The 140,290-nt window shown below is 38.6% G+C and overlaps 14 protein-coding genes, 1 long non-coding RNA gene and 4 other non-coding genes across 23 annotated transcripts in view; 11 read left to right on the top strand and 8 right to left on the bottom strand.

Annotated features, from left to right (window-relative positions):
- The first annotated feature begins 31,868 nt into the window (after window positions 1–31,868).
- LOC141592951 (pyruvate kinase isozyme G, chloroplastic-like) lies at window positions 31,869–40,128 on the top strand. Its single transcript, XM_074413854.1, has 12 exons — window positions 31,869–32,258; window positions 34,020–34,289; window positions 35,151–35,316; window positions 35,544–35,678; window positions 35,775–35,885; window positions 35,968–36,056; window positions 36,620–36,682; window positions 37,554–37,729; window positions 37,886–37,991; window positions 38,243–38,391; window positions 39,575–39,683; window positions 39,766–40,128. Exons 1-12 carry the CDS (start codon window positions 32,004–32,006, stop codon window positions 39,877–39,879), a joined length of 1,743 nt encoding a protein of 580 aa, XP_074269955.1. The 5' UTR covers window positions 31,869–32,003; the 3' UTR covers window positions 39,880–40,128.
- Window positions 40,129–40,977: 849 nt separating this feature from the next.
- Window positions 40,978–44,276, top strand: LOC141643914 (ent-kaurenoic acid oxidase 2-like). The gene is made up of 8 exons (XM_074453338.1): window positions 40,978–41,213; window positions 41,745–42,231; window positions 42,882–43,145; window positions 43,228–43,317; window positions 43,421–43,499; window positions 43,606–43,712; window positions 43,891–44,009; window positions 44,154–44,276. The coding sequence occupies exons 1-8, from the start codon at window positions 40,978–40,980 to the stop codon at window positions 44,245–44,247; spliced, it is 1,476 nt and encodes a 491-aa protein (XP_074309439.1). The 3' UTR covers window positions 44,248–44,276.
- Window positions 44,277–45,421: 1,145 nt separating this feature from the next.
- On the top strand, window positions 45,422–48,966 carry LOC141630389 (beta-amyrin 11-oxidase-like). The gene is made up of 7 exons (XM_074443387.1): window positions 45,422–45,706; window positions 47,621–47,884; window positions 47,967–48,056; window positions 48,160–48,238; window positions 48,340–48,446; window positions 48,610–48,728; window positions 48,873–48,966. The coding sequence occupies exons 1-7, from the start codon at window positions 45,422–45,424 to the stop codon at window positions 48,964–48,966; spliced, it is 1,038 nt and encodes a 345-aa protein (XP_074299488.1).
- A 662-nt stretch (window positions 48,967–49,628) lies between these two features.
- LOC141592920 (uncharacterized) lies at window positions 49,629–54,396 on the top strand. The gene is made up of 7 exons (XM_074413811.1): window positions 49,629–49,915; window positions 52,070–52,202; window positions 53,067–53,164; window positions 53,263–53,341; window positions 53,423–53,532; window positions 53,802–53,866; window positions 54,210–54,396. Exons 1-7 carry the CDS (start codon window positions 49,796–49,798, stop codon window positions 54,301–54,303), a joined length of 699 nt encoding a protein of 232 aa, XP_074269912.1. The 5' UTR covers window positions 49,629–49,795; the 3' UTR covers window positions 54,304–54,396.
- Window positions 54,397–59,805: 5,409 nt separating this feature from the next.
- Window positions 59,806–62,108, top strand: LOC141643857 (NAC domain-containing protein 71-like). The gene is made up of 4 exons (XM_074453219.1): window positions 59,806–60,593; window positions 60,786–61,054; window positions 61,141–61,389; window positions 61,519–62,108. The coding sequence occupies exons 1-4, from the start codon at window positions 60,437–60,439 to the stop codon at window positions 61,774–61,776; spliced, it is 933 nt and encodes a 310-aa protein (XP_074309320.1). The 5' UTR covers window positions 59,806–60,436; the 3' UTR covers window positions 61,777–62,108.
- Window positions 62,109–70,168: 8,060 nt separating this feature from the next.
- LOC141592911 (ribose-phosphate pyrophosphokinase 2, chloroplastic) lies at window positions 70,169–74,907 on the top strand. The gene is made up of 8 exons (XM_074413801.1): window positions 70,169–70,480; window positions 71,757–71,930; window positions 72,082–72,330; window positions 72,433–72,576; window positions 72,666–72,833; window positions 73,403–73,472; window positions 73,927–74,008; window positions 74,446–74,907. The coding sequence occupies exons 1-8, from the start codon at window positions 70,373–70,375 to the stop codon at window positions 74,624–74,626; spliced, it is 1,176 nt and encodes a 391-aa protein (XP_074269902.1). The 5' UTR covers window positions 70,169–70,372; the 3' UTR covers window positions 74,627–74,907.
- Window positions 74,908–76,177: 1,270 nt separating this feature from the next.
- Window positions 76,178–76,257, top strand: LOC141622713 (small nucleolar RNA snoR14). The gene has a single exon (XR_012533072.1). It is a non-coding gene; the product is annotated as a small nucleolar RNA snoR14 (small nucleolar RNA).
- A 78-nt stretch (window positions 76,258–76,335) lies between these two features.
- On the top strand, window positions 76,336–76,427 carry LOC141622657 (small nucleolar RNA Z101). Its single transcript, XR_012533053.1, has one exon. It is a non-coding gene; the product is annotated as a small nucleolar RNA Z101 (small nucleolar RNA).
- An 80-nt stretch (window positions 76,428–76,507) lies between these two features.
- LOC141624107 (small nucleolar RNA R30/Z108) lies at window positions 76,508–76,606 on the top strand. The gene has a single exon (XR_012533922.1). It is a non-coding gene; the product is annotated as a small nucleolar RNA R30/Z108 (small nucleolar RNA).
- A 109-nt stretch (window positions 76,607–76,715) lies between these two features.
- On the top strand, window positions 76,716–76,813 carry LOC141622649 (small nucleolar RNA snoR31/Z110/Z27). The gene has a single exon (XR_012533051.1). It is a non-coding gene; the product is annotated as a small nucleolar RNA snoR31/Z110/Z27 (small nucleolar RNA).
- Window positions 76,814–77,423: 610 nt separating this feature from the next.
- Window positions 77,424–79,604, bottom strand: LOC141592887 (peroxidase 20). The gene is made up of 4 exons (XM_074413774.1): window positions 79,398–79,604; window positions 79,075–79,266; window positions 78,813–78,978; window positions 77,424–78,245 (listed from the first exon to the last, which is right to left on the bottom strand). Exons 1-4 carry the CDS (start codon window positions 79,602–79,604, stop codon window positions 77,830–77,832), a joined length of 981 nt encoding a protein of 326 aa, XP_074269875.1. The 3' UTR covers window positions 77,424–77,829.
- A 727-nt stretch (window positions 79,605–80,331) lies between these two features.
- Window positions 80,332–86,103, bottom strand: LOC141592881 (putative methyltransferase PMT14). The gene is made up of 7 exons (XM_074413760.1): window positions 85,905–86,103; window positions 83,905–84,614; window positions 83,512–83,722; window positions 83,120–83,402; window positions 81,482–81,868; window positions 81,085–81,162; window positions 80,332–80,879 (listed from the first exon to the last, which is right to left on the bottom strand). Exons 2-7 carry the CDS (start codon window positions 84,556–84,558, stop codon window positions 80,642–80,644), a joined length of 1,851 nt encoding a protein of 616 aa, XP_074269861.1. The 5' UTR covers window positions 84,559–84,614; window positions 85,905–86,103; the 3' UTR covers window positions 80,332–80,641.
- A 12,329-nt stretch (window positions 86,104–98,432) lies between these two features.
- Window positions 98,433–105,306, bottom strand: LOC141592895 (uncharacterized). 2 transcript variants are annotated; one of them, XM_074413792.1, is made up of 5 exons: window positions 105,036–105,199; window positions 103,674–103,774; window positions 103,505–103,637; window positions 102,609–102,871; window positions 98,433–99,918 (listed from the first exon to the last, which is right to left on the bottom strand). In XM_074413792.1, the coding sequence occupies exons 2-5, from the start codon at window positions 103,761–103,763 to the stop codon at window positions 98,590–98,592; spliced, it is 1,815 nt and encodes a 604-aa protein (XP_074269893.1). In that variant the 5' UTR covers window positions 103,764–103,774; window positions 105,036–105,199; the 3' UTR covers window positions 98,433–98,589. The 2 variants fall into 2 exon arrangements, with proteins under 2 accessions (XP_074269893.1, XP_074269886.1); XM_074413785.1 differs by having other exon boundaries at window positions 103,505–103,774; window positions 105,036–105,306.
- A 1,317-nt stretch (window positions 105,307–106,623) lies between these two features.
- On the bottom strand, window positions 106,624–111,570 carry LOC141592936 (microtubule-destabilizing protein 60-like). Of its 2 annotated transcripts, XM_074413835.1 has the most exons (8): window positions 110,467–111,570; window positions 110,313–110,358; window positions 110,102–110,203; window positions 108,530–108,649; window positions 108,266–108,364; window positions 107,402–107,461; window positions 107,203–107,297; window positions 106,624–107,120 (listed from the first exon to the last, which is right to left on the bottom strand). In XM_074413835.1, the coding sequence occupies exons 1-8, from the start codon at window positions 111,312–111,314 to the stop codon at window positions 107,006–107,008; spliced, it is 1,485 nt and encodes a 494-aa protein (XP_074269936.1). In that variant the 5' UTR covers window positions 111,315–111,570; the 3' UTR covers window positions 106,624–107,005. The 2 variants fall into 2 exon arrangements, with proteins under 2 accessions (XP_074269936.1, XP_074269943.1); XM_074413842.1 differs by lacking the exons at window positions 106,624–107,120; window positions 107,203–107,297; window positions 107,402–107,461 and adding an exon at window positions 107,788–107,913 and having other exon boundaries at window positions 110,467–111,487.
- A 366-nt stretch (window positions 111,571–111,936) lies between these two features.
- Window positions 111,937–117,724, bottom strand: LOC141592929 (ras-related protein RABH1b-like). Its single transcript, XM_074413823.1, has 6 exons — window positions 117,308–117,724; window positions 115,726–115,796; window positions 114,101–114,189; window positions 113,778–113,889; window positions 112,828–112,918; window positions 111,937–112,282 (listed from the first exon to the last, which is right to left on the bottom strand). Exons 1-6 carry the CDS (start codon window positions 117,422–117,424, stop codon window positions 112,139–112,141), a joined length of 624 nt encoding a protein of 207 aa, XP_074269924.1. The 5' UTR covers window positions 117,425–117,724; the 3' UTR covers window positions 111,937–112,138.
- A 1,334-nt stretch (window positions 117,725–119,058) lies between these two features.
- On the top strand, window positions 119,059–122,680 carry LOC141592871 (vesicle transport protein GOT1-like). Its single transcript, XM_074413748.1, has 7 exons — window positions 119,059–119,192; window positions 119,297–119,353; window positions 120,336–120,427; window positions 121,140–121,220; window positions 121,314–121,411; window positions 121,495–121,576; window positions 122,274–122,680. Exons 2-7 carry the CDS (start codon window positions 119,323–119,325, stop codon window positions 122,310–122,312), a joined length of 423 nt encoding a protein of 140 aa, XP_074269849.1. The 5' UTR covers window positions 119,059–119,192; window positions 119,297–119,322; the 3' UTR covers window positions 122,313–122,680.
- Window positions 122,681–122,753: 73 nt separating this feature from the next.
- LOC141592865 (putative invertase inhibitor) lies at window positions 122,754–123,487 on the bottom strand. The gene has a single exon (XM_074413739.1). The coding sequence runs from the start codon at window positions 123,463–123,465 to the stop codon at window positions 122,869–122,871; it is 597 nt and encodes a 198-aa protein (XP_074269840.1). The 5' UTR covers window positions 123,466–123,487; the 3' UTR covers window positions 122,754–122,868.
- A 432-nt stretch (window positions 123,488–123,919) lies between these two features.
- On the bottom strand, window positions 123,920–126,342 carry LOC141592859 (uncharacterized). Its single transcript, XR_012521229.1, has 2 exons — window positions 126,042–126,342; window positions 123,920–124,174 (listed from the first exon to the last, which is right to left on the bottom strand). It is a non-coding gene; the product is annotated as an uncharacterized LOC141592859 (long non-coding RNA).
- A 9,086-nt stretch (window positions 126,343–135,428) lies between these two features.
- LOC141592841 (uncharacterized) overlaps window positions 135,429–140,290 on the bottom strand; it is an 8,391-nt gene continuing 3,529 nt past the window's right edge. Inside the window, exons 4-13 of one of the 3 annotated variants that reach the window (XM_074413706.1) lie at window positions 140,146–140,268; window positions 139,977–140,043; window positions 139,710–139,859; window positions 139,575–139,633; window positions 139,102–139,130; window positions 138,996–139,065; window positions 138,633–138,724; window positions 138,124–138,196; window positions 137,309–137,427; window positions 135,954–136,160 (exon numbers count right to left, since the gene is read on the bottom strand). In XM_074413706.1, coding sequence (XP_074269807.1) covers window positions 136,152–136,160; window positions 137,309–137,427; window positions 138,124–138,196; window positions 138,633–138,724; window positions 138,996–139,065; window positions 139,102–139,130; window positions 139,575–139,633; window positions 139,710–139,859; window positions 139,977–140,043; window positions 140,146–140,268 — 791 coding nt within the window. In that variant the 3' untranslated portion in view covers window positions 135,954–136,151. Of the gene's footprint in view, window positions 135,679–135,953; window positions 136,161–137,308; window positions 137,428–138,123; window positions 138,197–138,632; window positions 138,725–138,995; window positions 139,066–139,101; window positions 139,131–139,574; window positions 139,634–139,709; window positions 139,860–139,976; window positions 140,044–140,145; window positions 140,269–140,290 lie in introns of those variants that run through there. The other 2 variants (XM_074413713.1, XM_074413723.1) reach the window with 2 other exon arrangements.

Below are 140,290 nucleotides of genomic sequence, written 5' to 3'. Positions count from 1 at the left end.
TAATAATATTTATTATTATTATTGGTATTATTTTTATTATAATATTTATTATTATTAATATAATCTTTTTATTATTATTGATTGATTGATTCGATTGATTGATTCGACTCCATTAAGTTTGATTGATTCGATTCGATTGATTGATTGAGACAATTTTAGTCGAAAAGAACAGGGCCTAAGGCTCCGTTTAGCACGACACTTCAGGTAGCTTATTTGACCAAAGTAGCTTATTTGACCAAAATTTCAGCTACCTGATCTTTTTGCAAGTGTTTGGCAAGTAGCTTATTTGGTCAAATAAGGTATCTGAAATGAAATGCTACCTGAGGTAGCATTTGAGAAATCAGGTACCTGAAATGACTTATTTTCCATTTTGTACCCCTTTATTCTATAATATTAAATAATTTTCATATCCTTTTACGTCATTTTACCAAAAGCAGCTACCTTTTCAGCTAGTTTGTCAAACACATTTTTATATAATCGATTACCTTATCGGCTCCTAATTTTCACTACCTTATCGATTACTTTTTGAGTTTGATTAGCTTTTCGGTTTTCAAATTTACCTTTTGAGTTGTTTTGCCAAACAGAGCCTAAGGTTGTAAATGAGTTGAGCCCGCTTGACGAAGTCTCGGAACCGTTTTGATTAATACTCAGGTCGAGATTGAGCTCGAGCCAAGCCAACCCAATCACACTAAGGTTCTACATGAAAGCTCGCTTGAACTCGTTATTTTTTAGATTATTTAATTTTTATCCTTAATATTTACTTAAATTATATCAGTTTCATAATAAAATAATTAAAATATTGATTTAGAAAATAAAATAACATAAGAAATATTATTTTAAACTAATAAATGGAAATATATTAGTTTGAAATGTAATTTTAAACTCAAAAATTACGTTAGAATTAAAATAATGCTCGAGCTTGTAAAATATTATATGAGCCGATCCTAAGCCTTTATTTCAAGAGTTTGGGTTCGGTCTCAGATTCGACTTTTACAACATGAGCAGAGCTCAATCATAATTAAGTTGTGGCTCGTACTCGACTTTTAAAATATGAGCCGAACTTGATCATATTCGAGCTCGAGCTCGGCTCGATTACCGCTATTAGAGAAAATTGATAGAAGGGTGGGCCTAGACATACTCACTTCATCTTAGAATAGCGTTCAGACCATTTACGTTCTCAAATTAGAAGATTTAGGGTAGATAAGAATTTGTGGAGAAAAAACAACCCCGGGGGCCGGGTACAAGAGGTTATTAGAATTAAGAGGGTGTTTGATCTACAACGATAAAAGTGCTAATAATATAGTTCGTTATAATTTGTTTCTGCTCTTCCTTAATTATAAAATTAAATTTTAACCCTTAATTCTAAAATTGATCAACCATCTTCAAGGATAATTAAGCTTGATTCATTTCATACATCTCAACCACACCTTTCATTCAACTTCTATACCCTATTTGTGGTTAAGTGTTACGACAACCCATGTGAAATTTGCGAGCTACATAGGCTAGAATTGTACTGTATAACTCATCATTTAATTATGCGTTTTGATAGTGTCAAATTGTGACGAGTCAATAGGTTAATGTTATCACAATAAACATGCTTGATACCGTGTTTTAGTTGGACTTGTTGTAATATACCGGTTTGCACTTTTGGTTGTAATTTTAGAGTCTTAGCTTATAACTTACCAAGGTGAAGGAGGAGACGTAAAGGTAAGCCAATGGAATAAGTGCAAAGTCAAGAAAAGTAAGCTAATGGAAGATTTGATGCCTTGGCATAGACAAACAAGAGCCAAAATGAAGAATTGAAAACTCGGTTTCACAAGGGTCACCTTCAAATATATATATCTCGAGTTCTAGACCTCGTATCGATGCAAGGCCAAGTTGAGGTGAAAGCTTGTGATCTTAGCTTTCCAACGGTATATCACACGCCTTATTTGTTCAAGAAACGAGGGAGATATGAATCTCGCAAAAATGCGCTGCAAGGCTGAAATGCGCAGGCTGCGCTCCTAACGCGCAGGCTGCGCTTTGTCTCGTGATTCACTAATTTGAAGACCCAATTTTGTCTTAACCTAATGTCAAGAGCCAAGGGTATAAATACCCACATTATGAGTGTAACACCCCCCCAAACCAAGGTACCTTACCAAGGACTACCCTAGCATGAAAGGCTGTTACCATCTCGGTTTCCCAAGGTACCTTACCAAGGACTACCCTAGCATGAAAGGCTGTTACCATCTCGGTTTCCCGAGGTTAGTATATCAAAGTTACAAATTCCAAACAACATTTATTAAAGTATAAAAGTTAAAGATTACATTATCTCAGACCAACTCAAAATAAACGTACAAGGTCTTAATACAAATGAAATCCAAGACATCTAAACTCATAACAACGGAAGCTAGACTTGACGTGGTGACTCCCCATGACTGTCCCATAGCTAAACATCTGCATTACCTGTCACAATCTGCTCACCATCCCCGAATGGATCACCGCAGGTTTTACAAAACAACAACACGGGGTCAGTACTACTCAATCAATATAAAACAACAACAATACAACCAGCTGATCATCGATCTCACACAGTAACCGACTACACACCGAAGTGTGTAGCCCCGCCATTACCCATCGCAACAGGTAATCCTCGCCCGATGGGTGACCGACCCATCCCCACCTAGTCCAGCTCATCAACGAGCGACTAACAATCCCTATCCCTTAATGTGCACATCCCCTCCCGTGACGGGTTCCACGGAGAGCGAACTAGGGTGTGAAGCCACTCCCGCAAGTGACTCCACCACAATCACACACACACATCACACAGCTGTCACAACACCACAACCGTCACAACACAACCACACCAACACAGTCTCCACAACACCCATCCTCCGATGATCAGCAGATAACAACAATTATGAACATATGCAATCTCAATCAATTAACGATGATCTTGAGTAGGAGAAACCCTACCTTTTCGCAATCCGCTATCCGCAATCAACCATACAAATGCATAACAAATATCACATCGTCACCTACAACAATAATCACATAATACAATTACACATTGCTCAATCCCATTTTCCCCAATTCATATATACAAGAACCCCAAAAGAATACAAATGACAAGGGGATGAAACTTACCAACAAAAGAGAATAAGAGACTACACGCAAGGATCACGACGATTTGCACACACAACGAGATATGAGGATGATTAGGGAGTGATTAGGGAGAGATCGTAGAATGATTAGGGTTGGAATGATGTTTAGAAACCGACGCGGGATATAAAAATAACCTTAAACACTCCCTAATCAAACCGTCAAAATAACACTCGCCAGACCGAATACTCGGTCGAGTAAAGTTATACTCGGCCGAGTATCATCTACTCGGTCGAGTATTCTCCATACTCGGCCGAGTATTACTCGGCAGAACCAAAACAGACTCCACAATTAACACTACTCGGCCGAGTAGGCTCTACTCGGTCGAGTATACAACTTAACAAAATCCGTAGTGTTACAATCTTCCCCCCTTAAAAAGAACTTCGTCCCCGAAGTTCCAACCCAACCTATAAAACATGGACACCTAACACCAGCTCCACTAACCACGCTTACTAGATAACATATCCTCTCGATATTGACTTCATAACATTATCGAATAACCACAAAATAATGTTTCCAATCTTGTCTCACTTCCATAACACTCAATAGCACTCAATACCAAAACAATCCACAAAAGAAGATCAACCATCAAAACGGAATGTTACATTCTACCACTCTTAAAAGGAACTTCGTCCTCGAAGTTTACTCACACTCATCAACATCATCATCCAGCTGCCAAAACTCTCGAACTCATAAATATCATCATCCACTTTTATCAACACTATCGAAAAATTCTCACACTCCTAAACATCGAACTACTACAAGCACAGCCATGGCCTTTTAACACTATCAACCACTATATGTACCCATCCATTCCTTATGCTACACCAACACTCTACGTCCAATAATATTACGACATGCACAACCCTCAAACGCTCTTTGTCGCATCCTACTCCTCTTAAGACACATGTTACGTCCTCGTAACTCACTAATACTAGATCCTTAGTTATACCTCTCATTATCTGCATCACCACTACATGTGAAAGATACTCGCCTATAATCTAAACACTTACTATATCCAAGGCTCTCTTACTTAAACAGTTCTCATACCTCAACTCATTCTGCACTCCATCTAACCAATACCACACAATCCTGATCATAACAAACACTCTAACTATTCCACATTACCGCAATACGACATACCTCTCTATATAACTATATAAAACTCTTATCGCCAAAAGCATAATTCACGATCCACACTTGTTACGTACACTCACACTAGATCCTCAAGTTCCTTTCTTTCATTACCGCAAGACTCATACATAACTTAACACGACACCAAATACCCAACACCCTACACTCAAACACCCTACACTCACTGTCTCAACAAAGGATTATGAACCATCTGCATATATCAGATCATTACCACACATGTTCTACGAAAGCCTCATCTAGAACAAGATCAAAATTACTGTAAAACCTATCACAACTGTGTCCCATCAACAGAATATCACTATACCATGATAACAACGAAAACATATACAACTCTCTTTCAGATCATCCTCTACCCTCATTCCCAAACCGAAACTGGTAAGAAACATCAACAAACAAAACGACGGTCTACATGTCTAATCGAAACTCACAAGAAACAACAGCAACAAAACAACAATCTATGTATAACTGGTATGCACTTTCGAAAACTCGTATCATAGTCATCTCACCTACTCCACACAACCGGTGACGGCATTGCAACACCGCCACCAACAGCCGCACCGCAGTGCGAAAATACCCGCATCACAAGAGTAAGTACCGTGCCCGGATCACCACCCGAGGCACAACAACCACATCGATAAACATCACGCCCACATATAATTCCCACAAACACTGACTCAGTATAACTCTCCGGACAAGAGACCTTACTCAAAAGTGCTTTACTCGACCATAACACAACTTTTTATACGGAATAAACATACAAGAATCTCATGCATATCATCCATACCTTTTTACGGAATATACATGTATCATCAATACACCTACGATTTTTAACTATCCATGCCAGATCAATCAAATTATTACCTTTTGGACCTCATTCCATTAGTATACCGTACCCAACATAAATTACAAAACATTCATATAACAACTTTATAATTATCACACCATACCACTTCTTGTGAGGTCAGAACCTCACACAAACATTTACACATATCATAGACCCGTAATCACATCCAACTAGTCAATCCTGATCACGTAAGTTACCACCTGTTAAAAGTTACCTCTCACCCGAGCTTAACTCGTACACCCCTCATAACATATTCTCCCATCCGCATAACCATCACCCCCTGCCAAATGTAACCATACCATTAATACTCAACTACTAACAACCGCCTCATATAACCACATCTTATACTCTCTCACAACCATACATATCTATCTGGTCTCTACAAAATCAACCTCATTAGATCAACTAGCTTCCCTAAAGTAACATCATCCTCAACCACTAGTGACAATACTATGTGTAGACACCTCGTTTCTGCACCCCTCGCAAACCACCCGGTGATGATTGGGCCGCATGTTTGATCCGCGGAACGATTAGTGACAGTTCGTAAGATTATCGTCAAGTGATTGCTCAAAAATTAATGTCAACCTCTTAGTTGTCATCTACGTGCCGATACGGTCGTTTTGACAGTAATTAGAGTACATTCGAGTCCGGTCAAAAACCGTCTCCATTTTTCGATAGTTGTAAAATCCCGAGTCGAATGTTGGAATATTAGGATATTTCTATTCCATATTTCTCAAATTTTATCTTTTGGCAAATAATATCCCGTAATATTCAAAAGATAATCGAATTAAATCCGTCCTACCATAACTTAAACACGGAAATCTTTCTTAAACGGGAGGAAACCTCTCGGGAATAGACGGCAGAAAAGCCGCGCCTCTTCCAAGAGAGACGCGAGTGGCTCGCTGCGCCTCTTCCCAGGCCCTTCTTTGCATGATTTACGTATCTTTTTTATATCTTTCCGAGATTCACTTCCAAAGAGTCTCCGAAACCCTATTCCTTCACGTGATTAGTATAAATAGGAGCCTTCGTTCCTCATATTTCTCACGCGAGTGTCCGCCCTTCTCTTCTCCCTTTGCATTCTAGACTTCGTTCTTACTAATTGGCGCCTACGTGCTTGAACCTTCGACCACGTAAGCTCGGATCTTTCCGGGTACCAGCCTCTCCGTTGCATGACCGACCAATTTGACCACTACACTCAATCAATCTAATTAAATCAATTTGTTAAATCGTTTTCCTCTTTCGAGGGCACTCTTTCCTTGCATTCGCGTCGAGCATCACTAATCGATCTTCTTAGTTCATCTCGTTCCGTCAACATGTAAGTCTGAGGGTGTAATAATTCTCTTTATTTATTGTTATTTATTTTATTGTAATCACCGTTGTAAGATTTATGTCGAAAGCACCTCATTAAAACCGATTTCTAAAACCGTCTTTAAAACCTTTTTTGCGGATTTCCAGTAGACAGACGATCGAAAAAAAGACGCAAAGAAGGCGCTGCGCCTCTTCAAAGGAGCGCGCAGCACTGCGCCTCTTCGTGAGGCTAATTTGCGAGTTTCTCGCTTCTTTTCTTCTTCCTCCGTCCTCTCGTAATTCGAGTTTGTTTGTTTCTTTCGTTTTGTTTGTTCGTCTCATTAATTCTCCGTCATAAAATCATAATAATTAGCATGTATATTGTGTCATATATTTCATCATCCATTCACATGTTTAATTCATCTAATCCAACTTAAATCCCAAATAATTCATATTTGCGGGTTTTCGTCATTAAGTTCAATTCGAGTTTTAGGGATTCAATTCGTTCGTATTGGGTTTCTGGGATTCATTGTTGATATATTTTTATCATGTTCATTGTTAATCCGCCGTCAATTCATCATGTTTAGTTAATTATTCGCTTGTTTAATCCTTCATTAACATCGACCCTTCACATAAATAATCCGTCTTATCCCGTCTTAATCGTGTTTGCTATTTTATGACCCTCAATCATATGTAAATAATCTGTAAATCACTTTCATCCGACTAAGTAATCTAAATCAATCCATTAATTCACTAATAAACGTTAACAATTGCAGTTTTGGCTTCACGGCCCAGAGTTCGTCCTTGGAACAGACGCAAAGAATCGCGCGCCTCTTCCAAAGGGCGCAGTGCTCTTGCGCTGTTCCGGACGACTTCGTCCCGAACTCCTTTTCGCCTTGACCTAGTTTACTTAGCTACGTATTAACCTACTATTATCCGTATTATCACGCTAATTTCATTCGTTAATTTATTTCTTTTATTCTTTTTCTCAAATCATCCGTTTTAAAGGTATTTTCGACATAGATCGCCTATTCCAATGTAATTATTGTATTTTCCCTTTATTATAATTTATCGTTAGTGTATCGCTTTTATCATTTGTATGCTCCCACATGTAAATCTACATTAAATCCTACTTCGACCCCAGTTGTTTGCCTAATTAATTGTTCACCGACTTAGTTAATTCTTCACATGCTAGGATTAATCTATTGGATGTTGCATTGCATGCATATAGCCGACGATATATCAAGTACGAATAAACTCCCTAATCATTGGTAGAGGCCGCTATCGAGGCGGGCGGGATTAGGTGTTCGATCAAAAGAGCTTCCTAATACGTACCCTCACCCCTTACTCCAGATCTCCGTGAGCACCCGTGTTCATTGGCATCCACGAGAGTCATTCTAGACATAGAATGCTAAGGGTAACGATTGCTTAGTGTTCATGTCACTACTTTGTGTCTTGACATGACACGAGGTATTCGAACGGTTCCAATTTCCCATAAAAATTGGTGGCGACTCCATACAAAATGCAAACGCTTGTTTTCGAGCCCCTTCACTCACCAAGCGCCCCCGTGGGCGGCCCGCTGTCCACAGTTTGGCGACTCCGCTGGGGAATACACTTACGTGTAGCTAGGGTGAAACTTGAACAAGGTTAGGGAATAAGTTTGTACAAGACAATTGTCGGTTTTCATAACTCGGTCTTCCTAGACCGTTTAATTCGGCCTTCCTAGGCCCAACCCAACCTATTCGACCAATCGTCCCGTCTAAACGGTCCTAATTCCTATTTGGGCCTAAAGATGGATAGCGATTGACGTCATCCATACCATGATGCTTACTCTTGTTTGTATCAAGGGCCTTCACTACTTGAGGAAATGGACTAGGAATCGGCCTTACTCTTGTTTGGCACGAGCCTCTCCACAGACTTCGGGTTTGATGGTTCGGTATGGCAACCCACCCTTTAAACCAAAACCCTTCTAAAAGCACTCAGCATCCCGTTATAATGCTTGTACAAATGTGTAAAACTCTACATGATCACCATTTCTAAACAAAACCATGACGAATTTTCAAAAAATCAAAACCCGTTTTCAATCAAGAATTTCGAAAATAGGGCCTTCAATTAGCGCAAAAATCCAGTCAAAACTCTGTCCGTTTGTCGTGTCAAAATTCGGGCCATAAGCCCATTTCAAAGCCTCACTTCGAGTCCACTCCTACAACTACACTACAGTTGGCTAGGACCCACATTTTCAAAGACCTTGTCTTTCCTCAAAACTCACTCAACACAAGTGGCACACACCCACTTCACGAGTCAAAATTTTCCTCTTTTAGCAAATGTGATAGAATGGTCGATCGTGTTTTGATTCGTCGCCGGTCTCTTATCCAGTTTCCAAGATGCCTGGGTCAAGTGATGATACGAACCTCCAGCAAATTCAAGAGAATAGTAATCAAATCCTAGCTGCACTGCCCAAATGCAAATTACCCGAGAACCAAACCTATGACCGCCTCGAGCTCATCGAAGGCCGCATCTTTGATGTAGAGGGAAGGCTACCTCCCCCTAAAGGTGAAGTACTAGGTTTTTCCGATGACGAGTCCAAAGATGAGAATCCTCTCATGGGGACAATGCGGTGAGAAAAGACTCCAATACCTAGAGGAGCAATTGATGTACCTTAAGGGGGATGACATTTACAGGGAGAACAATCGTAAGTATGAAGCCGTCAATTCCAAATTGCCCACTAACTTTAGCATGACGGATATCCCTAAGTTCAAGGGGCATGAGAACCCTTTGAACCATATCCGTGCCTTCAAGGATTACATGTCTATCAAAGGCATCAAACCCGAGATGTTCTTAAGGATCTTTCCTTCATCTCTCGACACCATCCCAAAGCAATGGTTCTACACTTTAGATCACAAAAAGGTCGCTACTTGGGAGGACGCCGCGATCGAGTTCTCGAAACAATACGCGGATAATGCCGAGATCCAAGTCAACATGCGCACTCTAGAGGTTCTTACCCAAAATGACAAAGAAGGATTCACCGACTTCCTAAGTAGGTGGAGGAAGACTAGTACTCAACTAGTAGAACGTCCAGATGAGGCCACTCTTGTGGAGAAGTTCGTGGACAATCTCAAGCCCATATATGCCAACCATTTGAGATATCAAAACATCAAGACTTTCAAAGATTTAACCGTGTTAGGGACACGGATTGAAGATGACATCCGCAAAGGACTCTTGTCCAAAACGGTGGGTCGAGGATATCAAGGGTCCACAAGTCGTTCATACGGCTCTACTAGCAAGACCGACGAAGTTAACCTTCTCGAACCATCCAAGAAAACTAGCCCACCAAGGAAGTTCACAAACCTTGGGGATACATACTCCAATGCTCTAAAAAGGCTAGTGAAGCAAGGCAAACTCCAACCCATTGGACCTACTCCCGAACCCGAAAGGAAGTCCAAGTTTTGGGATGAAAACTCTTCTTACCGTGAATACCATAGGGGTAAGGGGCACGACACCGAAAAATGCTACAAGTTGAAACACGTGCTTCAAGATATGATCGAAGATGGTCGACTTCCAATTCCACCAGGAGGTAAGCCTAATAACACTCAGAATCCTCTTGGAGTTCTAGTGATTACAAGTGACGAATCTACCTTAGATTGCTCACACCTCATTTCTCCCACCGAAAATGAAATTCATGCAATTGAGAAAGAAAGACTCTACTCTACCATCTCCCTACCATTTCCGACTTCATCGCCTGGGCAAGGAGTGTAGATAGACAGGTGTGGGAATTAGAAAGCATGGTAATGATCTTACGCGATCCCAATGCAACACCTAAAGAACGCGTACCATTGATCTTCTCTCAAAATGCTACTATGCAAGAAGTCATCACCATGGTCGATAAGCTAGTTGATCAAATCATACAACTAGAAAGTGACATCATGAAGATGAAAGAACTAGCCACAATTAATGGGGTTTGGGCCGATGACGATGAAGACGAATACCTCATTGAAAACTCTTTGGTAAAAGAGATAGTCCAAAATGGCGAAGACCAAGATGTGGATCACCTAACTCGCTCGGGCCGTCCATACCAAAGTACTACTCAAAACAGTCCAACCAATGTCATCACACCAAATGACAACAAAGACGACCCCACTGATCATTTGCTCAAGCAATTACAAAAAACCAAGGTGATCTTTCGTCCGGCAATTAGTGGCAAGCTCATTTCCACACCGCCAAGCTTTACTGCAAGCTTTAGCCAAATTGAATGTGGCACATAACTCTACTCCTGAAGATGTAGTCAACTTGGTCTTCCAAGAATCCCCGAAACTAAGTAACCCTGTTACTTTCTCGGACGAAGATTTGCCACCTTTTGGCGCTAGTCACAACCTCGCTCTATACATCACTGTCATCTGTCTAAAGAAAAATGTGCCAATGACCTTGGTAGATGATGGCTCCGCGGTCAACGTCATACCCCTCAAAACGGCATATAAACTGGGTATGAAAGAGTCGGATTGGACCCCTACAAGTCAAGGTGTACGCGCATATGACGGTACGCGACGAAAAGTGGTTGGACTTGTTAGCCTAACCATAGCTACGGGACCGATCGAGCGAAAGGTCAACTTCCAAATAGTGGACATCGAAGCTTCATTCGACATACTTCTGGGAAGGCCTTGGATTCATGCTTCCAAAGCAGTAACATCCACCCTTCACCAAAAGATCAAGATCCCACTCAATGGCAAAGTTGTGACAATCACTTCGTCGCCTATCAAGGCAATAATCGAAAAACAATCAAGCAATCAAGTCCTTGCAGATCCCATATACGAACTTGGGGGCTTCCAAAGTGTAAGTGTCATAGAAAGCGAGTTGGCACCTTTGTACTACAATCCCTACTCCAACTTGGTGGTCAACCACATTCTCAAAAACCAGGGATACTTCCCGGGAATGCCTTTGAACCCAGTTCGGGAAAACACCTTCGCGCCATACAAGAAAGGCAACTCATCGAGAATACCACTTGGACTAGGGTACAAACCCACAACGGAAGAAGTTCTCGAAATGCTCGCCCAAGTCCAAAACCGCAAGTATGTAGGAGTCCAAATGAGGCCATATCTCCCTACCCTCAATGGATACTTCGTTCAAGAAGGAAGTTCGGAACTCTTTCATGGATTTCCCGAACCTTGGCATTACCTCGAAAAGAAGTTAGCCGGAATCGAGATCTTTCACGATTGCTACTTCATCCCTCCAGAAACGGTTCCTACCGTCAAAACCCGTCAAGCACCTTGCTTAGACGAACAAGCTGTTAGCCTCTTGTTTGGAGAGGATCGATTTGTTAGGGCGCGCGAGGATGAGATCATTACTACGATACTTCAAGACGATCGCTTCAACCCCACCGCTTTAATCACGTAAATCGACACCAAGCAAAGCAGAAAGGGTGGAGAAAATCAATCAAATGGACCAACAATCAAGGAAGACTCTTCAAGCTCACCACTGGAGAAGGAGAGATGTTCAAAGAAGAACCAGAAGACGACGAATTCGAATCAGAGTCGGAGTCGGAGTCAGAGTCAGAGTCTAGAGAAGTAATTAGAGAGTCTACTCCTGTCGTCATCCCCACTCCCCTCGTTTCTCCTAGCTTATTTTCGAGTAGTCACAGTAGTTCGGGAAATACCCCAATTCATCGTCCCTTTGCCGCCACTATCCTTGGATCGGTTGGCTTCTTTGTTTCAACTTTACTCAAATCTTAATATGAATAAATCGGGTTCTGCTTACTCTTTGTGTTATCTTGAGTGCAATTCTGTTTATGATGATACCGAGGATGACCAAAACCCGGACTTGACCGAAATACCTCCCTACGTAGCCAAAGAAATACTACAAGAAAGGGAAGGGGGACCTGTAATTGAGGACACCGAACCCATCAACGTGGGGACTGAACTAGAACCCAAAGAACTTAGGATAGGGACTACCTTGAGCTCAACCGAAAGAACCGATTTCATAGACCTCCTAAATGAATTCAAAGACGTTTTCGCTTGGTCCTACAAAGACATGCCAGGGATCGACAGGGATATCGCCGAACATAGGATTCCAATTAAGCCAGGTTTCAAACCTGTGAAACAGAAGCTTCGACGGATGAGAACAGAGTGGGCTCTGAAGATTAAGGAAGAAGTTGACAAACAATTCAAAGCCGGGTTCATCAAAGTTTCCGAGTATTCTGAGTTGGGTAGCTAACATAGTACCCGTACCCAAAAAGGATGGGAGAATCCGAGTTTGTGTTGACTTTAGAGATTTGAACAAAGCAAGCCCGAAAGATGACTTTCCTCTACCTCACATCGACATATTGGTAGACAATACTGCAGACCATGCACTACTATCCTTCATGGATGGATATGCGGGTTACAACCAAATCAAAATGGCCATGGAAGACATGCATAAGACCGCGTTCGTCACCCAATGGGGAACCTATTGCTATCTGAGAATGCCGTTCGGATTGATCAACGCGGAGCTACATACCAACGCACCGCAACTACACTCCTACATGACATGATGCACAAAGAAGTCGAGGTATACGTAGACGACATGATTGTCAAATCCAAGGAAAGAGAGGGACATATCGCGAACCTTCGCAAGTTCTTCGCAAGGCTACGGAAGTACAATATGAGACTCAACCCTCAAAAGTGCACATTCGGGGTGACATCGGCAAACTCTAGGATACGTCGTTAGCCAACGAGGTATAGAAATAGATCCCTCAAAAATCAAAGCTCTGATTGAAATGCCACAACCTCAAACGAAAAAAAGAAGTCGGAGGATTCTGGGAAAAGTGCAATACATAAGTCGATTCATATCGAAACTCACGATGATTTGCGAGCCTATCTTCAAGAAACTCAAGAAAACGGACCACACCATGTGGGACGACGATTGTCAAAAGGCATTCGACAAGAATCAAGGAGATATTGGCTAAACCACCGGTGCTCATGCCACCACAACGAGATCAACCTCTTGGTTTATATCTCACGAAGAATCGAAAGCGCCATGGGTGCCATGCTAGCTCAAAGCGTAGGAAGCGAAGAAAGAGCTATTTACTATCTAAGTAAGAAGTTCTTAGAATACGAGTGCAAATACTCACAACTCGAAAAGACATGCCTCGCTCTTGTGTGGGCAACAAAAAAGCTACGTCATTACATGCTTAGCTACTCTGTCAAGATATTCTCCAAAATGGATCCAGTCAAATACCTCTTCGAGAAACCCGTTCTCAACGGACGTCTGGCAAGATGGACCATGATGCTCTCCGAATTTGACCTCAAATATGTGCCACTGAAAGTAATAAAGGGTCGCGCCGTCGCCGAATTCTTCGCAGAAAATCCCATCAACGACGCACAAGCCATAGATACTTGGTCATTTCCCGACGAGGACATACTTCAAACAGATGTAGACTCCTGGGACCTATACTTTGATGGAGCATCAAACCTAAGAGGATTTGGGATAGGAGTGTTGCTCATTTCTCCTGAAGGTGAGCATACACCGATCGCTGTCAAACTCGACTTCGAGGTGACAAACAACGCCGCAGAGTATGAGGCTTGTTTAATTGGACTACAAGCGGCAGTAAGCTTAGGCATCAAAAACCTCCGAGTGCATGGAGATTCATCAGCGATCATTAACCAAGTTACGGGATCTGGAAAATCCAGTGAAAGCCTAGCACCCTATCGGCTAGGATTGACCAAGTCGCTCAATTCTTTGATCACGTAACCTACTTGCACCTACCTCGAGAAGAAAATCAATTTGCAGACGCTCTTGCGAAACTTGCATCTTTGATAAACATGCCAGATTACATGATGGAAATGCCTTTGTGTATCGAACGACGGTCGGAGCCGGCTTATGTCCATCAAATTACCAATGAAGAAGAAATCGCGCAGGAACCCTGGTTCCAAGCAATCCTAAACTTCAAGCTTAACGGTACCTATCCGCCAGATATGGACAAGAGGGGACAACGAGCTATACGCCTACTAGCTTCACAATACGTCCTCATGCAAGGAGAGTTATACAAAAGAACACCTCTTGGTGTAGTCCTGCGTTGCCTTGATCATTCACAGGCACGAAAGGTGATGGAAGAAGTCCACGATGGAGAGTGCGGTCCTCATATGAGTGGACCTATGATGGCAAAGAAAATCACACGTCTAGGGTACTATTGGACCACAATGGAATCCGATTGCATCAAATATGTGAGGCCTTGCCACAATTGCCAAATCTTCGGGAATGTACAACATGTCCCTCCTTCGTTGCTCTATACGATGACATCTCCTTGGCCATTCTCCGCGTGGGGAATCGACATAATTGGGAAAATAACCCCAGCAGGAACGGGAGGTCACTGTTTCATCCTAGTAGCAATTGACTACTTCACCAAGTGGGTAGAAGCGGCTTCCTACACCGCTCTTACGGCCAAAAATGTAGCCAAATTCATACAAAATAACATCATCTGCCGATATGGTTGCCCACATGAGATCATCAGCGATAATGGGTCCCACTTCCAAGCCGAAACCGAGCAATTGCTAGCCAAGTACAAGATCAAGCATCATCACTCATCGCCTTATAGACCACAGACTAACGGCGCGGTAGAAGCGGCTAACAAGAATGTCGTCACAATCCTCAAGAAAATGACTGACAATTACAGAGATTGGCCAAGCAAAATACCCTTCGCTTTGTGGGGGTATCGAACATCCGTCAGGACGCCCACTGGGGCTACTCCTTTCTATTTGACTTACGGCATGGAGGCCGTACAACCGGTCGAGCTAGAAATACCATCCTTGCGTATTCTACTCGAAAGTCAAATCCCTGAAGCCGATTGGAAGAGGGATAGGTATGAAGAACTCATCCTCCTGGATGAGCGTCGGCTACGTGCCTTACATAATGTCCAAACGTATCAAGCACGTATCAAACGAGCTTTCAACAAAAGGGTTAGGCCAAGAAACATCAAAGAAGGAGATTTAGTTCTCAAATCGGTTAGAGCTCTCTTACCTGTCGACCCGAGAGGGAAATTCAAACCTAATTGGGCCGGGCCATATCTAGTCAAATCCATACTCCCAGGGGGTGCGGTTAGAATCACGGACACTGGATGGAAATGAGTTTTCAAACCCCACAAATCTCGACCAACTGAAACGGTACTATGCCTAGGATAGGACAGAAACGCGCCTCGCGTAAACCTACGTGTCGCTCTTGCGGCACTAAATAAACGGCCCCTGGCCTATTTGAATGTCACTATGCTCTTGCATCTTGGCAAACTTGTCATCCTCATATCATCAAACAAACTAAATTCGCACCTCCCGAGTAAGCAAAAGCTCATGCTTATTTTCTATGTTCATTACAAGCTCTTGCTCCGAACAATTATTCTTTTACATTTACTCGAACTACGCGCAAGGGTTTGATTTCGCTTTTTTTAAGTGAATACGTAGGCAATCCTTCACGGGATTCAACCCACCATTTTATTTAAAATGTAAATAGAAGGACATTTGCATTGCATTTGAAATTCGACAAGAATAATTAAAGAAAATAACCACGGTTTCATAACCATTTAACTTTTTATTTCATTCAATTTCTAGTAATAATAATACGGCAAATAATAAAAAAAAATAGATAGGCTAGGATTCCAAAAATCCCCCCTTTTTATTACAACAATAATAATAATAATCAAATAATAAATAAAGACTTGGGCTATTCCTCCATCTTTCCCTTGCCCTTGTCGTTCTTGTCATATTTCTTGTCGCGACCTCGAGCCGGGCGCTCTTGCACCACTTCAGACCTAATCACCAACGGTCTCTCTCGAGGCCTGACCCTTCCGTTCTGGCCAACCACCACCTCTGCGACGGGGAGTAGTCTTCGATTTCTTGAAAGATGAATGACCCGAAAGCCGGCTTCTTCTTCTCCTTCGGTCAGATGCTTCTCTTTCTCTTTCTCTCCTTCGCGCACCTTGTAATCAACGGGCTCGCGCTTCCTCAGTCTTTCACGCTCTTCCGAAGTTGCAGCCTTCCTCCACCTCAGATAAGAATCCGACACCCACAAAGCATTGGAGGAGAAACTCAGGAACCACATGTTTCTTTGGGCCCACTTTATAGCCCACTCTCTTCGGCTCTCGGTAGTCAACGCCATAGCGATGCGGGACGGTGTCAAGCCTAGGGATCATCTGCTTCAACCCAACTTGCCTCATCAATCTCTCAGGGAAGATGCATACCATAAACTCCAATCCGGGGATGCGCACGGACCTAGTGGGATCTAAAGAAGACACTCCGGTGTGGACTTGAGGTGCCACCATGGTACAACCCACCGATCAAAGGGCCGTCATCACCTTGACTTGTTCTTCCAATGAATCGAGACCGGGTGAAGTCCACCATGTACTGACCTCGTCCTCATCGAAATCATACGGGCATGATAGGAAAGTGCATGAACTGGGGGCTCGAGCAATCGGAGCCGTTCCATAAGCCAAACCTACCAAAACAGGTATTAGACACCCAAAAAAAAAAAAAAAAAAACAAAAAACAAAAAAAAAAAAAAACAAAAAAAAAAAAAAAAAAAAAAAAAAAAAAAAAAAAAAACGAAAAAAAAAGGAAAAAAGGTGTCTTTTACCTGTAAGATGACGGGACTCCCCAAGAATGGAAAATCGCGATTGGATTTCCTATTATCCAAACCCAAAATGATCTCCCCTAAGCATAGACAAGCTGGGCTCCTGCGCAGCTCCATTTGCTCAACAAGACCCAATAGACGAGGATCACCTCTCAAATCTTCATCAACATGTCCCTGGAAGACATAAACATGAAGCAAACAGAAGCCAAATGCTCTCCTCCTAGCAACATAAGAGACAGTAGGGTCGGCCCTGTTGATGAATCGGTCTATAAAATCCAGCATCCGCACGCCTTTCGGGGTAACAAGACGATCTACCTCGAGCCTAGTAAGTCCAAGCAAGTCTCTAAACTTGCTCTTATACCCTTGTGAAGTGGAGGGGATGGCAGGTAAATGTTCAGGGTCCCACCCGCCAATGGCAGCAATTTCCTCTGGAAAAGGACAAATATCACCTCCTGGAAAGGCGAATACATGATAATTTGGATCCCAATAATCAAGGCAAGCATCTAAGAACGGTTTCACTACCTTGATAAGTTTCAAACTCAATAAAGATCCAAGATTATAAGCACCCATGTCGTGCTTTTCCGTGTTCGAAAACTCATTAGTCCATTCCTTCAAGCGAACCTCCAAAGTATTCATAATGATAATTTTCTCTTGAAAATTTATTTTTAGAAGTTTTAGGAGAAGCGACGAAGAAAAGACGGAAGAATTATATGATTCAAAGCTTCGGCAGCGCTTCTATTTATACTAATTTGCTGTTTCCAAAATCCGTCAGAACAAACCCCTGCGGGAACAGGCGCGGCACTTGCGCCTCTTCAAAGGGATGATGACTCATCTTTCGCGCCTCTTCCCAGGCTCACTCCTGTGATTTCCGCGTTTGGATCTTTCCTAATTCTATAACGCGCGTAATTTCCTATTCCTATGGGATTTTATTTTGGTAAACTACGGACGTTTACCATGTTTTGGAATTTCGCGGGCACGCATTTCGAGGCAACGTTGACATTCTCGCCATTTTATCACATTTGTGTATTTAATTGTCCATTTAATTCTTTTTTATTATTCAAACATTTATATACTTATTTCATTTTCTTAATTTCTTTTTCTACATTTTCTAAACTTATAAATTTCTTTTTTCCTTTTTTTTTCGGGGGTAACCCTCCCTACCGTCCGGTCATTTCCGGTCATTTAGGTCATTTAAAAGCAAAATTTTTGCATTTTTGCGTTCCCTTTGAGTCTCATTGTGCGCTAATTAAAGGCCTTATGTGTATATAAAATGTATGAATCACGTGATTTTTCTATGTAAATTTCGGCGGCATAACGGCATAAACCGTTATCTACGTAACTGTTCAAGAACTAACTGCGGTACAAACAAACAACCCAAAGAAACAAAGGCACTCAGGCCATCATGTATACAACAAAAAGCAAATGTACGAGCAAACTGGGGGCTCGCGCCCCGAACAAAGTACAAATGTACAAGCAAACTGGGGGCTTCGCCCCAAACAAGTCAAGAAGACCAAGTAAACTGGGGGCTTGCGCCCCAAACCGAGTCCAAAAAAAAAAATGTTTCAAAATCAGATGTACGAATCTACAAAACTGACACAAGCTACTGCTGGGCACCCTCCAACTCAGCAACCCTCGCCATAAGAGCGGCGATCTCGGCATCCCGAAACTCGAGCTCCCTCGACAAGCGAGCCGTCTCCTCCCGGGCCTGGGCCAACTCTCGTCCTGACTCGCTGTCACCCTGCAAACAGCAACGAATTGGCTCATGTCAATCAACTCAAATTGGGAAACCCAAAAATTAAAAAAAAGGAAATCGAAAAATGGGTATAAAGGTTCATACCTGACGACCTCGACCGCCGACGAGTGCCTCAATGGCCGTAGCTCGTAGCCGGTTGGCCACCCTCCATAGTGCCACGAACCGGGATGGCGCGACCTGCATTTCAAAAGGAAACTCTCAACAAATTAAAATAAATTCAATCAAACGTGTTCTTACGCGAAAACCATGCAAAATGGGAGCTCACCCTCCGAATCGATCGCCGGTCATCTAGGCCAAAGCATCCGTCACGGCTACATCAAAATCACGCGGCTCGGAGATCGTCGTCCTCCCGAGTAGCGTCGGTGTACTCGAGGGTCTCGGGGTACTGCGGGGGCTCGATGCCCGCCGCCTCAACCTCCGAAAAGACGAATAGCTCTCATCAATCGACGATCCGCCGTCGCAAGTCTCGAAAATCAAATCAACAAGAAAATAAACGATACTCACCACTGCGGCCAATAGGCCAACCTCCCGTAAAGGAACGCGAGTAATCCTCCTCGGGAAGAAGAAGGTCGTCGCCACGGCACCGGCCGGGTCCGCCTCCCTCTCGGCCGGAGGGCTCCTCGAACATCGTCCTCGGAGGATCGACGGGAACCGTCAACGCACCCGAAAGCACCGACGAGCTAACCGCTCGCCCGGATACCATACTGGGACCCATCGACGTCCACAAAGAACAGCCGACTCGAACTCCTAGGCCGAAGGGTCTCAAAGCAACAAAGGGAGGCGCTCCGGCGTACTCCGCCCAAGGTCAGGCACCCCTTTGTAACAATGTGAAGGCCAAGGTCATTCCTAGGATCAATTGAAAACAAAGTATGAGAAGATGTGAATACATACAAACGGGATACTCACGTTGCTCGGTGAAGGGCGTTCACATCCCGCCGGTAGACGTTGTGAGAAGAACGCTTGCTCTTCATCCAAGCACATGACCCAATCCTCACCACGGGATAGGCCCTCTCCAACGGCTCCGTCCTCTTGGGCGCGAGGCCCGGAAAGTAGGAGTACACCCACGCCTGTAAAACGGAATGGTCAGTGACGATCTTTGATAAAGAAAGGAATTTATTTTGCTATCAAAGGGAAGGTTCATACCTCCAACAAAAGCCCGTGTCCCAAAGCACCGGGAGAAGTCCCTTCTCCATCAACTCTGGGCGAACCATGGCCCCCTCATGAAGCGGATGAGGACCGCAAAACCAGCGATGACCCGGTCCCAACGCCCTAGGGAGCTCGGGTCGCAAGAAAGGGAAGAAGCTTCGTCGTGACCTCTCACCCTTGTCTCCGAGGTAAATCGAAGACAAGAACCACCAAAGCCACAGACGAGCTCTGCTCCATTTGTCAGACAAGGAGGAGGAGCCGTCTCCCTCCCATCGATCACCACCGATGCTGGGGTCTTCCCCGCAAAGTAATCTCGAACATAGGTCGGGTACCAAACCCGGCACGCAACACCTTCGGCGACAGGTTCCAGCCGATCAACCTCCTCGCCTCGGCCGAGTCCGCCCTCATGCCAGCCTCCGGCCACACCATCTCCTCAGTCCCGCACGGCAGACCAGAAATCATGCCGTAATCCTCCAAGGTGACCCCCACCTCACCAAAAGGCGGGTGAAACGTGGAAGTCGTATCCCAAAATCGATCCAAGAAAGCGCGGACCAGGCTAAGGTTGGCCCGCAACTTCCTCTTCACGATATCCCTCCGGACTCGAACCGGAGGACCGAACGCTCCACGCTCGATCATGGCCCTCTCCTCCTCCGACAGTAGCTCGTAGTGCTCCATCGCCGTCGTATACCCCGAGAACGACCGGATATTCCCGGCCTCCTATTATGATTCGAAATAAAGCTATCTTTAGTTTTGAAATAAATTTGAAAGAAATTTGGAAAAAAGAAAGAGGATAAGTAATGAGTTAGGGAATTCCTATTTACAAAGCTCTTCACCGTCTGTAGGACGGGTGACCCTCTCTGCACCCCACACAAGGTGCCTGCTCTCCCAGTCTCGGCCACGCGGAGCTCCTCTCACCGACGACCCCCTCGTCCGAGGTGGGCCCGTCGCGGAATCTCCTCCTCCTCGCCAGCCTCCTCCTCGGGAACCTCGTCTGCGGCGGCCATCACCGCGTCGGTGAAAGCCCGCTCCAAAGCCTCCTCAACCGCACTAGCGTCTACCTCCATGGGAGTCCTCCCGGAAGTAGAAGCAGCATCACCTGCAACATTAAGGCGAGGTTTAGGCGCGTCACGTGACGACAAGCCCTTGTTAAGCGGTTTCGAGCCTCGGGAGCCCTGGAAGCTATCCTTCCGGCCATCCTTGGCCATGTTCTCACCAATTCAATCGCTCATGTGACAAATTGGGTCAAGTCAAGTCAAAGTCAAAGTCTAGTTCCGAGTTCGAGTCGAAAATTCGGCAAACATTTTATTGTAATGACGATTATGCCCTAAAAGGTGTCCTGCAAAAGTCGTCACCAACCAAAATTCCGAGATAACAGGAAGTTTACCCATCACCCAAGGGTCCCGAATATCAAATTTCATCACAAATGGGCAATCCTAAGGCCGTCTTCGAAGCCATTTTCGATCTAGCTGTGAAACCGTCTCAAAATTCGCTCAAGGGCTCGAAACTCGATGAAAATTCAAAGTAAATACATGGTTATGTTCCTAACATTGCCTACTACTCATTTCTAGCATCTATTTGGCAAGACAAATCCATTTGGGGAAAAGCCCCAAATTTTCGATCAATTGGGTCGAAAACCCTACTTATCGACTCAAAATTCAACGAATATGGAAGATTAATGCAAGATTAAAACACATACCTCGATTAGTCATATTTTAAGCAAGCTTTTGAATCCAACCTTGACGGAAATGGTGAAGATTTGAGAGAGAAATTGAAGGATTTGTGTTTCGAAATAATGAAATGAAACCCTTCCGACTTCGGCGTTTTTACGCGGAATTTGAATTGGGGAACAGACGCAGCGAGTCTGCGCGCCTCTTCCAAGAGACGCAGCTCTTGCTGCGCCTCTTCCTTTGTTTCCCTCCTGATGGATTTTCAAAAATCCGTTATGAGTTCGTTATTCGTGGGCCCATCTTTGGTGCGCCTCTTCCTCGATGACATTTTATCACTTTGGTCCGTTTCGACGATTTCCTTTCGTTCCGGCCCGCATTTTATCCGGTCGTGATATTTCGCAGATTGTCCGAGTTGATTTATCCCGCACAGCAGTATTTCGCAGTATTGCTCAACCTTTTTGTCTAGCGCGATGGTATTTTGCAGTACTGCTCGCTCGAGACTTTCTTTCGCGACGATTCAGATGTTCCTAGTCGTCAAATCATTTTACCCGGCGCAGTAGTATTTTGCAGTACTGCTCATTCAAGGTTTCCCATACGACGATCAAGATGTTCCTCGTCGTCGATATGTCCCCAACAAGAGTTCGCTTGAGACCGACGCAAGCAGATTCAACTTCCAAGTTTCGCCAGAATTCGCTCAAGACTGACGCAAGCGGATTTTCCCCAGCAGTTTCTACCGACGTCCTGCTGTTTTCAATATCTCTTATTCCCCGCGAAGCTCGATTGAGTCTCAGGTATGGTCTCTTCTTATGGCTGGCGAGCTTCCTTACGTAGTCTAATGGACTTTAAACGACCCTCCCCGATAGTCGACAGACTCTAAAATGTTCCCGACAACAGGTCCTTGGTTCAGACCCCTTGAGCGCCTCGCGTCGCCATAGTCGTCGAGTTGTAATCTTCGATTGACTGATGGCTATACTTTGACTTTCGCCTTGTCCAAGCCTCGGTCAAAGTGGGGCTCAGACACCTCGTTCTCGCACCCTCGCAAACCACCCGGTGATGATTGGGCCGCATGTTTGATCCGCGGAACGATTAGTGACATTAAGTAAGATTATCGTCAAGTGATTGCTCAAAAATTAATGTCAACCTCTTAGTTGTCATCTACGTGCCGATACGGTCGTTTTGTGATAATTAGAGTACATTGAGTCCGGGTCAAAAACCGTCTCCATTTTTCGATGTTTGTAAAATCCCGAGTCGAATGTTACGGAATATTCCGGATATTTCTATTCCATATTTCTCAAATTTTATCTTTTGGCAAATAATATCCCGTAATATTCAAAAGATAATCGAATTAAATCCGTCCTACCATAACTTAAACACGGAAATCTTTCTTAAACAGGAGGAAACCTCCTGGGAATAGACGCAAGCAGTCTTTGCGCCTCTTCCAGGAGACGCAGTGGCTGCTGCGCCTCTTCCCAGGCCCTTCTTTGCATGATTTACGTATCTTTTTTATATCTTTCCGAGATTCACTTCCAAAGAGTCTCCGAAACCCTATTCCTTCACGTGATTAGTATAAATAGGAGCCTTCGTTCCTCATATTTCTCACGCGAGTGTCCGCCCTTCTCTTCTCCCTTTGCATTCTAGACTTCGTTCTTACTAATTGGCGCCTACGTGCTTGAACCTTCGACCACGTAAGCTCGGATCTTTCCGGGTACCAGCCTCTCCGTTGCATGACCGACCAATTTGACCACTACACTCAATCAATCTAATTAAATCAATTTGTTAAATCGTTTTCCTCTTTCGAGGGCACTCTTTCCTTGCATTCGCGTCGAGCATCACTAATCGATCTTCTTAGTTCATCTCGTTCCGTCAACATGTAAGTCTGAGGGTGTAATAATTCTCTTTATTTATTGTTATTTATTTTATTGTAATCACCGTTGTAAGATTTATGTCGAAAGCACCTCATTAAAACCGATTTCTAAAACCGTCTTTAAAACCTTTTTTGCGGATTTCTAGTAGACAGACAGTCGAGAAAAGACGCAGCAACTGCTGCGCCTCTTCAAAGGAGCGCAGCACCTGCTGCGCCTCTTCGTGAGGCTGCCGCAGTTCCTGCTTCTTTTCTTCTTCCTCCGTCCTCTGTAATTCGAGTTTGTTTGTTTCTTTCGTTTTGTTTGTTCGTCTGTTAATTCTCCGTCATAAAATCATAATAATTAGCATGTATATTGTGTCATATATTTCATCATCCATTCACATGTTTAATTCATCTAATCCAACTTAAATCCCAAATAATTCATATTTGCGGGTTTTCGTCATTAAGTTCAATTCGAGTTTTAGGGATTCAATTCGTTCGTATTGGGTTTCTGGGATTCATTGTTGATATATTTTTATCATGTTCATTGTTAATCCGCCGTCAATTCATCATGTTTAGTTAATTATTCGCTTGTTTAATCCTTCATTAACATCGACCCTTCACATAAATAATCCGTCTTATCCCGTCTTAATCGTGTTTGCTATTTTATGACCCTCAATCATATGTAAATAATCTGTAAATCACTTTCATCCGACTAAGTAATCTAAATCAATCCATTAATTCACTAATAAACGTTAACAATTGCAGTTTTGGCTTCACAGCCAGAGTTCGTCCTTGGAACAGACGCAGCAACTGCTGCGCCTCTTCCAAAGGGCGCGATTCTCTTCTTTGTTCCAGGACGACTTCTGTCCCTGAACTCCTTTTCTGCCTTGACCTAGTTTACTTAGCTACGTATTAACCTACTATTATCCGTATTATCACGCTAATTTCTGTTCGTTAATTTATTTCTTTTATTCTTTTTCTCAAATCATCCGTTTTAAAGGTATTTTCGACATAGATCGCCTATTCCAATGTAATTATTGTATTTTCCCTTTATTATAATTTATCGTTAGTGTATCGCTTTTATCATTTGTATGCTCCCACATGTAAATCTACATTAAATCCTACTTCGACCCCAGTTGTTTGCCTAATTAATTGTTCACCGACTTAGTTAATTCTTCACATGCTAGGATTAATCTATTGGATGTTGCATTGCATGCATATAGCCGACGATATATCAAGTACGAATAAACTCCCTAATCATTGGTAGAGGCCGCTATCGAGGCGGGCGGGATTAGGTGTTCGATCAAAAGAGCTTCCTAATACGTACCCTCACCCCTTACTCCAGATCTCCGTGAGCACCCGTGTTCATTGGCATCCACGAGAGTCATTCTAGACATAGAATGCTAAGGGTAACGATTGCTTAGTGTTCATGTCACTACTTTGTGTCTTGACATGACACGAGGTATTCGAACGGTTCCAATTTCCCATAAAAATTGGTGGCGACTCCATACAAAATGCAAACGCTTGTTTTCGAGCCCCTTCACTCACCAAGCGCCCCCGTGGGCGGCCCGCTGTCCACACTATGGCACCAACATCCTTCATGTGACTACTCTCTTACTATCACTTCTTAATATCACAATCCGTTTTCTCTCTTTGGTTATCATCCCAAATAACGAACATCCAATCCATCAACAAGATTTACCTCAACATTATTCCCAATTCTATCCTTTATCATATCGTTACCTAACTCTCCACCAAAATCTCATATCGTGTAACCACTCTACAAGCTCCTTATTCCCTTAATACCTCGAAACTCACGGCTAACAAGTCGTCCTGCTCTCCTATATAACCATTAACTCACACCCTCTAGTGGGGATATCGTACATTTCCATAATTTCTTACCTTCATGCTCCTTAACTCCGGTCAACGTTCTCTCAACTTATTCCATCCCTCTTTCCCTCCTTTTACTTAATAATGCCAAAATAATAAGTCATCTCCTTTTTCTTTCTACTTAACTCTTTAATCATTTGTTTATTTTCCATAGCTCCACAACTCTAATTCCATTAATTCATATCAATATCTTATCATTCTTCTTATCATTTGTCATCTCTTATCTTGCTTCACACTCACCCTTGTCACCATCAAGTCCACGCACTAACAGTCACTCTTCAATTAGTCGTATCTCCCTTTCGTATCTCTAGAAACCAAAATTCACTTCATACCGTTTGTCCAAAGAATTACACACTAGGCTCACCCCTTGATATTCCAACTTCCCAAACTTAGCCACTATCTACAAATCCACATCGCGACATAACTTCCTTTAAGTTCACTATATACCTCTCTTTCCTATCTTCTTACAACAACCTTCCATTACATATATCCTTAAGCAACTCTATCATAGCTGTCTTCCTCAATAAATCCTTACACATCCAAATATGCCACTATTCGTATCCCTTATCTCAATCTTTCATTCTCATGCTTCTTTACACTTACATCACCCTTGCCCATATACACTTACTTTTATACTACTTCAACACACAACTATATCACTCATCATATCTCACAAAACATGCTCTTTACCTCGATTAGCTCATCATTCTTCCCTTTTCTTTTTCCACTATCCTTCACAACCACATTAACACATGTCTTCCTTACCCAACACATGTCCCTCATAAGCCATCATTCTCCATGTCATAACTTCCGGTAACTTACGTATCAAGACCGTCTCACATATAAAAGAATGCGTTAAGACTCAAAACATACATGTGTATATACCCTACGACTCAAAACAATGTAAAAACATAGTCACGGCTCAAAACAAAAGTAAGAACATAGCCACCGACTCAAAGTGGCCGCCCAATGAGGTACTCGGTCGAGTACATAACATACTAGGTCGATTACAAGTTACTCGGTCGAGTAACTATATTACTCGGTCGAGTTTTCGACTCAGAAGCAAACTCAATTGTCGCAGAAGGATTACTCGGTCGAGTATTGGGAATACTCGGCCGAGTAGACCTTACTCGGTCGAGTATGAGACTACTCGGCCGAGTTCACGACTCCAGACGCTAAACAGTATTATCACAGAGAGATTACTCGGCCGAATATGGAATACTCGGTCGAGTATAAAAGATACTCGGCCGAGTAGGGACTACTCGGTCGAGTGTCGGCGCAGTTCTCAGCACCGTCCAGTTTTCGTAAAACAGTCATATCTCACTCGTTACTTGGTCATTTTGGGCGTGTGACCTATCGTTAGAATCGTAAGAGGACAAGCTATCACCTCAACCTGGAATCACAGCAATATCATTTCCAGAACTCGACTTATGACAGTTTTAAGACAACCCTTCCAAAATCGGTTTGTATACAAATCAAAATTACTTATCAAAACAACTTTAACATGCATAAAACAAACAATAACGACTCAAAACTCCAAGAGACCAGTACACCAGTGAACTCTTATCATACTCACATGAAAATTAAACACGACATTCACATATATAGACGCATGACCTTAATCACATGCTTCTACCAACAATCAAGCATTAAAATCATCATGTTCATATGCACATGTACCACTACCATACTTCATGTTCAACATTGTATTAAACAGGTAACATGATCACATCCTTTATGCTCAACATCAACCAGATACAATTCACAATTCACCCTTCATATTTTTACCATGTTTCAACACTTAACATACCAACATATTCCATGCTCAAAGTTTAACATCAACAAATCCTCGATACATCTTTCAACAACCATCACATTCCACTTCTTTCATCATTTCATCCAACCATGCACAAGATTCCAACTATAGGTATCAAACACACATGACTCAACATACAACAATTTCCCCCATGTGACCGGCTTGAGATCGTAAGGGCCTTAATGCGACTTCGGGACGTCTCCCAAGTCTTTGCGGCAGCTCCAAACAACTCTCCCCGGGTTCATTTTATTTAGACTCCCTAAGTTCATTGGGTTCATTTGTTTTAGGTGCCGGAATCGTCGCTCGATACCACTTTGTAACACCCCCTCATACCAAGGTACCTTACCAAGGACTACCCTAGCATGAAAGGCTGTTACCATCTCGGTTTCCCGAGGTTAGTATATCAAAGTTACAAATTCCAAACAACATTTATTAAAGTATAAAAGTTAAAGATTACATTATCTCAGACCAACTCAAAATAAACGTACAAGGTCTTAATACAAATGAAATCCAAGACATCTAAACTCATAACAACGGAAGCTAGACTTGACGTGGTGACTCCCCATGACTGTCCCATAGCTAAACATCTGCATTACCTGTCACAATCTGCTCACCATCCCCGAATGGATCACCGCAGGTTTTACAAAACAACAACACGGGGTCAGTACTACTCAATCAATATAAAACAACAACAATACAACCAGCTGATCATCGATCTCACACGAAGTGTGTAGCCCTGCCAGATTACCCATCGCAACAGGTAATCCTCGCCGCCAGTGGGTGACCGCAGCCCATCCCCACCTAGTCCAGCTCATCAACGAGCGACTAACAATCCCTGTCCCTTAATGTGCACATCCCCTCCCGTGACGGGTTCCACGGAGAGCGAACTAGGGTGTGAAGCCACTCCCGCAAGTGACTCCACCACAATCACACACACACAGCATCACAGCTGTCACAACACCACAACCGTCACAACACAACCACACCAACACAGTCTCCACAACACCCATCCTCCGATGATCAGCAGATAACAACAATTATGAACATATGCAATCTCAATCAATTAACGATCTTGAGTAGGAGAAACCCTACCTTTTCGCAATCCGCTATCCGCAATCAACCATACAAATGCATAACAAATATCACATCGTCACCTACAACAATAATCACATAATACAATTACACATTGCTCAATCCCATTTTCCCCAATTCATATATACAGTAACCCCAAAAGAATACAAATGACAAGGGGATGAAACTTACCAACAGTAGAATAAGAGACTACACGCAAGGATCACGACGATTTGCACACACAACGAGATATGAGGATGATTAGGGAGTGATTAGGGAGAGATCGTAGAATGATTAGGGTTGGAATGATGTTTAGAAACTGACGCGGAATATAAAAATAATCTTAAACACTCCCTAATCAAACCGTCAAAATAACACTCGCTTGATCAATACTCGGTCGAGTAAAGTTATACTCGCCGAGTATCATCTACTCGGTCGAGTATTCTCCATACTCGGCCGAGTATTACTCGCGAGAACCAAAACAGGACTCCTGATTAACACTACTCTGAGTAGGCTCTACTCGGTCGAGTATACAACTTAACAAAATCCGTAGTGTTACAATGAGATCTTAGAGAAGGACTCCTACTCACATCATAGAAGATCATATCATCTCATCTAATCTCATATTTAGAGTTTTAAGCTTGTAATAATTTAGAAGACAATTTTCATTCAAAGTTGTAATCTTTCCTTATTGTTTGGGTTTATGAAGACTATGGAAGGCTAAATCCTTCCTTGCTTGGTGTAATTCATCCAAAGTCTCCAACTTTGGTATTGTAAGACTCTTTTAATCTCTTCTTATTTATCTAATGATCTTTCCTTATGCTTGATTTTCATGTTGAGTAGATGAATGTTAGAATTGATCACTCTTGCATCTTGTTTACCCAACTATTGCAAATTCTAGAGAAATGGTTTAATCTATCTAGGATTATTTGGAGCAAGCTTGTTGTATGTTGATTTGGTTTAAAGGATTCATGCAATAAGTAGGAAATTTCATGTCTTTTCTCATTTGTATGGTTTAATCTTGTGAGAATTGATCATAGCTTCTTGTCTTGGCACAACTCTTAATGCTCATGTTTGATTTGCACTCATGGTTTAATGAATTGTTGATTAAACTTGAAGGACATACATGGATGGTTTAATTTGTGTATGTTAACATCTTGATTTGAAAGTATTGGGTGGATAGTAAGAGGAGAGTTATAAAAGAGTCAAACATTATCATTGTTGGTTACTAAAGAAGGATTATACCAAGTCCTCTTTAATATTGAATTCTCTTGCTCACCAAGTGTTTGTTATATTGCTTGTTAGACAAAGGTTGCAATTTTATTTTGTTTCATGTTACCAATCAACTCAAAAACCCCCATGTATCTATGTGTATCGATTGTTTGTCATTGTTGATAACCATTGTTTGTTTATAAACTTGTCATTAGTATTCAATAGTTTACAATTCAAGTATTTAGCTTAAAAGTCCTTCTCTTGGGATCGACCCTTACTTGCACTATATTACTATATCCATTAGAGTAATCTAGAGTATAGTTTGGCTTATAAATTGTTAATTTGGTAGTTTAATTCTAGCATTTAACGACCTGGTCTTCTATCCTATCATGTTTGCATATTTACCTAATTTTTTTGCCCTAATTTCTCCAAAACTACCTTTTTTGTCGACCTTGATCGTCCATTTTTATTTTCCGCTCATTTGTTTATCTTTAGTTTTGGTACAAAGACCAAGAAAAGAAAATGCGACCAATTATTAGATGACAAGTGAACCAAATTGAAAGTGGAGGGCTAATCACCAAATTGTTCATTGAAGACATTCCTAAAATAGAAAGATAAACAATTGACATTATTGGTAGTCTTGAGACAAGACTTTGGTAAATCTTAAGAAAAGACTCACCCAAGATTACCTATTCTACCAAAGTCTTAACAAAGTCTTAAGTTGAGTCTTGGAAGTCCAAGACTCAACTTAAGACTTTGGGTAAGTCTTGACCCCATCTTGAAAGAAAATTATCCAATGAGGGGCTCCCATGTGTCATTTCTGTTTTGTAAAAAAAGAAGTAAAGTGAAAAAGTAGAGTCTGAAGTGAGTCTGGCGGATAATGTATAAAGTCTAAAGTGAGTCTGAACAATAAAAAAATAATAAAAGTTAGTGGAAAGCTGATGTGGCAGAATCTTAAAACTTGGGAGGGTCTTACTGATAATCTCACCACACTCTAAAATAAAACAGGTAAACAAATAAGTGGGATATAATATAATTTATTAGAGAGTAGTTTTTGTGGTGTTTGACAAATTAAGTAAATTTAGATTAGTTCTCCGCAAAATAACGTATTTGTGTTAATATATGGGGTAGCTAGTCTAGGGCTAAAAACTCGTTAATTTGTACTCCCTCCATTTCTTTATATATGACGTTTTGCATTTACGAGGTAAGCCTTTGACTTTAATATTAACAAAAATATATTTGTTCAAAAAATATAAAAATGGTCCATTAAATTCATTACGAAAAACTTTTTCATATAAGTGTACATATCATAATATTTAGTCTTATATTTTAAGAGATATTGAAGAGAGAAGCGAGTGTCTTGAAATGTGGGAAGTACTTAATTTTAGGGCTCGGTCTTAGTTATGACCTAATCAAACTTTAATAGGCCCTGTCTTAGTTATGTGTCATTCAAATTTAAGATTTTAGTAGTGGACTATCCCAATTTGAAACCACTACATTCTGGGCTATGACTATGATACAGTACTACAAGTATACAACGGTACATGTATTTGAAGAGTAGCAGATCCTAGATCCTATTGATATTCCTCTTGATTCCTTGGCATTTATTGCAAATATTTCGCAAAATTTCTGACCCAAAGCTATGCAACGACATACATAGAAAACACTCTCCCACGTGGAGCTAATCAAGTAGGCATCAAGTCGTTCAACTCCCCCACCTTTGTGGTCTTCCTCTTTGGAATATACGCCTTTCCTAATGTTGCTCAACCATCTCAATCTTAATTCAATCAAATTAGGCCGATTTAGGATCTGAACTTAATTTTAACTCATTTAAGTTTAGTTTAGTTTTATTCGGCTCAGTTCAATTTAATTTTATGTTTTTACAAATTAACTCTTATTTCGGTTCACTATTCAATTCAATTCGGTTTTTTTCGTCGAAAAGAACAAGGCAATAGTATAGCATTAGGCATTAGCACGTGGTAACATATGGGATTATGGGCTACTCTACTCGAGTCCCGACGAGTAAAAGAAAACCTAACAAAATCAAAGAAATTACATAAATGAAGGACGACCTCATAAATGAAAAACAACTCGCTTCTTCCTCGCTTCTGTTGCTGTAAATCACGGATAACTCTTAAGCAATCGTCCTTAATATCAACATTTACACCGGTCTCATTTGAGTTTGTGTGTCGGATTTTAATTAATGAGACTAATACAAGTTACAACCAAAAATAACAATAAAAAGACCACTAACAATAATCACAAATTCTCATTGAAGACATGACATATCCGTCACAAGCTGAAGACGGATACCATTTTACCTCACAATGTACCCACTTTTTCTCTCTCTGCAACACTATTCATGTGGTCCCCTTTCTCCACTAACCCATTTTGTTACCATTTTATCTCACAAAATATCCGTCACAAATGGTAACCCGTCACAAGGGAGACCAATTGAACAATAATTCAGGTCACAAACTCACAACACACACACATTTCCAATAAATATCCCTCGCAAAACCTCTACTACTCTTCCTCAGAACCTCCGCCATTACCAAATTCCTCCATCTTCTCTCTCTTCCTTCGCAACAATGGCAGCAATGACGAATATCTCTTCATCGCATTTATCCTTATTGAAATCCGCCGTTTCCGATTGCCGACACTTATCTTCATCATCGTCGTCGTCGAAACTTTCCGGCGATTTTGTGTTTTTTAATGCCGGAAATACTGTCAATTCTTTGTCGAAACGATGCGTTTTGATAGATAATGGTTTCACTGTTCGATCTGCTAAGGTCACTGACTCTTCTTCCACTGCCTTTTACTCTCCTAACGGCTCTACTAATCCTGTATGTACATTCTTTTCCTTCTTGTTATTAACATAACGTTCGGTAATTATTGTGTAAGACGGTCTCATTTATCGATAGTAATGTGTTTAATCAATCACAGGACTGTACCGCAGTAATATTGGAGTAGTGAACTAGTGATTCTCTACTATTACTGTTTAATATGACGTGTGCTTTTCAAATCATTTAATAATAATAGTACTTTGTCCGATTTTCGTTAAAGGTAAACAAATGATTGAGACAGAAAGAGTAATAAACGAGGACTGTATCGCGGTAAAACGGTCTGATTAGTATGTGATATTGGAGTAGTGATTCTCTAGTATTTATGACGTGTGATTTTATAATCATTTAATAATAATAGTACTTTGTCCGATTTTAATCAAAGGTAAATAAATGATTGATACGGAAGGAGTAATAAATGAGGCACGTAAGTACTGTAAGACTGTTCTGATTTTATTCCGAAAGAATGTTGCAGGTTGTGGTGATCCAGGACTGTTGGTAGATGTAATAGATACAATGCCTGTAGACCTGTCAAACTGGTTGGTTGGACAGATTAAGAGTCGGGTCATTTATAGTTCGGGTAGAATACGGGTTTGGTGTATTTCGGGTTAGGTTCGCCCTAGTGACAGCCTAGGTAGCACCAAAACAGACACGGACACGACACGGACACGTGATACGGCGTCTCATGAAATTTAGGACACCGGACACGCTATTTAAATTTAATAAAATATATATTTTATAGTTATAAATAACGTATGATTTTAATTTTTTAATGTATTTGATATTAAATTTACATAATTGAACGTAAAATTTGACCTTAAGTATAACTAGTTCTTATTTTCCACCTAAACTCATCTTCTAATCAATCTCTTTTGACATTTTATTCCTCGTCTAAAAACTATAGGCGTGTGTCCGACGAGTGTCGGGTGTCCGGGTGTCGGACACGGCATCGAACATGGGACGGCTAGTTAGGAGGAGTGTCCGTGCTACCTAGGTGACAGCCAGTCTTAGGCAGTGGCGTAGCTATAATTACTATTCTTTTCTTTTGTTATCTGACAACCTTTTGGTGTTTAATGCCTTTGAATTGAAACTGATGAAGAGGAGGAAAAGCACTGAGCTTTTCGTCTTTTTGTTTATCTTTCTCGAGTCTAAATTGTATGATGCAGACCAAAAATTATGTGGTTGCATGAAATATATGGTGGTTACTACGAAAATGAGTGCTTTCAAAATGTTCAGTTGCTCATTGTTGTGGACTTGTGGTATGTTGTTCGTTGAGTGATTGAACGAAGTAATGCTTGGAAAATGTCGTTGATGGATAAGATAGGTGGATCCATTTTTGGTAATTACAATCCGAATCAATTTTGATAATTTCTTTAACTAAGAGCATTAATAATGTTTATTGAAATGTGGTCTAAACTGGATGGTGCATTTAAATGTGGTTAACATAATTGGGATTGAAGTAACTTAAATGTTGGTTTGTATTTTAAATGAGTCGATCTTGAAGTAACTACAATTAGTGTGATTGTATATTACAAAGTATTTCTTATTTATTCTTGAAAATGTGTGAAACTGTATTTTGAGTAACAATGCCATCAAGGGATTATAACGGGAGTGCAAGTAAATAGGCACTAGTAATTCTGATATCTGGAAGTTGATAATGAAAGATTTGGTTTCCTAATTGATCTCATGAGAATTTTTTTTTGTAGATTTCTAGTTGAAGTTAATGTAATCGAGTGCTCTTCTGTTGCGTGTTGCGTTCTGCAGGCTCCTTTCGACATGATGTCAAGTGATTATCTCCAAAATCAACCAAACTCAGCACCAGCAGCTGTTCGCAAAACAAAGATCGTGTGTACAATTGGTCCTCCTACAAGCACTCGTGAAATGATATGGAAACTAGCGGAAGAAGGCATGAATGTAGCACGTCTCAATATGTCGCACGGGGATCATGCTTCACATAAGAAAACAATTGACCTGGTTAGAGAATACAATGCTCAATTTGATGAGAAGGTTATCGCTATAATGTTGGATACTAAGGTATTGCAAGCGATTAATAGTATTGTTTATATGTTGTATTATTTTTTTGTATGAGTTTCTTCTTTTGAGTATAATATCTAGTTTATTGTTGAACTAATTTTAATCATGTTTGGCGGACTATATATGATTTTGTAATCTCTTAATTGGATTTTGTGTGATCCAATTGCCAATTTCCGATATTGTATTTCTTCCATTTAATAAAATTGGCTTCAGATTTAACATTCGAGAAGATGTCCCAGAAATCCCATTCATGTCATACTCTATACAGAGTGTTTGTATAACAGAGTGTTTGTACTTGTAGTTTGACCGCCAAGAGAGTAAATACCAAGTAAAAACTGTAATTTTGAACCTCTTCTCACAGATACATTGATAGGCTCTTACGTTCTGTTTTGTTTTTGCACTTTGGAAACACAAATCTATAGAGCGTAATAGTTAGATTCTGGGGGTGCTTACTAGTTTCTCTGGGTACTTCACGTACAATGTTTAGCTAACATGTTGATATGAATTGCGTAAATATTTACAGATACAAACAAATAACAGCTACGCAAGACCATTCCAATTTTAAAACCCAAGGCTGCCGATCAAGATGAATCAATGTTTTCATGCCGTGGGAAGTCTAGAGTTTAGTTTTTATAGTGTCGTGCTTCTTAATATTATTCTATCACTCCTAGTTACATTGCAATGTCGCAATGTTATATATCAGTAACCTTGAAATTTTGTGTGAACCGGGTCCTCTTGCTTTCAATTGCTGCCCTTACTCTTTTTTGCATGTGCTCTTTGTATAATGTTTATTTATATATGGCTAGCGAAGTACAAGTATAAAGTTTATACTATATCCCTTTGTGTTTGTTTTCTGTCTAGGGTCCTGAGGTCAGAAGTGGAGATGTACCTAAACCAATTATCCTTAAGGAGGGACAAGAGTTCAGTTTTACTATCAAAAGAGGCATAAGTACGCAGGATACTGTAAGTGTCAATTACGATGACTTTGTGAATGATGTGGAGGCCGGTGACATGCTTCTGGTTGATGGTAAGTGTAGTATATCTTCATAGTGGTATAAAAACTCTCATTAAACGTAACAACAAGAGAAAGGGAAAAATTTTCTGGAGTTTAACATCGTGTACGAAGTTGACACTAGTTTGGGATTAAAAGTTGGGCAACACTCCAAGTCTGATAGATGGTGTAGTAAGATATGTATACATTTATTGCTACAGCCTGATTGAGCTGTTTTTTATACACTGCTTCTCAATTATCAGGTGGAATGATGTCATTGGTTGTAATATCGAAGACAATAGATACAGTAAAATGCAAGGTTGTTGATGGCGGAGAACTAAAATCCAGGAGGCATTTGAATGTTCGTGGTAAAAGTGCCACACTCCCGTCCATAACAGGTTGGTTCATATATCTCATTCTGTCTGCCTTTCTATTGTGCGTTCACATTGCGTTGAATTATTCATAATTTCTACTATGTCTCATACTATTTGCAGACAAAGACTGGGAGGATATTAAGTTTGGGGTTGACAATGGAGTTGACTCGTACGCTGTTTCTTTCGTGAAAGATGCTAGGGTGGTCCACGAGTTGAAAAACTATCTGAAAAGTAAGAATATATTGTGTATTTCTATGCTTTCCTTGAACTTTTTCATAATCTCTTTTGTAACCTACTTTAATGTATTCTACAGGCTGTAATGCAGACATCGACGTCATAGTAAAAATTGAAAGTGCAGATTCTATACCAAATCTACATTCGATCATAACGGCATCAGATGGGGTCAGTGAATGCCGTGCCGTGCCTTCAATTTTTTTTTTTTTTTTTTTTTTTAACTGCAATATTGTTTAATTGGTAATTCCTCAATGGCTTTTACTGCACACCTGCTGAAGAAACTAATATTGTGTATTATAGACTTGTTTCACGATTAGAGTTGTAGTAAACATGCTGAACTAAGCTCGGGCTTGTTATGCTCAGATCGATTCAGGAGCTTGTGCCCGAGCCCTAGTTTGGTTAGAAGCTTGTTAAACTAAAAACCATTTGAGCTAAAAACGGCATGGATAGATTAAGCTCTGATCAAGCTTGACACATTTTAATCTTTTCATTTTCCAATTCAAATTTAAAAATTTGATTCAAAGATCAGTATCTTGATTGAATATATTAATGAATCATCATTTACGTCCCCATATTAATGGTGTTACAAGATTGACGATGTTACTTTAGGTAGTGAGGATCAGGTTTTGAGTATTAAAAAATCATATTATGGTTTTTTTGATCTATTGACTGTAATTCCTTTTGAATTTTATTTTTCCCATACTTGTTTTTTGAGCTATAACGATGTGCAGGCTATGGTAGCTCGTGGGGATCTTGGAGCTGAGCTTCCTATTGAGGATGTGCCTATATTGCAGGTAATATATCTTAGTTTTCACATTCTTGTTGAGGAGAATATCTAACTTTTCCTTTAAGATAGTAGCATATTGCTCTCATGGCTCTGTGAACTGCTTCAAGTAGAATAGTAGATGTTCAGAAGAATTTACTCCCTGCTAGATCTTGTGCTGGTGGTTAGTGTGTTTCCATCTTGCGACTATCCTTAGGCTCACTTTTTATGGTATTATTGGTTACAGATTTACCGGAGAGAGAATATGAAATCTTGCCTAAGTGGCCTTTGTTTTATTTGATTCGCAGTTCTGGAAACTCATGTCTTTTTTTTGGGAAGAAAGAGGAAGTCTAAGTAGATGAAAATAGTTTTGATTTGCTGAATGATGCAAGTTGACTAGACAAAAATGATTCTAATGTTCTTGAATTTGTAGCTGCTTGATTTACTAACAGATACCCTGTGTGTTTTGTTATAAATTAGGAAATCTATGTAGTTGTAGTTTCATAAGTCAGCTTTGAGGGAAAGTGAAACTCGTCGTGGTGCAGTAGAATGTTCATCTTTACTATGTGATGTGCAAGCCTACCCTTATTTCCAAAAGTTCGATTAGGAGATAATTATGACTGAAGATGAAACCTTAACTTCACGAGGGACTGCCTGATCTGCTGAAGATCTCTTTGGTTCATAGAACCTATGTTATGGGTGAATGTTTTTTAGTTCCCGCCTTAAATATGACTCCAATTTCTTATTGAACTCCTAGTGCCATAATTCGGCTTTTCATAAGTCTGCCATTCTGTTTCTTCAGTTACTCAAATATTTTTTTCCCCCTTTCAAGAACTCATGTTTCCGTAGCATTGTAAAACTGATATATAACTATGTAAGTTTGTGGTCATTCTTAATTCCAGGAGGAAATCATTAGGATGTGTCACAGCATGCAAAAGCCCGTTATCGTGGCAACTAACATGCTTGAGAGCATGATTGAACATCCAACGCCTACAAGAGCTGAGGTTTCTGATATTGCCATCGCTGTTAGAGAAGGTTCAGACGCAATCATGCTGTCAGGAGAAACTGCTCATGGAAAGTAAGTCACTAGAAGAGATGTTGGCCCAACTAATCTTTCATATAAGCAATTGTGTATTCTTTTTACTTCTCGAAATTCTAGTGGTTCCCCTTTTCTCATAAAGTAGTTGCAATCTCTAGTGTTTGCTCACTTTTGTTTTTGTTTTCCTTGCTAAAGGTACCCATTGAAGGCAGTCAAGGTTATGCATTCTGTTGCATTGAGGATTGAATCGAGCTTAAAACCCACGAATAATAGTCCTCCTGTACCATCTGATGTATACAAGGTAGTTTTTCTTGCTCCCTGTTTCTGATGTACAGATGTAGAAGTTGTTTTGTTTTCTTGCTTTTCTATATCATCTATGTACATCATTATAACCTATAGAGAACAGTTGCCTTATTCTACCGTAACCCGGTGTTTCTATGCACTAAAATTAGAGGAAGCTGATTAAATATTTCTGTGTAAATTGCTCTTTTTTGTATAATTATTAATAGAAGTAGGAATTTCTTAATGCTAACACTGGTTGATATGGTGCAGAACCATATGGGAATGATGTTTGCTTTCCACGCAACTACCATGGCCAACACTCTAGATACTCCGCTTATTGTTTTCACACGAACAGGATCAATGGCTGTTCTCCTAAGCCATTTTCGACCGTCATCAGCAATCTTTGCCTTTACGAACGAGTAAGTGAATCAAGAATTAAGTTTATGGTATATCGATATGACACATGTATTCTTGATTGAAAAGTCGAAACAAGAATTCACTACAGAGTTTTATGGAATTCACCATTGGTTTTTGTATGCTTATTTGGAAACGGTGTATTTGTTGGAGCTTCCAGGAGTTATTTAACCTACAAAAGAGTATTGTGCATTTGTGCAGTTACTTGTTTCCATTTGCTTAGTTATTAATGTCAAAAAAGGAAAGCGGAAGTTAAAAAAGAAAAGTAGGGAGGTACTTTGCATATGATGCATTTCATTCCCTCCAATATAGCATGTATAGGCTACACAGCCACTATTTCATAACCTAATTTAGTATGCACTGGTCAGGCCTCTCTAACTCTAAGCTACTGCACATGATACATTTCTTTTCCCTCCAATAGAGCCACTCTTTCCATAACCATATTTCTGATTCTTATGTATGCATGAGCTCGATGCTATGTCGGATTCTTATGGTGTGTGCTTGGTGCTGACCGAACTATACATATCTGACGCTGTCCACGAAAACATTTATAAGACTGTTCTACATTTGAGATCAACTAATTCACCCTATAATTAAATGACAAATACATGAAGATTTAGGGTGTGTTTGGATTGAGGGATTTGGAGAGAAAAGAAAGGGAGGGAGAGTAGGGGATTTAAAATCCTTTGTTTGGATAGCAAATGAGGGTGGAGGGAAATGGAGGGGGAGAGATTTGGACGGATTCAATTTCCCTCTTCCAAGCCTAATCAAAATCTCTCCACAATAGGCAAGATTTGGAGGGAAATTGTATCCAAACACCCACACTCATTTTCCCCTTCCCTTCCCTTCCCTCCCTTTCCCTTCCCTCCTTCCCCATCCCCTTCTTTTCCCTCCACTTTTGCTATCCAAACACACCCAATAGGCTGGTCTCACTTGTGAACCTGTCGCAGATAAGACATTGATTTGACTCGGGAGTTCCAAGGTTGTCCAAAAAGCTTAGATCAGCGTGAAAGGATGAATCGAATGCGTTACCTGAATAGATGTTTATTCTGTTCGATACTGATACTGTATTACGTTACTGGGTACCCAATGCGTTAGAAATTCCTTTACAATATCTGCTGTGTCTCTGCACATTCAATGTTTGCATATTAAATTGCCTACTTATATAAATCGTTTGTTGCTTGGCAGTCAAAGGGTGAAGCAGAAACTGGTTCTTTATCACGGAGTGATGCCCATTTATATGGACTTTTCAGATGATGTAGAGGAAACATTTTCCCGAGCTTTAAAACTATTAACGGTAAATCTCTTTCTATTGTTAGTAGATTCAAAATACATGGTATCGATACCTGATGCCTGATGCTAAACATGTTTGCCAACAGAGCAAGAAATTGGTAAACGCTGGACAGCATGTAACTCTGGTACAAAGTGGAGCGCAACCAATCTGGCGTGAAGAATCCACTCACCATATCCAAGTCCGTCAAGTGAAAGGCTAGTTTATGTCGTCACTCTTCACGTTTTTCCTTTACTAAATTTATCAGTATGCTGGAAACTTTGTTGTCATACATAGGTTTTAGTTTATACAGGAATTACCGCTTTGCTGCACTTTTCTAGTTTTGGTCAATTACTCTAGTTTGAAGATTCAGATTATCCCTTTCGAAATGTTTTCTTAATATGTACGAAAATACGCTTCCATTCTTAATTCTTGGAAATGAGAATTTGAGGTTGACTCCCTATTTGGATTACTTTTTGTAATTGTCACTTTTTTTTATGTTCTATAACTTGCTTCTGGAGGTGGTGCCTATATTCCGGCAAAAATCTTCATTGTGGAGATTAATCGAAATCTTCGGTGTGATTTTGTGCTTGGGTTTGATGCGACTTGGTTTACAGGACCTGAGGACCTTATGATTCTGCGAGACCTAGGCCTGACAACTATACTGTGGTTTATACAAGACCGACAAATGGGTCATTTTGGTCCTGGCAGTTGGGCTGGGTCACTTCAACTTTGGCCTGTTTATGTGCTTTTTATCGGGTCAATTATGGACAGGGTCGTTTCAAGTCGGGTAAAAAAATCATCTGTTGTTAATTGTTGCTTCAGAACCCTGTTAGAACACTGTCGGAATCAAACAATCAATTATTTCTCGTAAAAGCGATCATTTTTGAACTACGAATTGAAAACATCTTTTTTTAAACTAATTTCTTTGATTTCTTCGTATCTTTATTTATTTATTTTTAAATGTCATTTTGTAAATAAAATATATGACGGGTTCCTATATGAAATCAGAATTACGGATCAAATCGACGACCTATTCCTCTGCAGTCAAATACTTGTCTTCGTTTAAAATAATCATCTTCTTGTCTGTGATCTTTGATAATCTAGTAGAATCTGTTAGATTTTGGCCATTTGTGTGCTTACGGAAGTTGATTCATATCGTATTGTATCGTATCATATTGTGTCACACAATCTCGGCTTACACTCATCTGAAGTATATATAGACCATATCGTACCAAAATAAATTACACCGAAATTAAAAGGAAAAATAACAATACCAAGAAAAAGGACATCAACAATTTTTTGACTAATTTTTGATAAAATGGAGATGGAGCGGTCAATTTGGGTGGCGGTCGCAGTGGTGTTGAGTGGCGTATGGGCGGTTTATTGGGCGTTGAAGAACGCGAATGAGTGGATTTATGTAAGGAAATTGGGTAAGAAGGGACTTGTTCTTCCTCCAGGTGACATGGGTTGGCCTTTCATAGGCACTCAATTGTCTTTCCTTAAGGCTTTTAAATCTAATCGGCCCGACTCGTTCATCTCCGACTTTGCTTCAAGGTCTCACTCTCTTCTTAACTCGATTTTTTTTACGACCCTACTAATTTTCAGTACGAAAATTTTCCTCGTAATAATGTAATAGTCCTTAGTCGAGTTAAGACTTATTCACGTTTATGTAGCATGTAACCTGTCATGTGACTCACAAGCTACGATAGTAAGGTTTGAACCAGTGACCTTCCCAACCTTTTATCGACAATCCAAATTACTTATCCTAGCTGTTCTTGAATATTTCAAATATTACGCGTGCCACTTTATTAGATTCCTCACACTTTTCGAAATGCATCTCACGTATTTTGAAAAATGTAAACAACCTAGTGAAACAAGTCGAGTAAATTATTACAAGTTTATATAAGTTAAACTATATGTTAGTCAAGATTGATTTTTTTTTTTTTGGTTTGAAATTGAGGGCTTGAGGCGCTAAGGCCAGTAATATATGAGGCAGAGGGATTCGCACCTGTGACCTATTGTCACGATATCTACGTCTTAACCGCTAAACTAAGACCTGTTCGGTTATATTTGACAAACATACAGATATGGAGCAACAGGAATATACAGAGCAGTAATGTTTGGAAAACCATGTGTAATAGTCACAACACCTGAATCCTGCAAGAGAGTTTTATCAGATGACACAACATTCGGACCCGGTTTCCCCGAATCAATCACTAAACTCATGGGAAAGAGAGCATTTCATGGCATTTCTAACGACGAACATAAGCGTCTTAGACGACTAACTACGGCCACCTTTTCCGGCCAAGAAGCCTTGTCTAATTACTTGAAACACATTGAACAAGTTGTGAAATCATCATTGGAAGAATGGAGTAACACGTCTCGGCCTATCGAGTTTTTAACTGAAATGAGGAGGATTGCCTTCAAGGTGATCATGTATGTTATTGTTGGTGAGAAGAGTTTTGATCATTCTATTATGGAGGCCTTGGAGAAGGAGTATACTACTTTGAATCAAGGGCTAAAGTCTATGGCTATTAACCTTCCTGGTTTTGCATATCATAATGCTCTCAAGGTATGACAAATTCTCATTTCAGACAGGTCTTTTCCGTCTAAAATTAAAACAGAGAAAATATCGTCATTTCATAAAATAAAATAAAAATAAAAAAAAGTGATCATTTAGTTAACGACATAATGTTGCAGCTAAAGTTACAGCTAAAATTCTTCACATTTTATATAGAAAAACTTTTTTTATCAAAAAATGGCCACATTTTATCGTAAATGGGTCACATTTTCTGTTTTAAATTCAAACGAAAAGGCCCATCTTAAGGAGTCAAGGGAGACTTCTGGGTAGTGGTGGAGCGAGGGAGGGGGCGGGCCAGTAGGGGCGCTCGCCCCCGCCAGCGTTTGAAAATATTGATTTTTTTAGTTCAAATTTTTGAATTTTTCCGAGCTCCTCTTATAATATTACCCTTTCACCCCCTGACTTTAAATCCTGGTTCCGCCACTGCTTCTGGGTACGACAAATTAAAATATTATTGACCTTGTTTTCGATCTTTTGTCGAAGTTGAGGATTTGATATTCTTTGGCTTTGAAATACGATGGTATAGAAGAAAACCGTCTACTATTGTCTAAACTCTATATATAGTCTGAAAACAATCTTGTAGTGTTTCCAACACATGAATAAGACTGTGATAAGTTTTAACAAGTGTTAATCTTGAACAGGCTCGGAAAAATTTACAAAAGATATTTCAAAGGGTTGTAGACGAGAGAAAAGCCGAAAACGTTACAAAAAAGGAAGGACATATGAAGGATATGTTGGATATGTTTATGGAAATTGAGAGTGATAATGGAGTTAAATTAAGTGATGAAGAAATTGTGGATTTGATTAATGCATTGCTAAATGCTGGACATGAATCCTCTGCCCATGCAATTATGTGGGTTGTTATGCTTTTGCAAGAAAACCCTCAAATCTTTCAAAAAGCAAAGGTGAGTTTTTAATTTGTACGATAAAGTCTTCTGAGAGACGATCAGACAATAATAATATGTGTTGGTTTAAATTGGTGTTTAGGAGGAGCAACAAAATATAGTGATGAAGAGATCACCTAATCAAGTAGGATTAACATTAAAAGAGACTCGACAAATGGAGTATCTATCTAAGGTACGTGATCAACAACACTTTTATGTGTCGCAACACTTCAAACAAAAAACAAATATGCTTTTAGTAGTTAACTTCATTAATCTCGTAATCTTCTGTGATTAAGGTTATTGACGAGACTCTACGTTTGGTGAATATATCATTCACACTATTCCGAGAGGCGGCTACTGATGTTACCATCAATGGTTAGTTTATGACACTCCTTGCAATGCTTGATTTAAGTCATTTACCTAATAATTCTTTTTTTTTTTCAATTTTGACACTGACATTTGATATGTATGTTGTCGATAGGTTATAATGTGCCGAAAGGATGGAGAATCCTACCTTGGCTTAGAAGCGCTCACCTGAATTCGGACAATTATATGTTTTCCAAGGAATTTATACCTTCAAGATGGGATGTAAGTACTTTTATCGAAACATACTCCGTAATATTTATTGTCTAATAACCAATAGAATTAAATACACTTTCTTTGTTCAAACCATTTTATTACATTTTTCAGAATCCCTCTCACGTATTTTTAGTCAAGTGGTAAAATCGACCAAATTTCATTGATCTCGTAATTATACTTTGAACAGGATCCAAAGACAAGAACAAATTTCATTCCGTTTGGAGCAGGAAGTAGAATGTGCCCTGGACGTGATCTAGCTAAGCTCGAAATCTATGTTTTCCTTCACTATTTTCTCCTTAATTATAAGTATAAATCTTTCCTTTTCTTTTATCCTAATTTCTTAATACATTGGCATAAATTTATTAACATCTTTTATATTTGTATTATGATATGAATATTAGTGTTGTTGTAGCGAAACTCTAAATAAGTGAAAATATACTTGTTTTGCAGGTTAGAGAGGTTAAATCCAGAATGTGCAATCAAATACTTGCCAATTTCGAGTCCTATTGATAATTGTCTTGCTAAAGTTATAAGATCGTCCTAGACAATTAGCTTTAACAAGATCTGTGTACGATAACGACATAACAAGTATATGGATTTCATCTAATGATAATAGATGAAGTGCATACGGTATTATAAAGTTGAACAATGATTTTATTTGAGAATTTGCGTTTTCTTAAAAGGATTGGATGTAATGTAACTAATGTAAGTATGTACTTCTTGTATTTCCAAAAAAAAAAAAAAAACATTAAACTTTGTACTATGTAGAGTTGGTTTGTGATTGGAAGAATAAATTGTTGGATATATACATGGTGGTTGACACTTCGTCGACCGCCAAAGACAAATGCTAAACTTGGATAATGATAGAATCACGAATCGTTTTCCTTAAAGAGTATTTAGAAACATTTTAATTTGTAAAGAAAATATGTTTACGATTGGAAAAACGATATTTATGTGAATAACATGACAAATTATTGACAAAAAATCTATCAAAAATGCATAATAGAAACATTTAAAAGAGACGAATTAAAGAATTTTGGTTAATGTAAAATATTTTCATTAACACTGATATTTTTGAAAAGCGAGGGAAGCCATGTAGAATTTGAAGAAATACAAGGTAGCATGTAGAAAAACCTATTATTTTTTCTTCAATTATAATCATAAAATTTTAAAACAGGCCGCGCAAAGCGCGGGATACTACCTGGTTAATATAGATAGATAGATAGATATTGATTGATTAAGGAAAAATCTCCCTCTCCCTCTCCCTCTCCCTCCCCCTAATTAAAAACTAACCTTCAACCTTCCCCGTAATAAAACAATTAAGGAAAACTTCCCCCTCCCCCTCCCTCTCCCCTCTATTATAAACCAACCTCCCTCAACCTCTACCACCTCCCTCGTCTTCCCTTCCAATTACCTCATCAAAAATGGCACCTCCCCTTCCGTTTCCCTCCAACTTCCTCTTCCCTCCCCGTCTGAGGTATATATACACACTCCTTCAAACAATCAACCCCACCCAAAACCTTCACCTCCTTCACTTCATCTCCCTAAAATCCTTGTTTTACACTAACTCTCCCAAAACAAATGTTCATATCTCCACCGAAAAACGCTTCTCCACCACACCCAATCTCCTCCGATGACTCCCCACCGAAACCCCTCATACACCACATTCAATCTGCGATGAATCTTCCGACGGATCCGGTTCTTCTCCCAGATCTCCCATGACGAAGTTATTCACCCTGTTAGGGCAAGTCATTCAACATCTTGATATTGATCAAACAGCTCTTGATGAAGCCACGCTTCAACTCTATCCATGGACGACAGATACGTCGGAGGATCCTATAGCCATTCAAGCCGCAAAATCCTATTTTAAGAAGACTGCTCGACAAACCGTGGCTGACTTGGGCGAGGTTTATTCTAAGCAATTCGCGGACCTTACTGAGGCAAGCAGGGTCTTTAACAAGCAGTACGAAGTCAAGCAAATTGTTGAAGATTACCTCGCTCAAGTCCTACCTTTATAAGGTCCGCGATGTACACCAGCTCCGCCTCGCTTTAAGTCATACTGCTAAGGATGCTCTAATTGTCTTGCTGCCCCCAAATTTGGATGTTTACTCAGAAATGGTAGCTAAATGGTAGCTGAGTTGGGTGTACAAGCTAATTCAAGAGCTATTGTACATCATAGAGTTTTTCTTCAAGAGTATCTCCAGGATGCTCTTCATGGTGTTAGGGAGATTTCGCGTCTGTCTGCGAGCTAATTCTATTAATCAATACGATATTTGTATAATGCCACTAATATTGCTAAGTTTATTATTGTTTTGCCACGATTATTGTTATTATTCTTGTTGTCTTTGATTTTTTTATTATACCTCCTCCATTCCAGTCATTTGTTTTATTTTATTGTTCTTTCAATAAAAACATTTGAGTTACGTAATTAATTCAACCAAAAATAATTTTTTAAAATAGAAATTTTTATATTTTTATTTGCGAACTATAATTCAAGGTAATTTAATTGGTTAACATTGTATTGAAAGAGTATGGTGCGGATTATAAACGTTGAAAGAATAAAGATTATTTTATTCGTAAATTTTATTCTAACAATAAAATTTCAAAATTTATTTAATATTTATTTTGATGTTTAACGATTGTTTAATTACTTTGAAAATGAAAAGCCAATTTTAATGATTGTGTTTAATCCTAGAAACTCTTTCAACAATTTATCTTTTTTTTTATTAAAAGATGTGATTTGCAAAAATTCTGTCAAAGGGAATGTGATGCTTTATCATGCCTTTTTTAGTATATACGGAGTACTAATTTAATTTCTCGTGAAAATCATGTAAATTATTTTTTATTACTTTTATAATGGCTAGATATTACATAATTATGTTGAGTTTTTTTTTTTTTTGTGGTTGTTATTGTAACCTATTATTCTTTTATTCTTATTTTGGCTTTTGTTACGGAATTATATAAATTTTACTCGATGACTGAATTATATTTTTCTTAGTCCAACTCTATCAAAGTGATAATAAGAAGTGTTAATCATAGATATATACTTATTTTTATTTTTTCTGTACGTTTGGAAATAACAATGATATTTTATAAAGTAAATTATTATTTTCCCTTATTTTCTATTAACCGTTGTAACGTTTAATTAAGTAAAAACAATTTAAATGAGAACTACTTTTGTACCCGCGAAAATCGCGGACTTGTTCTATTTGTCTCATTTATTTGCTTTTGTTGACGTCCATCTTTAAATAAAATATAAAATATTTTTTTTATCGCGAAAATATTTTTTGTCGTTAACTAAATAGAGAAAATATCGTCATTTCATAAAATAAAATAAAAATAAAAAAAAGTGATCATTTAGTTAACGACATAATGTTGCAGCTAAAGTTACAGCTCAAATTCTTCATATTTTATATAGAAAAACTTATTTTTTTTTAATCAAAAAATGGCCACATTTTATCGTAAATAGGTCACATTTTCTGTTTTAAATTCAAACGAAAAGGCTCGTCTTAAGGAGTCGAGGGAGACTTCTAAGTAGTGTGTGTGTGGGGGGGGGGGGGGGGGGGGGGAGGGCTAGCATGGGCGCTTGCCCCGTCAACGTTTGAAAATTTTGAAATTTTTATTTCAAATTTTTGAATTTTTCTGAGGTCTCCTTATAATATTATCCTTTTGTCCCCTGACTTAAGATCCTGGCTCCGCCACTATTTTGGATATGACAAATTAAAATATTATCGACCTTGTTGTCGATCTTTTGTTGAGTTGAGGATTTGATGTTCTTTGACTTTGAAATACGATGGTATAGAATAAAACCGTCAACTATTGTCTAAACTTTGTATATTGTCTGGAAACAATTTTGTGGTGTGTTAAACACATGGATAAGAACGTGACAAGTTTTAACAAGTGTTAGTCTTGAACAGGCTCGAAAGAATTTACAAAAGATATTTCAAAGGGTTGTAGACGAGAGAAAAGCCGAAAAAGTTACAAAGAAGGAAGGACATATGAAGGATATGTTGGATATGTTTATGGAAATTGAGAGTGACAGTGGAGTTAAATTAAGTGATGAAGAAATTGTGGATTTGATTAATGCATTACTAAATGCTGGACATGAATCCTCTGCCCATGCAATTATGTGGGCTGTTATGCTTTTGCAAGAAAACCCTCAAATCTTTCAAAAGGCAAAGGTGAGTTTTTAATTTGTACGATAGAGTCTTCTGAGAGACGATCAGTCAATAATAATATGTGTTGGTTTAAATTGGTGTTTAGGAGGAGCAACAAAACATAGTGATGAAGAGATCACCTAATCAAGAAGGATTAACATTAAAAGAAACTCGACAAATGGAGTATCTATCTAAGGTACGTGATCAACAACACTTTTATGTGTCGCAACACCTCAAACAAAAAAGAAATATGCTTTTAGTAGTTAACTTCATTAATCTCGTAATCTTCTGTGATTAAGGTTATTGACGAGACTCTACGTTTGGTGAATATATCATTCACACTATTCCGAGAGGCGACTACTGATGTTACCATTAATGGTTAGTTTATGACACTCCTTGCAATGCTTGATTTAAGTCATTTACCTAATAATTTTTTTATCAACTTCGACACTAACATTTGATATGTTTGTTGTCGATAGGTTATAATGTGCCGAAAGGATGGAGAATCCTAACTTGGCTTAGAAGCGCTCACCTGCATTCCGACAATTATATGTTTTCCAAGGAATTTATACCTTTAAGATGGGATGTAAGTACTTTTAAGTTTTAACTAAACATAATAGAATTAAACACGCTTTCTTTGTTCAAACCAGTTTAATTTATGACATTTTTCAGAATCCCTCTCACATATTTTTCAGTCAAGCCGTAAAATCGACCAAATTTCATTGATCTCGTAATTATACTTTGTACAGGATCCTAAGACGAGAGCAAATTTCATTCCGTTTGGAGCAGGAAGTAGAATGTGCCCTGGACGTGATCTAGCTAAGCTCGAAATCTATGTTTTCCTTCACTATTTTCTCCTTAATTATAAGTATAAATCTTTCCTTTTCTTTTATCCTAATTTCTTAATACATTGGCATAAATTTATTAACATCTTTTATATTTGTATTATGATATGAATATTAGTGTTATTGTACCGAAAATCTAAATGAGTGAAAATATACTTGTTTTGCAGGTTAGAGAGGTTAAATCCAGAATGTGCAATTAAATACTTGCCAATTTCAAGTCCTATTGATAATTGTCTTGCTAAAGTTGTAAGATCGTCCTAGACAATTAGCTTTAGCAAGATCTGTGTACGACGTCGACATACAACGATATAACAAGTATATGGATTTTATCTCTAATGATAATAAATGAGGTGCATACGGTATTATAATATTTATAAATGTATTATGGTTTTATTTGAGAATTTGCGTTTTCTTACCAGGATTGGATGTAATGTTAGCATGTAGAATTGTAAAGTAGGTTTGTGATTGGAAGAATAAATATGTAGATTTCATGATCTCTTCTTGGAATTTTTTTGTTGTTTTTATTTTCTTTTAACTTTTGTACTATGTAGATTACGAAGTATTTTATAAATCTCAAATGTGAGCTTTACAATTTAAAATCATAATGTAATTTTTCAGTCGTTATCCGTCTCGTCGAGAATTGTAATGGTTATAAAGGATGACCTTTTTCACGGGGAAATTACTTCAGTTGTGACTTGTGAAGGCTTGAAACAATTAACGACAAACATAAATTCCAGTTACCGTATATAATATCGTATATCTAACTAAACTGAACTGGAGTAAGAGTTAATTTGTGAGGAGAAGAGTTGAATTGAATTGAACTGAACTTAAAAGAGCCGAACTGAACTAAAATAAGACGAAATTAAGCCCAAAAGAATCAGGCCTAAACATTACTCCATACAACATATGAGACGATCTTACTCGATAATTAACCGATTACTGTACAAGTTTACAACAGTAAAATATCTTGCTCTTCAACACAAAAACCGTTAATCGTTATCGCTCAATTACTGGGTTTTGGGTTACAATGTGAAAAATCTTGCCTTCAAAATCCAATCAAATTCATGCCCAATTCAATTAAATACCCAAAATGGACGAGATTCAAATTGATCTAAGCAATCATCTTGCTCATGAAAACTTGGTCAAAATTAAAATCAAAACTGTATTCCCTTCAACCCCTTTTCACCTTACAGTCCCTTCTCACATTAAGGTAACTAAACCCTAAATTCTCTTAATTATTTCATTTATAAAGCTTTAATCTTTCTGTATTTTGCCTTTGATTGTTAGATTTGGTAGTATTCTTATCTGGGTTATGATCAAACTTCTGAATTTTTGATGTATTTGATTGATCTTGTATTCCTGCAATTTGTTTTTTTTTTTTTTAGTGACTTTATTCATGCAATTTGTGCAAATGTTGTTTGTGTAGTTTTTTTTTGTAAATTTGATCAATTGGATTGGAATCTGTGACGGTTTCAAAGGATGATTCATGTCGGCCGACCCCAAACCATTTCAGGATTAAGGATTGTTGTTGTTCTTCTTCATGATAAAATTATTGCTTTGTTGATTAAAAGATGGTGGGATTGAGTAGCTGTTATGAACAATTGTGTTACTGTGAGTTTGTTTTAGCAGTCAGCTGCAAGTAATACTGGTGACGACAATGCCGGCTTTTCTCGTAAAGGGAGATGAAGTTTTAATACTGATATACTGTAGGTCTGTTGTAAGTTTAAGTGTTTGGTTTGATATTGGGAAGAACTTGACTTGAGTTGGAAATGTTCTGCCGGTGTTGGGATCGGGGTTGTTATCAGCTGTCTGAAGTATATGGAAATCTTTATAGTCTTCTTGATCTTATGATTATTATACTCTGTACAAGGTATTCTTAGGTCAAAAAAGTGTGGCTGAAGGACATATAAGTTGTAGGCTCACCGAGATATACTAGATATCAGAACTTGGGGAGCCTTAGGTTACCTTTTGCATATGGTGCAGCTGACGAGAAACACTACTAAGCTAATGAGCTTCCCTTCACCTCGTGCCTTGCTCTTCATGGCACGATCCGTCACTGCCTTAGTGCTCCTATTTCAAAGTTAAGGCAGTATTGGAACTTTTAGGATTTTTTATATTTAACTGTAACGATGGAATATTGAGATTTGAGAGTATTGAATTAGCTCCTTGGTTTATGAAGTAAATCATCCTGTCATCTTTCTCCGAATTGGGACTCTTACATGTGACACGTCTTTTGGGTTGGCTTATTTCTTCACAGAGAGTGTACAAGCTGTTTTGCTTTTTAGTATTTGATGTTTTTTGACATATTTAGTGTTTTTTGTATTTAATTTAAAGAAATTAATTTATTTATTTTTCTCTCCTTTATTACACTTTTTCACCAACCACTTCCTTATAGATTTCATCTGGTTCATTCCGGATCCTTCACTCTATTTCGGTTTTTAAACATCGTTTTAATCTTTTCTCTCGATTTAAATTTTAAGTTTTTATAAAAGAAAGACGGAATTCGATTTTAAAACCCCTAAGTTCACCTTGACTTTCAATTACATTTTCGTTCTTCCTTTTTGTTTTTCATCTTCCCTTTTTTATTCGCATTTTGAGGCGTGCGTGCACCCATGGACGGTTCGAAAAGATGATTCATGTCAGCCGACCCCAAATCATTTTGGGATTAAGGCTCTGATGTTGTTGTTGTTGTTGTTGTTGTAGAGTGTACAAGCTGTTTTGCTTTGTTAAGAGGAGAAATTTACTTGCACCCACGGGCCACGCCACGCTTGGATTTAGGATGAGATAGGTTCAGGAGTGCTAAAGCTAAGCTTGTGAGGCAGTGCGTGAGTAAAGGTGTTATAGGAGAAAGAGGTTGGGCCTAAATTGCTGACAATACCTGTATCCGTTACATCCAGTCACGCAATATGCTTGTGCTTAAGTTTATGCCTTCCACTTACTTTTTTGAGGATTGATTAATCGGACAAGCCACTAAACTTATCATTTATATGCTTATTAGAATCGTAGATACATAGTTTGGAGTTTACCTGCCCCACTTTTTAAGTAGAGATAGGCACTCTTGATGACTTTTCTCCTACAATTTTCTATACACTCACTTGTTGGCTTTCAGTTATTATGTTAGAGCATTTCATGTAGTGTTTTCTTGTGAGATGGCTTCTTGTACTCACTCGATAACTTTTCTTTGTGAGTAGTTGAGTACCATAAATTGCAACAGTACATACATTATATACTTCGAAGTTTACGTAATGAAAATAGATATTCTGCTGGTTGCTAAAGTTGTAGTTTCATTACAGTCAGTGACTTGTATGACAATTTTTTTTCTTGTGAGGAAAGATTATTTTTTGATGTGCTTCATGCACTATAGGTACGTGATTTGAGAAATCTAGTTGCTGAAGGGAAAAAATTACCAACTGAAAGTGTGAGGCTTATTTCACGAGGAAAAGCGTTGCATGATAGCAAGAATGGAGAAGAGGTATACATCCAACTTGCTGATGGTGGTATGGATCTTACTTTTCATAGTTCAACTGAATCTTCTGGATCACATTTCCCATTTTGGTTCATGTTCATGAATATTAGTCTGCCTATATTACCATTTTTTGAGGTTGAGTGAATTGGAGAGAACGGGCGAGTGGGAGTGGGAGCATGGAATCAGAAACCATTGTTTCGGTAATGATGGAAAAGGCTAGGGACCCTTCCCTCATGAACTAACCCAATCTTTCTGATGTCGTAAATAAATGAAAGGAACACCTTTCTCCGTGTACAAGTCTCCACTTCATTTATTAGTTCTCTTCCCTTCCTTCTCCCCTTTCCCCATGGGTTTTCAAACTAAATAATTCTTTCTCTTATCCCTTCCCGTTCCTTCCTCAAAATTGTTTATCCAAGCAACGTGTTATTATGCACTGAAAAAACATGTTTGCTCATTTTTCATTGTGGTCTTCATAGACATAGCTTTCTATTATTGCTCCGCTTTATTTGTTGTGCTGCTGTACATTATAAGCTACCGAGTAAATGGTCGAACTGCTTGACAAAGGCTTTTGGATTTTGTTTATGCCAGATTTTCCCGAACATTTCTTGGTTTATGCCTCATGAATCATGATGCTAGTGTGTAGAAGAAGTGGCGAAAGGTCGTTGTTTGGATTTTTTTAGTCAGCTATCAAGCAAACTCTTATTATTGGGACATAAATACATAATTCTGTAGGCAACTTTTTTAACGTACATATGTCAGATTATCTTTTTGTTTATAGAATCGGGAGTAAGAGAGGAAGATGTGGGTTACTCCTCTCATCATGTTGCATGGTAATAAATTGAACTTTGTAGACCGTATACTGACAGACTAATATACGTTCCTGTTAATTTTTCAGATTCCTTCATTGTAGCAGTTAAGCCCAAGGCACCACCAAAGCATGTTAGAGCTGAATATGATGATGTTGATGACGACAAAGACAACGATGATGATCTGGTCAGATGACTGACGCTATTTTATTATTGTCTTTAACTAAAGTAACTTCGCATTTTGCTTCTCATAGAATTGGTTTCTTCCTGCTTGTTGGAATATAGAAATTTGAGCTTCCAGAGTCTGCAAGTCGATGGCAACGGAGACTCTATCACATTTTACATGATAGATTAAAGTTTCCTGGTGGGTACCGAAATTGAATCATGTCTAACCTTATTACACTGGTATGCTGACTGCTGATGATCACTAATATTTCATTTGTAGATATCGTTTTGACTGGAGTTTTCTGTCTCAGCGTTAAAACGTGGGTCTATATTATCCTCTGGTTTATGTTGGCTCCAGTTGCACATCGATATGAATTGGGACCTATATATGTAAGTTTGATGACTCGAAATTGCATGACGCTCTTTGCTTCCACGCACTACTTACCGTAATTTCATGTTTATGCTAAAAATCCTGTTGCACTGCGGTGTGACTTGAGAATGCACTCAACTATTCCGATTGTTTTTTAACTGAATTACTGAAAGACAGGTTAAAATCTTGCTACAGAAAAACCGAATCCAATCGCAAACTCTCCCCATTTATTTGCTTCCTAATCTGTATATTAATTACTGTACTTGATGAAAAAACTGTTACTGTACAGATTATAGCAACTGGATTTCTCCTCATCTTTAAAAATCTTGGCCGCCGCAAAGAAGGTGAACTCAGGTAGGAGCTTAAATTGTCGTCGATTATATGGTTCATCAGAGTCATCTATATTCTATACGGCTATATATTCGTACCATAAATTAACACGTTTTACAGTCTTAAACCCTGGTATCTTTCATTATCTATGTACTCCTATCTCTCGTATTTATATACGAACATGTTTTCCGTCACAAATCACAAGTCGTTTTCCGAATTTCTTCACTATAGAAGACCGGTTATCAGGTTATTACCGATCATTAATTTACAGAAGAACTTAACCAACTACATTAAAAACTGTCCTTTTTTCTCCCTTTCCGATTTTTTGGTCATACTTGCATTTGCTGATGTTTATTGAAAATTGCAGCGCATACTCTATCTTCAACAAGGATTTCAAAGAGCTTCCAGGAACCTTCAATGCAGACCGAGTGGATAGAGACATTCGAGCAGGTCGACTCTGAGTAACAGTTCTGAACTTAAATACTTGTATAAACGGGTCAAAACTGGCCTTGTTATACTTTGTATCGACTCTGAGTAACAGTTCTTAACTTGTCTCTTGTCTTGCACTTCCTCCATTCCGATCAATTTTATATATTTGATTACAATATACGAGTATTAAACTATCGTAATTCCTAGTGGCTAAAAAGTAAGATTTAATGATAAACAAAATTCTTGGTCAAAATTAGCACAAATCTTACAAAATCTTGACCATATATGTTTCATGTTTGGATGAAACAAAACACATTTTATTAATTTATTGATTATATACACATTTTTTTTATAATTATTATAAATTATGAAACTTGACTTAAGAAACTTGTGATTGTGCCCGACAATGTTAGACAATTGGACCAAGAAACATTAGATACTCCTTAGTCCTTATCAACTACAAACGTGCGTCTATCTTCATATGCCTTTTGCATAGTTTTATGTCGGGTATGATTCATGTTTAATTAACAAAACAATACGTCTCATTATAGACGGACACTATCCGTCTATAGCTATAGACGGATAGTGTCCCCTCACAAATTAAAGTGGGTAGTGTAAATGGGGTATCCATTTCCCATCCACTTGCACTATCCACTTTCTTTTGTGAGAGGACATTATCCGTCTATAGTTATAGACGGATAGTGTCCGTCTATAATGAGAATTTGTGTTAACAAAATAACAACTATCTAATCATGTTTAGATAATTGGAGAATGAAGATAGTCTTTACTCTTTAGTCAATGCTACAAAAATACTACTTCCTCCTATTTCGAATAACTGTCCCATTTGTACAATGGCACGAAAATTAAGGAATGAAATTAAAATAATGAAAAGTATTGTATAGGGGTAAGAATATAGGAGTTAAATAATGAAAAGTATTGAATATGATGGTTTAGGGGTCGTTGGGGTGGTAAATAAAGAAAAGAGTCAATGGTAGGAAAGTCAAAAAACATGTCCAAATATGGCAAATGGGACAGTTATGTGAATAGACCGAAATAACAAATGGAATAGTTATTCGGAATAGGAGGGAGTATTATAAGTGGTAGTTAAGTACTGCGAGCAAGAATTAACCTCCCTTTGTCCATTGGTGTAAATAAAGCCATAAAAGCGATTTTAATGTTGACAGGATTTAAACCTAGGCCACGACTCCACGAGAACACCTCTCATGATTCTATTATATTTTTTATAGTACCGTCTTATGCAAGAATTGAGTGAATCTTCTGTGTATGCTTAAACATTACATAAATTTACAATAAAAAATCAAACTTAGAAAAATCACAAATTCTCATTTATTTTTATCCGTCACAAGCTTGTGACGTGAGACAATAAAATAAGTGGAAGAGGGCAAGAGGCAAGTGGGGATTATGAACAGAGTATACAAGATAGTGCCAAATACACCTTTCAACATCATTAGAAAATTTTGGTCATGTTATTAAGCACGGTTTGTCCCACTTATGTTTGAACACAAAGCTTTTCCATTTTTCTAGCTTACTAAACCACGTAATTGTTCCAAATCGGTAGAATAAAGATGAAAGATCATCTTTATAAGTGTTTACAAGATATAATAGTACGAGGTTTTTAGGAAGGAGTCGAAAAGTAAATCCGTGAGGGCTTGACCCAAAGCGGACAACATCATGCTATTATGAATTATGGACACAAATATAGCAAAGGCCCAACACAAAATATTAATGCTTCTGCACAACAGGTCAAAGAAAACTTATTTATCGAAATAGATTCATATAAGTTCGAGTTTTCATAACATTTCAAATAAACATGTCACAACATATGGCTGCCTATAGGGTAACCCCGCTTATTTGACATGGTACATTATACTCCCTGACCTCCATCTAAGTCAATTACATACGTTTGTTTAATACTCCCTTCGTCTCGGTTATTTGTTGTCATTTGGTTTTGGCACAAAGATCAAGAAAAAAGGATATAGCCAATTACTAAATAACATGTGGACTAAATTGAGTGTGAATGACCAAATTGTTTATCAAATGCATTCCTAAAATAGAAAGGATAATAAATGACTGAGACACCCCAAAATGGAAAAGGACAACAAATGACCGAAACGGAGGGAGTATATCATACTCCCTCCATTCAAGAATTATCACCCCAATTCTCTAATAAATGAGAGGAGTATTATATTGAAGTGGGGTGATAAAAGTTGAATGGAGGAAGTATGAATTTGTGAAAAACATGTCACTTACTACTTTACTAGCTTATTGGGGTCGTTCAACTTAAATTGTTTCACGAGCATTGTCTGTTTGTAATCCTCAATTATTATAAATGGCCTTTATTGTCCCTTTTTCTACATTATTACCAGTGGTGGAGTTAAGGAGAGGCTAGCAGCTGCTCTTATCCTCCTGACGGTTGAGATTTTTAGTGTTTTTAGTTAAGTTTTTCGATTTTTTTTCGGGTGTGCCTTATTTTATTACTCATCCGCCTTCTATAAAAGTTTCCGCCCCCTTATAAGCTCAAATCCTAGCTCCGCCACTGATTATTTTGGAAACACTATAAATACAGCAGTATGAACTCTAAACTAAAAGAGATTACGTTGTACTTTAATCTCCATGATTACCATAGCTTTTGATGGAGCATATTGCATATTGCATATTGCATATACCACCATTACATTGGCGTAGATAATGCACTAACTTAACGCGTGGAGAGTATTATTGCTTCATTTTCATAGCACAAATAAGTAGCTACTTTATCACACCTTCTAATCAATGCACTACTACAACTTACTAAATATGAGCGAAATTAAGTTGAACTAAATGGAACAGGGCTAAATTGAATCAAACTGAATAGAGCTGAGCAGTTAATGTATTATACAACTGGTTGTATATACAACTTATTCAATGTAGTTGAGCTTTGTTATAAAGTTATCGAGCTCTACTAACAAAATTATCGAGCTATGATGGAAAGTTATTGAGCTTAACACAATAACTATTAAGCTCAATAACTTCGTAAAATAGCTCAATAACTTGTAAAATAACTCAACAACTTTGTGTAAAAGCTCAACAATTTTGAGGCAGTTGTACAATGTTACTATACAACTGGTTGTAAGATAGTATTTGTGTAGAGCTGAGCAGAAATTAAGCCAAAAATAATAAGACTTTAGTCTTGTTTAAAATTTTCCAAAATTTATAGTATAGACAGTATAACCATAATTCGATAAATTAAATCACGTGCCATATATGAAAATAGTTTGTTCAAAATTCATTTCCGTCTTAAATGAGATTTTGCGATAATTAAAAGGCTATTACAAGTCTCGTGTGAACTTACAAAAAGTGGAAAGGGCATATGGATGTCCCACAAAGTATAGAAATGGTTGGCTTTTATGTGATAATGGGACCAAGCAATGACGATATCACATAAAATCAAAGGCAAAAAGTGAGAATGTCCTACTCATTTTGACGTGGAGGTGCTTAGGTTAACATTCTTCACAAAATCTCCCTTATGACGGAGGGTATCCGTCGCAAACTTGCGACGGATACCATATCGTCTCACAAAAAACCCATAAGGGTGAGAGACAAAGCACATGGGGTGGTACCCACCTTGTCCCCTCTACCCATTTCCACTCACATATTACCCGTCGCAATATCCGACCCGTCGCAAGGGAGACCTACTGAACATTCTTACCATGACTTGACCAAGAAAACCCCTTATTCCCTCCTTAACCGTCTAGCTCAGATATTAGAAAAGATTGTTCGAACATGAATAAGGTTGGACATGAACACGGACATGGACAAGGGCGATAGGTCGGGATCTGGGTTAGACCGACAACACACGATGTAAGGACGATACGACCTAATAGGTGTTATAATAGAATTCACAAAGTACTACTCAATAGTCAGTGAGTTTATAAATATCCTACTTTTTACTCAATGTTTTAGAATTCAATATTTAAGATTTATATTTACAAATTATCGTTAAATTATTTTATCTGTGAAATATTTCGAGCATAATACAAATTATCCATGATAATCTTATAAAATTTGAATGAATTTAATTTAACATAGGTAAGCTAATGTAGATCTGGCATGTGCGGCATAGTTAGGATCAGGTTGGGCCTAGAAATTCAGACCCTGAACTAGTCCGTCCGATGGGAAGGATCGGATACTCAAGTTGGCTCAAACTTATCCCTAACCCGCTTATTAAGGACTTAAACCTGACACGTACCATAAGGGGGTTGGGGCAAGCCCCAATCGAGCCACATGAGCATGCGAAAAGGTTACCAGACAACATAAACGGATCGGCCCAAGTCGGCCTGAGCTAACTATATTTTTTCATCCATTTTTAAAATCTTAACTACCAAATATATAATCCAAAATCTTATTGATACAACAAATATAAGCTTAATTGTACTTATACAAATCATATTCCACCTAAAGGGACACTTTTTGGCTAATTTGAAGGGAAATTAAGAGAACCCTAAATTTGAAAAACGGTTACAACAATTGGGTTTTAGCGGGATGAAGCCAACATAATAAAACAAACAAGTCCAAATGTGAACTAGAAAAGTAACTTTGTCACTTTGAACACAAAATTTGGCCCCCACACTCTTTGGAATTTTTTAGGGTAACACCAGACAAGCAAACTCCCCCTCCCTAAAAGTACACTCTTTTCTACCATAATTATCGTGTAACACCGTCTTACAGTATAAAACGATACTTTTAAGCATAAAAAAGCATTCATTTACTTACTCATATAAATGAATTATACCACTAAAATTAGTGTTCACAAAGAGGGATACGTACGCCTTGAAAATACGTCACGAATTCAACACGAATTTAACGGGTTTAGGTTGGGAATTAATGATCCTTTTATATAAGTGGGTCAATACGAATACGACAGAAAATTTAATTCTAAACACGAGTTCGAATAACATATCTATTAAATTAACCCTAAGTTATTTTGATCCTCCATCACATAGGTGTATTTACACTTTTTATTTAAACATTGACACGAAAACACGATGCAAACCCGACACGAAATTAACAAATTTGGCTGAGGTTTGATGGCCTATTTATGTAATTGAGTACATCCTAAGAATTATTTGCGTTGAATTTTGGTTGAAGGGTTTATAACTTATTTTACATGTGACACAAATATGACCGACACAACCCGATCTGTTTGTCCGGACTAAAATGAATGTGTAATAACTTGTGCCCTTTCGGTTAACAGTTAGTCTTGCTGAAGACAGGTCGGAGCAAGTGACGGGTAATGCCACTCACAAAACGGATAGGGGGAACAAGGTGGGGGCACCCTCATGTGCTTCCATCTCTCCTCTATTTGGGTCATTTGTGAGAGAAAATGGTATTCGTCACTTCAAAGTGACTGATACGCGCCGTCTTCAATGAGATTTTGTGTTCGGTTAAATGTTAATGCGAATTTTTTTGGACCGTTTATTCCATCCCCAACACCTATATATACACCTCTTTCCTACTTCATCTCTCCCTTCCTCTCCTTTCTCATCTCTTTCCAATTACAATTTCTACAACATTTTGCAATCAAATTTGTCAATGTAATCTTCACTTTTAAGTAAAATTGGCTTAAAATTTTAAACTTTTAGTAATCTTTAGCTTCCAACTTTGGCTATTAAACACATAATTGGGCATTATTTAGCTTCTGGAGTTCTGGGTATTATTAAAGTCGTGATCTTTGGTGATTTTAACGAATTTTTTACGAGTTTCGGTTAATTTAAGCTAGTGGGTATTGATTAAAATTGATCTTTTCCTAGTAATTTGAACTAATTTCTTGTGTTTTCAATTTTTAATTGGTCAAATTTGGGAAATTAGTGGGTGTATTATTGATAAACTAAAATAAATATAAGGATTTTTTAAAAACAATGCTATTTGTCTACAAAGGATGCATTTTGTGGGAATTTTTTGTTATTCTTGAAAGTAAATTTTGTGTTGGCAAAAGTTTCTATTTTTGGATTTTCCAAATTTTGGACACCTATAGTGTTGTTACTTGACGTACCATCCAATTTAGTCTGAATTCAAGCCGCGTAGGATTACTAGGACAGTAAAGTCAATTTGTTTTTTTTTTAGTGTTGTGTTTTTGGTTCTCTCTTTATTAGCTAGACTGATATAATGGGAGGTGCAACATTACCACCCGGGTTCCGATTTCATCCAACTGATGAAGAGCTTGTAGGTTACTACTTAAAAAGGAAGGTTGAAAAACTTGAAATTGAGCTTGAAGTTATTCCGGTGATCGATTTCTATAAGTTTGATCCATGGGACTTGCCAGGTATACCGAAAAATTAGACTAGTAGAATTATTATCGACTTTTTGAGACGTTAATATAGCAGAAACAGCCTTTTTGTGTTGCTAACAGGCTCCCCTACCTCGTATTCTTAACTTATATTGGAGATGAAATGATTATGATTTTTTAATGTTGTTGGATATCTTTTCACATTTAGATATGTTTAATAAATGGCAGAGAAATCATTCCTTCCGAAACGAGATATGGAGTGGTTCTTTTTCTGTCCAAGAGACAGGAAGTATCCAAATGGCTCTACAACGAATAGAGCGACCAAAGCTGGGTACTGGAAAGCGACAGGAAAAGATCGGAAGGTTGTCTGTGAGTCTGATTCTGTGACAGGGTTTCGGAAAACCCTTGTATTTTACCAAGGGCGCGCTCCCCTGGGAAATCGGACTGACTGGGTAATGCATGAGTATCGCCTTTCTGATGACACACAAAATGCTCATGTAAGAAACTCACCTTCTGTCTGTCTGTGTGACTGTCAGTAGCATAGGATATTGACCTCAGTTTCTTATGATGTTCCTTCTTCTAGGGTGCTTTCGCTTTGACTCGTGTTGTTAAGAAGAACGGTTTCAATGAAGGCGTGAAAGCTAAAGGAGTCGGAAGCAGTTCAAGCAGTAAAGCTCTTTCAAATGAACCCTTGACTGTCTCTAGTGACTGTCAGTATAATAGCAGTACCTATTCCAGCCCTATTTCTTCTCCGTATATCACACCCAGGACCGAAACTGAGGCAACTGCTTCAATGTGGGTTTCGCCTGACCTGATTCTCGATTCCTCAAAGGTACTTTCATTATCTGGTTGAATTGTTTACTTGCGCATCTGACTGCATTGGGATAATGTTGTTGCAGCGATGCATTATTTCATACTGTCGATGACTGAACGGTTTCAATGATTTGAATGTTTAATGCAGGAATACTCACAAGGGCAGGAAATGTCATCTGACTACTACTCGCAATTTGACTTTGATCATTCAATGGCTCAATGGCAGCCTGGCCAACAGCAAGGTGTTTCTCCAAGTACATCATACTCAAATTTCGGAGAAATTGATCAGGATAATCTGAATCAACTCGGTTTCATGTCACCGTACTCTGGTAACATGGATTACATGGGATATCATGAAAATGCTGATGTTTTCAATTACGACTATCAAAATCCCAATTCCTTCTGAACCATCTGGTTCAAAACCTCAAAAACAGCCGAGTTTCCAACACATCCAAAACAGCGCCTTTTTTAGTGTGTTATTGGATTATCATACCGAAAGCATGGACCAGTAAAGTAATTCTCCCAAGCACGATACTGAAATACGTTTGTTTTAGACCGTTGGGAAAAAAAACATCTCCTGGTGACAATCGCCTTTTTACAGAATTTTCACTAGCTGATCTGATGACCTACTGGTACTTGTATGTCTTTTTAGTCATTTTCCGTCTTTTCGAATGTAATTTCGGAGTAATGTAATTTTCAGTGGGTGTACTTTAATATGAGTATGTCTTTTTAATCATATATTCTTCTACAACATCCTTTTTTCCTTATAAAACAAAATATTACCTTTCAGAATGTGACCTAATTCTTTAAAAACATCACACTGATACTTTGCAATGCACCAATGAAGTGCATTCTGATTGTTATTCCGACACAACATTTGGCATTTCACTTTAGACCAAAAATTTAAAACTTCACGAAATATAACAATATTCGATATTCTGACAGAGTGTCATGTCCAACACTTACAGCCGAGTCTGAATAACATAGGTTTACTCCAATGCTTACACAAAATCCTGCTAAAAACAGAACATCTACAGAATTTGCCCTGCAATAATTATGATAACTTTAACCTCATTTTACCTTAATCATCAAAAGAGATTAAGCTCCCTTTGCTCGCTTTTACGGATAAAAGCGACGTTTTAACTCAAGCGGTTCTTGTTTAAGCTTTAACCTTTGCTTACATGGATGTGGGGTTATATGACCTTATATCAAGTATGAATGCTTGAAGAAAAGAGCTCTTTAAACTTTAATGTCTACTTCAGCTTTCCATGTTGTTTCTTTAATTAGTTATCACTTATCATGATAAGTTTTATCTACAACATCTTTTACCCCTCATGCTTCTTTTTTGTCTCAACTTCAAGTTGTGTTTCATACTCGCTCCGTCTGATCAATTCTCTACGTTTTCTTTATTTGGAGTCTCAGTCATTTCTTTACGTTTTTGTTTTAAGTATGTAATTTTTTTTTTCTTCACATGTGCATACTATTTTTAAAGCATACGTCTCTCATTTTCTTGATCTTTGTGCCATCATGACGAGTGGTAAACTCTCTAGAGAGCAAGACACCACCTTTTTCACTTTCTTCATACTATCTCCTTACCCTTCTCCTTTCACTTTAGTGTTTAGGTGAGGCATTTGTCTCTACTCTCCCTTTACCCATCGTATTAAATTTCCGTTTGAGATTTGATCTTGGAATCGTCATGATATTAATTTCGGAATAATTGCAACTAAATGCCTCAAAATACGGTCTAAATTTACTGTTTGTGGTCACGACTAATGAGGCGGTTTCAGAATTTTGAGTCGGATTGTACAATACGGGTATATTCCAGGTCTCGAGTCAAGCTTATCAGGCCCGATCATTCCAGTCACCTCTTGTAGTGACTAGTCCTTGTAGTGCATCAAAAGATGACATTTTTTGTTAAAGTTAGTACAGTTACTTTTACTACCTTTTTGCATTGTTGAATATAAACACTAAAAACACAAAATTTGAAATGTTTGTATATGAATGCAAATCGTTTTCAGTTTTACACACACTCACTCACTCACTCACTCACTCACGTCCCTTTCTTCTTCTTTTTCTTTAAGAATTTTGCTCTCCTAACAGTCATGTACAATAATTTCATGCATTCACCTTTATGCTTTCTATTACAACAACGACAACATTACCTCAACTTATCAAACGCTCCTGCAAATTGCAAGGTAATGGTGTCTTATGTATGCAGTCTTGCCTAATACTGAAAATTGAAAATGAAATAAAAGTTGTTTCGGGAATTACACCAAATGAACAACGTAAATTATAGGGGCACGTCCAATCTAGTCGGTTAATAGTTCACGACGAATCAAAGACGTACAAGACTAAAGCCTTTCTCAAACATCAACAAGTTTAGTTGGTAACGTCATCATAGAACGTGATAGTGATATACTGATACTTATGACATGAGTTTGAAGATCATCATACAGTAGCTCCTGCAAATTGTAGGGTAAGGGCGTCATATGTACCCAATCTTGTCTTACCCAAAATGAAAATCGGCTCGAGAGTTCCATCGAACCAACAACTTAAACTATATGACATACAAGACTAAAGTCATTCTCAACTCAGTAAATTTAGCCGGTAAAATCACCTAATAATAGGATAGTGACATTTATGACATGACATGAGTTCAAAATTCAAAACCCGTCAGAATCAAAACACCCCTCATCGAACTATGAGGGTGTGAAAGCAAGAATTGGATTCAAACATCAACCTCCAAATGACAAGGAAAAGTGTGAAGTAGCAACTAGTAGAAGTGATCAAAAAAGGCTATGCTAAATTTAATGGGTCACTCAAACAAGTTATCTTATTCTTAAGTTGGCCCAAGTTTAAGAATATTTCTGAATTTTACCTTTGTTTTTATGTCTACTTTTAGCAAGAATATGATAAAAATAAACACCAAGAAAATTTAATTAATCAAAAGCACTAGATTTTACCATAAAGTTCATGGTTTAGCCGCCCTCTACTAGGCTACTAGTTCTTTACATGTCACCTACACACCCTACTACTTCAATGTGGGGCTTAGAATAAGTTAAGTGAAAGCCTTCTTTTCTTTGCTACCAAGTGAATATTGCTCTAATTTTATGGATATTTACCTTTTGATGTTTAATCTCCAAAAGATTTGTCTAGGTAATAAAATGTAAAATGTTATTATGATTAGAGGTGACTAATTTAGGTCATGTTCTTTTGGACTTAATTTCAACTTATTTAAATCAAGTTTAGCTCTATTTAGTTCAGTCATTCTCTTCACAAATTAACTCTCACCTCAGTTCAGTTCAACTTCATTAAGTTCAATTCAGTTCAGACAGTTTCAATCTAAAAAAACGTGGCGTAATTCGGGCTAAGCTAGCTCGGCTCGACCCGTTCCAGAGGGCTGGAAAATGGCAGCCCATCAATCCGCCCGGATTGTAAAAAAAACAATATTTAAAGATATGGGCCGGGCTTGGACTGTATTTTGGTGAGTTTGGCATGAGCCAGACAACGTGCCTTCTCCCTAATTTTGTTTTTGTAAATCGCTTAGATAACGATGTTTTGATTCTTTTAATTCGATTAATTTAACGATATTTGATTCGAATGGTTTAACACTCTCTCCGTTAGTTTGACGTTGTAAATTAAAGTGTTTGTTGTAATTAATAAATATTATCAATGATAATTATAATCGATCCATTGTGGTTAACAGAAAATTTGAAAGCGGTTTTCCTTATTGTGTATTTGTGTTTGATTTTAGTGAAATATTTGTATTTGTGATTTGATTAAGGAGGAAGAGAAGGGAAAGGCATTTTGGATAGTTTATTAAGCGGGTGTTTGGTTCACACAAGAAAGGTATGAGGTATGAGTTTGGAATGAGTCAAACCCATACCAAGTGTTTGTTTGGCAAATTTGGGGGTTTGATACTCATACCTCAAACCCATGAGGTATGGGTTTCTCATACCCAAGGAGGGGTGGTATGAGATTGATACCCATGGGTATCAAATTAAAATGAACAAAAATATGAAAAAAAAAACAAATTATAGCATATTATAAATCCAATTTTTTATATACTTATTTGATTAAATAATCATTTTCGTGATTTTATAATATTGAAAATTATTATTTACAATATTTTAATTTACGCATTTTAACCTTAATTCAGGTTCAAACCCATACCACTCAAAAATGAAACAAATACAAGGTATGAGGAATCAAGTTCCAAACCCATACCACCTGGGTATGATTCCTGATTCTAAACTCATATCCGTGCACGAAACAAACACCCCCTAACATCTGACGATGATTTGAAATAATGTCGACGACGAATAACAATTAGAACAACAGCAACTCTCCTATAGGACCGTCCTATAGCATAGGACTGACCCAAAAGGAGAGAAGCCCAAAAATAACACCTCTAAGTTGATTAGTATTCTATTTTTATTTTAACAACACGACATTTTATGATAAAAATTAACATATTTAAATATACAATTTCTTAATATATAAAATTTTAGGTTATCAAAATAAAATATTTTTTTTACAAGTATATTAAGGACTTTTGGTTATTTGATTAAAAAAGGGGAGCTTTAAGTAATTGTTTGGGCTTTTGGATTATGGGTTGGTCTTATGCTATAAGACAGTCTCATACAATAATTTGTGTTAGAACAAACAACAAAACTCTATTTGTACAATAATCTACTAATGTTCAACGTCCCAAGTCCACTCCACAAGGAGCCCACAACACATACATGTTCTAATCTCTTCATAGACCCAATCAACAATTAGTTAATTTTGGTGGGCTTTAGATGAACAGCCCATTCGAATGCTTATTGATTTTGGTCGTTAAATTTGTCTCAAAAGTCATTATAGCTAGACCTGTACCCGGGCCGGGTTAGGGCCAAGCCGGGCTCTTCTGGTCAGACCCAAGCCAGGCCAGGAGGCGGTCTTGGTGGGGCCGGGATATGCTTGACTCGGTTCAGGGCTCATGGCGGGCCAAGGGCAGGTCGGGCTGGAAATTTAGGGGTCGGGTCGGGAAAAGCCGTATAAAATAACGAACCAAGGCGGGCTGGATCCGGGTCGGGCCGGGACAGACCGTGTTGGTGGCCAGCTGTAATTATAGCTTTCTCATTGTACTTGGACTACGGATCTCGAGCTCAAATTAGATCAATCTCCGATCACCTGACTCTGTTCTTTTCAGCTAAAATAAGCTGAATTGAACTTAACTGAATTTAATTGAGCTAAATTGAATTGAACTGAAGTGAATTTAATGGAGTTAAATTGAACTAAATTTAACGGAACTGGATTGAAATGAATTTAATGGTACTAAACTGAAATAATAGTTAATTGTGAAGATATGAGATGAAATGAACTAAACTGAATGAAAGAAATCATATAGTGTAAATTTTTTCTTTTACAAAATCATAACACACCACCCTAAGAAGAAAATATCATGTAAACCATACTAAAAAGAAATATCGAAATCTCCAGTAAATTATGAGTAAGTATATATGTGAAGCAAAGATTTGTTAGATACCAAATAGAGAACAATTCTCTCCTCCTTCTCTCTGAAAAAACCCTAGCCTCCATCCATCAATTTCGAGGCTCCCATCGATAATTAATCGATGGTAAGCCCCAAAACTGTTTCATCTTTCAATTAATAGCAATGCGTATTTGTCATCTGATCAATAAAAGTCTCTCTTTTTGGGAGAATCGTTTTTCAGTTTTTTCTGTCCTTTATTTCGGGGTTTTTCCGGTTAATCCTGGATTTAGTTTCAATCAAAATATAGACAAGAGTAATTTGTTGGTGGTTCGTCGCACATTACTTCAACGGATACAAGTTATTTGTCAACGATCTATGGAACTAGTAAGAGGTATTTTTCCTTTTACAATTTATCATACGAAGGATCCCCTCATCAAAAGCTGCATGAAGATAGCGATACGAGGCCGAGCCGAATTGTCAGATCATGGTTTGAGATCCCTAGTTTACAAGAAATTTATTTTTCTTTGGTTTCTAATAGATTCGTTTTCAATTATAGTTATCCCTTGTAAGTGCCGTATGGCGTTCTATTAATGAAATTATTCTTCTATTTCAAAAAAAAGTAATACTAAATTACTATGTAAATGATTACGAATAAAATTGGTCACATTCTGTGACAAAATGAGTATGTTTATTATGAAAACACACACTTCTTATGAAAAGTAAATAGCCGGATAAATTTATACAGAGTATACAAAAGTGTACGAAAAAAGTACGCTCTCTATCTCAGATTCTCAGTGAATAATTTGCATTTGCTTTACTTTATTAGGGGAAGCGGATGTAAATTATTGAGTGGGACAGAGGGAGTAGTATTTTTTTAACATAATAAAAAATCATAATTTAAAATTTTTACGTAAAGAATGAGATGCATGATTATCTATTATGATCGTCTACAAGAAAGTCAAGATAAGTAAGCACGAGAGACCATATTCCATTTTCCAAAATCCTACGTCGAAGTCCATTGCCTTTATTTGAACATGGAAGATTCGACGACCTAACCTTAATTACAGAGTAATTACCCCTAAAAAGTATAGACATTTACTCAATTAATTAGACCCGATTGCACATTTTCTTGGAGAATTAATTTCGACGACCTAACCTTAGCTTGTTAATTACGGAGTAATTACCAACTTAATTGGACATGCAATTCCTTCCACTTACGTAAGTAAGTATTCTCTCCATCTCAGTCCATTATTGTCCTTTGGTTTTGGCACAAAGACCAAAGAAAGAGGAGATGACCAATTACTAAATGACATGTGGATGAAATTGAGTGTGAATGACCAAATTGTTCATCAAATGCAATCCTAAAATTAAAAATGACAACAATTGACTGAGACACCCAAAATGGAAAAGAACAACAAATGACCGGGACAGAGGGAGTATCTCTCTATAGAAAGCACATACCATTTTCAACAAAACATATTCTACGAACACCTACCATATCACAAAGATTATTCGACACTTTAGATTTTCATTTACAATTTATAAAACGAGTTGAAAATAAGTCTGTTTATAATAATGTATAATTTTGACCATCTTGTGAATTATTTTATTAATTGACGATATAACAGTATCTCTTTAGCTTGGATGATTTTTTATTTGTTTAGTACGCTAGGTTACCTTTATTTTTTGGATTCTCGATATGATCTCAGTGTAAGTCGAATAAAGAATGAAATTGCACAAAAAAAATTGTATGATTCTATGATATAAATGTGTGTTTATTTGTGGAGGCATATACAATGTTTTTCAAAGTAGAATATGGAATGTAATTGTTGAATAGAAATCCAAGGCTATATTTGACATGACTAGTTAAAAGTTAACTTATATTCGATAAAATGAAATAAAAGTAATTGAAATAGATTAAAAGGTAGCCTGATGAAATATTCAACCTTTTTTTTTATTTAAATAAAATATGATTCAACCCGAACTTGAAAACAATCCTCCCTAAATCCAATTTACCATAAAAATGAATATAATAGACCACATTTCATTTTTGTTACACGGGTTTACATGTTAAATAGAATGTTCGCAAATTTTCCTACTTAATTGGTCAAAAAAGACAACCACAACACGAGACATAAAACACGACTCACAATTTTCGTCCTAACCACTAGATTAAGGCCCTGTTTTTTTTAACTGAAACAGATCTGATCTGAACTGAACTGAACTTATAGGATCTGAATTGAACTGAACTTATAGGATCTGAACTGAACTTATAAGATATGAACTGAACTGAACTTATAGGATCTGAACTGAACTTATAAGATATGAACTGAACTGAACTTATATGATCTGAACTGAACTTACACAATTTGAATTCAAATTAACTTAAATTTTAATTTAACTCTATTATTATTATTATTATTATTATTATTATTATTATTATTATTATTATTATAATTATTATTATTATTATTATTACTGTTCTTGTTCTTATTTTTATTATTATTAAGTTCTTTTATTTATTTTTTATAAAACCACAACTTTTATTATTATTATTATTATTATTATAAAAATAAACGCAAAATTTTATTGAGATTAAATAAATTTTTTACAAGAAATTAGTGGGTAGCCAAGAGAGAACACTGATGAGAAAATATAGTCTAAAACACAAGGTAAGATAATAACATTTTTCCGCTTTATATACATTGGTTTGTTCATACATTATATTACGCTTACATTACGATAAAAAATAATGAGAAGAGTGATAATTTTGTTTTAAAAATAATAATGTATATATGTATCGAATAATTAATAATGTCAAATATTTTTCCGTCGGTTTTTAAAAATAATACTCTATATACTATAACTTTTCTAAACTGAATTTATAGGATCTGAACTGAACTTATAGAATCTGAACTGAACTGAATTTATAGGATCTGAACTGAACTGAACTTATAGAATCTGATCTGAACTAAACTGAACTTATATAATCTGAAGTAAACTTAAATTAAGTGACTTTAAATTCAAAAGAAAATGGTTAACACATCTTCCTAGACGGGAGTGCTGTGGTATTGCACGGTGGCCCTATGGGTCTGTTAAACGAGGTGCCGGCTTCCCGTGCTGTCGCGTATCCTCAAGGTTTGGGTTCTCCGGACTCTCCTTATGATCTCTGATGTAATGACACTCGCAATAGTTCGGACTAGGCGGATCCAATAAGGTTTGAAAGGAAAGCCATTTCCCTTACTTGCAAAAAAAAAAAAAAAAAAAAAAAAACTTCGACCATCGATACGGTACACTATAAAACAAGTGGAGCAAATACGCAAATTGCGCAACACAAAAACCAAAGACAACAAAATCCGCCCCCGTCTCTCCACAAGCAGGCAAAGCCACCATTCTTGAGAAAATCAATACCTCGTAAATAAATCCATGAATCTTTAACCAAATTTCCCCTAAAATTCAATTTAATCTTCAAAAAACCCTAATTTAATCCCCAAATCACTCCTTCAAACACCTCCATTTCATTTCAATGGCGTCAATTGCACTTCGTTCTCCTTCCATTTCGCCGTCTTCTCTCCACTCTTCTCGCCGCACCGCCATTGTTTCTCCTCCTTCCGTTTCTCCTCGCTTCGCCGTCGTATGTTATTCTCTTTTAAATTATATTAAATTCATGCTTGTACAATGCTGCTGTTTTTGTTTGAATTCCTCGTTGTTGAAGATACGGTCAAAGATGAATGTTTCGTTTGTGGCGGCTTTTCAAATGATTTTATTAATCTCAAAATGTCATTTGAACCGTCTTAAACTTAAAACGGTTTTTTTCTGTAATATGTGGTTCGTTTAACGTTAGTTTAAAACGGTCTCCATACCAATATACCATGGAGCTCATTTAAGGCTAGTTATAATGATTATGTCTTAAACTTAAGACGGTCTTAAGCAAGACTCGCTACTAGCTATTTATTAATTGATTGAGCTACGGACTGAATTGGCTGACGATAATTCATCAGTGTTCGTCAATCGTGACTGAAAATAACTGAAAATTTGGATTATTACCAGTATTTTACACTAAGATTAGGTGATGTAGTTAAATTTAATTAAATCTTAAGAGTCTAATTTTTGTATAGTATAGTGTAATTTGTAATCTGTTGTATATTTGTGTTGAAATTGGCGGTATATATTGACGTATGTTGCCTGATAAAGACCTTGAATTTGTGTAAAATTTGATGATTTTGACATGAGTAACATCATCTGGAAATGATAAGCTAGTACACCCTCCGCCCCAATCGTTTGTTTACCTTTGATAATAGTCGTCACAAAGAATTTTCAAAAGTAAACGAATTATTAGGACTTAGGAAGTGTGAGATTTTATGAAGTAGGAAATGATAAATGATTACTCTCTCCGTCCCGGTTAATTGTTGTCCTTTGGTTTTGGCACAAAGACCAAGGAAAAAGGAAGGGACCAATTATTAAATGACAAGTGGAACAAACTGAATGTGAATGATCAAATTGCTGATTAAGTTTATTCTCAAAACAGAAAGGATACAATTGACTGACACACACCCAATATGGAAAAAGACAACAAATGACCGGGACAGAGGGAGTATGAGTTAGTAACGACTTTACACAAATTATCATGTAAGACCATAGTATGGCGTGCATTGGCCTTGTAAGGTCGTTGTACATCTTACAATGGTCTTATAAGATAATTACTTAACATGGAGGAGGAAGTCCCTTCATGTAGGGTTGTAGACTGATCAAATGGGTCACATGGGTGGTTACAAGTCTGGTAAATTTGGGTGTTATGATGTTATGAGAGCGTTAGATTGGATAACTCCAAAATTTGTATGTACTTGTGGAATTTACACGACTTGTGTGGACAGTCAAATTATTGACACAAGTTTTGTTATTTTTGGTAGAAATGTAATGCGAGTGAGTCCTTGAAATTGCCAAATGGAAGGCCGTTGGTCCCAATTCTTGACGAGCAAAGTTTGCCAAAATATTTGCAATCAAAGCGGCTGGAGAATTCTGTAAATAGGAGTGGTACGAGGTTGAAACTATTTTCTGGCTTGGCGAATCCTGCGCTGTCTAAGGTCTGTTCTGTTCTAGACTTCTAGTTTGATGCCTCTTATACTTTTGTCTTTCTCCTTGCCTCGCAAAATTAGTTGCAATTGTACTAAACCCCTTTTGACAATACTCCGATAGCCTTGCCAGTTTTCAATTTGTTAACTCTTGATGTGATAGGAAATTGCCTGGTACATGGGTTTGGAGCTGGGAAAGGTGAAGATAAAGCGATTCGCAGATGGTGAAATTTATGTGCAGCTGGAAGAGAGTGTTAGAGGATGTGATGTCTTCATCATTCAACCTACCGGCCCTCCTGCAAACGAGAATATCATGGAACTTTTAATTATGATAGATGCCTGTCGTAGAGCATCAGCTAAAACCATTACTGCCGTTATTCCGTACTATGGATATGCCAGAGCTGATAGGAAGGCAAGTGCACATCATGTGCTGGCACTTAGTGGCACATCTATAGATTTAGCTATAAAGTGGGGATATAATACTAATCTTTCTGGTTTAATATTTTGATTACAGACTCAGGGGCGTGAAGCTATCACTGCCAAAATGGTTGCAAATCTTATTACCGAAGCTGGGGCAAACAGAGTACTGGCATGTGATCTCCACTCTGGACAATCGATGGGTTACTTTGATATTCCAGTAGATCATGTATATTGTCAGGTACTGAAAGTTGTTTATATTTCATTTTAATTTATTAGTGTATTTGAATGTACTTGTATTTGATGATTTTTTTGTCAATTTGTTTACAGCCTGTGATACTTGACTACTTAGCCAGCAAGAGTGTTGCCTCAAGCGATTTGGTCGTTGTCTCCCCTGATGTTGGAGGAGTGGCAAGAGCCCGTGCATTCGCAAAAAAGTTGTCTGATGCACCTTTGGCCATTGTTGATAAGAGGCGACATGGTCATAATGTTGCTGAGGTGATATATCTGTTAAATATATGATTATTTTGACTACAACAGCAACCAACACTACCCCAGTCCCTCTAGGGCTCCTGCAAAGTAGGGGTTACTGGTTAGTAAGTTAGTTAAGGGGGTCAGATTTAATTAACCTTACCCCTATGCTAACATAGAGAGTCTGTTTCCTGATACCCAAAAAAAAAAAATTGTGTCAGGAGTTGCGTCAGATCATTTACAATGAAAAGAAGCACAGTTACTTTACCGAGTCACTCTACTGTATTTCATCAGGATTGCTTGGCTTGTTGATCAATTTTAAGTCTATAGCTTTTGTGTGTGAATAATTTTGCCATCTTGAGGCCTTATTTTTCTTCTAAACTGAATGATGTTGTCTTTCTGAGTTTCTGCCATAGTTGAAATCCTTTAATTTTTCTATGAAGGTTGATTATTTGCTCCTTGATGTCTTCTAATCTACTGTATCGTGGAACACATTTTGTATTTAATCTATTTTCATTTCTTCAATCAGCAATTGGTATCTGTTTTGCAAATCTCTGCTGCTAGAAGTATCTTATAATGTTTATCCTGACAAGCAGGTGATGAATCTAATTGGTGATGTGAAAGGAAAAGTTGCTGTAATGTTGGATGATATGATTGACACTGCTGGTAGGTCATGTTTTTTATTTAGCGACGGATCTCTTGCTGCTCTATTAAGCCTTGAAAAATAACCTTGAATTCCCCGATCCCTTATTTCATTTAGTTTTTTTGTTTATCCGGAACTTTTTTTTTTCCCGTGTCACTCACTGTTCCTTGATTACTCTTTAGGGAAAAGATATTTGAGTGGGTAAGTGACATTGGTATGAGCATAGAGTTAGATTCGATTGGATGAGAAAGAGTATATAACATTGATACAAGTATACTGCGAAGTCTATTTTGACAATGAGTTTGTGGCGGGACATCAACTTAGAAAAAGGCTTCTTTTTCATGTATCCTGAGTCCTGACTACACTCTTGATATAATTTGGCTGAAAGTTTGTCAAGTTTTTATTTTCCATTCGGATTTCGGAATGATATATGGTACTCTGATCTTTTTCTCTTATGACAAACTATGACGATTCCAGGCACGATTACAAAAGGTGCAGAATTGCTGCATGCAGAAGGGGCTAGAGAGGTTTATGCCTGCTGCACACATGCTGTTTTCAGGTATAGCTTTAATGTTGGAAATATATACCGGAGTATTTGATAGCTTTTGCCATAAATAACTGTGCTACCAGTAAAAGAAGCTGCAATTCATCGGTCATAAATAGTTGCTTTATATAGCTGTGCGATTGACTATTTAAAATTCTTGGTTTAGTTCTTAGCTTAATGAGGGTGACTTGCTGAGTACCATCTGCTTCTTACTCAGAGCCTAAACTGAATCATTAAACCATTCAATTTTTGCATATAGTTAACTAAACAGTAAAAGTCACTGATTAGCATTGTTTGTTCATGGTTTTACGGTTTTTTTTTTTTTTTTGCACACTAGTATGCCTAGAGTTCTTGTATCGAATTTGCTGTATAATACGAAGTATGTTGCAATCCTACTTTTACCATATAAGCTGCTTTAGTTGATGTAAGTGATGTCATTATTTAATTTACAGTCCACCTGCAATAGAGAGATTGTCAAGTGGTTTGTTCCAAGAGGTGATAGTTACGAACACACTTCCTGTACCCGAAAAGAACTCCTTCCGTCAGCTGACTGTTCTTTCAACAGCCAACCTTCTGGGAGAAACTATCTGGCGAGTTCACGATGATTCTTCAGTTAGCAGTATATTCCAGTGACATCAGATAGTTTGAACTTTGAACCCCCGTAGTCCTGTTTGTTCTCTGTTATACACATGTCCGGCGCATTTGCCTTCTAAAACAAGTAGGTTAATGTAAACGAGGCGACTATGCTGTAGTGTACTTGTAGCACAGTCTTGGTTCCTTTTGGGAGATGACTTAAAAAGGCTAGGAATTGGGACTGCATTTGTATATTATTGAATATTTTCTGTGAGCTACCACAGTAGTTTTGGTTCTCAAGCATTGATAATAATTGTGAGGTCTTAGCCATATTGCTCGAATCTCGCTTCATTGTATTGACTTCTGTGTTTTACAGTATATTAGACGAAAAAACAGTGTCGAAGGTGTGTTAATTTCATCTGCCAGTGTGCATTGTCCCTCGGAGGCTCGTTCATGTCCAGATGAACGTATCAAAAAGTCGAAGGGTCGGCCTTGGGTTTTGACTTATGTTTAATAGTTTGGTTGGAATACGGGTGGGTCAAATTTGGACGATTCAAAAATAGGAAACGGGTTTTGTTCATCTTGTGACACCATATTACCCGTTCCGACCAGAAAGTAATGACACCATATTTGTCGTAAGTGACTCGTAACGTGATCCGACCAGAAAGTGATATGACTGAATGACTGATTACATGAGTCGAGACGAGGATTTCATTTTGGGTCGGTTGGATTTAATAACCACTGTACCTCCATCTTAATCAATTGACTAAAACAATTTCTATATAAATTCAATTTTGAAAACAAAAGATAAAATGTTAAGAGATGCACAATTTCATGTTTATGATGGGCATATTCGTCTTAAATTTAAGACTGGTTAAATAGGAGAGATAAGACAAAAACAAAGCTCAACAATTGTCAAATGACACTCAAATCTAGCCATGTGTAATGTTATTTGACTCGTTTTAGTCTTAAAATGAATATGCTCGTCTTAAGAGAGACCAACTGAGACTATCTACTTAAAAATCCCGAACTAAATAACATAAACTAATACACTACTAACCATTAACTCAGACTACGAGTACTAGGCCTGACAAAATCAATCCGACCTAGGTTTTTGTTCATCCGTAACTGAGATCCAAAATCACTCGGGCCGAAATAACCCAATTCGAAAATGACCTGACCCGCTTGATCCGACCAACATATTGAAAAAGATTTGAAACCCGAAACAACATAACTCGACCCGAATTAACCCGAAAATACAATGCACCCAAACTAACCCAACCCGAAGTAGCCCGACCTGACTGACCCGTTTGCCAGGTCTACCAATTACAACGGACGGAGTAACCCGATTATCCACTATCAAAACCCAACTCAAACGGACGGCTACCTATATTCTTTTGAGTCTCCTTCTTTGCAAAAATTAGGGTTCTTACGCTTTATAAATACTCCTCCGCCCCTTTTCTCCCTTTCACAAATCACAACTATTCATCTTCTTCAATCCGATTCTTTTCTTGTCTATTTTTTCTTACATATATTTCATTGGTTAATTTGAAGTTTTTAAATTTCATTTTTTTTGGGTTTTTCTACTTTATTAGATTTAAATTAATTAGGACGAAATGACGATAAAATTCAAGCTCAATCCACTGAATTTTATTTGATGAGTCTACGAATTCTCGACAGGTTCTGATCGTCAATTTACTAATTATTTTTCCAAAATTATAATAAATTTTTTCTTTTTTTTTGTTGATTTTTTTTTTTTACGTAATAAATTTGGGCATATGATGAAATTCAATCTGTCAAATGGGTAATTTGCGTCTGAACTTTTCATTGATGTTATAACCTTGGAGAACTGATGCCCTTTTAATATTTTCTTGACACTAATTCTTATACGAGACGGTCTCATATTAATTTATCGTCAGACGGTCTCACACATTATATTAAAGGGATTGTAATGAGGATAACAAGCTCCCTCTTCTGAGTAAAGTTGAGGACAATCGCTGGCTGAATCGAACCAATATATTTACTGCCACTACTGAACAATCCCTTATTATATATCGATACAAATTCTTGTGTAAAACGATTTTATATAAAACAATTATTGTTAAATGTTTTATACAAGACATTTGTAAAACTGTCTTGCACGAGACTTACCATCATGTGATGAAATATGGAAAATAATCTTAGGACACCTTCCTACACAGTACTTATGTGCTGTGGATGAGAAAAAAATTCCATTCTGATGATGATTTATTTTAGTTAAGGCCTTTCTTAAATCTTAAAGGCCGAGGGCTCATCTTAGAAAAATATTCTAGGACTGTGTCGTATTTGGGCTCGGTTGCAGATAGATCTGTCATACGGGTCAGGTCCCTGGTCGGGTTAGAATACAGGTCGGGTCAAATACTGGGTTAGATATGAGTCGGGTCAAATGGGTCACAGGTTGGGTTAGGGGCTTAGGGCTTCTTAGGTTGAATGTAGGACTTTTTTGAGTAGGTTAAGATTGGATTTTTAGGCGACTTGGTACCTATCATTAGAAAAAAAGTTAATATTTTAGTACTGATTACTAATTATTGATTATTTTTATGAAAAAGTCCTTAAATTGCTATTGTTTATCAATTAACCCTAATTATTAAAATAATATTTTTAATAATTATTTTATTATTAAATAAAAAAAATTAACTATTTTTTAAAATATACTGTAATATATAAATATATTAATACTTTAATAAAATTCATGATTTACCTTTTAACCAACGTGTCGACCCGTTACAACGGGTCTTTTCGGCTTCGGGTCAAGTGGGCAGTGGTTCAAAAAACCGGGTTTGTAACCCTAAAAATGGGTCGGGTGGGTTGGGTCGAGTTTCGACAGGTCTAGTTGCAGATGTGTTGACTTGTGACGTTGATTCAGTAGAGCTTGTATATGTGACTTTGTGAATATTGGAAAATGATTGATAGACTTGTGTAGCTGATGATGAGTAACAACTGCAATACAATCGAATGCCAACTGAGGACCGTGTCCTAAACGGTAACATCATTTTGATAAACAAGCGTAAATTATTTTAGATATCGGATCCTGTGGAATTGAACTACCTCAAAATAATACGAGTATGGTTGATACCATGAAGTTGAACATCTCAGTGAACCGAAGAGTTGTACTGGTGCGAAATGAACACCGGGAATACAGAAAATAGAATGTCATTTGTAACAATTGTACTCTGATTTCATTTTTGAGTATATGGAACGACATTGGATTGCGAAATTATGTATTAAAGATTGATGAATCTACAGTTTTCCCTGATTTGGCCTTCAACACCAACTAATACCTTGATATTACCCATCTTAACCATGGAATCTGCAAAAGACTCGAAAAACAGTTCAGTGTTTGCTGCATAATCCCAAACCCGCTGTTCTATTTCGCCTCCTTGATCTTCAACAACTAGGACATTATCAGAATGCAGTAACCCTTTCGATTCCAGTATGTTCAGATAATAATGATTATCGAAAAATGCTGGAGTTCTATAATCGAGAGGGGTTATTTGATTGTCGCGTCCTGATGCTGGGCATATTGATGCTAGTGATTTCTGGAACCCTGAATATCTTTCATAGATGTTTTCTTCCAAACTCATGTCATATATCCGTTGCCTGAAACTTGTGCATCGCGCTACTCCTATCGTGTGGGCACCTGCACTCAAAAGATTTGTGCTTGTTCAATCTCAGACTCTCCCGTCCACCGTATACTTCCCCATACTAAAAGAATAAGAGAACTCTCAAATTTTCCCGCCTAAATAAATTTGGCTAAATTGGGCTTTCATTAGAACATATCTGTAGTTGGGCTTTTATTATATCATATCTGTAATTGTACTTTTATTATATTATATTTACAGCTTGATTATACTGAACTTTTCTTTTTCCACCACCGATTAATACAAAACATTAATAATAATAAATTTTACAATTAAATTTCAAATTGAGTTAAATGTTAGTTGTATAATTGTTATTTTCTTTAATATTCTTATTTAAAAACTGCGCATTCACGCGGGATCTATAGTTCAAATCATATGGAAATGAGTCAGATACTCATGATCAGGGATCCAAACCCGCTTTAACTTCCGAAAATTCCACAATGTGTGATGTGAAACCCCTTTAACTTCCGAAAATTCCAGAATGCGTCTCTTTTAGGGCGAAGAAAAATAAACTCGTCTCTTTTAGGGCGAAGAAAAATAAACTCGTAAAAATGAGTAATTTGTACCTGACAAAGCAACCAAGTCCTTGATGTCCAAGCCCTGAAGCGCAAAATTGGCAATGAGAGCATCAAGTGAAGAATTGGGTGTCGGAATGAATGTATTGGCATCGACTAAGCTAGCAGTCAGTGAGTCTCTTCTGCCAAGCAAAACTTCCCATGACGGTCCTCCTCTCTATATATTTCGGAAAACATCGGTTAGTGTACAGTTCTGTACTGTCAGACTGTCAATCTCAGTACAGAAGTGAAAAGATGAGAGTGAGAGGAATACCAGAACGACAGAGTCTCGAGCAGCAATGGCAAGGATGTCTGCACAGGATACAGTCAATGGACACGCCTCTTCCACAGCCGCCTTAATCTCGTCTACTACATCAAAACCTCTTAGGGAATTCAAGTTTGGTGTTGCTAGTTTTTCGCTTACTATTGCTCCTTGGTTGTCCAACAACACTGATCCATCACACCCCTTAAAACAACAGACAGTTAAGTTAATGAATGGAATTTTTCGTCATGGGTGTCAGACACGCGTTTCTTACATTATGAAATAATAGTCAGTCGACCAGTTGAGTTGAGATGTTGAAGAAGATTTCGATTTACCTGAACGAAACAATCATGAAAGTGAAGCCTAAGCAACTGAGCCGCAACACGAGGTTGTTTTAAAACCCGACTCCTTACAACAAAACTCACAACATTTTCAACCCATGGACATGTTTCCCTGTAAAAATCAGGTACAAGTTCCTCAGTTGAACTACTAACACAAATCACAGCCAAAACAATAATAAACCATAATTTCGAGACACCCATTAAAACAATAAAACCCGACAAATTAAACAAAAGTTTTTTTTCCTTGAATGACGGATTCCGTTCATGTGTATTTAAGTGCCTAATCTTTGTAATGTAGTTTATGTTTTACATTAGATCATTCTAACCAAACTTAACCCATGATGTTCTTTGTTTAATTGCTTAATTATGGGTTAGAGGTGAAGTATGTTACAGTTTTCTTTGCTGTTTTTTTTGTCTCTATTTTACTTATTCTTGACTTAACTTATAATTTCACTAATTTGATAGTTTCAAAGTTTGATGCAACTAACTTCAACTAATTTTTTTTTTTGCCAAAAATGGTGCTAAACCTTGAGTTTTTTTTACTAATCTCAAGTTGCTTTTTTCATGCAACATTTATGTCTAGGGCTCTAGGTTAAAGAAAGGAAAAAAAAAAAACGTATAGGACAAAACACGATAAAATCAGGATCTGCCTTATGTAACACGTTGGGATTATTTTGCAACTATGTTTCATGTAAGCAATAACGGTAAATGGACCTAAGCATTGAGAAACATTCAAGTACATAAAAGAGCTAGTGTTGGAGGTAAGTCGTATAGCTTCTCATTTGTTATGGCTCGGACCTTTTATGGCAAATAAGGGCAAGCATGCCCATTTTTCAATCACATGATATCGAGTCAAGTTAGTTCAACTCTTTACCAGTTAATCTAAATGTTCACGAGAATTGGGTGGAGATATATAGCACACGAAAAATCATCTTCAAGTGGAAACCTTAACCCGATTTTGGGTAAAGAGCCCTTTTTTTATCTAGCATTTCTCTCTACAAGTTTGCCATTCCCACAAATTACAACTTCTCTCAACTATAATACACTTTTTTCAATCCTATCAGATAATCTATAGCATACTCGGTTATAAATAAATGCAACGAAATAAAATTAAAGCAAAAAAAACTCGGCTTTCTTCCTATTGCAAGTGATCAAAGAAATAATTATGTCGCGGGAGACCGGGAGTTGTTTCTTGAATTTTAAGGATATTAGGCCCCGGGATGTTGATTTTACGAGTATTATCGACTGCTGGATGAACTATTGCTTGGACTGGCGACCCAGTACTGCTTAACGGCCATGAGTATCTTCTCAGGCACAAATGGACCGTCCTCATGGTCCATTAACTTGACATCCCATCTCATGCCTCGAGCGATTTGCTTGACCTTGTTTAGAGGGTCAACGGCGTCTCTTATGATGACGACACCTTCAGGACGCAGGATACGGTCCATTTCTAGAAGTATATCTTCGTACTCGCACCTACACACATTTCACATTTTACATTTAAAGGCTATGCTACTACTACGCTTCAGACTCGGACACTGGTCATACTTGTAGATGCTTCAGATTCGGACATTTAAAGGCTTTAACTATCTGAGTTGAGTAACACGGTTTAACTTTAAAGCGGGTTGAGATTCTTCAAATAAAAAGTAGTAAGAAATACAAAAAATAGGAGACGACTTACTTGTCTTGGTACAAGCTGAACAACCCATTAGCATGGATTAAGTCGTAAGTCCTAGGGTAAGTCGAAAATCCTTCACACCTGATAGAATACCCAATAACACGTATCAGAAACAACATATATGTGGTGATGATCTCTGAACAATAACAATAACACGGCCTTAGAGTAGAGAGAAGGCGAATAGAAAAGTTTGAATGAAATCAAATGGAACACGCGAAACTGACTCAAACGTGATCATCAACAGACGTGAAACACTGAAACAATATTTGTGTAAATCCAACGCGAGTTCCACCTCCCCACTCTCCCGAGGAGACAAATAAGCGAATAAAAGGCAACAAGATGCTAATAAACACAACAAACAATCTAACATAGGCAGATACCCGAGAGTTGAGAAACATACCAATCATGATAAATACCGATTAGACCTCTTTCATACACCACTCCTAAAGTGTTCTCAGCAATGGTAGGCACCGCATTCATCACCCATACTTTTGGCGAATCAAGTGCTGCAGCAAAGCCACCCAGACCGGCGTTCATATCCATGATATTGCGATATCTTGAAGAGCCAATCAATTTATTGAGGTTTTTGTAAGCATTAACATGCTTCTTCCACTTCTTATTATCCTCCTGGTATGAGTCTTCTGTCACCCCAGAAACCAGCCCCTTGGCAATTCTGGGAGGAGTTGCGAAAAGCCGCTTAGGAAACTTCTCCAGCTTTCCACCAGCCACCTCATTTGAGCTTGAAACCTCAGGGAATGGTGTTACACAGCCTTCCATTTTCTTGTACCTGCATTTTGCATATCGTAAGACCAATCGTATTTATACTATGCTAGTAGCAGTGTCAGAACCAAATATATCGTATTTATACTACGCTATAAGTTTTTTCAGATTAGAAAAGGATAGCAATGTAAAGGCATCAACAACAACTAGGGCTGAGCAAAAAATCCAATTATCCAAACTGATCCGATATCCGATCCGAAAGTTAAGTTTGGTTTGGATATCTGATCCGAAATCTTTGGTTTTGGTTTGGATAAGGATATTAAAATTAAAACATTTGGATATCCGATCCGATCCGATCCGAAACTATAGTTTTCTAGTATAATTTCGAGAAAATAAAATCTTATTTAATACTTCCTCTGTCCCGGTCATTTGTTGTCCTTTTCCATTTTTGGGTGTCTCAATCATTTGTTGTCCTTTCTATTTTAAGAATGAACTTGATGAGTAACTTGATCATTCTCATTCAATTTGTTCCACTTATCATTTAGTTATTGGTCTTTTCCTCTTTCCTTGGTCTTTGTGCCAAAACGAAAGGACAACAATTGACCGGGACGGAGGGAGTAGAACTTAATTAATATTCAAAATATTAGAGAAATATCTAGGTGGTACTTAAATTTTACGTCGAGAACATTGGAATAAGAATACTAAAAAAAATCATCATGTAAGACTATGAAATAATCGTATTTCAAACTTAATTTTAAAGTAAATTCAAAAGTATGGATATCCGCATCCGATCCGATTATTTTGGATACCCGAACATTGGATATCCGACACATTTGGTTTGGATATTGGATATCTAACTTTAGGATTTTTAATATGGATATTTGATCCGAACTAGCACTTTGGATCAAATACCCGATCCATACTCTGCCCTAACAACAACAACAACAACAACAACATAAGAGCCTTAATCCCAAAATGATTTGGGGTCGTCTAACATGAATCAGCCTTTAGAATTGTCCATGGGTAAACGCACACCTCAAAATGCGAAAAAAATAGAAAAGGGAAAAATGAAAAACAAAAAGGAGAGCAAAACATAATACAAAGTCAAGGTAAATTTATAGGTTTTAAAATCGAAGTCCGGATTTTTTTTATAAAACTTAAAATTTAAATCGAGAATAAAGATTAAAACGATTTTGAAAACCGAAGTAGAATTTAAGGCATCATTTTTGTCTAAAAACCTAGAGTCTAAAGATCCCATTACACTAGCCCCAACAAAACCAACTTCACTAATTTTCATATTAGAGACAATGTGACTAACCAGACATCATCAGGATCCTGTGATTCACAGACATTTAGCGGCTTTTCCTTGCATAATTCGGCATTCTTCTTTTTCTGAAATATAGCGATATCTCCTTTCTCGTATTTCTTCTCCCAGCAAAGTTGTTCAGCCAACTCTTCTATCTTCCTTTGTTCTGCTCTACAATCATCCTTTGTTCGCTTCCATACTTTATAGTATGTCTTCCAATTGATTGGCGGACCAGACAGAACCCAGTATCCACCAGGTCTTAGAACACGATCTACTTCCATCAGATACTTTCCACCTGCACTCAAAAGCAAAAACTAGAAAGATAAAGAAATGAACTAGACACATAATGTAAGTTATACGACTTCCAACAAAAGCAAAACGTTTAAGTCAGAACCATCGCTCACCATTTGATGCCCACGGTATTAGGCATCTTGAGCATTGAGCCATGTCAAAGGCTCTCGACGGGTACGCAAGATGCATACTTCCAAGTACCCCAATGACAGCAGGCACTCCTCTCTCAAGTGCAAATTGCACTTGTGCTTCATGATTGTCCCTCGGTGCGAATGACATAACCAACACATTTCTTTTCAACATGTACGCACCCCAGCTGGCAACCTGTTAAATGACATTTTAAACTTTCCAACCTAAGTACACTCGAGAAAAAAGAATAAAACAATGCACGTGCAGATTCACGTTTTAAACTACGACAAAAATTGGTTTCACAAAGTTGGAAATTCGGACTCACATGTGCGAAAAGGGGAAATAGAAAAAAGGACAGACAAAGTGGGAAAACGTACCCCACAACCAGTATCCAGAGCTGTTCTAATAGTCCCATCTGCAATTGGAATCACACTGGCAAGCTCGTCGATATATGCATCAGCACCTTGAGGAAACATCGTTCCACCACCTGGAAATTTGAATACATTGCCTTGATATTCTACCCAATGCTGGCCAGCTTTCTCAACAGTTAGGTGTTTGTAGGGAACATTAGCATAGTACGCATAATCGCGACTTTTTGGCCAAGTAAATGGAGTTGTATACCCTTCGGGTGCTGGAATCAGACAGTGCAATTTTTCTTCAGGTGGAGGGCAGTGTCTCTCTCTATAGACCATGTCTTCTCTCGGGAATTTCATAGCTCGGTCCTGTTCTTGGCACGGTGTATAATCTTTGAATTTGACATCACACGGCTCATACTTCTTAATTATCACCTCAGAAGATTCAAAACTGCCAACAAATTTGTGATGAGGCTCAAAATCTAGATCGGAGTGATCGGACTTCTCACTTGTGTCAGTGCATAGTGGCAAACTGGATGATACCTTCATGGCTATGCTATCTCCCTTTCCGAAACCACTTCTCTGCCAAGCTCCAAGCAAGTAACAGAAACAGCAAAGCCCAAGCACAATGAATATCGACATCGAGCCTCGCGCTCTCCCACCATGTTTAGGGCTCATGATGGCGAGCTAAATTGTTGTCTTCTACACCCAAATACACCCACTTGGTTGTTTATCTGATTTTTCATGAACAAACATCATTAGAATACTGTATCATTTTCAAATGTAATCCAACCTCGGAGAGTCGGAGTTCAATGCTTTTTCACAATGAAGAATGAACATAATGCTTGCGACCAGCTATTATGAATTCCCTAAATAAGTTACTCCGTATATTGTTCTAACAATGATGTGCATGTACCAAGAAGTGACCATACAAAGTATGAAAAATAAATCCCATGATAACAGGTTCACCCGAACGCAGCCAGAATTAATGGCTACAGATAATGTAAACACCTCCCTACAAGACAACACAACACATTCATCTGCGCATCACAATATATGAAAGAATGTACATATATTAAAGGCTAGTCACTTCAAAAAAATAAGCGAAACTCAGGAAAAGACGAGCACAACCACGTAATGACTGACCATGACCATTATCTCATACTGGCCTACGAGTAAGCTATCTTACAGCCCTTCAATACATTTACGAGATTTGCATCTGAACTAAAATGGAAATTATATCAAAGCAAAAAAAAAGTGACAACCACAGGCAACTCAAAATTTGATACCAGAACTTCAACATTAGGACGATCCTTGATTGGATGAAGAAAACTGAAGGCCGAGATAGGGAATTTTCATTGTTTAGCTCGTAACTTGAGTTGGGGGCGAATGGAGGGATCTATTTTCCGTCACCAAAGCCAAATTAAAACTCAATTTGCATACAAACAAACAAAGGGTAAAACATCACCTCCAAACCCTTAAACCCTCCCTTGTCCTACCATAAAGTTTATCACTCAAAGTTCTTGCAAACATGCTACTGTTTGACAAACAGACTGTTAAAACATACTCTTTCTTTCCGTCTCAGTCATTTGTTTACGTTTTATATTCGTCGTGAGTGATATTTTAATCGAAGGTAAACAAATGATTGGGACGGAACGAGTATGATCTTAGCAATGAGCATAAAGATCAAACTTTCCACAGCAAAACCAAAACTTTCACCCATGAAACCTAACAATAACAAATCTTAAACCCTAATATTGGCTCCGTCCCAATTATTTGTTCACCTTTTATATTCTTTGTGACGGGTATTTTAATCAAACTTAAACAAATGATCGGGACATAATCATTAAGGGTACAATACAATACAATTAATCCAAAAAAAACACAGATCACAAAAATTACAGTAATTACAACATGGGTTATCAATATATCAATGTAAAAAGATGAGAAATTCACAAATTATAATAAAAAAATTACTGGGAATCAAAATTAAACACAAAAGATTAAAACTTTAGTGTGATTACCTGATAAAGATTGGATCTTTGAATGGTAATAAATGCAGATCTAAAAGGGAAAGTGTGTTAAGAAGTTTAAGTGATGAAAGTGAGTGAGGGAAGTGGAAGTGTGAAGTGTGAAAAAGTTGAAGAAAGATGATGGAATCTTATAAGCTTGTGTTATTAATATTAGTGCTAATTTAACAGTTCAGAGCTGTCTACCTCATTCTTAAATTAGAATGAGCCCATGGACAAAGATCCTCTCCATTACATTTTGGTCCATTTTCCCTCACAAGGATTATTCTATTATATATTCCACTCCACCCATTTACCTTTTCTTTCTCAAATAAATCTACAACCATCCGATCGAGCTAAGAATTAATCCGGACCATTGAGAAGTAATGGACCTCCATTTCTATTTGATAAATGGAGAGGATCCTTACTCCCCATACTATGTGTTTGTTAGGTAAAAATAGGGGTTTTATACTCAAATTCATTAGATATGGATTTCTCATATCCAAGGGAGGAGGTGGGTATGAGATTATACCCATGCGTATCAAATAATAAAAACCAAAAACCATGAAAAAAAATTATATGGAATATTTTAAATGAAATTTATTTTACATTTATTTGATCAAATCTTTATTTTCATGATTTTCAATATTAAAAATAATTATTTTTAATGTTGTATTTTAGATTTTTTAAACTTTGATGAAGTTTAACCTCATTCCACTCAAAAATCAAGTTCCAAACTCATACAACCCGAGTATGATTCCCGATTTCAAACTCATACTCACACGCGAATCAAACGCCTCCTAAAAGGTTTGTTCGGTTGCCCCCCTAACCCCTATATATAAGTGTTCCGGGTATAATTCCAGAGCAGATATTTGATACCACTCGTAGCTAGTAGAATGATGTCCTGGCTTGAATCCTCCTTGCGGTCTCCTGAAACGATGAACAAACTGAGGGCTCGGCTTTGGCCGAGCGTACTCACTCCGACGCTCAAGTCAGTAAACTTAGAGAGAAGTTGTTGTAACTTGGCTAAGAGTGTATTGTAGAGAGATAAGGAAGATATTACCAGATGAATAGTGGTTATTAGGTCCATTTATGGATCTCCTCCTCAATGAAGGTTGAGGAGTATTTATAGGCATTCACCTTTTGTCACGTAGTGGCCAAGTGGCCAAGTGGCTATCAGGTGGAAAGACCGTTGTACCCTCGGCCGATGGACCTGTGGCAGGCTCGCCGAGGGTCTTGGATATGAGTACGCGGATATGTGCCCGCTAGTGGTTGTCGGCCGAGACCCAGTGACAGTAGATGGGCTCCGTTGGCTAGGTATCGAGTCGTTGACTTTCTTTGTGGATACCCTTGACCTTGCTCAATATGTTGACTTGGTGCTGGTGTGCGAATATGCCCCATCAATTTGCCCCAGCGTAGTCTATGCCGTGGTATGGGCTCCGATGTGTGTTGAGCGTATATTCTGCGTAAGTAATTTTGCAAAATTTCTGGTATCGGCTTCTTCTGATGCATCGGCGTGGTTCTTATTAGGCCGTACCATATCCCCCCTCCACATGGATGCGTAAAGGGTATACGATGTGGGAAAGAATGTGACGCTGGCCGAGACCAGGGCTGAGAGTGCCGGTTATTTTTGATTGCCCCTCCGTGCTTCCTGGCTTGGTCGATCATGTGGCCGGCGTTAGCAGGTACCTAGGAATTTGCCGAGGGAGATGAATAGGCGAAGAGATGTGAATGGGCGTGTTGAATACGCTTGGTAACTGTAGCATTGATTGACATTTAACTGTTGCAACGATTGACATTCCGTGGTTGCATGTCTGACACGTGTCTGTTTGCTGATTGGTTGACGCTTCATGGGCTGTGCCCTGATTGGCCCTTCTTCATGGGCTTTTCCCTATAAATAGGGCAGTTCTTCTGTGATTTTGGCCATTACTTTCATTTCCTCAAATTTTCTAAAATTTTCTCCCAAAATCTTCATCTCTCTAAACTCTCAAGGGTTTCCATTTCTCCTAATCTTCAGAGTTTTTGATCCGGCGAGTGTATTTCTTCAAGGTAATCAAACAAATTTTCTCTTATTTTGTTAGTAATTGTTGCGAACATGTCTTCTGTTGATGCCGGGACTAGTACTTCTGCGCCGGGGGGTTCCCCGTCGCGTTTTGACGAGGAGGGGATACTAGAGGCTATTCCGTTAAGGTTTGAGGGTCCTAGGTCTCCTCCTCCCGTAGTTGATCTGCCTCTCTCGGAGGAGTTGGAGGATGAGGATGATGCTGATGTTGTTAATGATGATGATGAGGGGGCTCCCGTTGACGGTGGGAGGACGACTATCCCGGATCATGGTGAGGCCTGCACGACTGGCCTCGACCGTGCATTTACAAACAAATTCGCAAGCAGCTCCGGAGAGACTCTTTTCGGAGCTCATTTCTTCCTCGGTGAGGGGTATAAAATTGTTATCCCTGGGGAGGGTCAGACGGTCTGCTGTCCTCCCCCGGGTCACATCGGCGTGCATATCAGGCACCTGGAGTATGGGCTCCGGTTTCCTTTGAATGAACATGTCATGGCCATCATCAAAGCTATGAACGTTGCCGTGGCCCAACTGCATCCGTTGGCCATGAGGACGATAGTCAGCTTTGTGTGGATCTGTCTCTTTAGGGGGGAGATCCCAACGGTTAACTTATTCCGCTGCCTACATAGTCTTCGGCCGTCAAAATCCGGCAAAGTGGGGTGGTATAGCGTACAGACGGAGCAGCTATGTCTCGTGAACAAACTTACTTCCGCAAAGATCGGCAAGGGCGATGGGTGTACGTCCAAGTGCCGGAAGACTACCCATTGCCTCGGTCTTTCCAGAGCCCCGTTCACTTACGGTGTGAGACCCGGGAAGAGTATGAGAAACACGTCTCCCGGGGTAGCAAGGTTAAGATGGACGCTTCGTTTGTCCCTCTTACTGCGGATGAAAAGCGGGCGATGCAGCTGTTTGATGCTGAGAAGGGATGGCTCCCCCCGACTCAGATTATTCTTCAAGATGAGCTGTTTTGCCGCGTCGGCCTCATACCGGCCCTCAACTGGGGTGAGTGGGGTCGGTGTGAGGCCCACCTTTGCTCGTTATGTTCCTTTTTTTAGAGCCTTGTTTTACTTCCTTTATGTAACTCTTGTTTGATTTCTTGCAGATCGGTTTGGGCGGGATCTGTCTGAGAAGGACTTGAAGAGGCTAGGGCTTGACAAGGACGGGAAGGTTATCAATCGGCGCCCTACGGCTGATTCGAAGGATCGCAGGCTAGCCCCCAACGAAATCATGGAAAAGCAGACGAGGGGGTTGGATCGGGAGACGGCCCAGGCACGGGTTCTCGGAGGCGTGCCGAAGAGATCAAAGAAGGCGGCGTCCAAATCGGCGGCGGTATCAATGCCGACTCCCTCTTCGACCCCAGTGGTCCAAAAGGATTATGTGGAGGTCATCAATATTACTGAGGGGGAGGTGACCGTTGCTAAGGTCCCTTCTCCGAAGAAGAGGAAAGAGCCACCGCCTGCTTCCACTGTTGCCGGGGAGAAACCTGCCTCCACCAGCCCTCCAACTAAGAGGGTCCAAACTGGTACGGATCTAACTTGTGGTTCGGATTTAGCTGGTTCGTTGGACATTCCTGATGACAGACTTTCCGATGTATCAATGCATGGTGACATGGATGCTCTGTGTAAATTTTTTGTAGATCCATCATCTCGGCGGGCGTTCGATCGAACAGCAATCGTGGGGAAGCGACTGAGACGGTTATTGAGAAGGCGGGTGATAGAAATATCACCGTTGACTCCTCAGCTCAGAAAATTCCTCCCACCGAGCTCGTGGCGGAGGGTGAGAGAATATACAAGAAGTTGGGGAAGTGGATCCGTCTAGCCGGCTCCCTCGTCATGGAGCAGGAAGAGGCCGCGGCCCAATCTGGGCCACTGACTGCAAAGCTCAAGCTTGATCTCTCTGCTGCGAGAGGGGAAGCCAGGAAGGCTAAGCTGGATCTTCGTGCTGCCGAGAAACGTGCGGAGGAGGCTGAGAAGCTGCTGAAGGCCGAGAGGGCCAAAGTTGAGGACGCCGATGGCGCCACAGCCAAGATGATGGAGGAGCGGGACAGGTATAAGGGTGCCTACGACGCTGTGGTTGCCAAGAGGGACGAGTGGGAGGATTTGTTCCAGAAGCAGGCGGAGGTGCTCAGGGACACACAGGCTATCCTCTCTCAAAAATAGAAGGATATTGAAATGCTTCAAGATGATCTCCTCCCTAAAATGTGTGTCCACACCCGGACCAGGCCGAGGAGGCGGCAAGGAGGCAATCGTAACGCTCGTCACCGACGCTCCTTCCCGTGGGAAAAATATGACCAGCTCCCGGATGAGATGGCCGATCTTCGCGGAAGCCGTGGCTGTCGGAGAAGGCGGAGGCGGCGAAGGCGGCTCAGATAGCGTTGGCCAAGGCGGCCTATGATGCAAAAGAGGCCGAAAAGGAGGCTGAGAGGCTGAAGGCGGCTGGGAATGACGAGCCTTCTCTAAAGCCGGCCACCAAAGATGATGCTGCTGCTACCGATGGAGGGCAGCAACAGGCATAGGGAGACGGGCGGTCGTCACCAGACTCACCCAAGATCTCGGATAGCCTCACTGTTCGGGGCCAACTATTGAGCCTTTCCTCCCTCGCCATCTTTTGGCGCTTCAATTGATATGTTTGTAATCTTTTGCTTTTCTTTTCCTCGTTTGTAAAAACTTTCTTGGTAGGTTGTGTTTAGGCTTGCCCTATGGGGACTACCGTCGTCTCGTATTCTTCTTTTAACTCTTTTAACAAAGTTTATCCTTTTGGCCTTTGGCTTGGCCGAGGCATTGATCAACCACCTTTGTTTGTCCTTTTGCGTTATTAATTGAGTGCCTTCGTTTTTACCTTTGGTATGGCCGAGGCAGTTTGAATGCATATCTCAACTGCGTAACGTCTTTGATGTACTGACCGATGCGTCCCCGTCGCTCTTGGCCAATTGCCGAGGTGACTGGGGTTATGGCTCGATAGCGATTCTTCTAGCGTATCGGTCATTGTGTCCCCGTCGCTCTCGGCCAATTGCCAAGGTAACGGGGTTATGGCTCGATAGCGATTCTTCTAGCGTATCGGTCATTGTGTCCCCGTCGCTCTCGGCCAATTGCCAAGGTAACGGGGTTATGGCTCGATAGCAATTCTTCTAGCGTATCGGTCATTGTGTCCCCGTCGCTCTCGGCCAATTGCCAAGGTAACGGGGTTATGGCTCGATAGCGATTCTTCTAGCGTATCGGTCATTGTGTCCCCGTCGCTCTCGGCCAATGCAAGGTAACGGGGTTATGGCTCGATAGCAATTCTTCTAGCGTATCGGTCATTGTGTCCCCGTCGCTCTCGGCCAATTGCCAAGGTAACGGGGTTATGGCTCGATAGCGATTCTTCTCTTTGGGTGGCAACTATGGAGGGGACACGCACTTGGACGGAAAACTTGGTTGTTTCTTCATTTAAGATCACGCGTTGGGGTGTCCACATTGGGTTTGGACACCTCCGCCGCTATACAAAGTACTTTCTTAAGTTGTCGGTGTTCCAATGGCTCATCAAAGGCACACCCTCCATGTCTGTCAGGTATGTACCGGCCTCTTTTCTTCAACCACCTTGTAGGACCCTCCCGTTTGGCCGTTAGTTTACCATGAATACTTCCTTTGTTGGTGGCGGCCGACTTTCTTAGGACTAGATCTCCTACTTTTAAGTCCCTCTTGTGGACTCTCCGGTTGTAGGCTCTTCTCATCCGGTTTTGGTATCTTTGCCAAATTGAGGCGTCTTCGTATCTCGGCTTTCTTCGACTAGATCCGGGGAGGCTTTAAGGCCTTCCTCATTTTCGATAGGGTTAAAGGTATCCGTTCGAATGTTGGCACCGTCGCTTCAATTGGTAGGATCGCCGGATCCGTAGACTAAATGGAAAGGAGTGTACCCGTTGCTTCTTTCTCGGTGGTCCGTAGGGACCACGGGACGCCGGTAGCTCATCGGCCCATCTTCCTTTAAGGTCTTCCACCGTCTTCTTCAAACCGTTGAGGATTGTCTTATTGGTCGCCTCCTTTGTCCGTTGCTCGTGGGTGGCAGACGGAGGAATACGCATACTTGATGCCAAGCTCTTCTAACCAGTTCATTATCAGGTCACTCCAAAATTCTCGGCCGTGGTCAAATAGCATGACTTGGGGCAATCCAAAACGGGTTATAACATTCTCCCGGATTACCTTTTCGACGCCGTGTGGTCTTTGCCGTGCATCGCTACAGCTTCAACCCATTTGGTGAAGTAATCAACGGCGACAATCAAGAACTTCCTTCCTCCGGAGGCCGTTGGAAACGGCCCTAGCATATCCATCCCCCACTGTGCGAAAGGAAGGGGACTAAGCACCGGTTTGCCAGAGGTCTCGGGAAGGAGCATGTATTACACGGGCATGCATCCGGGCGGTTCGTGCACCTCTTGGTCTTCGCCCCGGAATCTTGGAGCATGGTGGGCGAAGTAGCCGGCTCGGAGAGCTTTGTGGGCTAGTGTTCTTGCCCCCATGTGGTGTCCGCATATGCCCTCGTGAATCTCTGTCAGTATTAGCTCTGCGTCGGTCGGACCAACACATTTCAAGAGTGGTCTTATTACGGACCTTCTGTACAGTTCCCCTTCGAATACCAAGTACCTGGCGGCGATCCTTTTGAGCTTAGCCGAGAGATTGCGGTTATCCGGCAACTCACTTGTGAGTTTGTATTTCATTATCGGAGTCATCCACGTCGTCTCGGATTCCACGTCCCCACCATGCCGATGGTCCGGTGATGCTCTTCGCATTCCCGATGTCTACCAAAGACGGTTGGTACCGACGTTCTGACGGTTGAGCTGGCAAGTTTTGAGAGAGCGTCGGCTCGGTTGTTTTCGGACCAGGGGATACATTGGATTTGGAAAGATTTCAATTTTGCTATGTCAGCTTTTACCCTTTCCAGGTATCTTACCATCCCGTCATCCCGAGCCTCAAACTCTCCTCTGATTTGGTTAGTAACCAAAAGTGAGTCTGTTTTCAACACAATGTGTTCTGCTCCGGCGGCTCTGGCCATTTCGACCCCGGTTATCACCGCTTCGTATTCGGACTCGTTGTTCGAGGCCAAGAAGGTAAACTTCAAGGCGTACTCAAACTCGTCTCCGTTTGGGCTGATGATAAGGATGCCGGCTCCCGAGCTGTTCGTCGTGGAGCAGCCGTCGGTGTAAACCTCCCATACGCCTGGGTTTGGCTCTTCTTGATATGTGCATTCGGCCAGGAAATCTGCAAGTGCTTGTCCCTTTATCGAGGGCCTTGGTCTGTACTGAATGCCGAAGCCAGAGAGTTCTACCGCCCATTTGATAAGCCTACCGGATTGTTCGAATTTCTCCAAAGCTTTTTCCAAAGGCTGGTCGGTTAGGACCGTCACGGGATGAGCGTCGAAGTAGGGTTTTAACTTCCTCGCGGCAATGACGACGGCGAAAGTCGCTTTCTCAATTAGCGGGTAATTTTTCTCTCGCGGTCAGTCAGTTGAGTGTATGGTCGACAAAGTAGATTGGGTGTTCTTTTGTTTGTCTTCTTCCTCGATGATCACGGCGCCGACCGTGGCCGAGGTAATCGTTATGTACTGTGTATAGCGTCTCCCCTAGTATCGGCCCGGACAGAGTCGGGAGGGTCTGAAGATGAGCTTTTAGTTGCTTGAAAGCCGCGCTCTGTTCCCCCTCCCCCCCCACCTGAAGTCTTTATTCCCTTTCAACACTTTGAAGAATGGGGTGCTTTGTCTTTGGCCGACCGAGAGATGAAACGGGCGAGAGCCGCCATTCTCCGGTCAAGCATCATAACCTCTTTCCGATTCCTGGTTCCGCAGATTTAGGATTGCTTGGACTTTATCTCGGATTGGCATCAATGCCTCCGCACCGACGAGTACACCGAGGAACTTACCTGCCCGGACACCAAAGTTGCACTTCATTGGGTTGAGCTTCATCTTGTATTTCCTTAGTGAACAAAACGTTTCCCGTAAATCGGCCAGGTGCTCGCTGTCAGACTTGCTTTTCACAATAGCGTCGTCGACGTAAGCCTCAATGTTTCGCCCTTTTTGACTTTGGAACACCTTGTCCACCATCGGTGTACGTTGACCGGGCGTTTTTCAAACCAAACGGCATCATTTTGTACATGTATGTGCCGTTCGCGGTGATGAATGCGCATTTAGGCATGTCCTCCTCATCCATGAATACCTGGTGATATCCCGAGAAGGCGTCTAGCAGGCTCAAGATGGTGTAGCTCGCCGTGGCGTCGATTAAGCTATCTATCCGAGGCAAAGGGTAACAATCCTTGGGGCATGCTTTATTAAGGTTGGTAAAATCTACGCACATTCTCCATGCCCCCGATGATTTCTTCACCATCACGACGTTGGCTAACCACTCAGGATAAGTACAAGGCATAATAAAGCCATTCGCTAGTAATTTATCTACCTCGGCTTTGATGGCGTCATCTTTCTCTACCGAGGAGTTTCTCATCCTTTGCTTGACAGGGCGAGCGGTGGGGAGTACGTTTAGCTTGTGAATGATTACCTCCCGGCTCACGCCCGGCATTTCGGCCGCCGAGTAGGCGAAGACGTCTTTGTTTTCCCTCGCAGATCTAGGAGAGCGGCTCGAACTTTGGTTCCGTGTCGACACCGATAGTCACAAAGTGCGGCTCGGGTCAATCTCTACCTCCTCGGTCTCCGCTCCCTCTACCATGCCGACGGTGGTATCCGTGTGTTCGCCATCCTGTCGTAAGGATGGGCTCTTCCCTTTCTCGATTTCTTCGCCGCTTTGAAGGATTGCGGGTTGCACCCCTCGGCGGATACTTGGATATTCACCACCTCATCGCTCTCGTTCTTCGAGACGAGTTTATGCGCTTCCCCCGGTCGAGACATACATCAATGTCGAGCCCGGATGGACATCACCGCGTCGGCCCTCACTCAGGGTGTCTCGCCTATGAGGACGTTGTAGGCGGATGAACCATCGATGACCACGAATTCCGACATAACGTTCTTGGCCGCACTCGCTCTCCGAACATTATCGGCACTGATTGACCCTGTGGGTACCATGCCGGCCCCGTGAGAAGCCGTACAACGGGCCGGGTGTGCGGGGGTCAAGTCTTCAACCTTCGACCGAGGCTAAGAAAGCACTCTCCATACATAATATTTGTGTAAGCGCCTGTGTCAATTAGGCACCTCTTCACCAAGTGGTTGGCTATGTCCAGTGGATCGTAAGTGGGTCATTTGTGAGGAGCGACGACTCCTTCGTAGTCCTTCTTCCCGATGGTCATATCGGGGATGTTGGAAGCGGGGGTTGCTAAGTTGGGCACAAAGTTGATGGCTTGATATAGCTCATTCAGGTGCCGTTTGTACCCACGAGTGGACTCGCTGTTCTCGTTGCCCCCGATGACGACATTAATTACTCCTTTCCGTTCTAAGACGGGTTTCTTATTCGATCCGTCGGCATCTGTTCTTCGGCCTCCGGCAATATATTTGCCTAGGCTCCCTTCCGGATCGTTCCTCAATGGCATTTTTGGATGTCGGCAATCGTTTGTTAAGTGGCCGGTGTAGCCGTGGTACTCGCAGTATTGGCTTGTGTCACCGTCGCCCCTCGGCTTAGGGGCCTTTCCACTTCCTCGACCTTCGCTTTTGCTCGGGCGAAGACTTCGGCGGATACAACCAGGGGGTGTGATCATTGTATCGCTTTCGGTAGTATGGTGCCGAACTTCCCCCGGCGCCCGTCGAGTTCTGTTTCCTGGTGGACCGTGACCTATTGCGCCGCGGCGCCTTTCATCCGGGCTTTCCTCCCGACGGCTCTTCTTTCCGAGGGCTCGGTCTCGCCTGGGGCCTACCCAAGTCCGGTGGTAGTCTTCTACTTTGATGGCCTCGATCGGTCATCTTCCGGCGGCATCCAGGCCCAAACCCCGTGCTTGATGAGCTCGTCTTTTAAGTTTCCTTTGGGAGGCCCTTCATCGTCGCGAAAGTCGCCGGCCGGGGTTGATCTCCCGAATCGCTTTGAACCTTGCCGTCGAACCTCTTCACGTAACTCGTAGAGACTCGCCCTCCTCTTGTTTGATAGTTAGAGGTCCGACGTCTCCACGGCCGTTCTTTTGTTGCAAGAGTATTGGGCTACGAAGGCGTCCCTTAGGTCGGCGAAGCAAAGATATCGAGCCGTCGGGAAGACCCTTGTACCACCCCGAGCCATCCCGTGCGAGTTGTCGGGAAGACTCGGCACTGACTTCATCGGCTGCTCCCATACCGACATGTAAGACTCGAATGCCTCGGCGTGGTCGGTTGGGTCGCTATCTCCTTTGTATGTGAACGCGCAACTTCACCCTAGTTGGTACGGCGGTGTCAAGGACATAATCACCGAGGGGTCGCTTGACCACGTGTCGGATGATACGCGGCGACCGACTCCTCGCATTCCTAGTCCGGCTTCTCTCCTCGTAGCGGGAAGGACTCCTTCTCCCATTGCAGGCCTCTTCTCCGACTCTCCCGAGTCGGGCCGCCGGTTCCCCGGGGTGTGCCTCGTCGGTGTTGCGGCGGCGATGTCCTCTCCCGAGTGCGAGAGGGACTTATGTTTACCACGACCACTTTGGGCTCCTCCGGCGTCTTGATAGGGTCTGCTTCTTCCAGTGCTCCGTTCAAGTTTCTGGGAGTCACGTTCTGGGCCCTGGTCTCCTGGACGGCTTCCGCCGCTCGTGTCGGCGTGCTGTGTGAGTGGTGTACTCCCACCAGGTCCAGGAGTGTCTTGATTTTGCCACGTCAACCACCTGTCCCATGATGGTGACCTGGTTGACGGGCGGCGGTGTGTCCGGTATTATCGGCATTCCGAATTCCGGTTGGACTACTTCGCCGGTGGAGGGTTGCACTACTCCAGAATGGTGGAATGTATCATCTTGGTGTAGCTCGATTTCGTCGGTTACGACTACTTGTTGTTTCGACATCCTAGCTTTTTGGGTGGGTTTTTTGTGTTTTTGTTTTTGTTGTTTGGGAATGAATATGACTAGCTTCTAGTGTCCTTCCCACAGACGGCGCCAATTGTTCCGGGTATAATTCCAGAGCAGATATTTGATACCACTCGTAGCTAGTAGAATGATGTCCTGGCTTGAATCCTCCTTGCGGTCTCCTGAAACGATGAACAAACTGAGGGCTCGGCTTTGGCCGAGCGTACTCACTCCGACGCTCAAGTCAGTAAACTTAGAGAGAAGTTGTTGTAACTTGGCTAAGAGTGTATTGTAGAGAGATAAGGAAGATATTACCAGATGAATAGTGGTTATTAGGTCCATTTATGGATCTCCTCCTCAATGAAGGTTGAGGAGTATTTATAGGCATTCACCTTTTGTCACGTAGTGGCCAAGTGGCCAAGTGGCTATCAGGTGGAAAGACCGTTGTACCCTCGGCCGATGGACTGTGGCGGGCCGAGGGTCTTGGATATGAGTACGCGGATATGTGCCCGGCTTCGGTTGTCGCCGAGACCAAGTGAGTGAGCCGATGGGCTCGTCGGCCAGACTGTCTCGAGTCGTTGACTTTCTTTGTGGATACCTTGACCTTGCTCAATATGTTGAGCAGTCGTGGTGCGAGAATATCGCCCCATCAATAAGGAAAAGTGAGAGCATATTGATCTGTATTCATTTTAAGACGGAAATTACCAATCGACTTTTTTTGGCAGTGTAAATAAAATATTCCATCAAATTATAGTTGGATTGTTTTATAAGGTAGACGGTTAATTATTGGTTAAATATACTCATTAGTGTCATTACTATTACTATTATTGTGGTGCAAGTTGTTTAATATAATTTCCCATTCCTTTCTGATTTTTGACATTATAATGAATGTCAGTTCATAGATCTTCTTCTTCATGGTTTAAGATTGAATCAATAATCAAGCTTTTACCATATGAGCAAAATTAAATATGTTAGGTCAAACTCATTTTTCTCTTGACTGAAGGCTTTTGATGGAACTTTTATCGTGCAATGGTTATATTTCCTCCGTCTTTGTAACCCGTCACAACTCACAAAAAAGATCTCTGTGGAGACTTTTTTTTATTTATATCAGTTTATCGTTGTTAATAAAAAAAAAAATTGACAGTCATGTGAGCTGTTAACACCATGTTCTCCACTTCACACTCCACTGCAGTACACACACTTGACATTAAACACCTCACATTTCAGTGCTTCACCGTGTGGGTAAGGGCAAATGGGTCTTCCTTTTTTGGGAATAAATCAATTTCAGATCTTGAAAAGTCATTTAATGCTTTTCTGTCGGCAATATCTCCAATAATAAAATTTTCCGAGTATTTAGCTTCAAGGGTGTGTGTCCATGCTTCCCTGGCATTAAAAATAGGTCACGATACGACATCAAGATCCAGTTACGAGTATACTTGAATGTTACCATCTCCGCAACTGCATTTTGAGGTGTATCGGCCATATCAAAACTGAAACTGAGATCTTGGACTGTTTGATACAACATCGGGATTGAGTTACATTAAAAATGGAAACAGGAAGAGAGCACACATCTGAGTGAAAAATCTCGAATTAGCTCACAGTAAAAGTCTTGAATAGTTCAGTAACAAGAATTGGTATTAATATGAAAGGCAGGCATGAAGTAAATGACTATTTCTATGAGTGCTAATCCTATCTCATATGCCTTCATAGATACAGCTGCCATGTGAGCTCATTCTTGAGCATTCGAATCAGCGTCATTTACAGTCTGGTCGGAACATGATATGACAGTATCAACTGCACTAATTTCATCCACTTTTGTTTCTTCCCTCAACAGACTAGCATTGGCGGCGACTACATGGTCTACTCGGCCAACACCAGGTGACAATGGCTTTGCATCAGTTGGGCCATCTCCTGAATCACCAGGCTCGGTCGTAGAATCTGATCTTACAGCATCACTTATTCCCGTGTTGCTTTCTTCCCTCAAAGGACTGGCATTTGTGGCCACGACATGCTCTGCTGGATCAACACCAGGTAAAACTGCCTTTGCAGCAGTTGGGCCATCTCCTAAACCACCTGGCTCGATCCTAGAATCCAATCTTACCGCATCACTTATTCCTGTGTTACTTTCTTCCCTCAAAGAACTGGCATTTGCGGCCACAAGATGCTCTAATGGATCAACACCAAGGTACAATGCCTTTGCATCAGTTGGGCCGTCTCCTAACTCACCAGGCTCAGTCCTGGAATCTGATCTTAGTAAAACAACCTGCTGGTAGGCTTGAGTATTGATCAACGGGGTAATGCTGTCAACGTCATGATCATCGTTTCCTACTTTCTCATGGTTCATAAATTTCATTGTCGAAGCTTCCATAGGGGTCATATTGGTAGGACCATTATTACTATTTGCATCTGTTAATGACACTACAGTATCTCCTGAACCAGTGTTCATGTCACCTTCTTGCTGCACCGTACCATCACCTTCTCCCTCAGATGGTTCTCCAATATGTGCAACTACATTTGTAGCCCCGTTAACCTGAGCCGAACTTTCCAGACAGTGTCCAATTTGTCCATCACCTGCCACTTGAACATTCTGATCTCCAGTTGGAAAGCCTGTAGTGTTGTTAACAGAGATTGCCATGTTCTCAGCTTGAGCTTGAATTTGATTATCTGAGGAACCCGGTTGTGTTTTCTTGAGACGTTTATTTCTGTATCTATTCTTCTTTGACTTTTTGGGTTTTGGAGTTTCCTCTTGGGGAAAAGAAGTTTCAGGCACCTTCCTTTTCAATGGCACAACTGTATAATTATTTTTGCCGCCAAACTCACCTTCGACACTCCTACTCGAATGAATTGCAAGTAGCGCGGTTCTTGCAGCTTTGATCTCGGCTTCTTTTTTGCTTGTTGCTGCAGTCCCAATGTACTGAATTCCGCCTATATCAACAGTGCATGAAAAGAGGTTTGATCTACCAGTTGCACCCTCCTTTTTGCATGTATATGTTGGGATGGCATAGTTCATCTTCTGAGCATACTCTTGGAGTACATTCTTACATAAACCAGTTTCATGCTGACACAAAGAACCAACTCGTAAGACAGATAATTGACTTATGAACAATACTTTAAAGCAAGAAAAATCAGCAAGAGGCATAATGCATCAGAGACATTAGCATTTGCTTCCCAAAAAGGAGACCAAGAAGGTAAAAACAACACAACAACTAGTACTACAACATCAAAGCCTTAATCCTAAAATGATTTGGGGTCGGCAAAAACAATGAGAAGTTGAATTGAGTTTTAGTAATTTACTGATGCTATAGTTAGACCTCGTCCATTTTCTTTAGAGCCAAAGATTCATTGCTTTACGACTTTGGGATATGGACTTAAGTCCCTTAACAAATAACTCTTAAAACCATCTGTTCTGTATCCATAAACTGGATGATGATTGTGTGTAACCTCTCTATTCAATGCAAGGGACAGACTGCATACCACTGATGATTAGCGTAAGATCAATCAATTACCAGAACATCTTTGATGTCAAATATTTATGGTTGCACTAGGAGTAACAACTTCTTTATTTACATATTTTGAGGACAGAAGAACGGCTGCAACAGCGCAAGTTCATTAGAGGAATAGCATTGGAAAAAAAAAAAACTCAAACAGTCGCTAGCATACAAAGCAACATATTATCACATCTGTCCCTTTTATATCGGCCTTCTTACTCCTTTTTTGACTCAGATGGCAATTTTGACTATTTATCTCTCCATATTTATACAAAGGTACCACGGCAAGTTTGCTATGTTTAATACTCCCTCCATTCCACTTTTATTGTCCTTTTTCTTCCCAAATTTCATTCCAAATTAATTGTCCTATTTCTAAATTTAATATGGTAAATGAGTGAATTACCAATATTGTCCCTAATCTTTTCACTACAACTCCCCTTGTCAACATGACATTGTCCCCCATTCTTTATGATTAAAGGGATAGAGTTGTACATTTACCCATATTTCTTAAATCCTCCCAAAATGGAAAGTAGGACAATAAAAGTGGAATGGAGGGAATATATCGAAAGAATTGTTCTCATATAGTAATCTTTTAGAAAAAGTTGTACTAATATATTTTGAGAAAATAGAAGTCAAAGACGACTAATAAAGTCAAAGTTGCACGTATTAAGAATATTCAATTTGGGTATTTAATTATGCTTCTAAGGTTTTGTAGTAGCTGCTCATTAAACGTGCCTGATTTTAATTATCTAACAACATTGGTGGGTGACAAGGGAGGATAGATATGAATACAGGAAGAAATCTAGATGATCAGAACATCAATTGACTAATAGATTAAACACATGTTCTCAACAACTCTACTAAATACTGTGTTTTAAAATAAAATGTTTTTTGAGATTTTCGGAGTTCTTGATCAATTGTTGTAAACTGTGCTCCAGATCTGACGAGTTAAAATCATCTCAACTGAGTAAAAAGAAATTATTTTCAGCACTCTGTTTCTTAAAATTTACCCCTTCGCTTTCCGCTTACTTTCTCGTAACTTACTGATTACTCCTTTTTTCACCTTTTGGCCGACAAATACTTACAAAGGTGCATGTTAAGCAACCTTGAATTCTTTTGAGATTACAAGTATAATGTAAATGTTTTACTTCCTCCTTTCCAATGGGTTCTATACATATTCCTTTTTGGGCTTTTCCATTCAATTGTATACATTTCCTTAATAGGTATGTTTTTTGTGACAAAGTTACTAGCTTACCCTTGCTCATAATACCCCTTCCCCAGTCCCCACCCACTCATCCATCAACAGAACAACTACACCATTCCAATGTCGCCCCCTACCATAAAGCTCTCCACCACCACCACTACTACCACTAACTTAGCCTTGGTCAGTGGTCACTGGTCAGCCACCACCACCACCACCACCACTAACTTTGCCTTGGTCAGCCACCACAACCGCCGCCACAACCACTTCTAGCTAACCCACAAGAATAACCCCAATTTTTGTCACTTTCACCACTGTCGTCACATCAAACACCAACACCGCCGCGCACACATTTCTTAACCTACACGTAGATCTGCCGCCGTTTAATCAACCATCCACCACCAGACCGTATTCGCCGCCGTCTCATCACCTAAAACCTCGCCCCTCATCGACATCCATTTTTGCGACACTTCCACCACTATCAAATCTACTCTGTCGCCGTCACATCGACAATCAAAACCGCCGACAACACACATCTGCACCTAAATGAACATATATCGCCGTTGAATCAGAACCGCTGAGAATGTGGTGGTCCGATTGGCAGATGCGTGAGGAGGGTGGTGGTCTGTTAGCTTCGCCGGCTACGGACGTCTATGATGGTACATACTGATGAAGGTGGGGTAGTTGTCAATGAATGATGGTAGTGGTGGTGCTAGTGGTGGTGGTTGGTGGGATTGTCGAAGGAGGTTGATAATAATTTTTTGTCACATGTGTGGCAGAGTGAGTGTAAAGGATTGAAGGGTGAGGGCAAATTGGGATAAAGTGGTGAATTTGAATAAAATAATAATTTTCCTTAAATCTTGTGCAAAACTCAAATGTATAGTATTGAGTGGAAAGGAGGAAGTAGAACACTAGCAAACAAAGAATGCAGATAACTAAAAGATTAAACCGCTAAAGTGTAAGAAGTCTGTAAACCATGGTATATTAACGTTATGGCTAATTGGCTAGTTACTGGAACATAAGATTAGGATGCTAGATAAAATCATATTACTCACTTACCACAGGTACAGAAATTGATTCTTTCTTATCACCGGAGGCAGATAAATCCATCAATGCAACTTCAGCTGCTGATTGTTCCGCTGCCTTGCGATTGTAGAACCCAAGGAGCGAATCATATCTAGAACCACCAACTATTACAGTTGACCTGAAAGAAGGCGCATGTGAAGGTCCTTCTTTAATGGTCTCATAGGTAGGCGTAGGAAGCTCAACTTTTTGGGCATATTCTTGTAATCGACTCTTGAACACATAACAATTTGATACTCCTACGCAAACCACAAAAATGAGATTTGGGGTCATTACCACCACAACTTTCTCTTATACGTATTTTTCCAAGATAACAAGCAATCTAATATTACGGATTTCGTTGTTGCAAGCTGAATATCGATTAACATACAGGATTAGTAACGGTTATGCTTCTTTTACAGAGTTTAAATGCTCAATGGTACAATGCAAAGGGTCTACCATGTGTAAATGTGTTATTCGGCTTTATTATCTAGTGAAAAAAAGAAACAATTGAGGGTGTATATGGACTGAAATAAAATCTGTTAAGAGAGTGTTTGGCAACAAGAATTTAATTTGAAATGCCTCATTTTAAATTTAGTAAAGTGAAATAAAGATTTTGAAATGAGGGGGGTTAGAGGGTGGATTTCAAATGGGTTTATTTTAGCCTTACTTGGATTTTGTAGGGATTTGGAAATCCAAATCTAATAGGTTTGCCAAACATGCAAATTGGTCCAAATCTAAATTTGAGAATACAATATTTGTTCCCAAACACACCATAAAAGGAAAGCCACCTCCGGCGACAACTAGAGAGTATAATATCCATGTAAATAAAATACACACTTTATAAACATGTGGGTTTCAACTTCAATCAAAAAGTGGCATCGAAAATTCACCTTTCGGGGAGGCTGGGGCTGGGATTTGTGGATGGTAAGCAGAATCCGGAAGTTTGACAGTCCCTTTAAATCGATTGTTACTGGGACTACCCCGCCTTTTAGTCTCAGGGTGTGCTCCTATAAGGCCACGATAGGATTCATACCTCGGAGCTGTTGTAGGGTGCACAAAAGCTGATGTTTCAGCTAATTGATTGCAACGGTCAATAGATACTGCATGATTGCTGCAGCCACTAGACATATTTGTTTGAGTAGCTTCCATCTCCTCCCTCTCTGTTCAATTAGTAAACAACTAAACAATCATTTCATTTGAACAATTTCTCCGACAATAGCACATTGGACAAAGTACTAGATACAGAACATCATATAAATCATCCATGAACTAGGACGCCTTTGAAAAAAAAAAAAAAATAAGTATTCTTCCAATGCAATTCTCGACACAATTTCAATTCTGGTTATTCAGGAACCGACTATCTATATTAACGCATAACAAAGGTAAGGCTCTTCCCTTGGGGCATTGGGGTAATGTCGGTGTTGTTGAAGTAGAAAAGTCTCTGATGAGAGATAGAAGCAAGGCCAAACACATTGTTCAAGCAACCCCTAATCCCCTATACGACTGCACAAATTCTTGTTCTCCAATGTCCCTAAATGGCGATCTTCCTTTCATTTACTGTGGTGATATTGGTTGTTGCTAAAGTAGGCAAGTCTTTGACGATAGATGGGTGCAAGGTCAAGAATTTGTTTACGCGACACCCCTAATCACCATTCTCCTATAGATCCACACAATCTCTCATTGTCCCGTGTCCCTAAACGACAACCCTCCTTTCATTTATTGCTTGTCCTAACACAATTTTACTCTATAGACGAGGCTACTGTCATTCAGAAACTACTAAGGACCCTCATGCCATATATGGTATTGGTACCTTGTGCGAACTCGTACCATTAACAATTCAAACTACAGATACTGAGATACCTAACGGCTACCACTGATCATGAAAGAGTTTGTTCTTACAATTGTACTCTATAGACGAGACTACTGTCATTCAGAAACTACTAGGACCCTCATGCCATACACGGTATTGGTACCTTGTGCTAACTCGTACTGTAAACAATTTAAACTAAAGATACTGAGATACCTACCCTAGCTCATTAAAGAATTTGTTCTTACGTGAATTTTACAGCCTAAACACGGATATATCGCTGATAATGTACAAAAGACCAATTATCGCCAGAAGAAACTAAAGAAACATGAAATTTCCGTTCTTTCTTCTTTAAACAATCAATTAAATTACACAAGAATTTGCCTAAAACAAATAATAAAATTATAAAAAAAAATAACTAAGCTGAACAACGAAATCATAAAGACAACAATTCTAGATAATTAATCATACATTCATACGGCTCAATTCATTATTCATGACAGATGATAACATCGCTCAATTAAACAGATAATAATTACAAAAAATTGCTGCTTTTATTGACAATTAGAGAAGAACAAAGATCGATAAAGATGAGAAAAATCAATTTTGCTAACCTGATTGATGTGCGGGAGAGAAATTGGGGGTTTTGATGAAGAACCCTAAAATTAATTGAACTAACCAAAACCCTAATTTTGCAGTAGTACGCTACTTCAGTAGTTCAGTGTTTAGAGAGAGACAAATGACACTAGGACAAGGAATATTCCCCACCCAAAGTGGAAACCGGTACGGAAATGATAACGTGTAAGACGTTGTTTGGTAAACGGTATATTGACCAATTTTTAGCATATTCATGGGTTTTAGCATATTTGACCAATCAATATGCTAATTTTAGTGTTTGGTAAACAGCATATTGAAACAACATATTTAGGGTCAATATGTTGCTTACCCGAGCATATTGGTTAGCATATTGTAAAATATGAAATTTTTCTCCATTTTACAAAGAAAACTAACAATCTACTAATCGCAATCTGTCAATTACCAAACACTCAAATTAATTCTGCTAATTATAATATGTTAGTCAAACCTTCTGATAAAATCTGTCATTTATAATCTGCTTTTACAATCTGTTTATGCTGAAATTAATCCGCTGTTTACCAAACATGCCTTAAATATACTTTAGGGTAAAAGTAGTCTTTAATAATTGGGTTTTTCTAAGATGTGTTTTGACATTTTTTTATTTTTTTTTTGATAAAAAACCCACAAGGGTTAATTACAAATTACCCAAATATCTTTATAAATTAAGAATAACTCGCTGCGTCCACATCTTCGCTTCATGGTCGGAGCTTCAACAATTGCAATTATAGCTATACCGGTTACCCTCAAACATGTTGCTGGATTTATCGGTTGGGGAGCGCTTGCCATGCAGCTTTCTTCCTCTATTCTTCTGATTTCATCCATTAGGTGCTTCATCAGAATTTATTCCGATGATAATTGAGATATCAGATGTTGTACATAACGCGTTGTAATTGCATTATTTGCGCAATTTCTTTGGATATCAATATTATTTGAATTTGATTGAGTTGAGGTAAGTTATTCACCTTCTGTCAAAAAAAAATAAAAAAAATAGCTTCCTTCTCCCAATAGAGAAAAAATTAATATTCAAACAAGTTGAAATTGGACAAGATCAATTATCGTTGGTATGAAAATTTTATTATTTGCGAGTTAGAAGCAAATTCGATTGTGTACTAACTACTAATGTGCTATGATGATCATGAAAATCAGGCGTGTTATTTAAAATTAATTTTAAAATAAACTCATTTTTCAATCAACTTGTTCTTTCATACTAAAATTGAACTCTTCAATTGCAATGCCATATTTAGACAAATAAGATGACATATATTCTCATTTACGACCGTTGTAAGACTTGTAATTATCTTATCATAAGAGGGCACGAGGACGATATGCTATCGTACATGAATAGTGTTTTAAGGAGACGTTTTAAGGGTACATTGACACTTTTAACTTCGAAATCTTTCAAAATCTCTAGGATAGATGTACAGAAAAGTACAGCAACACTTTAACTAGGAAGGACTTCCATGTCGGAGATGTGTGTCGTCAGCAAGCACAACCACCGGACTGGGTGCCTGACTGTGACTTGAGGTGAACTTGCAGCTAGAAAGGGCGATTTTGGATGCGCAATCCTTTTCTTTAAACTGAAGGTGTACTTTAATAGCAGTAGGTACAAATGTACAAACTATTTATCAAAAAGCTAATTAACATGGACTCTGTAATACTTCAGGCACTATCACTCTGGCTCCTCACTGTTTGTAGAACGGAGTCGAGGACTTGCAAAGCACAATGAATATCTCTAATCTGGAATAAACATTTCCCAGCTATACGAGAGAAAACAACAAACTGACAAACTCCGAAACTAACAAGTGACCCACGAGCAGAAGTGCAGAACTATCTTCCTTTATCCAGCAGAAAAGGATGAAAAGTATCGACGTTCTTCATCCAAAAAATTTAAAGAATGGTGTGCAACACTCAATTGCTTCATCATATGGAGTTCTTTTTGGTTACTGACTCATGTTGCATTTATATAGTCACCCAAATCATCCAAAGAGAGGCAGCATTTAATCTTCTTTTGTTGCGGACAATGGAACTTCGGTTCTTTAGGGACTGTTGGCTGCCTAACCGACCTAGAAATCAAGCCAGACTTATGTTAAACAAGATGCTGGTGACAATAATGTGAGATGTATACCCGAATTGTGGATGGATTACCTTCTGGGGATGAAAGGCCTGTCAAAGTAAGGCATCGGCTGAGCTTTGGGGACTAGTTCCTTCCTTAGCCTTCTTATCTCTTCTTCCTCTTCCAGCTGCACATGATAAAAATAAAATGAACTCTTGGAGAACTCATACACAAACAGAAAAGTCGGGTAGTTGGCGAGTTATGATCCTAATACTCTTTCTTATATCGCACCTTTTGCTGCCTTTCTCGCTCCATTTTATATTGCTCAATCAATGTCATCTTTTCAGCCACCTGGAAGCGAAATAACACAATTAGCATACTAAGAGAGAGAAGTGTGAGTGAATCACAACTCTTCAATTGTTTACTTTTTTCTCTTAGCAACGAGCGGAGCTTTATGAAGCGAGCAGGCTAGCTAACGGACAATGACAATGAAGTGAAGGTTTACATATTGCATAAGTACATACGGAATCACGAAAGTAATAGTGACAGCAAACTTAATTAAAGGAAGCAAGACCTATAATACGACTCGAAAGGCAGCTCCTGACTCGATGGGGTATGGAATGGACGAAGGATGTGAGAGCAGCCTATAACCTAAATTTGCCTTCCCTCTCTACCTAACTTAGCATGCAATCTTATGAGCGAAAAAAACCACCCTTGTCAGTTCCGATAAAAGAAGAGAAATAACGGCAACACATCAAAAGTGTTCCAAGTTTCTGGCTAGTGATTCTCAAAACTGAACTTCTCTAGCATAGCAAGCGGTAAAGGCAAATCAGGCAATGTCGTAAACCGTTTCATGTCTTATCTCCTGCACTCCCTAATCAGTTCCGATAAAAACAGAGAAATAACAGCAACACATTACCAAAGTGTTCAAGTTTCGGACTAGTGATTTTCAATACTGAACTCTCTAGCATAACAAGAGTAAAGGCAAATCAGATGTCGTAAACCATTTCATCACATATTATGATCTAGCTAAAAATCCCTATCCTTCTGTAAAAATGAGTCCTTTCAAATCCCTATCTAGCTGAAAACTGTCAACAATACTCTCTTTTAGCAAAATCTAAGCTTCAAAAATAATGGAACAATTTCACATCATACCTGGCAGTCAAAATCAGCACGTTCCACAGCCCTGACATCACTATGGAGCTTCAAGTCAATGGGTCTGGTGACTTCTTTCACTGGTGGTTTAACCAGACACTACAAACAAATGACAACCAAATCCCAATTTAGTTGATAAATTTAATTATTTTTTAAATTGAAAATGGTTTACTCACTACATAGAAGTAAACTGCTGCTCCAAGGAGCTAAAGAATGGGCGACAGTGCGACACAAATAGTGGATAACTGAAAATGGTTTACTCACCTCTGGCTCATCAGTTGTCCATGGAAGACCCTGTGCAAGAGGAATTCGCTGCTTCTCTTCTTCAGCCATCATTTCTTGCAATTTCTTGACAAACTCTTCCTCCTTCGCCTTTCCTCTTTGCTGAAGTACCGAGGAAGCATACAGAAAATATTATGAATAGGAATGATAACTTCCGAACTATCATCATAATACATAAAATCAATATGAGGGATTCAAAAAGGAACAAATGAAGACGAAAAGGCATGTAAAAAAATATGGACCGAATTCTTCAACCTCATATTCTTCTTGGAAGGACAGATTAGCCCATGTTTTTTTTTTTTTTGGTACATTCAGATTAGCCCATGTAACAAGCAGTTTGCAGCTAGATAGCTAAAAATCTGTTCATCTAATCCAGCTTGGCAAACAAAGCTAACAACAAAGAAAAACTTGAAAAGAAATGGGCGCAACAACATAAGCTCGAAAAATACCAACTCTGTACTGTTTAGCCTGAGGGCGTAACGTGCAGAGGTACAGTATTAGAAATTAGAATATGTTGCAAAATGGCCAAAGTTACTGCCCCGATGCAAGGCCGGAGCATTGACCTTTACTTAGATATTTGACACACAGACACAAAGTCCTCATTTCCAATTTCCGATGTTTAAAAACAGAAGCGAATAAGTCTTATCTAGCTATTGACAACTATACTCGCAAAGAACAGGGTGGGCTGTCAAGTTAAATTAAAAGGTGAAAGACACCATTTGTTCCCCCTCAAACAATCCCATAGTCCGGCGGGACTGGACTAATGCATCCAAAGAAAAGCATGGATTAAGATGAATTCTGGTTTCTGAAATTAAGATGAATTCTGACAAACAGAAATTAAGATAGATTATGTGCAGATAAAGGTCAAGGAACGAACCATAAAAGCAACTTTTTCCAGTAATTGGAAAGTGCAGATAAAGTGATAACATGATTTAGGCCAAGGTGATAAAGAGCAACTACAAAAGAAATTAATGTACAAACCCAAATCATGTTATCAAACTGATGCAACTCATGCAAGAACAAGAAAAAAAACGGGGTGGGACGGTGGGCAGCGGAGAAGAGGCTTCGAATACTAGCACTATCAACGCAAGTAGAAGACATAGGCCATCATAAAGACAAGAATCTGAACAAACCTTTAAAAATGTACTCCGTATCGAATAGGGAATGTAGCAACAGTCTAACAGTCTTACCTTCATTTTTTTTCAAGCAATGTTCACACGCCAAAAAACTGATAGACTCGGTTGATCAATCGATGTAAAGCAGCCTATGCAGATGATTGTTAGAAAGCTAACCCACATAAAAGTTTCTCAGTTAGATATATACACTACCCTTGGTATGGGTTTCATTCATGTTTACTGCGTTAAGTTTTTCTACGTAGGGATGGTGCATCAGGTCAGGACAGTTAATCCAGGTTTCATGTCTAGCAATTAGCAAACTAGGAGATTCAAAGCAAATACGGTATACATACTAAAAACGACTTCAAATCAATTAGCATTGTAAAAACTACCAATGAATGTTACTACTAGAACAACGATTCATTAACTACGAGCTCACCTCAGTTCTCAGCCTGAAAGGTCTCAGGGATGTGACTCTATGCTGTTGTTTTTGCTTCAATTTCCATTTTCTTCCACCAACAGTCTCAGAAGAAAATGAACCCTGTACATTGCAATTGCAGACAATATCATAAGTACCAACTCTCTCCAAAACACCTAACGATTAACGAATGCTAGATTAAACAAATTGGAGCCAGGAAAAAGATTATTACACTTCTTCGGCTTCTACGACTACCAATGGAACTTCTGCTTGAGACACTACAACCAACCAACCAACAAACAAACAAAATGAACAAAAATCCATATCAGAATAAAGGAAAGCATGATTGATAAAACGAACAAATTACGAAAATGATCACACCACACCTTCCCCTACTACTATCAAGTGAAGAGGAAACATGAGCATCAAACCCTAAACTCTCAGCAGTGAAGAAATACTCCCCAGGGCAAAATCCAGACGATGACTCGTGTGTCTCCGTCTCTGGTGCCCTAGGTGGTTGTTGCAAACCAGGCAATGCCCATCTAATCCCTTTCTTCTCATTCTCTTCATCCTTTTGTTCATTTTTCTTAGGCAATGTCAATAACCTCTCAAATGCCTTAACCAAATGCATCACTTTTCCCGACTCCGGTACACTAGCTCTCGCTTCCTCTAACAACAAATCCCTCCTTCGCTTCATCGTCGAACTCCCTAACCCTAACCCTAACCCTTTCGGAGATTCACCTTCCTCCGGCTCACAAATACCCTTTTCATCAGACACCTCCCAAACTTCATTTTCCCTCGAATTACTCTCTTTATCCCGGTTTCGACCCCCGTCACTTACCTCTGAATGCTCCTCTGTCACCACACTACTACTACCATCTCTAGACTTAAAGAATTCCTCTTGCGAAACCCGTAAATTCTCATACGCAACACACAGACATTTCCCATTAATCTTCTCCTTACATTTACAATTCACACCCGAACCCGAATCCGAATCCTGCTTCTTTGGATTATTCTTCTTTGCAACCACAACAAACTTCCTTTCTCTAATTTTTTTCTTAGGAGAAACAAATGTCGGGTTTTTCGACGCGGATTTATGGATTTGTTTCGATCCACGGAGTGATGAAGAAGGTGAGGATTTGAAGGCTGGGCTAGTGAGATTAGGGTTAGAATTCTCTTGATTCTTTGGGACATTTTGTCGAACAGTTGGTGTGTCTTTAGCTTGCGACGACATTTTTGTATGTCGATTGAAATCGAGAAATCGAGAAAATGTGTGCGAGAAATGAAGGCGATTGATTGCGGAAATTGATGAAGAAGACGATGAAGAAGAAGAGAAGAAGAAGAAGAAGAACGTTGGAAGACGCTCTTGTAACGGCTAGTTTTAATGATTTTTGAATGATTATCCTCAGTATTTTACGGAGTATAATATGTTTTTATATACGACTATGCAATTTTGCTGCGTTGTTCGGACTCTTCAATATTACCTCCGTAGTTGTGTCGGATACTGAACTCCGATGTGAATAGAACACTCAACATTTCATTTTAGAGAAATTTAATTCGGTTGTTTATTGACGATCATGGAAATGATCCGTGTTATTTAAAATTAATTTTAAAATAAACTCTTCAATAAAAAAACTTTTTTTAAAAAAAAATATTTTAGACAAATAAGATGGTATATATATTCTCATTTACAACCGTTTGTGTGATTTGCGATTATCTTATCTTAAGAGAGCACGAAGACTGGTGTTCTACAAGAATAGTGTTTTAAGGACACGCTTTGCTCATCGACAAAATGTACGGCTGAATATTTCTGTTGATGAATTTATACACACGTTTATTAGTCGAATTGGGTTGGATGCATAACTCGAAATTGATCGATTGACGTTGTAAATCCCTGAAATTCTGCAACACTGAACTCGGAGAAACAAGATGGTATTAACTATTAAGACTATGACACTTCGAAATCTTTCAAAATCTTTCTAGCTTAAAGGATGGAAGTACAGAAAAGTACAGCAACACTTTAACTAGGAAGGACTTTCATATCGGAGATATGTGTCGTCAGCAAGCACAACCACCGGACTGCGCGCCCGACTGTTGTGCACTTGAGGTGGACTTCAAACTTACATCCACCATGTCCTCTTGCTTTGTTGAAGAGAGTGTCTCCATTCCAGGTAAGGCAGCTGCAATTTTCCGGAAGAGTGCCTGCAAAATTGCATAGAACTTTAATCTCATTGTATGACCATAACCTCGTCGAAATAATATACTGAGTACAACTCTTGTTCCATTCCTATTTTCCCATTTTACCAGAAGTCGGTTCTAATCTAAAAAAAATGTGTTCCAGCGACTATGCCCTTTGACTTAGAGAGTACATTGATATGGACTTGCAGCTAGAAAAGGCGATTTTGAATACGCAATCCCCTTTTAAACTGAGGGCGTAGTTTAACAGCAGTGTACATACAAACCATTTTCAGCTCTAGATGCATTAATCACAACCATAAATACAAAAGCCAGAAAAATCGTAGATTTTGACGTTGTCAAAGAGTATACAGAGTAATAGTGAACGTTTATGAGACGACCTTAATATTGTAGATTTCAATGTTGTCAGAGTATAATACGTATATAATTATATGGTAGGAGCTCCTTATCAACTTTGATAGTTGCCACATCACTGTAGTGCATTTAAGACACTTTGCGTAGCAGAAAATAATGAAATGAGTTTTGTGTGTTAAAGTGGCTGAAGGAAGAACCTTTATGTTGAAGCCGGCTTTTGCACTAGTTTCGATGAACATGACATTGAGTTCCTTGCCTTTGGCTTCCCCTTCCTCAATTGACACTTGCCTGGCATGATAGAATACAACTATACAAGTAAGAAAATGGCAAGCCAGCAACAACACTAGATTGAGTCCTCATATATACTACATTACTACTAGACTATAATCAACGAAGTTGGAACAAGGTCTGGTACTCTGGTTAAAAGAGTTTATCAGAAGCAGATTATGCACTATCCCTAAGGCCCTATCCTTATAGTTAGTAAAACGAAATTGGGGACTGTTACTAAATACTAACGCACAAAGCACAGTGAATCTATCTCATCTGAAATAATCACTTCCCAGCTACATGGGAGGAAAGAGTGAAGGATTCAAAATCTATCGTTTGAATAGTTAAAGGAAAGAGTGAGGATTCAAAATGTATTGTTATAAGGAAGAACTGGGACAATTTTGAAAGCAAGTGATTTTTAGTATGCAGATTAAATTTGATCATGGGAGTGAATAGCACACAAACAACAAATGGATTGACATCAACTCTTATCAACTGATAGGGGAAACTTTCCTTGCAATCACTTTTATATTAGTTTTGTTTATTCGCTAAGGGAGAGAAAGCGGTCCTTCTTCTCCTCCCTTTCTCAAAACTGTACATTTGTTAACAAGCAAACAGTTTCGTGCACTATATATGTCCCCTATCCTTTCCTGAATTGTACCTTCCTCTCATCACCCTTCCCCTTCCCTCCAATTCCCCCCTTTCACTCTCTCGATTTTGATATGACAAAAGACACCTAACCAAGTCCAGTACTATATTGACAACCTGGACTTGCGAAACAAAATGATTCATAAGAAGCAGTTTGGTGAAAACACAGTAAGAATCTTAATACCAAAATACCGTAAGAAAAATAGCAGTTATGATGAGATTGTCAAACTACCTTTTATCCACAAGATCGGTTTTGTTTCCAACAAGGACAATTATAACATCACTTCCCCTCTCATTGCGGACCTCTTCTATCCACTTAATGGTGTTTAGGAAGGACTGTCGGCCTGAGCATAACAGCAAAAATACCAAATGGGGAGATTCAGCAAATGACAAGACAGCGCATAACAAGCTCGGTATTTGTAGAAGACTTCAAATGACCCAACAAAGCAACTAAACAAAATACAGAGTATAAAAACCAAAGGACAGAAAATATTTAGGTACTTGTGGATTGCATACAGAAATATAAAGCAATTCATGATATAAAAGTTTACTTACTTGCAACATCATATACTATTACTGCAACCGATGAGTCCCTTATGTAGCTAGGTATAAGACTCCTGAACCTCTCCTGACCAGCTGTATCCCTGTTCAGATAATTAGAATTGTAGAATTAATAATGATGAATCTTTCTGATAAAATCTTTTTCCATTTATCCCAATGCTTACAATTCTACATAAGGAAATCAGGAAGCCGCAACTAGGTATATCACACCCTAAATACTTATATTGGTGAAATTGGAAAAGATAACTACAAATAGATTCCACGTAAAATGATTTGAGTCATTTGACTTTCATTTATAAATTTCGCGATTCTAATCTTTTTTCCTGCAGGATTAACAAGAGTTTGAAGCTGGCTTTAATATAGAGTGACATTTCAAGTTATCTCCCAGAATAAGGAAGTTGGAACATAGCTAAGAGCCTAAGACGCATACTCAAGGTATGATTATCCAGGATGAGGAGTGACAACATATCCAGGAAATGCACTCAAGGCAGTTTGCATTGAACAATCATCACATACAACTATAATGGTGGCAAACTCGCTTTAAGAGAGACTTCATAGCCTTTAGATGTACTACAAATTATCCTAGTTACTACGTTCTAAATTTTTTTCCTGCAGGATTAAGTGATTGTCAGGTGTGAGAAGCTGACACTAGCATAAAATGACATTATTCTATGGTCTTACATTATGACGGAATGAAAAAAAATTCATTACAGCATCATTTTTTTATTTTTTTATTTTCAAATAGAAGTCACTCGATGCAATTCTTGAAGCAATTTTCATCTTCGGTCATTTGCAGACATTTTCTTTGTGTTGCTAATACAGGAGTGAAAGTGTGTAAATTTCTGTCTTGGTAAAACATGAGTACGGTTGCGTACATACAGCCCCACCCTTCCGCAATTTGTGGAAGCCCTTGAGGCATTGAAATAATGGTATACTGATATTGTTGTCGAATGAGCATGTGGAAACAACTTTTAAATGGACGCAAGGTATAGCTTCTATGATGAAGGAGTGAAAAGCAAAAGAAGGGACTCAAGGCAATTTCTAAATAACAGCTACTCCATAATACTCCTCCGTACATAAGAACCAAATGCTAGACGCACTTTAGAAGAGGCTTCACAGCCTTGAGATGTAGTTAATCTAAGTATCTAACTCAGCTGGCATTACATCCTGACTTCCAAAAGATGTTAAAGTGATCAATTGGAATCTAATTCTCACTGCCCTTAGTCCCTTGCCACGTTTCAGTGACAACAGTAGATTAATGGTTGACAAAAAAGTTCGATAAAAAAAGTACAAGTCATTCAGATTCCAGTCAGCTTTTAAATTATGAACAGTTTCAGATAGATCATACCTAAGATGCCCTTTTAACATCATATTCTACCAGCTTGATTCAATGAATAAAAAGTAATGTGGTTATGCTACCATTTAATCTTATCAATCAAGAGATGGTTATTCAATTTATGACAAACCAATGTGGAAATAGTCACTCACTTTGGAGCTAAGGGAGTTCTTATATTACATGTAAACTGTAAAGGTGGAAATGTAGTCACTCTCTTTGGGGCTAAGGGAGTTGTTATATTACATGTAAACTGTAAAGGTGCAAATGTAGAGATGAATCTTACCACAGTTGCAGACGCACAGTACGATCTTCAAGATACATGGTCTTTGATAGAAAATCAATACCAATTGTAGCCTGAATATAAAAAAATTGAGAGTGAGTTTAAGCCTTACGCAGTTACGCCCTTACCTATGAAAAATGATAAGATTGACTGCATTGACATCAAATATTAACTGAATGAAAGATAATGGGATAAGAACCTACAAAAAGTTGCAGTGGAAAACAAGATAACATAGTGACAAAACCTTAGGTCCAAGTCATTTGCCCATCAAGCAATGACATTCTTTGGTGACACGTAAATGAGCTAAGATCTTTCAACTAGTCTGAATTTCCTAAGTTTCGAAGATTGGTTGTTCCATTAAGTTTGTTAAAACAATTAAACATTGACACAGTTCACCGTTTAATCATCAGTAAATACATAACTAAACCATGAGGTAGGGAATTAATAAAAAACAGATCCTGAAAAGCTGTATATTTAGAAGATCACTGCAAATCCTACATAAGTTTGTGAGGCGTAGCAAAAAAAAAATCCATATAAAACCTAGAGAACCAAAGATCCATCACTGAGGTTTGGCTGCAAGGTATATTACTTATCCACAAACTTTCCCAAGTTCAAATTCACACATAGTTATTTAAGTGCATGATAAGGAACTAATGCCAACAATAGAGAACATGGAACTTTCAAAAGTCCATTGATTTGCTCATAAACCCTCAATTAGCAAATTGTAATACACCTTGCTCATGATTTATCGCTTAACTCCACAAAACGGAATATGATTCTTCCAAAACACGTATCCAAATGGCTCCAACCCCAAATAAATCCCGCCTCAACAATATAGTATAGCAATATTACTTCAATGTCTCAAAATGCTACCAACCTATCGGCTATAGCTAGGTACCTGGAGTCATACATACACATACGGACATACCTACGTGTTTACAACACAAGGAGGTTGTCCACGAATGACCAACATTAAAAGACTCCTTCACCAATTGCTCCAAAGTGAAACATTTTAATGGGTCATTTTGCTCTCCACCGAATACCATAGCCAGTATGATACAAATAAGGTCTTTTTCAATGTGTCATTTGAGCCACAAACCACAAGGGCATTACAATCTAAGGGAAGGGGATTGAACCACGCCCTATTGTCCATAATACCTTCGCCTTAACTGCTAGCATAAGTAGTAGGCTCATTTAACAACGGGATAAACCTAAATATGAATCATAAAAAACCCGCTCCTGTGTATTGTTAACATAAGGGTAAGCCTGCGTATATCCAACCCCCTTACACCGTCATTTGAGCGAGCCCTAATTCCTCAAGGCACTAGGGTAATGTCGTAATGTCGCAATTATTTTTACCATGAAACCTACAAGAATTCAAACTAATCCAACATACAGATCAAATATCATCCACTTAGGCACTTATACAATCAGAACTACCACAGCAATCAAAAGAAACAAAATGTTGATCACAAATAGTATGATCACGGCAAACAATCAAAACAGAAACCCTAGAAATCAATCAGATCCGCTAAATAACAAAATAAACTACTGTCGAGCAAATAAATACAAAATCAAAATGTACCTGGTAAGTATTATCGAACTTATCATACATGAATCGAGTGATTATACTAGTTTTTCCGACGGATTGATCGCCTAAAAACACTAACTTGTATTTCGCGAGAGCTGATACTGGCGCCATTTAATCAATTTGATTGATTTTTGAAAAAAAAAAAAAAAATCACAAAAATCAATATGTCGCAATTGAAATGCAACAAGTTTGAATATTGCAGGTTAAATTGGGGAAAATACGATCTAAACGGCTGAAGAAGAAGAAGAAGAATGGAGTGAGCGAGTGAGGTGAAAGCCAGACAACAACAATGGAGTTTTTTGATCGTCTCGTCACTCACTGGCGGTGTTCAACCACGACGATTTTTATCGGGTGACCATCTTTTTTTTTTTTTTGTTAAACCCTGTGTTTCTTACTTCCAATAATCGTTTTGAGTAACGATTGTTGTGTCACGGATAGTAAATAATGTGTTTCACCATGACAATACTTAGCATATCACGAATAATAATCATGCTCGTATTAAAAAAGAAAAAGAAAAATAATCATGTGTTCCACTATGACGATAGTTAGTACGGAGTATGTCATGAATAAATAATCTTGTGTTCTATCACGACAATTGTTAGAGTATTTTTATATGTAATAATCGTTTCAAATAGTAAAATCGTGTTACACAATAATTATTTGATCTCAGATAATAGTATTACAAAGCTAACAAGAGTAATGAGATATGAGGTTTAAATTTTTCTTTTTCTCCCCTTTTTGATGTTATCAAGGTTTATTGATATTATCGAGGTTTACTATCGAGGATTGGGTTTAAATTAGGCCAACATAGCAAGTCAGCTCGGCCGACCCCTACATTGGGACTATTTTCAACTAACCCGAGCCCATGTGCTAGCCTAACCTAACTTGTCCCCTACCCGGCCAAAAGATTCCTATCCCCGTCCGGTAAAAACCAAAAAAAAAAAAAGATAAATAAACCTTGTATGGACTGGGGTTGGGGCGGGCCATACAATGGGGAGTCCAGCCTAGCCTAACCTGCCCCAACTCGCCCCCACCTCAAAGTCGTGTCCGGACAACTAACCCCAATCGAACCTGCCTCTAACCCGACCTATTGGCCACCTTTAATTAGGTTTTTATATGGCCTCAATCTAAATCTACAACTGCTCGAATTCGACCCACATCATGAATTGACCAAGTTTATCCAACTTGACCATAATGTTAATTGTTGCATAATAACCATTATCAAATAACTCGAATGCAACACAGTGAAATTGCCGTTGTCGGTAAAAATTGTTTGCAAACCCGAATTATATCGACTTACCTCCAATTCAATTGACTCGACTCACCTTCCCTCCGACCTCATTGACCCGTTTATCAAATTTAGATAACTCCCAAATTTTATATCAATTGACTCGACTCACCTCCTCTCCCCGACTTCATTGACCCATTTATCAAATTTAGTTAACTCCCGAATTTTATACTACCATTTACGACCAAAACAACATTTTTTTTTTTTTTTTTTTTTTCCAAGGATTTTTTTTTACAGTGGTTAAGACGGATGTATTGTGATGATAGGCCCCAGGGTTCGAATCTCCTCCCCTTATAATGCGATTATGTGCTTGTGACTTCGTGACAAAGACAAAAAAAAAACAACATTTTTTTTTTTTACCAATTTGTTATTGACGCATTTATTTTTAACATAATTATTTTGCAAATAAAAAAAAGTGACCACCGTTAACTTAGGACTCAAATATTATTGGCCAAATATCGTCATTTAGGAGCAACAAGTTTGTAACTCTCTACTAAAACTTTCATATAAAAACCCACCTTGCCCTTCTCTATTCCCTTATAAAGTCTTCTCATTTCAAATCAAAATCCTTCTATTTTTTAATTTTTACTGGTAATTCTCTACACCCTTTGTAGTTTTTGATATATAATTTATAAATTACTATTTCATATTGATTGTAATTTACTCTAACTGCTCGATTGATTGAATTTTTGCAGAGTTTGAGCAATTGGGTCTGTTAAAAATGTCTTCTTTTGAGATGAATGATCTAAAAAGTAAGTGGGTAGTTTTCAATTTTGTTGTTTAGGGTTTATGTTATATTCAATTTTGTAGTTGTGGTGTAATATGGGTTTGTAGATGTGATTATGATTTAATATAGATTAATTTTAGGTGATTTATGATGATATTTAGTGAAGTTTAATACGTGGATGGTGTTATAAATCATGTACTCCCTCCGTCCCAATTATTTGTTTACCTTTTACATTCTTTGTGAGGAGTATTTTATCGTAGGTAGATAAATGATTGGGATGGAGGGAGTATATGTAGTCTAGTCTTGTATGTTGCTTATAAAATGATTAGCTTGAAGGTGATCTTTTAGTGGATTATTTTTGCTTATGAAGAAATTATGGTAACTTCCTGTTGACTGATGTCCGCCTCAGTCAATTGTTTACCTTCTTATTTTTTGTGAGCAGTATTTTAATCGAAGGTAAACCAATGATTGGAACAGACAAAGTAATAATTCGGGAGTAGAATTTGGGAGGAATTGTTTTTTATTTGATTAGAATGTTTAGGTCCAGACCATATCAAAGTATGTAGTGAGAATGTCATTGGATCAGTACTTAGTTTGGGGCTGTTTGTAGTCCGGAGCTCTAAGGGCGGAATAAGAGTGAAAATGATATCCCCGGGCTGACGTCAGGTCCAGTGGGAGTTTCTGCCGGGAGTTTGCCTCGCTCTCGCTCTCACTGGGCAGCATATGTGTCAGGCCTGTGGTTTCTACTGGCGGAGGTGGGAATATGTTCAGTGTGGAGCAGCTAATACTCTACATGGTGCATGTGTCTTTACTTCTCAATTCCGGGTTTTGTGTTATAAATGTCTGATACTCTCTGTCAGTTAGATAAGGATTTTTTTTACTCATTAGTTCGTAGTTTCTGCTTGTTATGAAAGTTCTATTTATGTCACAGATTATAAAAAAATTCGGGTATCTGAAAACTTTTTAAGAGCCTGATCGATTGAATATTTTGAATTGTCAAAAAACAGAAATTGGACTCGGATTGACTGGATTTGGCATTTTCTTCACCTTTTTGGGGGTTATGTTATTCTTCGACAAAGGGTTGCTTGCAATGGGAAATGTAAGTGTAAAATCTCAGGGTGTGTTTGTGTTTGGATTGAGAAATTTGGCAGGAAAAGAAAGGGAGGGAGAGTAGGGGATTTAAAATCCCTTATTTGGATAGCAAATATGGGTGGAGGGAAATGGTGGGGGAGAGATTTGGAGGGATCCATTTTCCCTCATCTAAGGCAAATCAAAATCTCTCCACAAGAGGCAAGATTTAGAAGGAAATTGTATCCAAACAACCACATCCCATTTGCCCTCCCTTTCTCTTCCCTCCTTACCCCTCCCCTCCCTTTCCCTCCACTTTTGCTATCCAAACACACACTCAGGGTGTGTTTGGATAGCAAAAGTGGAGGGAAAGGGAGGGGACGGAGAAGGAGGGAAGGGAAAGGGCGGGAAGGGAAGGGCGGGGGAAATGAGGTGTGGGTGTTTGGATACAATTTCCCTCCAAATCTTGCCTATTATGGAGAGATTTTGATTAGGCTTGAAGGAGGGAAAATGAATCCCTCCAAATCTCTCCCCCTCCATTTCCCTCCACCCATATTTGCTATCCAAACAAGGGATTTTAAATCCCCTACTCTCCCTCCCTTTCTTTACCCTCCAAATCCCTCAATCCAAACACACCCTCAGTCTTGCTCGTCTTGCTCGTGCTCATATTTGTATGTCTGATATCCTCCATTTCAACCACCTCCTTCTTGCTAAGACTTATTGGTTTGTAATGCGCCTTTCAGATTCTTTTCCTCTTTGGTTTGGCATTGACTATTGGACCAAAACCCACTCTTCAGTTCTTCATGAAACCTCAAAATTATAAGGTTAGTATGGTTATATATCGTCGTCTCCTGTCTTTTTTTATCATTAGCTTTTTCATCCTTTGACAAAATTTGAATGTGTGGTGAATTACGCAGGGAACAATTTCATTTGGCGTTGGGTTCTTCTTCGTTATAATAGGCTGGCCAATTATAGGCATGCTTTTGGAATCATATGGATTCGTTGTACTTTTCAGGTCTGTTAAACTCGCCATTTTCTACTTTTTATACTCTTACATACTGTTATCTGGAGCTAACTGTCTTTCATTGTTCTTGGCAGTGGTTTCTGGCCTACCTTGGCAGTGTTCCTTCAAAGGATACCTCTTCTTGGTTGGGTGTTGCAACATCCATTCTTTAGATCGGTATGTAATCAAATGTCAGCTTGTAGGTCGTCGTATTGCAACGAAATCATTTGGATGTCCACAGGTTTTTGTCTTTAAAAATCTTTTCCTGGCCTGATAATCCCACACTGACCCCACCCCCCGTTGCCCCTTCGTAAAGAGGGCAAAATACCCCCCCCCCGGAGAAGGAAACGACACTTCATGCTTGAGCCCTATATTGCTCGGACTCGGTCTCAAGTATCCGACACGGATACGTGTCCAAGGGTCGGATTCATCTATTTTATTAAAAAAATTCATGTTTTTGGTCTAAAATGAAGTGTCCGGGTGTCCTACCTGTGTCCGAGAGTCCAGTGTCCAACACGGGCACGTGAGGTAATATTGAAGAGTCCGAGCAACATAGCTTGAGCTTGTCATGAGATTACTACAGTTTGTACTCAAATGAAGTTTTCTACGTAACATTTGAACAAAGCGGATTTAGGGCACATAGTTCTCTACTTTCCCCGTCTTTTATTGAGAAACAAGGAACCCCTATGCAATCTTAAACTGCTGAAACATAACATACTGAAAATGGATGCCACCCACTATATTTGTTCTTGTAGTAGTATTCCGTTCCCCATGTATCGTCTTTCCTATTTGGCAATCAAGCATGCAGTTGGTCATGTATCTAGTCTTCATGTGGAACTTTCCTCCTTACGATGCCTACTTTGATCAATTGCAGTTGATGGATAGATACCGAGGAAAACGAGTGCCAGTGTGAAGTTAGTCAGAGTCGGAGTAGGTCTCGCTTATAAGTGACTATCGCACTGTAAAAAAAAGAGATCCAAATCACCAAATGTGTAATATTTTACCCTCTTCTTAGTTGATTCTTCTCATTCATTACTTGTACATAACCGAATGACCTCACAGTTAGATAATCGTGAAGTCTTTCTTTTGTTTAGAAAATTTGCGAGAAGATACGTACTTCGTTTGAGTCAAGTTTTCTTGGCGCCAACGAACTTTGTATGATATTCGAGTTAATTCTACAATGATGGGTGTTTGTATGTAAACTGTATCGTGTTACCTTGCCATAAAAAAAATTACATGATCGTTGTCGCTTGTTATGATAAGAATGCCGTTATTTTGTACTATTAGCCAAGTTTAAGTCGTGATTCTGGCTTCTTACGGTTTTCCAGTTTACTGCGTAAGATGCATTATGGTGCAACCACGGAATCCAATATCAAGTCTCAAATCGAGATTAAATTGCAGAAATGAAAATACATGTTGATAAAGGAAGACGAAAGAAATGCATAGCTTATTAGCTTGGTAACGGTATCTCAAGCCGAGATAGAGGGTCTTGACTTGATAATTGGGCTTATCAAGTCTATAATACATAGAACCATGCCATATAACTGCGATAAGGAGTAATTCTCCCTCGTAAGAGGCGACTTGAGCCCTATCCCCTCAAACTCGCCCTCGCATAAGGCAGTTCCTTGCATCATCTCACTAATCCACGAATAAACGTCTTCATTCCCTCCGCTCAAATATTCACCAACGCACTCTTCCAGTTTTGCACTCATGTCGGAATATAGTTCCAGGCACGAATCTAAGCAAGTCTTACAAATAAGACTCGACTCATTCGTGGTTAACATACCATCTATTTTTAACATTGTGTTGGTAGCGTCAACTAGGGCTAGCTCGAGAGAGATTAGCCCTAGACCTGGTAGATTAGTGACATGACTAACCGGGATTGCAGCAAGTGTGGCCGAGCAGAAGCCGTAGCTGAAGTTGGACGATTTGATCAAGCTACATGCCTGGCATGTTTTGTTGATTATATCATTCGATAAAGTTTTGGTGGCGTCGGTGTAACCCAGAGGTATAAGTAGAGCAAGTATGAAGATTAAAGAGAAGGGGAAGATGGATAATGAAGTCATACTTTGATTTGCTTGTATATTACATTGTGTTAAACCTCATATATATAATTTCTCGACTTTTCGGATATTGTGTTGTTTTGTTAGCAAGGAAGTTTCCTTCTTCAGGTAGGGTACTAACATTTCTGTTTTGCTGCATTGAGGATGCTTCTTTCGACAGACGAAATTATCCATTTCTTGTCATCTTGCAAAGAAAGCTTTCAGTGCCATTGGCACTTTGTTCATACTTCTTCAATTAATTTTTCCTGCATGGATCCGAGATTCCCGTTCTCAGCCTTGTGTTTTTTTACAAGATTATCGCTTGAGAATTGCAGTAAGAGCAGTTGCAGACATCAGGTAAGCTAGCTACTTCAATTAACAGTTAACTGGTTAGGTTAAATCATGAGAGGTTGATACCCAAAAGAATTGGTATGCTTTCATCTCTGTAATTGAACGACGTAGATTGACAGTTCAGGCAGACATCGAAAAAAATGAACTGATAGATGAACCTTTCGGAAATAGGCAATGCCAATTTGTAACACATAGTTAATCTTACATTATTATCACATCATCCAAATCAATGCCCACAAGGGAGTTATCTCAAATCTCAGTCTTTAGGGCATTAATATTTTGGTGAACCATACTAACAGAAACAGAAAAAAACAATTGACAGCATAATCATCTTGAGGCTTCTCAAAAGATTCCACACCTCATTCCTGATCAGATCGAAGAGCTGAACAAAAATAAAATAAAAGCAATTAGCCTTAGTAATAACAGCAAATAAAAATATACGAGTATTAGAAAAGAAAAGATTACAACTCCATAAAGTCGCAATGTCGTTATGAGAATGAAACTGAATAAAAATTGATCAGGTCATGATACCAAAAAGTAGACACAAGGTCACACAACAATACTAGAATCTGAAAGATGAGACTGCAAAGGATGTGTCAAACTAACAAGCAGGCGATTGCTATTCAGAAAGCCGTAGTGCCCAGCTCAAGTTGATTAACAGGTACGAGATTACATGTATAATATAACGAAGTACCGGAACCGGGGACAACGTAAATAAAACCAAGGGATATGAAAACAGAACTGAAATGGCCACAATAAAGACCATTCCGGGAGCAAGATACATCTATAGACTATAAGGGTAGAGTCACCACTATGCACATCATAAATTAGTATGAATGCATATTACAATATAAGTGACGCGGGAAAGTTAAACATGGATACTACATGCAGATTGATAGGCACGATTCTAGATCCCAAAATGATTTGGGGTCGGCTGACATGAATCATCCTTTAGAACTGTCCATGGGTGAACGCACACCTCAAAAATGCGAAAAAAAGAAAAGAAAAAGTGAAAAACAAAAGGGTAAGGGGGGTATAGAACAAATATATATACTGGTTAAACTTGTAACATGTTGTCACCAATTCCAAATTCGTGGTGCTACGTACAAAGTAGCAGGATTATCAAACATACACTGATACAAGAGATGCTAATTCTAGTTTGTGAACTTCTTGATTATGATAATAAGACCTAGTGGGGGGAGGGGGGTATAGAACAAGTGAGCTGCAGTTGTAGTCTATAGAGACTCCCAACTCATAATGAAAGTTGAAGGCATTAAATGTGAGAATGGAGAGGAAACAAGGAATGAGAAATCCAGAGCAGAAGACTAGATTGGAAAAGCATAAAGCTTGTACGGCTGAATATGTAAAAGAACTTCCTTCCGCATTTTCAGGATAAACGTTTGCATTTCCGATGAAAAAGGTAAAAACATATTCTTTCAAGTGGAGGAGCTCGTTGTACATGTAATTAAATCATCAAATCAACTGCTTATTTAAAAATTATTTTATTTTATTTTTTTAGTATAAGGGGCCGATCTAATAAATGTCGCACAGGGCCCCAAGGTCCTCAAAATGTCAGGGACGGCCCTGCTCACTACAATGTGAGATCCATCAACACCTACCCACGGTTTATAGCAATGTCAAGAGTTGAATATTCTATCATCAGTCATCTCTGCAACATATGAAGTTCGAAACTTTTCCCCATTGTAGGCAATTAGAACACAAATTTCCCTATAAAATCGCTACAAATTTCATGTCGATATACTAAAGTGTTCATCGCTACTTTTCGCTACATATAAAGTTTGGATTTACCACCTACATAGACATTATAGACGCACAAATTCTCCTACAAAACCACACAAAACACGAGACCATCTTAAGAGCTCACAGTTCAATGAATTGCTCTCAGATTATATCCACACAACGACACGAGACCATCTTTCGATAAGATTATCAAAAGATGTCAATATACTTAAGAGCTCACAGTTCAATGAATTGCTCTCAGATTATATCCACACAATACAATAAGAATACAAACTCCGTATTTTAATCAAAGGTAAACAAATGATTGACACGGAGAAACAACGCAACATCCCCATACACATCAAATCACGACAAACCCAATCTAAAAACAAAATAAAAGATCATAAACTGTATATTTTAATCAAAGGTAAACAAATGAAAATGGCAAAAAAAAAAAAAAAAAAAAAAAAAAAAGCGATAGGAAACGAAAAGAAGAGAAGAATACAAACTGGGTTTCAGGGGTTTGCCGCTATCCCATTTAGAGAGAGAGTAATAGACTTTTTCACGAGCAAGAGATTCAGATTTGAAGGGTTCCTTAAGACAATTACGAACAAGATTAGCGCAGATGTTTGAATAACTAATGTATGTCATTCCTGCTGATCTCCAGAATGGTGCTGCTGCTGCGCTGCTCATCTTGATCTGGGAATTGGGAGAAATTGGGGGAAAATTGGGGAAATTGGAATTAGTATGGAAACCCTAGAAATGTTTGTGGTATTTGCGACTTTTGGGAGATGGGAGGCGAGTTGTTCCATCATCAATGTGTTAATCGGGTCAGGTTATTTCCGTTGTTTGCAAGAATTCGAGATAGATCGGTTAAGGCTTCGTTTGGCACGATACTTCAGGTATCTTATTTGACCAAAGTAGTTTATTTGACCAAAGATTTTTTTGCAAGTGTTTGGCAAGTAACTTATTTGGTCAAATAAAGTCGACCTATAAAATGAAATCTTCCACCGGGTAGAAGATTTGAGAAATCAGTGACCAAAATGACGTATTTTTCATTTTTTACCCATTTATTCTATAATATTAAATAATTTTCATATCCTTTTACGTCATTTTACCAAAATAAGCTACCTTTTCAGCTAGTTTGCCAAACATATTTTTATATAATCGATTATCTTATCGCTCCTAATTTTCAAACCTACCTTATCGTTATCTTTTCAAATTTGATTAGCTTTTTAGGTTTTATTCCTACCTTTTCGTGTTTCAATTACCTCGTAGTTTTGCCAAACACAGCCTAAGACGAGTCATTTTGAATTTGGTTTATTTCCGATTTGTTATAATCAAGTTTTTTTTAGAGAAAACTAGTTTTATACCGGTGCAAAAAATGCACGGATCGTAACAGCAAGCGATATCATTAAATACATGGACATATAATTGAGTGTGATTAAGTATTCAATACCGTGACAATATAAATAGTCTATATTTGGAAATTTGAATATTTGATAAATATTAGATTTGAATATCAGATAATATATAACCGTATTTTATTAAAATCATATTAAAGGTATTTGACATGTTAGACCCGTTGAATATAACTAAATTGTACTCGTAACATTTTATGTAAATTGCGACATTTTAACTTATATTTTTTAATAAAAATAATTAAAATATGAAAAAGAGATAGAAATAAGAATTGGGTTGAGGAAATAGGGTAATTAAATAGTATGAGAGACATGGAGGGGCTCACATGTAGAAATTCACCAGCTAATTAAAAGTCAGAAAAAAAAACCTGACTTTTATACTATGTAGATTAATCACTTCACAACAGTAAATATATAATTGTGGTGGTCGGTTCCAATTTATCATTTTACTTTTATAGTTTAAAATAAACTAATGTATATTTTTGTTTGTAGATTATACTCCCTCCGTACCACACCAAAGGTAACGTAGGGAAAATTGGAGTATTTAAGAAAAAGTGGAAAAAGTAAGGGTAAAGAGGGAAAAATATGTTGGGTATATAATTGTGTGTTTAATTGTGGGTTGGTAGGTGGGGTATGTAATGACATTTTGTGTAAATATCAAATGAGTATAATGATAACTTGGTAATGTTGTGAGCCAAATAAGGAATGTTACCTTTGATGTGGTACGTCCGTTTATAGTAAGTGTTACCTTTGGTCTGGTACGGACTGAGTATATGTGAAGACTGGTGGCTTTCAATGAACACGACGCCTCTCACTTTTGATGATTTTATTATCATCCTACTTTTACAGTTGGGTAGTTTACTTTTCACCTTTATACATTTCGTCGTTTCACGGTAGGCAGACTTACTTTTCAATGACATTTACCAAAAATTCCCAACAAAAAATGTTTTACAGTTAAACAAAATACTTTTATGTAATCCTCACAACCACAGCTCAATTCTCCTTACCAACCCCGACCACTAAACCACAACATAATACGACGAACTAGCGCTAGTTTCTCAAATGTTCTAACATGCTGGAATACTCGATGCTCTCGTCACAATGATTAATTCAATAAGGCCCTGTTCTTTTGGACTTAAAGTCACTTAATTTAAGTTTAGTTCAGATCCTATAAGTTCAGTTATGTTCAGATCCTGTAAATTCAGTTCAGTTCAGATCTTATAAGTTCAGTTCAGATCCTATAAGTTCATGATATAGGATCCTTTTGCACCACTTTTCCTCTCTATTTTCATGCTTTCCGGCTCCATTTGAGTCGGTTTTATACGTCCTTTCTTGCATTTTGTGTCCCGATTCCCGTTACTATGACATTATGGCTTCCTTGCAGAAATTGAGGCGGGAATGGGAGAAATGAAGCGAAGAAGACGGGTTGAGTAAACTAAGCATGGAAGAAGGAGAAAATGAAGCTGAGGAGTATTCCCAGCCGGCAGCCGGTCAGCCAAGTGTATACAATCCAAGTCAAATTCAAGCAAAGAGGATTCCCAGCCGGCTGGGAGAACAAATGAGCTGAAGAATTAAGGAAGTTACAGGAACTTCCCAGCCGGTCATAAGGCCGGCAGCCGGCTAGCCGGCTGGGAGTCCCCATAGGGCCCAAAAGTCAAGTTTGAAGTCAACGTGCCCCCAGCCGGTTGCCCAGCCAAGGACACCTGATGATATCAAGAATTTAATTAAACCTCCAGGAATCTCCCAGCCGGTCGTAAGCCCGGCAGCCGGTTGACCAGCCGGGAGAGCAGACTCGTGTTTTCAAGCCCATTTACAATTCCTACCCTAATCTTGGTGCAAACTATATATACCCCCTCCCTTAACCATTTGTACACACACTCCCAGATCAGAATTAATTTACCTTTCCAAATTTAAGCCTTGTTAATTAAGTTGCTAATTTTTCCTTAATTAGACAAGTTCTTCAATAATTACATCATATTTAGTAGTAGAAATTGGGTTGTAAGAAGATTGAAGGTTTTTCCTTCCTTATTCTTCAATCCAAATTCTTTTGTTGCTTTTGAATTGGTATTATTTCTCTTCTTCTTTTCATTAGTTTACATTTGCTTTTCCTTTGAGTTTTGTTTAATTGTTTTTGTTAATTTTCCAACCTTGTTGCTTGATTGTTGTTATTCTCACTCTTGTTCATCTTTCCTTAATTCATCCTTGTTATTTTCACCCAAATATTGAGTCTTTGATTCCCTTGAGTTAAAGATTGAATATTTGAGTTGTTTTTGTTAAAGATTGTGTCTTTTAGTTTAATCATCCTCATTGTTAGTTTAAATTATCCTTCTTCATAATTATTGTTGGATTGTTGCATGTTTAGAAGTAAGATTCATCCTCTCATTATGTTTATGCTTAAAGACTTCATCTTTATTGTTTCCTTTGCTTTTAGAAACATGATTAGTGAGTAATCTTCCACTAGGACTCGGTTTGACCCGGTATGGGTAATTTCACTAATTAATTCTCATTTAGGCTAATTTGTTGGGGGAAATTTGTGAGGGTAGCTTAGAGGAATGAATTGTTTATGGATTGATTTTTGGTAGTGTCAATTTGTGACCTTTGTCCACCAACGAGAGTTGGTTAGGTTGGAAATTGGGTATCCGGAATTTGACCCTAGTGCTAACCTCTGTTGAGACCGAAAGTGAGAACCGGGGTAGAGTGCCTCTAAGTTAGCGTTTGAAATCGACCCTCGAGAGAGGGAGTGGGATGACCCGGAATATGATGGGGGCTTATTGGCCTAAGATGATGCTAGACTACCTTGAGAATTACATGTGTTTTTGGGTTGTTGGGCTTTAGACTTGGGATACCGACTTTCGAACCCGAGAGGGGGGTTAGTTGGGATAGCTAGTGTCCTATTGCGAACCCGAGAGGGATGTTCTAGGCGAATTAGAGCCATCTCCCCCTTACCCTTCTACCCCTTAAGATTAGTCGAGAGAATTAACATGTGGAGTTACGTATATTCGCGGGAGAACCGAGTTCTAGCCTTTCTTATTATTTGATCAACTTTTAATCCTCCTTAGCTTGTTCTTTGCTTGTCTAGTTTATTAGCTTTTAAATTGCTAGTTTAGTGCTAGATCGTTACCACCTCTCAATTTTCGTTGACTTAGCTAAGCTCGAGAACTAGAACGATTAGTAATCTACCTACTCCTTGTGGGATCGACCCTTAATAGTGTACAACGATAAAATCGTGCACTTGCGAGGTATAGCTTGATACCATCAGTTCAGTTCAGTTCAGATTCTATAAATTCAGTTCAATTCAGATTCTATAAGTTCAGTTCAGATCCTATAAATTCAGTTTAGAAAAAGTATACACATAGTATTATTTTTAAACACCGACTCAAAAACATTTGACATTATTAATTATTCGATACGTATATGAATTATTATTTTAAAACAAAATTATCGCTCTTCTCATTATTTTTTATCGTAATGTAACCGTAGTATAATTTATGAACAAACCAATGTATATAAAGTGGAAAAATGTAATTATATTACCTTGTGTTTTAGACTATATTTTGTTGTTAGCGTTATCTCTTGGCTGCCCATTAATTTCTTGTAAAAATTTTATTTAATCTCAATAATAATAATAATAGTATTTAAGTTAAGTTAATTTAAATTCGAATTGTGTAAGTTCTGTTTAGATCCTATAAGTTCAGTTTAGTTCAATTCAGATCCAATAAGTTCAGTTCACTTCAGATCATATAAGTTCAGTTCAGTTCAGATCCTATAAGTTCAGTTCAGATCCAATAAGTTCAGTTCAGTTTAGTTCAGATCCTATAAGTTCAGTTCAGTTCAGATCAAATCTGTTTCAGTCTAAAAGAACAGGACCTGGACTTAAAGTCACTTAATTTCAGTTCACTTCAGATCCTATAAGTTGATTCGATTGATTCGAGATCATATAAGTTGGCCCGATCTTATAAGTTGATTGATTGATTCGAGATCCAATAAGTTGATTCAGATCCTATAAGTTCGATTCGATTCGAGATCCTATAAATTGATTCGAGAAAAATTCAGATCATATAAATTTAGTTCAGAAAAGCTATATACGGAGTATTATTTTTAAAGACCGATACAAAAATATTTGACATTAATTATTCGATACATACATTATTATTGTAAAAAAAATCACTCATCTCATTAATAATTTCAGCGTCACAATAGATTTGGGCATGTTTGATAAAAAGCGGAATAAGGCCATGTATTAGGTACGAAACAACATAGTCAAAAGCATTTGGCGAGGCAATGGATCCGTTGTTGAGAGTGAGAGTGAAAATAAAAGTGATGAGGATTATGATAATATGGAAATAAATGGTTAGAAAAAAAGATATAATATGTGATTTATTTGTTATCGTAATGTAATCGTAGTATAATGTATGAACAAATCAATGCATATAAAGGGAATTTTTTTTATTATTTTACCTTGTGTTTTAGACTATAATTTTTTTTTTATCAATGTTCTCTCTTGGCAAGTAATAATAATAATAATAATAATAATAATAGTTAAGTTAAATAAAATAAAATAAAATAAAGTTAGGTTCGGCTCCTATAAGTTCAGTTCAGAAAAGTTCAGATCCTATAAGTTCAGTTCAGTTCAGATCTGATCCTATAAGTTCAGTTCAGATCCTATAAGTTCAGTTCAGTTCAGTTCAGATCCTATAAGTTCAGATCAGTTCAGATCCTATAAGTTAAGTTCAGATCCTATAAGTTCAGTTCAGTTCAGATCCTATAAGTTCAGTTCAGTTCAGATCAGATTCGTTTCAGTCCAAAAGAACAGGGCCTAAATCATCATTCTAGCCATATAAGGCATAAGGATGAGTACATACAAATGGGACTAAATGCGAAACATGTGTTACGTGAATTCCCACACCCATTATAGTGCCTCGGTAGTTACGTATTTTTTTGATATAAAGTTCAAGAAAATTAAAATAAATGTGAAATGACAATAACAATTCGATGACATAAAGAACAAACTATTAACTCTCATACCACTATTACATGTATTTTCAGTCATTTATATCTTATCTTTATTAATACAATAGCATTTCAAGCAAATTTGTGCACCCACGTCACCATATCCAAGTTATTTTTTTTTTTTTTTTGAAAAAACAGTAAATGTGATCCCTAAAATTCAGGGATCTAACAAAATTTAATTTCATAAAGAGCCCCACGTCACTTAATTAATTACTCTCTCTCTCATATACTATGAATGAACTAGAGATTACAAATTATAATCCCCCAAATTACAAATTGTAATACAAATAAATCTCTGAAATTAAAAATTACACTTTAAAATTTACAAAATTTTGAAAACTAATGATATGCTTTAATTTTCATTAAAAAAAATTAACAACAATAATAATAAATCTACATTATAGTAGATTTTTATGATTCCAAACATAACAATTTCTGGAATTACAAATTACAATTTAAAAATTACAAAACTTTGAAAAATGTCTGCTTAAATTTTCATAAAAAAATTAAAACAAAATACTCTAATAATAGCTGGAAAAAATAATACTCCCTCCTATTCACCATTTTGTTCCCCTTTCCTTTTTGCACAAGAAATAAGAAATTGAATTTGGACCACATAAAACACACTACCCCACATGCTATTGAATTTAGACCACACAAATCAACCCAAAAAAAAGAAATAGGAAAGAAAACGTGAATAATCCGTAAAAGGAAATAGGGAAGAAAATGGTGAATAGGAGGGAGTATTATTGAAAAAACAAAAAAATGACAGATCGACTTTACAAGTTAAAAAAAATAATGATAATAAAAACCATCATATTTTTAATAAGATAACGACAGATTAATTTTGAAAAAATGACAAGTTTAGATTTAAATTAAAGAAAAATTAAACAAATAATATAAAATAAAATCGTCAATTGCATGTAATATTCCATGAAATTAATAAATGTTGAAAAAATTGTAAAACCAGTTGTGAATTTTGGGGTTAATATTTAAACAAATAATATACACAATAGAAAATAAAAATAAGAACGCACCGTTTAATAGCCCTTTATGGATGAAGGTTTAAAGTTAAAGAAGAATAAATATTTGGACAAAATTTTACAAAGAAATATTTACATGCATAGTTTGAAGTCAGGTTCAAGAGGCTCGCACCAAGCCATCAACCGTTGTTGTCGGTAAGGACGCTAATTAGTGACGTTATTAGGTTTAACGGGATATGGGGCGTTGATCAACAGCAGAGATGTGGGTGTGAATAAGATGATTAAATTGATTTAAGAAGATAATTAATAATTAGAAGAAGGTGAGTATATTGGATGCATAAGAGAAAGTAAAAAAGGAGTCAAGAGGCGGACTAGATAGTAGACAAATGGTTAGGGTATGACGTTTTAGGTTTTAATGGGTATATGTAAATGGATGGGTTGGGGATGGGCTGCTTAACATTCCAATTTGGTTTTCAAGCAAAGATACAGCCCAAAAACTTATTGGCCTATTCATATAAGCATTTCATTTATTTTTTGTTATCTCAGTACTTTATTCAAGTCAATAATTTACATTTACTTTATTAATAAAGAAAACGTAAATTATTCACGGGAGAAGAAATATGTTAGCAATTACGTACTCCCTCTTTATCTTTTTTTCCCCTTCTTATTTCTTAACACACATATTCATATTTAGGACGGATAGATTCGTCTTACTCTTAAGACGAGTCATGTATGAATAAAAAAAAACATAATATATAGGAAAAAAAGCAATAAATTTGTTTTATAAGTACAAGTGGGATGATACTTGAACGTTTTTAATGTGAATTCTGATATATCCCTCTTAAGGGAAACTAATTGATTTCTTAAAGAGTTAGTCACCCTTCAGACGGAGATATCCCTCTTAGCATTAAAACATGTCAAATATCATCCTATTTGAGCATATAAGACAAATTTATTTCCTTTTCCTATACATTCTGTTACCGTCTTATTCATATTATTTGAGCCGTCTTATACTTAAGACAGATATACCTGATTTAAATAATAATTTGTGTTTCTTAAATTATCTGAGGAGGAAAACATAATACATTATACAGTGTAGCACTCTGATAATAATTTTTCGTTGATTATGTATTTTATATGATATACTTTTGTTAAATATATTTCAAATATAAAATCTACAGTAAAATTAAGCACTATGTATGTATTAGGTTCTTCATTTACACATTCTTAATTGCCATGTAATTTATAAACAAAACTTTTAAATATAACATGATAAAATTTACATTTACATATAACAATGTTATATCAACATACCGTGCAATTTTGCACGGGGTCAAAACTAGTTTATATAAAGAGAAATGATAAATACAACCCAATGGGTTGTATTTAAACATTTAATATCTTTCTATATTTGGTATTACTTTAGAAATTAGAGAGAAAATTACAGATAAATCAATGCAATTAATGCATATATTAACTATTCTTACGATTCTTACCGGCCTAATGGAATATCTAAAAAACTACAGTTAGTCTTGATTATAACCGTTGTAAAGTAAATTACAACGAAGGGTATATTACCCTATCGCCCCTTAAAAAGGTGTTAGTTAGAATGAATGTATACCTCCGTTGTAAATTATTCTCACTACAACAAATCATCACTTACGCCACGAATTATGCCACAGGAATTCATAATTCGTAGCTAAATTTTGCTTAGCCACGGGAAAAACTTATTCATTATTTTGGAAAAATACTTATGCCACGGGATAACTTTTCCCGTGGCAAAAAGTCACTTCCACCACAAATTAGGCAACACCCGTGACAAATAATAATTTTAGCCACGGGCTATGTCACACCCGTGGCGAAATTTTATTTAGTCACGAATTGTTCCGTGGCAAATATTTTTTTAGCCACGAACTAACAAACACCTGTGGCGAGTATCTTTTCCGACTTAAATCTGAACTGTTTACCATCTGTCTTTGAGAAATCTAAAATTAATATATTGTTAAACTATTTCATTCAAAATTTGATTTCAACCTGAATTGTTTTAATTCGAACCGATATATACCTGAACCGATTTCAACTTGTACATTGATGACAGAAACCCAACATTGAAACCCGAAATGAGCCGAATGTACCTAGGAGTCACATCTAAGATATCTTTTTGTACATGAGTGTCACCCATTTGACGTCAATGAATTAATATTATATCGTAGTTATACAAAAAAAACATTATTTATTACTTTTAAAAAAATATTATTCGTATTATATCCAATGTTTTGAATAAAGACCTAATCTCTTCACATCTGATTCGATTATGACTTAACTCGAATCGCATCTGCTCTAATATTAACCCGACTAGAACTTTATTTGCACCGATATTGACCCAACTCGAACCTGAACCGATCCGAAATATCTACAATCGATTAAAAATGAAAACTGAATCCAACCTGAGTTGAACCGAACTGAAATCGAAAAAAAGATAAATCGAAATAACCCGAACCGAAACTGATATGATTGACCCGTTTTCCACCATTAGTTAATAGTGATCACTTTTGGGAAAAAAGACCTTTAGTTACAAAAGGCGGTCATTATTTTAAGAACGTGGCTCTTGGCTCCTTTTAGTTCGACTAGCTGCGCTTCCATCCCTTTTATTACAACTATGTAATCCTCAAGGCTCTTATGAATTGCTCGCTTCCAATTATCATGTGTGACCTTAAGAAGTTCTTGTTTTTCTGCATTACACATATAATTTACACACTAGAACACTTGCAAGAGAACTAAGCTCCCACCAAAAACATGCAACACAAATTTGTCAATACATCTAAGCATGTTCTTTTTGTCTCCCATGCCATTTTCCTCTTAGCCTGTTCTACAGCCAACCTCAAATTTGAAATTTCACTGAAATATCATTGGGGAAGATCGGTGTTAATAAAACACTTCATACCACATGGTAAAATAGAAAAAGCAATGTTTAATTATGTAACGCCCCCGAAAAGCAGACAGGCAGCTCAAAATGGCTCTTTTTATTAATAAACAGACAGCAGCGGAATTACAAGGGCGTCACCGCCGTATTCCCCCTTCGGAGAATACAAGGCTTATACAAAAATAAAGATAAATACAAAGTTAAAGCTATAAACTAATAGCTCTATAACATATTCATCCTATTAGGTCATCTGAAAATCCTCACTCTTGACCTTCCCCGATACTAATGTACCTGAAAAAGAATGAAAGTAACATGATCAGCCAACCACAGGCTGAGTATGACTCCGGTCACCTCCACCGGCCCTACTTACCTCCATTTTAATATTTTACTTCTTCCTGGTCTCACAAGTATAAAAAAATAGGTCATATGAACACAGTCGGATAATTATTAAATAAACATGCATAACCTGTCATTTTATCATAATATGCAAAATATAGATTAACGGTCTACTATTACTGAAATGAGACACATTACGGAGTAAAAACTCCCCGGGCTAAGCCCTCCTCCATGTACACAGGATCCCGAGTCTAAGACTCGTGTAAACCACCTGACATTTTTACCAGTAATAATCAGAACCGTAGTTCACATGAGGCTGTGCCCCCTTCCATGTACACAGGTCAAATTTGTAATGTTGTCCCCCTCCCGTAATCGTATCCCGAATGCTACAATTGGCCAATAGTACATTATAACAGAAGTATTAACATGACCGTCACATTTTCATATAAAGACAGTTAATATAACATGTGAGTAACATAATGATAATATAACATGAGACGGTTTATAAAAGTATAAAATAATCACTATATTATTACTTATTTCTACGACGAAGGGTCCTGAAATCATACCTTATTAATCTACATGGGCTTAGTTAAGAAATAATAATGATTTCCCAACTTCCTACGTGTTAACAAAATGAAAGGAGAAGGGGGGCTATTTATAGCCTTGTAAGTCGGCGGCTATGTACGTGATGATCATGGAGTTTACAAACTCAAGTTGATCTTTACTTCTTCTTTCTTAATCATGAAGAAAGGTAAACTTGTACAAATCCTACTATTGGATAAATATGATAATAATTAGCCTTATGTAAAAATATAAATATCTCAACTAAATATCATTATTATAATACCCTAAATTATTTAGTAAAATATATATTTTCCGGGTATTACAAATTAATTCTCTAGTTTTTGAAAAATCAGGATTAAAGGAAAACCTTCTTAATCTATTGTCTGCATTTTCCTCTGACGCTTCCATGTATATATCATCTGGTTTTCCACCAGTTGTCCGCTCATGATTAGTCATATAACAAAGAGAAAAGGCCATATTACGTCTACTAAACGACCCTAAAAGCATAAGCAAGCTACGAAGTTAGTGAGATGTACCTTTTGGAATGCTGAAAACAGGACGTCATCAATATCAACTTGGCTGCGATGTTTGTTCCAGAAGACTATTGGTTTCTCAACAAGCTCAATATTTGAAGATGTTTGAACATCCATATAGTCTGTCGAGAATACCCACATTTTCATCAATAAATTAGACGTGAGGAAAGAGACAAGGAATCAAGGATTGACAATTATAAATCAATGTATCTTGTGAAGAATGACAGCACAAAACTTGTTTTTCTGGCTGATAACATATTTCTCTAACTACTTGCCGATGAAGTCTAAACATAAAAAGTCAGCTATGTACTCTCTTTAATTAAAAAATAGTGATTTTCCATAGAACAATTAAGGTGCTATCAATGTATTGACATACAGATCAAGGCTATCTGTTCGTCAAAGAGGCACTCATTAGGGTCAAAGGTAATCCTCTTTTTTTCGGCATTAATCACAAAAAATATGCATAGTGCTTTGGGCCAAATGGGAAAGTAAGGGATGCTCCCCTTAATCCCCGATTGTAGCATGCAACTTGCTTCTAAAGCTTCAATGTCTGGCTTTAGTAGGCTTTGCTGAGCTCTGATAATTCATCTGGATCAGTCAGAGTGCTTTGTTTAACGAGATCAGTTAGCACTACTCGCTACATTTTGGGAGTCTAGAACAAGCTTCTTACTCAAAAGCATCAAGCCACTTTACATACTGCAGCAAATTCCATCCTGAAACCTACTAAGTAATTGTTTTCTAATGAGTGGTTAATTTATCCTATAACACAGCCCCTGATACCATAAGAAGATTAGGCAGAGATAAAGAAGGTTCTCAACTGCTACTTCTGCTTGTGAAACGAGCTTCCTTTATGATGGCAACTTGCAATTGTTGCATATTACCTAGTCTCCTCTGCAATGTAGGACAATGCAAAATCATGTCAACATTCACGTAATTTTAGTGACTAGTCCAAAATATACAGAAACGCAGATATGGCAATACATTATTAATGATTTAATTATCAATAATAGCATCCGCAACTGGGAAGGATTAAGGGCTTTTAGGGCTTTGCTTTGTTTGGGGAAAAAGTATTTACATGATATGATTTTCCCACTTTCATATGGGAGAAGGGAAAAATTCAAATCTTTATCAAGAGTCATTTTTTCTCCAATCACACGGACGGCATGGTGTATGCCGTTGTAAATGCCTAAAGGGCTATCTTACGATTCTTACCTGCCTAATGGAATATCTAAAAAACTAAAAAGATCCTTAAAAGTACATGACTTTCAGAATGCACAGAGATACAGGATTTTCCCCCCAAACACCATTACAGGCTTTCAGCACATACCGTACAGGCAGACTTGATATTTCTGTGGGCATTGGTGATATGTTTCTCAACTGCTGCTTCTGCTTGTGAAATGAGCTTCCTTTCTGATATTTCTGCAAGACAAAAGAATAACAAGCACAAGGACTTCTTGTTCAGCTAATTAGAGCATGGAACTATGGAAATATATATCTTAAGCTCTCCAGAGTTCACTATGGGCAATGTAGTGTACTACTTAATTAGAAATCTAAATAACGCACAACAATGCCAATAAAATTGCTACATTATTAGAGCGTAAGCTTAAAATACCCACCCAAAGAATGTACCAAATTCCAAACAAAAACGGAATAGTAATGCAAGAACATTAAAATAATAAGAGAAACTCACTTTGTGCCTCTATGGCTCCTTTTACTTCGACTAGCTGCGCTTCCATCCCTTCTACTACAACTATGTAATCCTGAAGGCTCTTACGAATTTCTCGCTTCCAAATATCATGTGTGACCTTAAGAAGTTCTTGTTTTTCTGCATTACACATATAATTTAGACACTAAAACACTTGCAAGAGAACTAAGCCGCCACCAAAAACATGCAACACAAATTTGAATTCTATTGAGAGATGTTTACATGTACGATTTTCATCCCATATATGCTTAAATATATAATGCAAAATAACACTCTAAACTAAATGCACTTCTTTTCAAATTATCGTCTTACAAAAGTTTTACCAATATATAACGAGTAAATATAGGTCGAAGTTATAGTTCGAACATCAGAGGCAAATGGGTTTCGATTAGAGAAACTTCAGAGAATCCACGTTTAGGCAAGCACCGACTCATGTACATTTAAAATGGTGTCAAAGTGGCAACAGTGGAAAATATCAAATGTGAGCATCCCAGAAATTAACTTGAAATCCAAGCAAAATGTAACGCAGTTGATGAATTGACACTTGATTGATGTGTTGATTACCTTGAAGCCTACTCTGCAGTTGTTTTCGTTTAAATGTCACCTTGCGCGTTAGCTTCCTTCTAAACAATCAGCAGTTACCACTTTTAGGACCCAATAATCTACACGAAAATTAGTCCACAGGTTGAGAGAACCTACACATCAGCCTGAATCTGACATTCAACGTCCTGTAAATCTGAATGAATTTCCTCAGAAGTAGACATCAATACATCTAAGCATGTTCTTTTTGTCTCCCATGCCATTTTCCTCTTAGCCTGTTCTACAGCCAACCTCAAATTTGAAATTTCACTGAAATATCATTGGGGAAGATCGGTGTTAATAAACACTTCATATCACATGGTAAAATAGAAAAAGCGATGTTTAATTAATTCTCTAGTTTTTGAAAAATCAGGATTAAAGGAAAACCTTCTTAATCCATTGTCTGCATTTTCCTCTGACGCTTCCATGAATATATCATCTGGTTTCCCACCAGCTGTCCACTCATGATTAGTCATATAACAAAGAGAAAAGGCCATCTTACGTCTACTAAAAGACTCTAAAAGCAGAAGCAAGCTACGAAGTTAGCGAGATGTACCTTTTGGAATGCTGAAAACAGGACTGACGTCATCAATATCAACTTGGCTGCGATGTTTGTTCCAAAAGACTATTGGTTTCTCAACAAGCTCAATATTTGAAGATGCTTGAACATCCATATAGCCTGTCGAGAATATCCACATTTT

Source organism: Silene latifolia, chromosome 1, assembly GCF_048544455.1.
Source record: "Silene latifolia isolate original U9 population chromosome 1, ASM4854445v1, whole genome shotgun sequence".
NCBI classification, from domain to species: Eukaryota; Viridiplantae; Streptophyta; class Magnoliopsida; order Caryophyllales; family Caryophyllaceae; genus Silene; species Silene latifolia.
The sequence above is the reverse complement of the archived record's forward strand: the minus strand, read 5'-3'. Positions and strand labels throughout refer to the sequence as shown.

Bases quoted from the DNA above. Each gene is read 5' to 3' on its own strand.
- LOC141643914 (XM_074453338.1), top strand. From the start codon at position 40,978: ATGGAGATGGAGCGGTCAATTTGGGTGGCGGTCGCAGTGGTGTTGAGT. The intron at 41,214-41,744 runs GTCTCACTCTCT...ACAAACATACAG, and splicing joins ATCTCCGACTTTGCTTCAAG to ATATGGAGCAACAGGAATAT. The intron at 43,500-43,605 runs GTTAGTTTATGA...TGTTGTCGATAG, and splicing joins TACTGATGTTACCATCAATG to GTTATAATGTGCCGAAAGGA.
- LOC141592895 (XM_074413785.1), bottom strand. From the start codon at position 103,763: ATGGAAGCTACTCAAACAAATATGTCTAGTGGCTGCAGCAATCATGCA. The intron at 102,872-103,504 runs GTGAATTTTCGA...TGGTTTGCGTAG, and splicing joins AGCCCCAGCCTCCCCGAAAG to GAGTATCAAATTGTTATGTG. The intron at 99,919-102,608 runs GTAAGTGAGTAA...TCTTTGTGTCAG, and splicing joins AATCAATTTCTGTACCTGTG to CATGAAACTGGTTTATGTAA.
- LOC141630389 (XM_074443387.1), top strand. From the start codon at position 45,422: ATGACGAAGTTATTCACCCTGTTAGGGCAAGTCATTCAACATCTTGAT. The intron at 48,057-48,159 runs GTACGTGATCAA...TCTGTGATTAAG, and splicing joins AAATGGAGTATCTATCTAAG to GTTATTGACGAGACTCTACG. The intron at 48,729-48,872 runs GTATAAATCTTT...CTTGTTTTGCAG, and splicing joins TATTTTCTCCTTAATTATAA to GTTAGAGAGGTTAAATCCAG.
- LOC141592881 (XM_074413760.1), bottom strand. From the start codon at position 84,558: ATGAGCCCTAAACATGGTGGGAGAGCGCGAGGCTCGATGTCGATATTC. The intron at 83,723-83,904 runs GTACGTTTTCCC...GTCATTTAACAG, and splicing joins CTCTGGATACTGGTTGTGGG to GTTGCCAGCTGGGGTGCGTA. The intron at 81,163-81,481 runs GTATGTTTCTCA...GTATTCTATCAG, and splicing joins ATCGGTATTTATCATGATTG to GTGTGAAGGATTTTCGACTT.
- LOC141592871 (XM_074413748.1), top strand. From the start codon at position 119,323: ATGTCTTCTTTTGAGATGAATGATCTAAAAA. The intron at 121,221-121,313 runs GTTAGTATGGTT...TGAATTACGCAG, and splicing joins TGAAACCTCAAAATTATAAG to GGAACAATTTCATTTGGCGT. The intron at 121,412-121,494 runs GTCTGTTAAACT...TGTTCTTGGCAG, and splicing joins GGATTCGTTGTACTTTTCAG to TGGTTTCTGGCCTACCTTGG.
- LOC141643857 (XM_074453219.1), top strand. From the start codon at position 60,437: ATGGGAGGTGCAACATTACCACCCGGGTTCCGATTTCATCCAACTGAT. The intron at 61,055-61,140 runs GTAAGAAACTCA...TCCTTCTTCTAG, and splicing joins ATGACACACAAAATGCTCAT to GGTGCTTTCGCTTTGACTCG. The intron at 61,390-61,518 runs GTACTTTCATTA...TGTTTAATGCAG, and splicing joins TGATTCTCGATTCCTCAAAG to GAATACTCACAAGGGCAGGA.
- LOC141592920 (XM_074413811.1), top strand. From the start codon at position 49,796: ATGGACGAGATTCAAATTGATCTAAGCAATCATCTTGCTCATGAAAAC. The intron at 49,916-52,069 runs GTAACTAAACCC...CATGCACTATAG, and splicing joins CAGTCCCTTCTCACATTAAG to GTACGTGATTTGAGAAATCT. The intron at 53,165-53,262 runs GTCAGATGACTG...GTTGGAATATAG, and splicing joins AAGACAACGATGATGATCTG to AAATTTGAGCTTCCAGAGTC.
- LOC141592951 (XM_074413854.1), top strand. From the start codon at position 32,004: ATGGCAGCAATGACGAATATCTCTTCATCGCATTTATCCTTATTGAAA. The intron at 36,057-36,619 runs GTCAGTGAATGC...AACGATGTGCAG, and splicing joins TCATAACGGCATCAGATGGG to GCTATGGTAGCTCGTGGGGA. The intron at 38,392-39,574 runs GTAAGTGAATCA...GTTGCTTGGCAG, and splicing joins ATCTTTGCCTTTACGAACGA to TCAAAGGGTGAAGCAGAAAC.
- LOC141592865 (XM_074413739.1), bottom strand. From the start codon at position 123,465: ATGACTTCATTATCCATCTTCCCCTTCTCTTTAATCTTCATACTTGCT.
- LOC141592911 (XM_074413801.1), top strand. From the start codon at position 70,373: ATGGCGTCAATTGCACTTCGTTCTCCTTCCATTTCGCCGTCTTCTCTC. The intron at 72,834-73,402 runs GTGATATATCTG...CCTGACAAGCAG, and splicing joins ATGGTCATAATGTTGCTGAG to GTGATGAATCTAATTGGTGA. The intron at 73,473-73,926 runs GTAGGTCATGTT...TGACGATTCCAG, and splicing joins TGATATGATTGACACTGCTG to GCACGATTACAAAAGGTGCA.
- LOC141592887 (XM_074413774.1), bottom strand. From the start codon at position 79,604: ATGGGTGTCTCGAAATTATGGTTTATTATTGTTTTGGCTGTGATTTGT. The intron at 78,979-79,074 runs GTATTCCTCTCA...CGAAATATATAG, and splicing joins CTCGAGACTCTGTCGTTCTG to AGAGGAGGACCGTCATGGGA. The intron at 78,246-78,812 runs GTACAAATTACT...TTTTGAGTGCAG, and splicing joins GGACTTGGTTGCTTTGTCAG to GTGCCCACACGATAGGAGTA.
- LOC141592929 (XM_074413823.1), bottom strand. From the start codon at position 117,424: ATGGCGCCAGTATCAGCTCTCGCGAAATACAAGTTAGTGTTTTTAGGC. The intron at 112,919-113,777 runs GTAGTTTGACAA...CTATCATGCCAG, and splicing joins ACCGATCTTGTGGATAAAAG to GCAAGTGTCAATTGAGGAAG. The intron at 112,283-112,827 runs GTTCTTCCTTCA...GCAATTTTGCAG, and splicing joins AAGCCGGCTTCAACATAAAG to GCACTCTTCCGGAAAATTGC.
- LOC141592936 (XM_074413835.1), bottom strand. From the start codon at position 111,314: ATGTCGTCGCAAGCTAAAGACACACCAACTGTTCGACAAAATGTCCCA. The intron at 108,650-110,101 runs GTGAGCTCGTAG...TCGGTACTTCAG, and splicing joins CTTTCAGGCTGAGAACTGAG to CAAAGAGGAAAGGCGAAGGA. The intron at 108,365-108,529 runs GTGAGTAAACCA...ATTTGTTTGTAG, and splicing joins GGACAACTGATGAGCCAGAG to TGTCTGGTTAAACCACCAGT.